Raw genomic sequence first — 144,179 nt, forward strand, 5'->3', positions numbered from 1 at the left:
AACCCCAAATAAAGTTCAGACATTTATTAAGTTACATCCTCCAGTAAAAGCCAGGGTTCACAGAGAGCTTACAAAGCATCAAAGGGATCTCATTGTTGAAAGGTATCAGTCAGGAGAAGGGGACTAAAACATTTCCACAGCATTAGATATACCATGGAGCACAGTGAAGACAGTCATCAAGAAGTGGAGAAAATATGAGACAACAGTGATCTTACCGAGAACTGGACGTCCCTCCAAAATTGATGAAAAGACAAGATGAAAACTGGTCAGGGAGGCTGCCAAGAGGCCTACAGCAACACTGAAGGAGCTGCAGGAATTTCTGGCAAGTATTGGTTGTGTACTACATGTGACAATCTCCTGTATTCTCCATATGTCTGGACTATGAGGTAGGGTCAAAGAAATCATACCTGATGATCCTGATTACCCTAGACAGGACTGGAACAATTCACCGATTACATGATATTCTTCTTCTCCGTGCTCTCGCGGAAGGCGGTCGCATTCTCTGCCTCTCCCTTCCCTTATCTTTCCTGCTTCTGCTGTCTCGTCTGTCTAGTGTCTATACTTTTGAGAGACTCTCTTCGCACTGCTCTCCAAACTAAAACCCATGGAATTGATAAACTGGTCTCTTTACGCAATTGACACAATCTTCTCGACGAGAAGCCTGGGTTCGGGGGAACCAGCCTGTCCTGCCAGAACGTTCGCAGCTGGCTACACGATGGATGTGTGGGAGTGGTGGCAGGTCGTGTGCCTGGTGGTTCTTTCTGTGGAGGACATTGAAGACATCTACCTATTCGGAACCATGATTACAGGACTTTTGCTGACTGGAATAGGCATTGCCCTGGTTTATCGAGGAAATCAGAAAACGGTGACAGCTGTTCAAAGCCCCATAAAGCTGCCCGACATGATTGAAGCGGTGGGCAGAGCTGTCGGCACTCAGACTGTGGCTATTCAGAACTTGAACCGCAACATGGATAACATCATGGAGAAGCTTTTGGCTTTGCAGAGGAAAATGGATTCGAGAGACCAGAATGGTCAATCAGAGTAGTCGTGTAAAGGAATGCGTCTGCTGGACCCAAGACCAAACAAGCCCAATCTTATCTGCTTTCGGCTCCCACAGACTGCACTGGCCTTGGCCAAGGCCGTTGCTGGGAAAACAATTCTCCCCGGAGGTCACTGCTGTTAGACTCTCTTGTATTCCTCCCCCCTCTTTCCACGGTCGCTGCTTCACCCCCAGTGTGACAAGCAGGTGCGTGACCAGCGCCATCATGGCTGCAGGAGCAGACGGCTGCTTGCTTGCGCTGGGTTACCTGTACCTCCTCCCCTGCCTCCCTACCCCCTCCCCCCTTACCCCCCACCCCTGATTGCCCCCCCTCCTCAAGTCCCGAGTTTTCATGTAAAGCGTACTTGTGTTATTTTGTGCTTATGTGCTGAGGTGCTTTTTTTTTTTATGTTCTCACACTGTACTCCTCACAGGAGCATAGTGTGGGGGTTGCTTCTTTCTCCTCCCCTCTCTTCGTGTTAATCTGTATTTTTTTCTTTTCATCCCTGTCTTCCTGTCCTGTCGTGTATGTAAGGACAGGCTGATGGTCAATTTTGCCGGTACTTGTGACTAGTGATCATAAAGGGTTCATTCATTCATATTCAGAAATAATTGTGCTATGAAACTGATGTAATTGATAAATCACCGAATTATTAGATGTATGAGAAGCACAGCGTGTTTAAAAACATCATGAGTTTTATACTGAGAAACCTATTTTCATTTGATTTCTGACTTTTATTTTGAAATCTGTGCCGCTGGTTTCACACAGCGCTCAGGTTGCCTCGGTAACCGGAAACGACGCCTCGGGAAGCCTGGAGAAAACGGCGAGCTCTGATTTCCGGCGTTATTTATCCTTCATCAGCGACTTCTAAACTTCACAATAGGCATCAGATAAACGAGATTTAAGGTAATCTTTTTATCAGACACTTCCACAGGTTTCTGTTTTTACACACAGCTTCGTTTTTACCGGCTGGTTTCCTGCAGCAGGCCCCGCTCAGCCTGGCCGTGTTCCAATTCACACTCCCATCCCTGGATCAAGTGCACTACGTGGCGGTGATTTCACAGTGCTGTTCGCCCTACACAGTGCACTGCGTGTCTGATGGTGTAGTGATTTGGAATGTGTCTGTAGTTGAATGCATTATCAGGGATGGATTAGAGAGAAAAGAGTGCAGTGTTTTTTATTTAAAAAACAAACAAACAAACAAACAAACAAAAACCCTAAATATTTATTCCTGTTACTGTTTATTTACATTTTAATTCTTATTTGATAATTAGTTAGCTTTTCCAGTTAAAATGTGAACTATATTGTTTTCTGACTGCTTAATTATCCTGTAAGATGCTGATAATAACATTCTCCTCCTCTCTGTGTGATTAAAGGTTATTTAAAGTGATTAAAGGTGATGGCTGTTTATTTTGATCATCGGATTGATGCCCCGGACAGTAACGGAGAGGCGACTCTTATCACGTGGCACTCTGCTCAGCCCTTATTGGCTGTTGGCTCCTTTAACCCCGCCTCTGGAGGCTGTGTAGATATTTACCTGCAACAGGTGAGTAAAAAAGGGGAAACCTTCACCTGCAGGTTTGTCATCAGGCCACCCGAACTCACCTGTGTGTGTGTGATTTCAGGGCGAGCGTGTGGAGTTGTGTCATGTGGAGCGTGTGTGTGCGCCAGCGTTATTGCGGTGGCATCCCACAAAACCAGTGCTGGCTGTGGGCTGGGAGACGGGAGAAACCCTGCTGCTCCCACACCCACACGGGGAGCAAACACCACTGCCCAACAACACACACACCACCGGGATCACACTGCTGGACTGGAGCTGCAGCGGAGCCAGACTGGTCACAGGGGATCAGGTCAACACACACACAGACATTGCTTCCATTACCATTGTTTAATAAATATATAATTGTGTGTGTGTGTGTGTGTGTGTGTGTGTAGGCAGGGGTGCTGGTTGTGTGGAAGCTGGATGCTCGAGGAAGATTGAACGGAACTCACATGACGAAACAGACCTACAATAAACCCTTAACCAATTGTATCTTCAGAATCACACCACCCACAGAGTGAGACACACACTAACACACTTGGTTACGCTTTCTCGGGGAGAGGGTGGGATTGGTTACGCTTTCTCGGGGAGAGGGTGGGATTGGTTACGCTTTCTCGGGGAGAGGATGGGATTGGTTACGCTTTCTCGGGGAGAGGGTGGGACTGGTTACGCTTTCTCGGGGAGAGGGTGGGATTGGTTACGCTTTCTCGGGGAGAGGGTGGGATTGGTTACGCTTTCTCGGGGAGAGGGTGGGACTGGTTACGCTTTCTCGGGGAGAGGGTGGGATTGGTTGCGCTTTCTCGGGGAGAGGGTGGGATTGGTTACGCTTTCTCGGGGAGAGGGTGGGATTGGTTGCGCTTTCTCGGGGAGAGGGTGGGATTGGTTATTCTTTCTCGGGGAGAGGGTGGGACTGGTTACGCTTTCTCGGGGAGAGGGTGGGATTGGTTATTCTTTCTCGGGGAGAGGGTGGGATTGGTTGCGCTTTCTCGGGGAGAGGGTGGGATTGGTTACGCTTTCTCGGGGAGAGGGTGGGACTGGTTACGCTTTCTCGGGGAGAGGGTGGGACTGGTTACGCTTTCTCGGGGAGAGGGTGGGACTGGTTATGCTTTCTCGGGGAGAGGCTGGGACTGGTTACGCTTTCTCGGGGAGAGGGTGGGATTGGTTACGCTTTCTCGGAGAGAGGGTGGGACTGATTATGCTTTCTTGTGGAGAGGCTGGGACTGGTTATGCTTTCTCAGGGAGAGGCTGGGACTGGTTACGCTTTCTCGGGGAGAGGGTGGGATTCGTTACGCTTTCTCGGGGAGAGGGTGGGATTGGTTACGCTTTCTCGGGGAGAGGGTGGGGTTGGTTATGCTTTCTCGGGGAGAGGGTGGGGTTGGTTGCGCTTTCTCGGGGAGAGGGTGGGATTGGTTGCGCTTTCTCGGGGAGAGGGTGGGATTGGTTATTCTTTCTCGGGGAGAGGGTGGGATTGGTTGCGCTTTCTCGGGGAGAGGGTGGGATTGGTTGCGCTTTCTCGGGGAGAGGGTGGGACTGGTTACGCTTTCTCGGGGAGAGGCTGTGACTAGTTCCGCTTTCTCGGGGAGAGGCTCTGACTGGTTCCGCTTTCTCGGGGAGAAAGTGGGACTTGTTACGCTTTCTCGGGGACAGGATGGGACTGGCTATGCTTTCTCTGCGATAGGCTGGGATTGGTTACGCTTTTTCAGGGAGAGGCTGTGACTGGTTCCGCATTCTCTGGGAGATAGTGGGATTTGTTATGCTTTCTCGGGGACAGGGTGGGACTGGTTACGTTTTCTCGGAGAGAGGGCGGCACTGGTTACATTTTCTCTTGGAGGCTGGGTTTGGTTATGCTTTCCCTGCAAGAGGCTGGGATTGGTTACACTTTCTCGGGGAGAGGCTGGGACTGGCTACGCTTTCTCGTGGAGAGGGTGGGACTGGTTACGCTTTCTCGGAGAGAGGGTGGGACTGGTTCCGCTTTCTTGGAGAGAAGGTGGGATTTGTTCCGCTTTCTCGGGGAGAGGGTGGGACTGTTTACGCTTTCTCTGGCAGAGGGTGGGACTGGTTGTGCTTTCTGGGAGAGACGGTGGGACTGGTTATGCTTTCTCGGAGAGAGTATGGGATTTGTTCCGCTTTCTCGGAGAGAGGGCGGGACTGGTTTCGCTTTCTCGGAGATAGGGCGGGACTGGTTACGCTTTCTCTGGGAGAGGCTGATATTGGTTACGCTTTCTCGGGGACATGGTTGGACTGGTTACGTTTTCTCAGAGAGAGGTCGGCACTGGTTACATTTTCTCTTGGAGGCTGGATTTGGTTATGCTTTCCCTGTGAGAGGCTGGGATTGGTTGCGCTTTCTCGGGGAGAGGGTGGGATTGGTTGCGCTTTCTCGGGGAGAGGGTGGGACTGGTTCCGCTTTCTCGGGGAGAGGGTGGGACTGGTTCCACTTTCTCGGGGAGAGGGTGGGACTGGTTCCGCTTTCTCGGGGAGAGGGTGGGATTGGTTACGCTTTCTCGGGGAGAGGGTGGGATTGGTTATTCTTTCTCGGGGAGAGGGTGGGACTGGTTACGCTTTCTCGGGGAGAGGGTGGGATTGGTTATTCTTTCTCGGGGAGAGGGTGGGATTGGTTGCGCTTTCTCAGGGAGAGGGTGGGATTGGTTACGCTTTCTCGGGGAGAGGGTGGGGTTGGTTACGCTTTCTCGGGGAGAGGGTGGGTTTGGTTACGCTTTCTCGGGGAGAGGGTGGGATTGGTTGCGTTTTCTCGGGGAGACGGATTGGTTATTCTTTCTCGGGGAGAGGGTGGGAATGGTTGCGCTTTCTCAGGGAGAGGGTGGGACTGGTTCCGCTTTCTCAGGGAGAGGGTGGGACTGGTTGCGCTTTCTCGGGGAGAGGGTGGGACTGGTTCCGCTTTCTCGGGGACAGCATTGGACTGGTTTCGCTTTCTCGGAGAGAGGGTGGGACTGGTTATGCTTTCTCGGGGACAGGGTGGGACTGGTTTCGCTTTCTCGGAGAGAGGGCGGGACTGGTTACGCTTTCTCTGTGAGAGGCTGGTATTGGTTACGCTTTCTCTGGGAGAGGCTGGGATTGGTTACGCTTTCTCGTGGAGAGGGTGGGACTGGTCATGCTTTCTCGTGGAGACGGTGGGACTGGTCCCGCTTTCTCGGGGAGAGGGTGGGATTGGTTAAGCTTTCTCGGGGACAGGGTTGGACTGGTTACGTTTTCTCGGAGAGAGGGCGGCACTGGTTACATTTTCTCTTGGAGGCTGGGTTTGGTTATGCTTTCCCTGCAAGAGGCTGGGATTGGTTACACTTTCTCGGGGAGAGGCTGGGACTGCCTACGCTTTCTCGTGGAGAGGGTGGGACTGGTTACGCTTTCTCGGAGAGAGGGTGGGACTGGTTCCGCTTTCTCAGAGAGAAGGTGGGATTTGTTCCGCTTTCTCTGGCAGAGGGTGGGACTGGTTCTGCTTTCTGGGAGAGACGGTGGGACTGGTTATGCTTTCTCGGAGAGAGTATGGGATTTGTTCCGCTTTCTCAGAGAGAGGGCGGGACTGGTTTCGCTTTCTCGGAGATAGGGCGGGACTGGTTACGCTTTGTCTGGGAGAGGCTGGTATTGGTTACGCTTTCTCTGGGAGAGGCTGGGATTGGTTACGCTTTCTCGTGGAGAGGGTGGGACTGGTCCCGCTTTCTCGTGGAGACGGTGGGACTGGTCCCGCTTTCTCGGGGAGAGGGTGGGATTGGTTACGCTTTCTCGGGGAGAAGGTGGGACTGGTTCCGCTTTCTCGGAGAGATTGTTGGATTTGTTCCGCTTTCTCGGGGAGAGGGTGGGACTGGTTACGCTTTCTCGGGCAGAGGGTGGGACTGGTTACTCTTTCTCGGACAGAGGGTGGGACTGGTTACTCTTTCTCGGACAGAGGGTGGGACTGATTCCGCTTTCTCGGGGAGAGGATGGGACTGGTTCCGCTTTCTCGGGGAGAGGGTGGGATTGGTTACGCTTTCTCGGGGAGAGGGTGGGATTGGTTATTCTTTCTCGGGGAGAGGGTGGGACTGGTTACGCTTTCTCGGGGAGAGGGTGGGATTGGTTATTCTTTCTCGGGGAGAGGGTGGGATTGGTTGCGCTTTCTCAGGGAGAGGGTGGGATTGGTTACGCTTTCTCGGGGAGAGGGTGGGACTGGTTACGCTTTCTCGGGGAGAGGGTGGGACTGGTTACGCTTTCTTGGGGAGAGGGTGGGATTGGTTACGCTTTCTCGGAGAGAGGGTGGGACTGATTACGCTTTCTTGTGGAGAGGCTGGGACTGGTTATGCTTTCTCAGGGAGAGGCTGGGACTGGTTACGCTTTCTCGGGAAGAGGGTGGGATTGGTTACGCTTTCTCGGGGAGAGGGTGGGGTTGGTTATGCTTTCTCGGGGAGAGGGTGGGATTGGTTACGCTTTCTCGGGGAGAGGGTGGGGTTGGTTATGCTTTCTCGGGGAGAGGGTGGGGTTGGTTGCGCTTTCTCGGGGAGAGGGTGGGATTGGTTGCGCTTTCTCGGGGAGAGGGTGGGATTGGTTATTCTTTCTCGGGGAGAGGGTGGGATTGGTTGCGCTTTCTCGGGGAGAGGGTGGGATTGGTTGCACTTTCTCGGGGAGAGGGTGGGACTGGTTACGCTTTCTCGGGGAGAGGGTGGGATTGGTTACGCTTTCTCGGGGAGAGGGTGGGACTGGTTACGCTTTCTCGGGGAGAGGGTGGGACTGGTTACGCTTTCTCGGGGAGAGGCTGGGACTGGTTACGCTTTCTCGGGGACAGGGTGGGACTGGTTACGCTTTCTCGGGGAGAGGCTGGGACTGGTTCCGCTTTCTCCGGGAGAGAGTGGGATTTGTTACGCTTTCTCGGGGACAGGGTGGGACTGGTTACGCTTTCTCGGGGAGAGGCTGGGACTGGTTCCGATCTCTCGGGGAGAGGGTGGGACTGGTTACGCTTTCTCGGGGAGAGGGTGGGACTGGTTATGCTTTCTCCGGGAGAGAGTGGGATTTGTTACGCTTTCTCGGGGAGAGGCTGTGACTGGTTCCGCTTTCTCGGGGAGAGGCTGTAACTGGTTCCGCTTTCTCGGGGAGAGGGTGGGACTGGTTACGCTTTCTCGGGGAGAGGGTGGGACTGGTTATGCTTTCTCGGGGAGAGGGTGGGACTGGTTACGCTTTCTCGGAGAGAGGGTGGGACTGATTATGCTTTCTTGTGGAGAGGCTGGGACTGATTACGCTTTCTCAGGGAGAGGCTGGGACTGGTTACGCTTTCTCGGGGAGAGGCTGGGACTGGTTACGCTTTCTCGGGGAGAGGGTGGGATTGGTTACGCTTTCTCGGAGAGAGGGTGGGGTTGGTTATGCTTTCTCGGGGAGAGGGTGGGGTTGGTTGCGCTTTCTCGGGGAGAGGGTGGGATTGGTTGCGCTTTCTCGGGGAGAGGGTGGGACTGGTTATTCTTTCTCGGAGAGAGGGCGGGACTGGTTTCGCTTTCTCGGAGATAGGGCGGGACTGGTTACGCTTTGTCTGGGAGAGGCTGGTATTGGTTACGCTTTCTCTGGGAGAGGCTGGGATTGGTTACGCTTTCTCGTGGAGAGGATGGGACTGGTCCCGCTTTCTCGTGGAGACGGTGGGACTGGTCCCGCTTTCTCGGGGAGAGGGTGGGATTGGTTACGCTTTCTTGGGGAGAAGGTGGGACTGGTTCCGCTTTCTTGGAGAGATTGTTGGATTTGTTCCGCTTTCTCGGGGAGAGGGTGGGACTGGTTACGCTTTCTCGGGCAGAGGGTGGGACTGGTTACTCTTTCTCGGACAGAGGGTGGGACTGGTTACTCTTTCTCGGACAGAGGGTGGGACTGATTCCGCTTTCTCGGGGAGAGGATGGGACTGGTTCCACTTTCTCGGGGAGAGGGTGGGATTGGTTACGCTTTCTCGGGGAGAGGGTGGGATTGGTTATTCTTTCTCGGGGAGAGGGTGGGACTGGTTACGCTTTCTCGGGGAGAGGGTGGGATTGGTTATTCTTTCTCGGGGAGAGGGTGGGATTGGTTGCGCTTTCTCAGGGAGAGGGTGGGATTGGTTACGCTTTCTCGGGGAGAGGGTGGGACTGGTTACGCTTTCTCGGGGAGAGGGTGGGACTGGTTACGCTTTCTCGGGGAGAGGGTGGGACTGGTTATGCTTTCTCGGGGAGAGGCTGGGACTGGTTACGCTTTCTCGGGGAGAGGGTGGGACTGATTACGCTTTCTCGTGGAGAGGCTGGGACTGGTTATGCTTTCTCAGGGAGAGGCTGGGACTGGTTACGCTTTCTCGGGGAGAGGGTGGGATTGGTTACGCTTTCTCGGGGAGAGGGTGGGATTGGTTACGCTTTCTCGGGGAGAGGGTGGGACTGGTCACGCTTTCTCGTGGAGACGGTGGGACTGGTCCCGCTTTCTCGGGGAGAGGGTGGGATTGGTTAAGCTTTCTCGGGGACAGGGTTGGACTGGTTACGTTTTCTCGGAGAGAGGGCGGCACTGGTTACATTTTCTCTTGGAGGCTGGGTTTGGTTATGCTTTCCCTGCAAGAGGCTGGGATTGGTTACACTTTCTCGGGGAGAGTCTGGGACTGGCTACGCTTTCTCTTGGAGAGGGTGGGACTGGTTACGCTTTCTCGGAGAGAGGGTGGGACTGGTTCCGCTTTCTCGGAGAGAAGGTGGGATTTGTTCCGCTTTCTCTGGCAGAGGGTGGGACTGGTTCTGCTTTCTTGGAGAGACGGTGGGACTGGTTATGCTTTCTCGGAGAGAGTATGGGATTTGTTCCGCTTTCTCAGAGAGAGGGCGGGACTGGTTTCGCTTTCTCGGAGATAGGGCGGGACTGGTTACGCTTTGTCTGGGAGAGGCTGGTATTGGTTACGCTTTCTCTGGGAGAGGCTGGGATTGGTTACGCTTTCTCGTGGAGAGGGTGGGACTGGTCCCGCTTTCTCGTGGAGACGGTGGGACTGGTCCCGCTTTCTCGGGGAGAGGGTGGGATTGGTTACGCTTTCTCGGGGAGAAGGTGGGACTGGTTCCGCTTTCTCGGAGAGATTGTTGGATTTGTTCCGCTTTCTCGGGGAGAGGGTGGGACTGGTTACGCTTTCTCGGGCAGAGGGTGGGACTGGTTACTCTTTCTCGGACAGAGGGTGGGACTGGTTCCGCTTTCTCGGGGAGAGGGTGGGACTGGTTCTGCTTTCTCGAGGAGAGGGTGGGACTGGTTCCGCTTTCTCGGGGAGAGGGTGGGACTGGTTCCGCTTTCTCGGAGAGATGGTGGGACTGGTTACGCTTTCTCGGGCAGAGGGTGGGACTGGGTATGCTTTCTCGGGCAGAGGGTGGGACTGTTTACGCTTTCTCGGGCAGAGGGTGGGACTGGTTACGCTTTCTCGGAGAGACGGTGGGATTGGTTACGCTTTCTTGGAAAGATGGTGGGATTGGTTATGCTTTCTCAGAGAGAGAGTGGGATTTGTTCTGCTTTCTCGGGGAGAGGGTGCGATTGGTTACGTTTTCTTGGGGAGAGGGTGGGATTGGTTACGCTTTCTCTGGGAGAGGGTGGGATTGGTTACGCTTTCTCTGGGAGAGGGTGGGATTGGTTACGCTTTCCCGGGGAGAGGGTGGGATTGGTTACGCTTTCTCGGGGAGAGGGTGGGATTGGTTACGCTTTCACGTGGAGACGGTGGGATTGGCTACACTGTCTCAGGGAGAGGGTGGGATTGGTTACACTTTTCCCACGGAGACGGTGGGATTGATTATGATTTCTGTGAAAGTGGATTGAATTTGTCAAGTAGGTCTTTGAAATCAGGTAATTTATCTTCATTTGCATATGGACATGAATGTCATGGTCATGTTTGGCTTTTCGTCATTTATTTAAACTGTTCTTTTTCTGTGGCAGACTGATTGTATGACATCCATCTTTAATTAAAAAAAAGAATTCGGTGCACAAATTTTAATTCATTTTGTGCTTTCTGAAATCAACACATGGACAAAATTATATCTAGAGTTGGAATTATAAATACAGCCCACTTCATATTTGGTTAATTGTCTCTTGACAAGTTTCACCTTGACCAGATGCTTTTGATCACCATCAGTGAGGTTCTGTCAGAGCTGTTTGGATGTTTGTCCTCTGTTTTTGGCAGAATATGTAGAGTTCAGTTAAATTTTTGTCTCCTGGCACTGACCCAACTTTTGATGTCAGGAATTGTTTTACACTTCATGTTAGTATGCTTTATTCTCCACAAGGAGCTTTGATTTGTGGTTAGGGTCATTGTCCTGTTGGAACACACAGTTGTGCCTAAGTTTCGACCTTCTTCCTGATGCTGAAGAATTCTCAGGTTCTTGATTTTTCCACTCTCTTTGTGCAATGCACCAGTTCCACTGTCAGCAGAACAGCCCTGGAGCATGATGCTACCACCACCATGCTTAATAAGTAGTACATTCTTCCTCTTGTGGCCAAATAACTCAATCTTTGTCTCATCTGGCTGTAAAACTTTCCTCCAGAATGGTTTTTCTTTGTCCATGTGGTCAGCTGCAAGATATAGTCAATGTTGAATCTGTAGATTTTGGAGCAGGGGCTTCTTTCTTGGACGGAAGCCTCTCAGTCCATGGTGATGTAAATCTCACTTGAATGTTGATCGTGACACTGATGTTCCACAGTTTGTTCGTGACCATCTGAACCAACTTCCTCTCAGCTGAGGGGGACAAATTGGGTCTTCTTCCAGCAAAGAGGTTGCACCTCTCAATAACTTGTATTTATTTCCATTTGTTTGCTCTGATAATCTTGGAATCTGCAGGTGTTTCGAAATGGCCCCACGAGATGTTCCTGAGTGTGTAAATCAATCAAATCAAGTTTATTTGTATAGCGCTTTTAACAATAAACATTGTCGCAAAGCAGCTTTACAGAATTTGAACGACTTAAAACATGAGCTAATTTTATCCCTAATCTATCCCCAATGAGCAAGCCTGTGGCGACGGTGGCAAGGAAAAACTCCCTCAGACGACATGAGGAAGAAACCTCGAGAGGAACCAGACTCAAAAGGGAACCCATCCTCATTTGGGCAACAACAGACAGCCTGACTATAATATTAACAGTTTTAACAGGTATAACCCTCAACTGTCCTCATGGGGCCGTCCTTCACAGGAGCGGTGCGATAAAACTCCGACCAGACACAGGGCACCAGGATGGATCAGGCAGGTCCGAGGGGCAGAAGAGGCCAGCATCTCAATCCCAGGATCAACATGTAACTCAGAGGGACAGATTGGGGGGGGGGGGGGGAGAGAGAGAGAGAGAAAAAGAAAACACAGGTTGTTAGGTATGCCCTAAAAATGACAAGTATTAAATCTGTGTGGTAGACTCGCAGAGACGAGAGTCTTTACATCAGGCATAACACACAACAATGGCATGTTAATATGGTAAAAAATATCATGACCTGCTCTGGCTGGATGCTTGATTGGGTGATGGGAGCACACTCCTCAGCAATGATGAGATGCAGATGGGACCCTTAGGGCTGGCCAAGACAATTCAGTTACATTTCACCGGGTCTGGGACATGCGACAGAATGTCTGATGGCCGATTCCCTGCAGGCTACGATAGCCAGTCGAGGTCTCCACCCTCTCCACCAAAAGATTTCCTGTTGACTCCATGTAACTCAGAGGGACAGATTTGGGGTGGGGGGGAGGGAAAGAAAACACAGGTTGTTAGGTATGCCTAATGTCACCTGAATAAGTAGGAGCAGTATACATATTGCACCCAGTACAAGCAGGGACTCCGGCAACTAACTATGACAGCATAACTAAAAGGAGAGAGCCAGAAGGTAACACAGGCATGAGGGAGCCCCGGGACATAAAGCAGCCAGCCACTACACCGTCAACAAACTCGAGTGAGCAAGCGAGTGGGGACTGACAGCATCCATACATCCCAGTTTACCAAAACACTCTATGTCTGAGGACCCTCCAGATCTACTCCTTTACCTCATAAACACCATTAACAAAAGGCTTGACTAAACAGATACGTTTTCAGCCTAGACTTAAATGCTGAGGCTGTGTCTGATTCCCGAACACTACTTGGAAGGCTGTTCCATAACTGTGGGGCTTTGTAAGAAAAGGCTCTGCCCCCTGATGTAGCCATCACTATACGAGGTACCAGCAGATAGCCTGCACCTTTTGATCTAAGTAGGCGTGGCGGGTCATAGAGGAGCAGAAGTTCACTCAGGTACTGTGGTGCGAGACCATTTAGTGCTTTAAAGGTCAATAGTAGTATTTTATAATCAATACGAAATTTGATTGGGAGCCAATGCAGTGTGGATAAGACAGGCATGATGTGGTCATATTTTCTAGTTCTAGTAAGGACTCTTGCTGCGGCATTTTGAACTAACTGGAGCTTGTTTATGCACTTATTGGAACATCCAGACAGTAAGGCATTACAATAATCCAACCTGGAGGTAACGAAAGCATGGACTAATTTTTCTGCATCATGCAATGACATTAAATTTCTTATCTTTGCAATATTTCTGAGATGAAAGAAAGCTATCCGGGTGATGTTATCAATGTGAGTTTCGAATGAAAGACTGGGGTCAATAATCACTCCAAGGTCTTTTACAATCAATGATTGTCTTTCTCAGATCTGCACTGAGCTCCTTGGGCTTTCCCATTGTACTGTGTGTTGGTCAATCCAGTGAGTGTCAAAACCTTTATATGTTGTGCACAGAGACGCTACCAGCTGTAGTCAATCATCATCACTAACAGGACGCTAAGAGATCTTGGTCTTAGCATGGTAATAGACATTTTGGAACTTTGAGCATCACTGAATTAATAATCTAAGAGTGTGTGTATATATATGTTTTCAATGACGTATGTTTAATTTTGACTGTGTTGGTTTCAGAAAATGCAAAATAAATTAAAACTTGTGCACCATTTTTTTTCTCATAAAGACATCCATCTATCATCTGTAGCCGTTTATCTTGTTCTACAGGGTTGTAGGCAAGTTGGAGCCTATCCCAGCTGACTATAGGTGAGAGGCGAGGTTCACCCTGGACAAGTCGCCAGATCATCACAGCAGGGATGAGAATTTTCCGCCGATCGGCGGATTTCCGACTTTTTCAGACCAAAATGATCGTTTTTGAGATCGATGTAAATCCGTTGAGAAATTTTCGGGGGGGGGGGGGGGGGGTATGATTAACGATCTGTGGTCACCTTGTAACGCAGACATCCACTTGGGAAACTTCCCGGAACTTCCGGGAGTCTCCTGCATATTGATAGAAGCGAGCAAGAGCGTGCGCGCGCAACATTAAGGTCTGCATCACGCATCTTAGAATGTGCACACGCGAGGGAGACTGTGTGCAGTGTTGCCAGATATTGCTGACGTTTTCCATCCCAAAATATGTTCAAAACCCGCCAAAATGCACTTAAAACCACCCAATGTGGCAACACTGCCTGTGTGCCTGTTCATGTAGCGCATGCCAGACAAAGAGCATCCTGATTGGGTTACTCAGCAAAATAAGCCAATCAGCTTTCAGTGTGGGCGGGCTTTCCCTTTTCTCGAGGACCGAAGTTTTTAGTTGAGTCAGTGCAGCTGACAGGACCGGCATCGCAGAGAGAGCGTGCGCCCCAAAAAACCAAAGTACAAACCCCACTTCGCCTCAGATTACACAAAAGAATCTCCCTGTCTAATAAGGGTAGAAAATAATGACAGTTTTGCGCGATGTACTGTTTGCAGCAGTGGTTTCAGCATTGCCCATGGTGGCTTAAATGATTGTAAAGGACATGTTGAGGTGAGGAGTGTCATTTCATGTGCATTATATTTAGGTCAACAACAGGCTGGCATGAAAAGACCAAACTTATTGAAGATTTCCGTAAAGTAACAATGTATGAATATACATCATATATATCAAATACACGTCATATATAAGTGTGTATCTTTTTATAAATGAGGTTAACTTGTCTAATGTAGCATGTTGGGGAGAATCATAGTATCGTATCTATATTTCTGATAAAATTTTAGGTATGATACCGTGTATAACTCTCCTACTTATTGCTCATTTCATGGGGGGGAATTGCTGGCATGTGCCGCGCGGGAGCGTCTGCCCACATTTTTTTAGGCCGAGATGAACTTATAGTTTTTGATTTAAAAAAATTTTTCCAATTTGTAATGCCCATTGTACATGCCTGTTCTTTAACTCAAAATCACCATCTCGATCTTCAAATTGACCATATGGTATATGCATTACATTACACAACATCCTGTCCAGATAAAACCTAGTTAGTACACACAACAGTTGAAAGGGAAGTGATGTTGAATGTTGCCTGCTTAATATGCAAGAGCTCCTGCTACCATGATAACATCAGAAGAAAGCTTAAGAGAATTATATGACAGAACTTTTTTCTGGTTTGCACTTCATTGTAAAGGATTAGAGTATTCAAAGACATGAATAGCAAAAATGCAGAAATATAATACTGTAGAGCTCGTTTATATTAAAAGGTGCATTGATTTTTTGAAATCATCAAATGTGAATTGATTAAAAACAAGTCTCTTGTACCATATTAATCATTTTCACCTGGTAGTCCACCAAGAAGGGGAGTTTATTTCCAAATACATTGCAACTTTTTACTGATAAAATTAATGGTTTTGGGCGGCACGGTGGTGTAGTGGTTAGCGCTGTCGCCTCACAGCAAGAAGGTCCGGGTTTGAGCCCCGTGGCTGGCGAGGGCCTTTCTGTGTGGAGTTTGCATGTTCTCCCCGTGTCCGCGTGGGTTTCCTCTGGGTGCTCCGGTTTCCCCCACAGTCCAAAGACATGCAGGTTAGGTTAACTGGTGACTCTAAATTGAGCGTAGGTGTGAATGTGAGTGTGAATGGTTGTCTGTGTCTATGTGTCAGCCCTGTGATGACCTGGCGACTTGTCCAGGGTGTACCCCGCCTTTCGCCCGTAGTCAGCTGGGATGGGCTCCGGCTTGCCTGCGACCCTGTAGAAGGATAAAGCGGCTAGAGATAATGAGATGAGATGAGATTAATGGTTTTGGGGTAAAAAATAAAAAAAATAAATAAAAAATAGCCAAAAATCATTAGCGCCTGGAACCCCTGGGCCCCGCCGCCCGGGCCATGGGCCCCGCCCCCTTGGGCTATGGGCCCCGCCCCCCTGGTTTTTTCAGACTTTTTAAATATTTTCCATTCTCATCCCTGTCACAGGGCTGACACACAGAGACAAACAACCATTCACACCTACGGTCAATTTAGAGCCACCAATTATCCTAACCTGCATGTCTTTGGACTGTGGGGGAAACCGGAGCACCCGGAGGAAACCCACGCGAACACGGGGAGAACACGCAAACTCCATACAGAAAGGCCCCTGTTGGCCGCTGGGCTCAAACCCAGGATCTTCTTGCTGTGAGGCGACAGTCCTAACCACTACACCACCGTGCCGCCCGTAATAAAGACATATGTTGTAGAATCATTCTGCCAGAGAAAAATAACAGTGCAGAGAAATCATTGAAAGCCCAATATTGCCATGACATTCATGTCCTTGATGAGTGTATGTAAACTTCTGACCAGAATTGTATGTTTCTGTTTTAGTGATGATAAATGTACTTGCATATATGTGTGTGTGTGTGCATGCAGGGATGTTGCGATGCTGGCAAAAGCAGCAGTCAGTGGTGATGAAGAGGCTCTGGATAAATTTAATTGGAAGAAAAGTGGTAAAGGGGGTGGAGTTTGGTCTCCTGGTGCACAAGAAGGACTCCTCATCTACGTTAGCACTGCTGATGGTGTGTGTTTCTGTTTCCCTGTCTCTCTGCATTTTAAAAGAAACCTTTGAGCTCTCTCCCAGTATCTCAGATTACACTGTGTGTGTGTGTGTGTGTGTGTGTGTGTGTGTGTGTGTGTGTGTGTGTGTGTAACAGGGTGTGTGTACAGCGTGGACGAGCATGGCCGTAGTGTACACTTGTTGACTGTAGAGGGCAGAGTGCGGAAACTGTGTTATTTGGAGCGCAGGGCCGTACTTGCTGTGATCACAGACTCCCTGCTGCTCTCACAGTTCATCCTCGGTCCAGAAGGAGCTGCTCAGGAGCTCAGCAAGGTGGCAGCCAATCAGAACGCGCCAAATCACCCAAAAAATTACTCTCTATGAATTCAGCATACTGTTGATCTAAACACAGTAAACTGTAATTGCACAATAATGAAAAATGTGTATATATACTCCATATTTGTGTGTGTGTGTGTGCTGTAGGTGAAATTGAGTGGTAGAGGAGGACAGAACACAGACATCGTGTGGACGGAGAGCAGCCTGCTCATCACAGCATCAGGAGATCATACCATCAGGTGTGACCTTTCACCCAGTGCAACCCATGAAATATCTCCGATGAACTGTGTCCTGAACCACTTTGTTAGGGCCCTACACACATTTCCACTAGAGCAGGGACACACCCAAACACGTGTGTGTGTGTGTGTGTGTGCACATGCAGGGTGTGGGATCTGGAGAGAGATGATAACTACGTCCTGTCTCTGGATGAGACCCTGGGCTTTGAGAAAGGAGAGCTGCTCAACTGTGTGTCCTTTTGCACTGCTAAAGGTGAACACACACACACACACACACACACACACACACACACATGTCTGTGTGATTGTGCCATGTGATGGTGTTCCTGACTCTCTCTCTTTTTACCCCAGCGGTCCTTGCAGCAGGCACCAGCAGGGGGCGTGTCGCTATGTGGCAGATGGTGGCAGTAACCAATCAGACAGGAGACACAAAAACTCAGTGGAGGTTACAGACTCCGACTGAACTGGAGGGAAACATTACACAGCTGCAGGTACTGGGGGAACTATATTACCCAGAATGCACCGCTCACCTTACGAAATAAACATTAAAACATGCCCTCTCCCTTTCTGTGTGTGTGTGTGTGTAGTGGGGTTCCAGTCTGCAGCTCTTGGCAGTGTGTAACAGCAGTGCAGTGTTAATTCTGAGTGAACATGTGATGAGTTCTCACTACAACCAGCAGAGGGCAGCAGTGCAGCTCTCACCCACACAGCTCAGCCTGACCTGCTTCACCTCGAACACACACCTCACACTGCGCACGGACACACACATCAGAGCAGTGCAGGTCACCAAGGTAACACACACACCTCACACTGTGCACAGACACACACATCAGAGTGGTGTGGGTCACCAAGGTAACACACACACACACACCTCACACTGTGCACAGACACACACATCAGAGCGGTGTGGGTCACCAAAGTAACTGTGTGGGTCACTGTGTGTTTGTAGGACACAGTGACTGTATGGGACGGGAGGTGTGTAACAGTCTATGAGAAATCAGGACAGTCCTTACGTAGCACAGGTAATTCTGTCTCACTCTTTCACTCTCTCATACACACACACACTTTTATACATATGTATTCATTGTCATTAAGGGACAGAACTATAAATCTCTCTCTCTCTCTCTCTCTCTCTCTCTCTCTCTCTGTAGCTTCTTTTCAGTGTGACTCTGCTGCTCTGGCGGTTCATGAAGAGAATATTTATACTGTAGAGCCGAACCGAGTGCAAGTTCGCACGCAGCAGGTCAGTTACAGAACACACACACACAAATGTGTGCTTGTCAGTCTACATTGACAGGATGACATCTACACTTTTAGGGAAAATGTGTGTGTTTTCCAGGGCACCGTAAAGCAGTTGCTGGTGTTTACAGAGGCTGAGGGGAACCCTGTCATCCTGAGTGTGTGTGGACCGTACCTGGCTGTTGGGACTGATGCCGCTCATGTCAGAGTCTTCGATCTCTCACGCAGGTTAGAGAACACACACGCACACAATTTTAAATAAGGCTGGATGCGCTGATTAGGCTGTACTGATTGTGTGTGTGTGTGTGTGTGTGTGTGTGTGTGTGTAGGGAGGCCAAGCCACTGTGTAATGCCAAGAACATGGCTGAACTCATTCCTGACCTGGGAGCTCTGAAATCAGTCAAGTGCAATGCTAATGGCAGCCAACTCAGCATCCTGATCACACAGGTACACACACACACACACACACACACACGCACACACACACACACACACTTCAGTGTATATACACTCTCATCATAATTTTCTGTAATTGTGTTTGTCTAAGTTTTCAAGAAAGCTGTATGGCCAAAGGTATGTGCACCCCCAATGAATGTATTGAGGTGTTTTAGCCACACCCATTACGAACACGTCAGCGAACACTGGCAGTAGAATGGGCCGTCAGATTCTCTCTCACAGGATACGACCCTTAGCACAAGTGAGTTGGTGAAATTTCTGCCCTGCTCGATCTGCCCCTTCCAACTGACAGTGCTATTACTGTGAAATGGAAGTGTCTCGAGCAACAACAGCTCCATATTAATGCCCATGCTTTTGGAACAGGATGTCCAACATGCTCAGGTGTGATGGGCAGGTGTCCACATACTTTTGGCCACATAGTGAATTCTTCTCCATGTCCACGTGTGTGTGTGTGTGTGTGTGCGCACACAGGTAAATGGGCGTCCTGCTCACAGAGTGTATTTGTATGATGTGGAGATGGACACACTCTCTCACTTTGACTTCTTCACTGGACGACCTCTCAGCAGCCTCTCACAGGGGTCTGAAGACCACCAGAGGTGTGTGTGTGTGTGAGAGAGAGCGAGAGAGACTCGGTGCGTTTGTGTGAGTTTGACTGTGTGTGCGGCTGTGGCTGTGTGACTGAATGTGTTTGACTCTGTGTGTGTGTTTCCTCCATGTGTGACTCTGTGTATGTTTGACTCTGCGTGTGCATGTGTTTGATTGTGTGTGTGTGTGTGTGTGTGTGTGTCTGTCTTTCTGTCTGTCTGTCGTCTGTCTCTGTGTGCAACTGTGTGTATGTTTGACTCTGTGTGTGTGTGTCTGTGTTACAGAGCTCAGTGTGAGGAGACGGAGCTTGCAGGTCGTTATCCAGTCTCTCAATTCTGGGATGAGTGTGAGCCACGCCTCTTTGTGTGTGAAACTGTTCTGGTGAACTCTGAGTACCACATCGCCAACCAGTCACAGGCCACAGACAAGGTTCTCTCACACACACACACACAAGTTGGAGTAGAACACAGACAGATTATATCAGAGGGTACATTTATAGAAACAGATCAATGATTAGATGTGTATTTTAGGACTTAGAAAAACAGACAGTTGAGCAGAGAGACAAATACATCGACAAATACAGACAGGTGGGCAGACAGACATCTACAGATATAAACAGACAGAGAGACAGATATATAGATATTTATTGAGATGGATGGACAGTGGATACAGACATGATGACAGTGTTTTTCGACTGGTGAATGCGTTGGTTGACGTGGTGTTTCATTGACTGGTGAATGTGTTGGTTGACGTGGTGTTTCATTGACTGGTGGACGTGTTGGTTGACATGGTGTTTTATTGACTGGTTGACATGGTGTTTCATTGACTGGTGGACGTGTTGGTTGACATGGTGTTTTATTGACTGGTGGACGTGTTGGTTGACATGGTGTTTTATTGACTGGTGGACGTGTTGGTTGACATGGTGTTTCATTGACTGGTGGACGTGTTGGTTGACATGGTGTTTCATTGACTGGTGGACGTGTTGGTTGACATGGTGTTTTATTGACTGGTGGACGTGTTGGTTGACATGGTGTTTCATTGACTGGTTGACATGGTGTTTCATTGACTGGTGGACGTGTTGGTTGACATGGTGTTTTATTGACTGGTTGACATGGTGTTTCATTGACTGGTGGACGTGTTGGTTGACATGGTGTTTTATTGACTGGTTGACATGGTGTTTCATTGACTGGTGGATGTGTTGGTTGACATGGTGTTTCATTGACTGGTGGATGTGTTGGTTGACATGGTGTTTCATTGAGTGGTTGACATGGTGTTTCATTGACTGGTGGACGTGTTGGTTGACATGGTGTTTCATTGACTGGTGGATGTGTTGGTTGACATGGTGTTTCATTGACTGCTGGACGTGTTGGTTGACATGGTGTTTCATTGACTGGTGGACGTGTTGGTTGTCATGGTGTTTCATTGACGTGGTGTTTCATTGACTGGTGGATGTGTTGGTTGACATGGTGTTTCATTGACGTGGTGTTTCATTGACTGGTGAATGTGTTGGTTGACGTGGTGTTTCATTGACTGGTTGACATGGTGTTTCATTGACTGGTGCATGTGTTGGTTGACATGGTGTTTCATTGACTGGTGGATGTGTTGGTTGACATGGTGTTTCATTGACTGGTTGACATGGTGTTTCATTGACTAGTGGATGTGTTGGTTGACATGGTGTTTCATTGACTGGTGGATGTGTTGGTTGACATGGTGTTTCATTGACTGGTTGACATGGTGTTTCATTGACTGGTGGACGTGTTGGTTGACATGGTGTTTTATTGACTGGTTGACATGGTGTTTCATTGACTGGTGGACGTGTTGGTTGACATGGTGTTTTATTGACTGGTTGACATGGTGTTTCATTGACTGGTGGATGTGTTGGTTGACATGGTGTTTCATTGACTGGTGGATGTGTTGGTTGACATGGTGTTTCATTGAGTGGTTGACATGGTGTTTCATTGACTGGTGGACGTGTTGGTTGACATGGTGTTTTATTGACTGGTTGACATGGTGTTTCATTGACTGGTGGATGTGTTGGTTGACATGGTGTTTCATTGACTGGTGGACGTGTTGGTTGACATGGTGTTTCATTGACTGGTGGACGTGTTGGTTGACATGGTGTTTCATTGACGTGGTGTTTCATTGACTGGTGGATGTGTTGGTTGACATGGTGTTTCATTGACTAGTGGACGTGTTGGTTGACATGGTGTTTCATTGACTGGTGGATGTGTTGGTTGACATGGTGTTTCATTGACTGGTTGACATGGTGTTTCATTGACTGGTGGACGTGTTGGTTGACATGGTGTTTTATTGACTGGTTGACATGGTGTTTCATTGACTGGTGGACGTGTTGGTTGACATGGTGTTTTATTGACTGGTGGATGTGTTGGTTGACATGGTGTTTCATTGACTGGTGGATGTGTTGGTTGACATGGTGTTTCATTGAGTGGTTGACATGGTGTTTCATTGACTGGTGGACGTGTTGGTTGACATGGTGTTTTATTGACTTGTTGACATGGTGTTTCATTGACTGGTGGATGTGTTGGTTGACATGGTGTTTCATTGACTGGTGGACGTGTTGGTTGACATGGTGTTTCATTGACTGGTGGACGTGTTGGTTGACATGGTGTTTCATTGACGTGGTGTTTCATTGACTGGTGGATGTGTTGGTTGACATGGTGTTTCATTGACTAGTGGACGTGTTGGTTGACATGGTGTTTCATTGACGTGGTGTTTCATTGACTGGTGAATGTGTTGGTTGACATGGTGTTTTATTGACTTGTTGACATGGTGTTTCATTGACTGGTGGATGTGTTGGTTGACATGGTGTTTCATTGACTGGTGGATGTGTTGGTTGACATGGTGTTTCATTGACTGGTGGATGTGTTGGTTGACATGGTGTTTCATTGACTGGTTGACATGGTGTTTCATTGACTGGTGGATGTGTTGGTTGAGAAGGTGTTTTACTGACTGGTTGACATGGTGTTTCATTGACTGGTGGACGTGTTTGTTGACATGGTGTTTCATTGACGTGGTGTTTCATTGACTGGTGAATGTGTTGGTTGACATGGTGTTTCATTGACGTGGTGTTTCATTGACTAGTGGATGTGTTGGTTGACATGGTGTTTCATTGACTGGTGGATGTATTGGTTGACATGGTGTTTCATTGACTGGTGGACGTGTTGGTTGACATGGTGTTTCATTGACGTGGTGTTTCATTGACTAGTGGATGTGTTGGTTGACATGGTGTTTCATTGACGTGGTGTTTCATTGACTGGTGGATGTGTTGGTTGACATGGTGTTTCATTGACGTGGTGTTTCATTGACTGGTGGATGTGTTGGTTGACGTGGTGTTTTCTGACAGGTGGATGTGTTGGTGGTGACGTTCTTCATGACTCCGGAGCATGGCCTCCTTCTGCAGGACTCTCAGCCCAGACCAACTGGTCTACAGGGATTACTGGCACTGGATACACCATACTACTACTACACCTGCAAGGTACACACACACACACACACACACACACACACACACGTTGCTTCTTTGCTTCATCGTTTCCATTTTTTCTTCTGTTTATTTCCCCTCCACCAGCAGCCTTTTCTCTTTATTTGCTTGTTTTTTTCTTCTTCTTTGTACTTAATCTTCATCTGTTTTAATGATCAGCTCTTGTTTCGGAGAGGTGGAGTCTTTCTTCCACATGTGAGTAAATCTGCTCTATCTCTCACTGTCAGTTTTTTTTGTTTAAAATTTTTCATTCCAAAAACTATTATTTTTGATATCACTTTAAAAATGGATTCATTATTCAAAGCAGTTTGAGAAGCAAGGGCAAATCAGTGTTATCATTTTTTTTTCCTTGCGTTTGTAGCCTGGAGAGCTTGATACGACATCCCCGGCCCCTGCTGCAGTTCCTTCCTCAACCCACATGGTGGTGCGGCGACCTCTGCGTGACTTTGTTGGTTTGGAGAGCTGTGAGAAGCAGACCAGAGACGCCATGCTGAACTTCAGCTTCTACCTCACCATCGGGGACATGGACGAGGCCTTCAGAGCCATCAAACTCATCAAGAGGTTCATCCACACACATGCACACAACAATAAGTAAAACTGCTTATCTCAATTGCAGCTCATTAAACATCTTAACATAAAGCTACCACCACCATGCTTCACTGTGGGTGAAGAGTCATTACACAGAACCTCAGTTAAGTCCACTTCAGTTCATGGCTGAAACTCTACCAGTGTGGGGGATAAATACTTATGTAAGTCACTGTCGGGACTGGAATGGAACACAGGACAAGTGCGTACAATAATAACATTAATCATAATTTAGCATGTGAAATATTGTGATAACTAATATTTCTCTCACACACTCTCACTCACACACACACACACTTGTACAAAAACATGGCAGTGTGGCACCAATGCCATTGTTCTGCACTGAATAAGTGAATATTTGAGGTTTTTCTCATCTGTGTGTGCGTGCGTGTGTGTGTGTGTGAGAAAGAGTGAGAGAGATGTGTGTTTCCCTACACTGTACCATAGACTGGAATAGCGCATTTCCTATGTTGCCTTCACACAGCAGACGTGCAGATGGGCACATGCCTGACACACACATACACACACGTACAAAGAGGCACTGCAATGGGTGGTGTGTGTGTAAGGGAGGAGTGCAATTAGGAAATCTTATATACTGATGAACAGATAAACAGAATGATGCACCATACACTGAACCTCAGTTCACAATGCTTTAACAAAGAAAGGAGTAAACAATCAGAGTTAAACTTTACACAGAAGATCTGAAATATTTTGGTACATTTTAGATTTACATTACATTTAGCGCTGAAAGCTAAACATTCAGGTTAAAAAAAATTCAGTAACAAGAAATTCAGGTTCTAAATACAGTTAGTGGAAAATCTGAGCAAGTAAAGTGTGTAAAAATTAATCTGGAAGAAATTCAGTTTAAAAAAATCAAGTTGTGTGTGTGTGTGTGTGTGTGTGTGTATAAAAAGTTTACACATCTCTTTTAAAAATAAAATGATCAGTCATGTCAGATGTTTTTCCACCTTTATTGTAATGTAGCAACCAGTAACATTTTAGTGAAAAACAAACAAACTTTTTAGGAAAAGGTAAAACAAAAAACTCACATTAGCCTGGTTGCATAACTATGCACACCCTTTAACTAATACTTTTGTTTATAAAACACCACTCTGTCTCTATTATAAGCTCTAGATCTATCAGACAGCGAGAGGATCTCCTGTACACACTCTTCAAGTCCATTCAGAGGATTTATATGTTAGGGGTGGTGGAGGTGTGGTGAGATAAGGATCCAAAAGCAGAACACGGGCAGTAATCCAATAAATAAGGTGATTTAATCCAGAGGAAAAAAGGGCGTGGCAAAAAGGTAAACAAACAGGACAAAAAACAAATGGCAAAATAGTCCGGGTAAAAAGAGACAAAAAACTTAACAAAAACAAACGCTAGTGCAAAAAAACATGAACCAGAAAAATAGCTAGAGCAAAAAACCATGAGACGCAATAGGGGGACAGAAATGGCTAGAGTAGCAAACAAGACGTTCTGGCAAAGTCAGAGTCTGAGAACGGCCTTTAAATATGCAGCAGTGAAAACAAGGAAGTGAGTTCAGGTGAGCACTCGCTGAACAGGGAAGCAGGCAGGATGGAATTCCCGTCCCGGATCCAGATCGGTGCTGACGTGGGAGAACAGAATCTCCGGGTGGATGTCCGGGGTGGAGCATAACATTATAGGATTAAGAGCTGGGCTCCGACTGAGCTGTTACAAAATGGGCAACATCTTCTGAATCTGTTTTGTTGTTGATGTGGATTTGTGTTTTGGGTCGGTATCGTGCTGGAAGGTGAAATTTATTTTCATCTTCAGCTGCCTGCTGGTTTCCAGGCAGAATGGTGTTTGGAGATTTCAATGATTCCCTCTATCTTGCAGCTCTGTAGCATGATGCTGCCATCACCATGCTTCACTGTGGGGTTGGTGTTCTCTGGGTGATAAGTGGTCTTGTTTTTTGTGTCAAACATATCTTTTAGAACGATGCCCAATAAGTTCTACATTGGTCTCATTTGACTAATACAGTTTGCCACTTGGTTTGGGGTGAATCAGGTGGGCCTCCATCTATTTGCCCTCCCCCAGAGCCCAGATATGTGATTGTGGCAGCGGGGGCGTAGCCAAGCAGCAGTTTGTGAATGGAGGGTGGGGTCAGGGAAGGCAAGTGGCTAAGTCATTACACCTGCTGTCAATTAATGTGTGTGTGTGTGTGTGTGTGTGTGTGTGTGTGTGTGTGTGTGTGTGTGTGTGTGTGTTGCAGGGACGGAGCATAAAAGGAGGGGGAGAGCAGAGAAGAGGGACTTTCTCTCGACCAGAATGTGTGTGTGTGCTCGCACGCGTGCGTCTGTGTGTGAGAGAGTAAGCTGAAAAGCTATATATATACAAAATAAAGTTTGTAAGAACTTCAGTTCCTGCCTGCCATGCTTCTGTACTCCACCTCCATCAGGGATTCACGACAGTGGTGCCAAAACCCGGGACCGAGTACGGAAGGGAACCACCCCATGAAGTCCTCCCCAATTATGGAGCTCATCCATGCCCTTGCTGCTACCCAGCAGAACCAGCATCAAGCGCTGACCGCCCTCCGGAAGGACCAGGAACAACGCTTTGAAGCCTTGATGCTGGCCCAGTGGGAAGATCGCCAGGCGTTCCGGCATCTGCTAGTGTCGGCAGGGGCGTCCACCATTACCAACATGGACTCCCCTCACGTCACCCTCATGAACATGGGCTCGCATGACAAGCCCGAAGCCTTCATCGCTCTCTTCGAGCAAGTGGCCCAAGCATGGGAGTGGCCAATTGAGCAGCGCGTGGCTCGCCTCCTTCCACTCCTGACAGGTGAGGCGCAGCTCGTGGCACAGCAACTCCCTGCCAACAGCCGGCTCAACTACACCGACCTCAAGAGGGCCATTTTGCAGTGGGTCGGCCGCTCCCCAGAACAACATCACCAGCGGTTCCGGAAGCCGACACTGGAGGAGGTCGGCTGATCGTTCGCATTTGGCCAACAACTCCGGGACGCCTGCCGCCGGTGGCTGAGAGCAGAAGACTGCGACTCCGACCTGATCATCGACCTGGTGGCACTGGAACAGTTCATCTCTCGGCTTCCAGAAGGAACGGTAGAATGAGACCAGTGTCACCACCCGGCATCGCTCCAGTGAGACATCGAGTTGGCGGAGGACCATCTGACAGCAGTTCCGACAACAGGTGGATGAGGCGAAGGCGCCTCACCTCATTTTTCTCTCTCTCTCTCCCTATCGCCCCATTCTCCCACCGGCCGACTCCTCCCCAGCCGGCCCATCGCACCCATGGTGTCCTCCCGTCTCCCTCTTCCGTGTCTGTCCTTCCCCCCCTCAGGTGAGTGACGCCCATAACACCGGTGCAGAGGGAAAACCTGGGCTGGTATGCTGGCGTGGCGGGGAGCTGGAGCATCTCCAGAATCAGGGCTCCGCAAGGGAGGTGGAGGCTGTGATCCAGATCCCCAATGCACCAGAGACTGCCCCCGATCAGGCTGGAATGTATCGCATACCGGTAAGTGTTCAAGGGGATACATATCACGATTTGGTGGATTCTGGTTGTAATCAGACCTCAATTCACCAACGACTGGTGCAAGGTGAGGCATTGGGGAGAGCACAAATGGTGAAAGTGTTGTGTGTGCACGGGGATGTTCACAATTATCCCTTAGTGTCTGTCCGTATTCTATTCCGGGGCCAAATGCGTAGAGTAAAGGTGGCGGTTAATCCTCGTCACTCACCTACTCGTTGATTTTGGGTACTGATTGGCCAGGGTTTAAAAAGCTGAATATTTAACACGTTGTGAGTCCTGCACTAGTAGGTCGCGGGAAGCTCCCGGTGTGATGTTGACTGGAGAAGCTGTCACAGAGCCATCTACATCAGCACCGTGTCAGAGTGAGGAGCAGCCCACTCCTCCTCCCTCTCTCGAGGATTCCCATGGGGATTTCCCATTAGAGCAGTCGTGAGACGAGACTCTGCGGCATGCATTTGACCAAGTGAGAGTAATCGATGGCCAAACTCTTCAGCCAAGCGCAACACCCGCCTTCCCTTATTTTGCTATTATTAAAGATAGATTGTAACGAGTGACACAGGATACTCAAACTGGTGAACGAATAACCCAATTATTAATCCCAAAGAGCCGTAGGGAACTCGTATTCCATGTGGCTCACTTTAATCCCATGGCTGGACACTTAGGGCAAGATAAAACACTAGCCCGAATAATGGTCCGGTTCTATTGGCCAGGGATTCACGGGGGTATCTGTCGGTGGTGTGCGGCATACCGTGAATGCCAATTAATAAATCCTGCGGCCACTCCAAAAGCGCCTTTGCGCCCTCTCCCTCTAATCGAGACCCTGTTTGAGCGAATTGGGATGGATCTCGTCGGGCCATTAGATCGGTCGGCACGAGGATATCGCTTTATTTTAGTTCTGGTGGACTATGCAATGTGATAACAGGAAGCAGTGCCTCTCCGCAATATCTCAGCACGCAGTATTGCGGAAGCGCTCTTCCTCTTTATCTCCCGGGTTTCGGCACCACTGTCGTGACTCCCTGATGGGGTTGGAGTACAGAAGCACGGCAGGTGGGAACTGAAGTTCTTACAAACTTTATTTTGTGTGTGTATGTATGTGGAAAAAAAAAAATATATATATAACTTTTCTTTTTTCAGCTTACTCTCTCACACACACACATGCATTCTGGTCGGGGGAGAGTCCCTCTTCTCTGCTCTCCCCCTCCTTTTATGCTCCGTCCTTGCAACAAACACACACACACCCATACACATTAATTGACAGCAGGTGTAATGACTTAGCCACTTACCTTCCCTGACCCCGCCCTCCATTCACAAACTGCCGCTTGGCCACGACCCCGCTGCCACAGTGATGGATATGAGAGATTGATGTCCCATCTGTGAGTATTCAGTACTTCACAGATGTCAGCACCACACTGTCACTTGCACACCCCCCAAAAATAAAATCAATTCCATAAATTAAAGGTCATAGGCAACGGTTTTAATTTTATGCACATTTGAAACTTTATATGTTAAAAAATCCTCTGTAATTTTCTTCTGGTCCCAAGAAGTATTGTTAATAAGTAATAATTAAAATAAGTTAGCGCGGATCATGGTGAATTTCTGTTTGGCTATTTTCATGACCACTCGGCGCGTGACGTCATTTAAGCCAAAAAAAACGCTTGAGTTGAGTCCACTTCTGTTTACTTGCATTGCCGTTCGGCTTGAGTGCAGACATGCGTTCAGGAATTTCCAAAGAAAAACCATGCCTTATTGTTGTGCAGTAAACTGTAACAACGGGACCGGTTCAGGAAGCAGTTTTTACCTTTTTCCGAGAGAGGAGAAGAGGCAGAGAGAGTGGATTGGCTTTTTCCGAAAGAGGAGAAGAGGCGGAGCGAGAGGATTGTGTGCATGAAGCCAGAGGGTTGTTTTTTTCCGGAAGAGGAGATGAGGCGGAGCAAGAGGATTGGCTTTTTCTGAAAAAGGAGAAGAGGTGGAGCGAGAGGATTGGCTTTTTCCGGAAGAGGAGACGAGGCGGAGAGAGTGAATTGTGCACGTGAAACAAAATCAAGCAGTCAAAGAAGAAATGGAGCAGCAACGCTCAAGCAAAAAGGAGAAGATTGGAGGTAAACATTTTTACTTTTGCTTGCAATTGACAAGTCAAGAATCCTGAGGGATCCTGTACAATCATTGTGGAAATGAGACAAAGGGATATGTCTGTGAAGATTCTCAGTCATCCAGGTCATAGTAAACTGTGGGTGGTAAAAGACAGCAACTGGACTTGCTTGAAGATTCTTGAAGATGTTGGTCCCGGTTATTCGAGAATCGGAGGTTGAATCTTATTTTAGTGCATTTGAACGCATTGCTGCTGCTCTGCATTGGCTGAAAGATGTGTGGGCAATACTTTTGCAATGCAAGCTGGTTGGTAAGGCTCAGGAGGCTTGTTCTTCTCTCTCTATTGAAGAAAGTCTTGTCTATGAGCGAGTAAAAAGTGCTATTTTGCGAGCATATGAGCTAGTACCAGAGGCATATAAACAACGTTTCTGAAGTCTTAGGAAAAGCCCAAGCCAGACTTATCTTGACTTAGCTAGAGAGAAAGGAATCCTCTTCGACAGGTGGTGTGCAGCATGTAAGGCTGAAGACCTGGCCTCATTGCATGAGCTGATGTTGCTAGAGGAGTTTAAAAACTGTGTGCTGGAGTGTACTGTGGTTTACTTAAATGAACAGAAAGTAACTACACTGCAGCAGGCCACCACTTTGGCGGATGAGTTTGCTCTCATGCACAAAAATGTTTTTAATAAATCTGATTCTTCTTCCCACCGTGGTTTTACCCATAAATCTGGCGACACACAGGCCAGTGTGTCTTTGTCAGCTACTAAGGCAGAGAAACAATGTTTTTTCTGTCACAAGCCTGGTCACATAGTTGCATATGGCATTAAAACGAAGACAGCAGGCATCAGCTTCAAGGCAGCCAAAGGGTGTGGGGGTAATTAAAAAAGTGTCTCCCACTGATCAGTACACCGCTCAGAAAGTGCCTGATGAGTGTTTTAAACCTTTCATGTTTACTGGATTTGTGTCTCTCACAGGAAAGTCTGAGGACCAGCACCCAGTCACAGTGTTGCGAGACACCGGTGGCTCACAGTCTTTCATCCTCTCCAGTGTCCTGCCCTTGAGTGCTATATCTGCCTGTGGCATGAGTACCGTAGTGAGAGGTATTGGGATGGATTTTGTGCCTGCACCCCTCCACTGCATTCATATGAAATCTAGCTTGGTTACTGGTTTCTTTCCAGTAGGGGTCACTTGTTTTCCTATTGACGGCATTGATTTTATTATGGGAAATGACATCGCTGGGGATAAAGTCTCTCCTGCTCCTGTGGTTACTGATGTTCCCATTTCTGGGGGAGGACAGGATGACCTGGCTCTACGTCATCCAGATGTTTTTACAGTTAGTGTTCTGACGAGAGCTCAAGCTAATAAGCAGGTCCCAGATGTTGATTTGTCTGATTCCCTGTTTGCTTTTGTCTTGACAGAGGAAAAGCTGCTACTGGTTGGTGAGTTGATGCTCACAGCATTAAAGCCAAGTGGTTTGATAGGTTCTATCACTGCTCCTGGGGTATCATTGCCACTGACCCGTGAGGTGCTCATCAGTATCCAGAAAAATGATCCATCCTTAGCCAAGTGTTTCACAGCAGTCATTAAGGACACTAGCGAGTGCAAGGAAAAGCAGTCATTTTTTATGGATAATGGCGTGTTGATGCACAAGTGGGTTTTACGACCAGGTGAAGCAGGAGATGTTTTAGGTGGGGATTGGGGCACAGTATACCAGATAGCCATTCCTGTTGGTTATCGGCAGCATGTACTTGAACTAGCACATGAGCATGGGTGGTCTGGTCATCTAGGTGTGACTAAAACACATGATTGGATCCTGAGACATTTCTTTTGGCCAGGAATGAAAGCTGATATAGTGCCCTTTTGTAAGACTTGCCGTATCTGCCAAATTGTGGGTAAGCCTAATCAAGTGGTGCCTTTAGCCCCTCTGCACCCCATTCCTGCTGTTGGTGAACCCTCTGAGCATGTTATTGTCAATTGTGTTGGGGCACTGCCCAGAACAAAGTCTGGTAACCAGCTTTCATTAACTGTAATGTGTGTCTCCACTCGTTTTCCAGAAGCAATTCCCTTGCAAAAAATCACAGCATCAGCTGTCACAAATGCATTGACAAAGTTCTTCACCACCTTTGGTTTACCAAAAAAAGTGCAGACGGACCAAGGTACCAATTTCCTTTCAAAGAATTTTAAACAGACCTTGCAATCTTTGGGTGTTTCTCACTCAGTGTCCAGTGCACATCACCCAGACTCACAGGGCATACTTGAACGTTGGCATCAAACACTGAAGTTGATGCTGAGGAAGTACTGCCTTCATACAGGGAAAAACTGGGATGAGGGGGTCCCCTTTGTTCTCTTTGCTATACGGGATGCAAAACAGGAGTCCCTTGGGTTCAGCCCAGCTGAACTGGTATTTGGTCACAATGTGCGCGGCCCGCTTAAGGTATTGAAAGAACAGTTCATGTCTAGTTCTTCCTCAAAATGTAGTGTGCAGGAGTTTGTGTCACAGTGTAAAGAACGTTTGCATTATGCATTTTCCTTGGCAAAAGAAGCCCTCTCCTCCTTTCAGGAGAGTATGAAGAAGCGCTTTGACAAGAAAGCAGTTGAGCGACAGTTTCAGCCAGGTGATCAAGTTTTAGTCCTATTGCCAATGCCTGGCTCTGCTCTTTCTGCCTGTTTCTTAGGTCCATATGTGGTAAAAAGTAAAGTCTCTGACACAGATTATGTCATCTACACCCCTGAGCGAAGGAAAAAAACACGATTGTGCCATGTTAACATGCTCAAACCCTATAATTCCAGGGAAGCTTCTCAGGGAGAGCAGGAAAAAACTCTGGCGACTGCTGCCCCTGGTAAGACATCTGCCTCCTTGGTTTGTGTAGGATCTTTGTCTGGTGATGGTTTGAGAGGGTTAACTGACAGTCAGCCGTGTGGCAGGTTTTCAAATTCTGAGTTTCTGTCTAACATAGAAACCCATTTGTCCTATCTTCCTAAGTGTCAGAGGGATGATGTTACGCTCCTTCACTCCTACCCCACTTTGTTCAATGATGTGCCATCACGTACAAGTGTGTTACACCATGACATTGATGTCGGTACTGCTGTCCCCATTAAGCAACATACCTACCGCTGTCCTATAGAAAAGAGGGAAATAATGAAGGAAGAGGTTAAGTATCTGTTGGAAAATGGTTTAGCCAAACCCAGTTTCAGTCCTTGGAGTTCCCCATGTTTACTGGTTCCTAAGTCTGATGGCACCCATCGTTTCTGCACAGATTTCCGTAAGGTTAACACAGTTATGGTACCAGATTCCTTCCCATTGCCTCGCATGGAGGACTGCATTGACAGCATTGGCCCAGCAGTGCTCATTACTAAACTTGATCTGCTCAAAGGATACTGGCAGGTTCCTTTATCACCCACAGCCTCTGACATTTCCACGTTTGTTACGCCTGACCATTTCTTGCAATACACGGTTATGGCGTTTGGCATGAGAAGCCAGTGCCTGATGCACCTGGTGTTGGGGAATATTCCCCACTGTAATATCTACCTTGACAACGATGTTGTAGTGTATTCAAATAGCTGGACAGACCATATCACCAGTCTGACTTTGGTGTTCCAGCAGCTTGCTGAGGCCTCGTTAACCCTTAATCTTGCCAAGTGTGAGTTCGCTAAGGCCACTGTCACTTACCTGGGAAAACAGACGTGAACCAGACATGAACTCCGTCGTTTTCTCGGCATGATTGGCTACTACAGATGTTTCTGTAAAAACTTCTCTGTTGTTGTTGCTTCTCTCATCAAACTGTGTAGTCTTGCTGTTCCTTTTGATTGGAATGATGATTGTCAATATGCCTTTGATGGTGCCAAGTCTTTCCTCTGTAGCACTCCAGTCCTGGCTGCACCTAACTTCTATCTTCCTTTCAAACTAGAAGTTGATGCTAGTGCCTCTGGAGCCAGTGCTGTATTAATACAGGATGGGGATGGTGGTATATGCCATCCTGTATGCTACTTCTCAGTCAAGTTCAAACATCATCAGCTGAACTACTACACTATTGAAAAAGAAACCTTAGCCATGCTACTCGCCCTTCAACATTTCGAAGTGTATGTTGGCTCCAGTTCTTCTCCAGGAATTGTATATACTGATCATAACCCCCTTGTCTTCTTGGCCCAGATATACAACCATAACCAGCGATTGATGCGTTGGGCTCTGCTGGCACAAGGTTACATCATTGAGATCAGGTATAAAAAAGGGACAAACAATGTTGTGGCTGACACACTGTCCCATGGGTAAGAGGGTCCAATTGAAAAAAAAATGGAATGGTGTACACATTGTCATTATGTAATGTCATTTGTATGCCATGTGTATTTTAGCAAATGACCCGTTCGCTCTTAGGTGAGGGGGTGTTATGGCTGTGGTGTTGGGGGTGTGTTTTTTTTTTTTTATGTCTCCAGGTACCACCCTCCACCGTTGCTGTGAGTGGTTAGCTGTGCCAGCTCTTAATTGTTCACCAGAAGCGGCTGTTTTAAAAGACCTGGGGAAACCTACGGATGGGGCCATTGGCCAGACAACAGTGTGGATGCTGTGTGTGTGTGTGTGTGTGTGTGTGTGTCTGCGCGCAATTTAACCCTGTATTACAGAAATCACTCTGTGTGTGTGTTTTTTGGTGTTGTCGGGTTACAGCAGTTATGCTGTGTGGATAACTGAAATCTGATTTCAGTTAACAGCGATTTACGTTGTGTGTGTGTGTGTTCATAGTGGTGTCACAGTAGGCCTAGGTGCGCAACCTTGACTTCACAGGGAGTGGTTTTGGGTTTTGCTTTCCATTTTGTTGTGACCCTTTTATTTATTTATTTTTTTGTTTTATAAATAAACTCACTCACTCACGTATTTCCGTTTCCTTTCTATTTTGTTTTTCTTCTTCTCTCGGTTGATGTACTTTGTTACCTTCCCCATTCCCTGGACTTAATCCTCGGGGACGTAACACTGCGTGTCTTTGGACTGTGGGGGAAACCGGAGCACCCAGAGGAAACCCACGCAGACACGGGGAGAACATGCAAACTCCACACAGAAAGGCCCCCATCGGCCGCAGAGCTTGAACCCAGAACCTTCTTGCTGTGAAGTGACAGTGCTAACCACTACGCCACCATGCTGCCAACTATCCTATGACTCAACCCAGAAGTGAAAATAAAGGATTTTGCTGTGTGCACTGACTGTCATTCGCAACCATGTATAAAACCACGTTCTAGGCGCCGGTCACTAGATGGCACTGTTGTGCAATTTGACCTCAATTCTGTTCCTGGCATCCTGGAATTGGAAAATGAAGAGGGGTGCTATGAAGTGTTTTTCATTTCAAATCTAATTTTGCCCCTTGTATATTTGATGAGGTAAAAAAACAGCAAATTTAATAATGTTGAATTGTGCCTAAATCAGCCCTAGATGTCACCAGAATGCACCATTTGAAGTCTCTAATTTCAAAATTTTCCAGGGGATCATGCCCCTGGACCCCCCTAGCAGCCTTCGGGGCCTTCAGGGCCAGGCCAGCCCTTATGGCCTGGACGCCACATTAATAGCACCACTCTGATATTTTTTTCTGGGGAAAGCCCTGACCTCCCTGATAAATGTCCTTGTTGCCATTTCATCCATTTTGGAGGGAAGTCCTGTTCTTGGTGGTGTCACTGCTATGACCCTTTGAGAAGACTGCAGAGATTTGCTTTTAATCTATATTTTAAATGCTCAAGCTATTTCACCATTTTATTTATTTTGTTTAAAATGTCATTTGCTATCAGTTCTTTTTTGTTGATATAAATGGATATCATTTATAAAACAGTGAAAATGTTGACTCTTCAGTTCCGCTCTTTCCAGATTCTAATCATGAATGAATGAATGAATGAAGCAAAAGCTCGAGGATGAAAGCAGTGTCTCACTAATGATGGCTTTTTATATACAAAACGTTTTTGTTTTATCAGTTACAGAACCATAACACATGAGCTTTTCTTCTTTTCTCTCATCTTTGGTCGTGCACCTTTACTGTGTACAGCAGACAGGGAGAGAGTATCGCCGGTAACATCATGCCTGTGATCGGGTCACGGCATAATTACAGAATAACACAATGGAATGGAATGGAATTGGACAGACAGCACGTCAAGGGTTCTGTTATTTCTGTTCAACAGTTTTGTGGCATAAAACGAATTGCAAAGTGAAGCTGATACATTGTGTTAAATATCCGTTTTTAATATTGATGAGTTTTCCTGTTAAAAAGGATTTCTCCCCCGAGTCTCTTATGGCCCTTTTCCACTACCCTTTTTCAGCTCGCTTCAGCTCACTTCAGCCCGACACGGCTCGCGTTTCGACTACCAAAAAACAGCACGACTCAGCTCGCTTCAGCCCTGCTTAGCCCCTAAAACTCATACCGTTTTGGAGTGGGGCTGAAGCGAGGCAAAGCGAGCCGAGTGAGGCTGGGGGCGTGAGCAGACACTCCCCTGTGCACTGATTGGTGAGGAGGAGTGTCCTCACATGCCCACACACGCCCCGCGAGCACGCTGGGATCTGTAAACACCGCAAACCCGGAAGGAGAAGAATTACGAATTACGAGAATTTCTGAAGCCTTATGCGCCTCGCCTCATCTATACGCTCTTGCCAGTATCTGTTGGCGTTGTCGGTGACAACAAGCCACAGCACCAAGACCAGCAACACTACCGACTTCATGTTTATTGTTTACTATTCGGGTCGTGAGACTACCGCTTAAAAGCTCACTGATGTCACTGTTTGTGCTGCTTAACGACATCACCTGACGTCCACCCACTTTCGCTAACTCCACCCAATGTGTCCACCCACTTCCAGCCAGCACGGTTCAGCGCGGTTGTAGTCGAAATGCAACTCCAACAGCCCCGCTCAGCTCTACTCAGCCAGACTCAGCCGCGTTTGTAGTGGAAAAGCGGCATTATAGCTGTGTAACAATGTCTGGTTATAACACTAAATGGAAACGAATATCACAGATCATGTTTTTCCTCATTGTGTGTGTGTGTGTGTGTGTGTAAAACGAAAGGGAAAAAGAACAGGGTTTAACACGGGTGATGACAGATATAGAGTGAGCAGCTATTGATGGCTATTTTCAGTGCGCACACACACACACACAGAGAACCATTGTGCTGGTTCCTGCACAAGTGACACATAGCCGGTTGTATCACTGGCTATCCAAATCCTTCCAGGTCATGACCTCTAACAGAACTAAGATAAATCTGATCTTATTTCAGTTCAAATAGGCAGGCGCACACACACACACACACACACACACACACACACACACACACACACACACACACAGTCTTCAGTCTGAGACAGAAGACCATTGGAATAAAGTTTATTATCATTATTATTATTCTAACTTTTTTTATAACATGTCTTCATTATGTAGTATTTAGTCCCGAAGTCCTGGTCAGAGTAAAGGCGACGGGACGTACAGGGTGGTGGTGTATACATGTGATATTATCTTGATTAAAATTCTATTATATACTCAGATCAACTCTATAGAGTTAAATACAGGTACCATAAGCCGACTGGTGATGAGACGTCTCCCCGTCTCTACATTACTGTCCTTCTGTAATGATCTGCACTGTTAGTGATCAACTACAGAGAACAGGGAAGGGTTAAAAACCACGTCACTGACTTTATACACTGTCTTTGGTACCAAATTATAAATAACTTTCTAAATCTGATTTAATGTCTATATTTACTGAACATGATAGATACATAGAAAGACACACAGGACAATATACTGTCAGGTCCATAAGTATTTGGAGTTTTGTGGGGTTTTTTTAAAGATATATTTTAGATTTGAAATAAAGCCATCAAGATGTACAGTGGTGCTTGAAAGTTTGTGAACCCTTTAGAATTTTCTATATTTCTGCATAAATATGACCTAAAACAGCATCAGATTTTCACACAAGTCCTAAAAGTAGATAAAGAGAACCCAGTTAAACAAATGAGAGAAAAAATATTATACTTGGTCATTTATTTATTGAGGAAAATGATCCAATATTACAGATCTGTGAGTGGCAAAAGTATGTGAACCTCTAGGATTAGCAGTTAATTTAAAGATAAAATTCGAGTCAGGTGTTTCCAATCAGTGGGATGACAATCAGGTGTGAGTGGGCACCCTGTTTTATTTAAAGAACAGGGATCTATCAAAGTCTGATCTTCACAACACATGTTTGTGGAAGTGTATCATGGCATGAACAAAGGAGATTTCTGAGGACCTCAGAAAAAGCGTTGTTGATGCTCATCAGGCTGGAAAAGGTTACAAAACTATCTCTAAAGAGTTTGGACTCCACCAATCCCCAGTCAGACAGATTGTGTACAAATGGAGGAAATTCAAGACCATTGTTACCCTCCCCAGGAGTGGTCGACCAACAAAGATCACTCCAAGAGAAAGGCGTGTAATCGTCGGCGAAGTCATAAAGGACCCCAGGGTAACTTCTAACCAACTGAAGGCCTCTCTCACATTGGCTAATGTTAATGTTCATGAGTCCACCATCAGGAGAACACTGAACAACAATGTTGTGCATGGCAGGGTTGCAAGGAAAAAGCCACTGCTCTCCAAAAAGAACATTGTTGCTCATCTGCAGTTTGCTAAGGATCACGTGGACAAGCCAGAAGGCTATTGGAAAAATGTTTTGTGGACGGATGAGACCAAAATAGAACTTTTTGGTTTAAATGAGAAGCGTTATGTTTGGAGAAAGGAAAACACTGCATTCTAGCATAAGAACCATATCCCATCTGTGAAACATGGTGGTGGTAGTATCATGGTTTGGGCCTGTTTTGCTGCATCTGGGCCAGGACGGCTTGCCATCATTGATGGAACAATGAATTCTGAATTATACCAGCGAATTCTAAAGGAAAATGTCAGGACATCTGTCGATGAACTGAATCTCAAGAGAAGGTGGGTCATGCAGCAAGACAACGACCCTAAGCACACAAGTCGTTCTACCAAAGAATGGTTAAAGAAGAATAAAGTTAATGTTTTGGAATGGCCAAGTCAAAGTCCTGACCTTAATCCAATGGAAATGTTGTGGAAGGACCTGAAGCGAGCAGTTCATGTGAGGAAACCCACCAACATCCCAGAGTTGAAGCTGTTCTGTACGGAGGAACGGGCTAAAATTCCTCCAAGCCGGTGTGCAGGACTGATCAACAGTTACCGCAAACGTTTAGTTGCAGTTATTGCTGCACAAGGGGGTCACACCAGATACTGAAAGCAAAGGGTCACATACTTTTGCCACTCACAGATATGTAATATTGGATCATTTTCCTCAATAAATAAATGACCAAGTATAATATTTTTGTCTCATTTGTTTAACTGGGTTCTCTTTATCTACTTTTAGGACTTGTGTGAAAATCTGATGATGTTTTAGGTCATATTTATGCAGAAATATAGAAAATTCTAAAGGATTCACAAACTTTCAAGCACCACTGTAATTGACGTGTAAAAAAAAATGGCTGCAATTCCTGAAGTGTTAATGTGATTTTTTTTTTTTTTTTTAATTTTTCAATTTTTATTGTTGTCAAACCCTGTGAATTAAAGCCGAAAATCCAGACTTCGATCACATATTAATAGCTTCATTTCAAATCCATTGTTTGTCTTTGTGTACATTTTGCAAATAATATTTATAGACCTGACTTTTATATACACTCACTGGCCACTTTATTAGGAACACCCCCTACATCCACCTGCTGTTTTCTGCAGTTCTGTAATCAGCCGATCCCTCGACAGCAGCACGATTCATCAAATCACACCGATACAAATCAAGAGCTTCAGTTAATGTTCACAATGTTCAAACATCAGAACGGGAAAAACTGTGATCTCACAGTGAAGTGTGACTTTCTTTCTTTCACTGTGGTATGGGTGTTGGTTTGAGCCAGATGAGTATGCGGTTTGAGTATTTCAGAAACTGCTGATCTCCTCCTGGGGTTTTCACACACAACAGTCTCTAGAGTTTACACAGAATGGTGCAGAAAACAAAAAACATCGAGTGAGTGAGCGACAGTTCTGTGGGTGGAAACAAACGCCTTGTTGATAAGAGAGGATCAGAGGAAAATGGACTGATTGGTTCAAGTTTTTTTTTTTGCCAGGAAGGATTTCGTAACTCGTATAATCACTCTTTATAACCATGGTGAGCAGAAAAGCATCTCAGCATGCAACAGCAGGAGAACACATTGGGTTCCACTCCTGCAGCCAAGAACAGGGATCTTAGAATCAACAACACGTTCCTATTAAAGTGGCCGGGGAGTGTAATATATCTTAGCGCTGTACGTGTTTGTAGAAGGAAGATTTCATTCAAGATCCAGCTTGATTTATGATCAAGTTAGTATGGATTATTAACTTAAACAGTGTACTGCAGTCACATCAGCTGTCCTGGTGCTGTGTGTGTGTGTGTGTGTGTGTGTGTGAGAGAAGGCATGGTTGATAGACAGTATATCCATGAAGAAGTTCAGTTAGCATTCAGAATAAGAGCAGAGTTTCTTCAGAGGAACACAACAGTTCAGTCCACGTGTGGTTTTTTTTTTTCCCCTTCTCCAGTGTGACTCCAGAAGTTCCACGTTATGAGCAAGTTCCTTCTGATCTGTGTGTGTGTGTGTGTGTGTGTGTTAACCTCAAATCACACTAGGAAGCCACATTTGTGATTTTGGTGTTCTACTCTGACCTCTGATTTAAAAAAAAAAAAACTGTATTATCCAAAATTTATATAATTCATAAATATTTATACACTGCATAAGTTATGTAGGAAATAAACAGTGTGTGTGTGTGTGTGTGTGTGTGTGTGTGTGTGTGTGTGTTACAGTGAAATACAGAGTGCCAGTTTGGTGTGATGAATCAAAGCTCCTGCTCTCACCCCAGAGTTGATTATTTTCCTATAACAGAATGTCCCTGTGTGTTTGATTCCTCTTATACCACACCTATATGGTTTGTTATATATCTGTTAAATTACACATCATACTTTTGTTACATTTAATGTTCATGAAAAAAAAATTAGTTCCTGTTCTCACTTACGTTATAGCAGCTATAAACTCTCGTTCCCTCAGCAACCTTTCTGTTCTCTCTCTTAAACGCAGCTTGTCATGTTCCCATGAAAGCACAGAGAAGTGTAAACTCCTCCTCTGTCCTGCTGATGTCAGAAAATGTAAAGTCTAACATCAAGCTTCACTTCTGACTGTTACAGAGCGCTGACACTGGAGACTCCTTCCAGAAATGTCACATAAGCGCATTTCTCCTTCCAGAAATGTTACATAAGCGCGTTTCTCCTTCCAGAAAACTTCACCACATCTACAGATTTATTTTTTTTATTCTCTGTATGTGGAGCGTCTGCTGTACATGTCCCTGTGAATGAGCTGTTACTATGGAAACGATAACGCGCTAATATAACCCTGTGATGTGCAGCTGCACCACTGTCAGAGCTGCTGTTATAGAAAACTAATCAACATCATCTGACCAATCAGAGTCCAGAATTCAGAAGCACTGTGGTGTTAAAAAATGTTGCTGTTATTAAATATTACATCAGAGTTGGATAGATAGTGATATGTCTTAGACCTTTATATTTTTTAAAATGTTGATTATTTTATATTATGACTGCATTTGTTTCGCAACAGTCAAGTAAAAAAAAAACTGAAAACTGTTTAAAACCTGTTCTTGTTGAAATAGAAAGAAAAAGATGGGAGATGTTGGAAAGAGTGTGTGTGTGTGTGTGTGTCAGCACGGCGACTCCACGTATTCATTGTCCACGCGAGGTGTAAAGTTCATGGCGAGCGAGCGGCTGATGACAATGACGGGCTGTCCCCTGCAGTCGTCACGACGATGCAGAATGTTCCAGATCAGCATGGCGGCGGCCAGTGTGGCAAACAGACACGCAGCGATGTTCACGTAGCACGAGTACGACAGGTGTGTGTACGGCCCGATCCTGTAGAACGACACCAGGCCGATCACCAGCACGAAACCTGCAACACACACAGCAGCAGTCTGTTTATTATATCGAGGTGATGTGTTGGGTAGCACTTCTGTAACATGACACACACACATCAGTCCCGATCAACACGAGATAAACTAGCATCCGATTAAAAAAAAAAACAGTTGTCATGGCAATGAGAGTTCAAGGTAATATTGTCAGAGCTAAACACAGTGTAGGAATGGTGCGACTTTGTGTTTACATCCTTTAACAGACTGATGGAGAGACAGTCAGGGAGTCAGACACAGAGAGAGCGAGACCATAAGAAAGAGAGAGAAAGACAGACAGACAGATGGGGACAGTTGGATCCTGCAGGACTTCAGTGAACCTGAAGTGTGACTGACTGTGTATGAAGTCTATGGTCAGATCAAAGAAACACATTTCTGTTCTTCTGTATTCGATTTTTATACCCCTGCTCCGAGGGGGGGGATGGGATACGGGTTTACCTCTTTCCATCCGTCCATATCTCTGTCCATCCGAAACACCCTTTTTCTCAGCAACCACAAATCATAGCCACTTGGTACCAAACTTCAGCTTGGGGTTCTATACCGTGTTTACTGTTTTCAGGTCTGTCGCACATCGACTTCCTGTTTTACCAACTGAATGTATTCATGAAACATATAGAGTGGATTTACAAAATTTTCATAACACTTTTCTTAGCAACTACTAATCACAGCTGCTTGATATTTGTAACCGAGTTTCAGCTAGATTTTTTTTTTTTACAGTTTTCATGTTTGTCAGTCTCCTACATCCTTTTTAGAGAACACGGCTCTTTACTTGTTTCAGGGTTAATTATTTGTTGAAGTCAACATTCATAATAAGTATCCTGTTCCTTCAATTGCTTACATTCTGATGTAAGCGAGAGCGGGGGATACGTCAGTGAGCAGCAGGCTTGTAGTACTCGAGTCCGACTCGTGCCCTAATTTTAAGGACTCGTGACTTGACTTGGACTTGAGCACTGATGACTTGGACTTGGACTCAGACTCGTATATTAACTGCATTCAGACTCGTAAATTGGAGACGAGGACTCGTATTTTTTCTTTATTTTTTTAGCATGCCATAATAATTTGGCACAAGATATTTATATCTACGTCACACCTGCACACCTTGGCTCGTGCATCAGATAGACTCTCGGGCGCGCTCCAGACAGTGCGTGCTCCAAGCGCATGCACCATAAACAACTCGCACCTGCACAGGATTAAGGCGAATCAGCGCACCGATATAAAAACTGTGAACACGCATTTACTTTGCGAAGTATTGAGTTGCGTTGCTGACACATTACCAAGCCTTATTTCCTTGGTTAGTTTCCTGATCCCTGATTTCCTGTTTCTGGTCTTTGATTCTGCCGAGTCTATGATAGCCTGTTTGTGCCTCGCTCGACCTATTGCCTGTTTCATCGTTTTACTATTTTGCCTACCATTTCTGGATTGGTTACCATCTTCACTTGTATTAATAAACATAACTTCTGCACTTATATCCGTCTCCCAACCATCTCTGACAGAATACTTCACAGTCCCTGATAAAGAGAAGCACATTCACCTGTTCATACGCCATGTTCAGGAACAAACTCATGTTAACGGGGCTGAAACAGCCACCGTCAATTGGTGCGGTTGGAGTGTTGGACTTGACTCAGATCAATAGTGGACTCGACTTGGATCAATAGTGGACTTGACTTGGACTCGACTCGGATCAATAGTGGACTCGGCGCAATAGATTAGATTAGATTAGATTAGATCGAACTTTATTGATCCCTTTGGGAGGGTTCCCTCAGGGAAATTAAAATTCCAGTAGCAACATTACAGGATAAACAGAGACTAGAAATTGGAGAAAACTTCTAGATAAATTAAGTATTTACATATACAAAAAAAAAGTCCAGCAGGAGAGGTATTGCACATTTATATTGCACATTGCCCGGTATTGCTTATTGTTAGGCTAGGCTACTGCTCCTTCCTGTCCTCTGTCCTCCTTTTACCCCTCCTTCCCCCCAGAGAGGAGTTGTACAGTCTGATGGCGTGAGGGACAAAGGAGTTTTTAAGTCTGTTCGTCCTGCACTTGGGAAGGAGCATTCTGTCACTGAACAGGCTCCTCTGGTTGCTGATGACGGTGTGCAGAGGGTGACTGGCATCATCCATGATGTTCAATAGTTTGTCCATAGTCCTCTTCTCTGCCACCATCACCAGAGAGTCCAGCTTCATGCCGACCACAGAGCCGGCCCGCCTGATCAGTTTGTCCAGCCTGGATGTGTCCTTCTTGGATGTGCTGCCCCCCCAGCACACTACGGTGTAAAACAGGACACTGGCAACCACAGACTGATAGAACATCCACAGGAGTTTCCTGTAGATGTTAAAGGACCGCAGCCTCCTCAGGAAGTACAGCTTGCTCTGTACCTTCCTGTACAGGTGGTTGGTGTTACAAGTCCAGTCCAGCTTGCTGTCCAGCCACAGCCCGAGGTACTTGTAGGAATCCACATCCTCCACCTTGACTCCCTCGATCAGAACTGGTCGTGACCTTGGTCTGGACCTCCCAAAGTCAATGACCAGCTCCTTGGTCTTCAAGGTGTTGAGCTGTAGATAGTTCCTGTTGCACCAAACGGCAAAGTCCCTCACCAGGCTCCTATACTCCTCCTCTCTGTCGTCCCTGATACACCCCACTATGGCTGCGTCATCGGCAAACTTCTGAATGTGACACAGCTCCGAGATGTAGCAGAAGTCCGCGGTGTGCAGGGTGAAGGGAAGAGGGGTCAGCACCGTGCCCTGGGGTGCTCCGGTGCTGCTAATCACAGTGTCAGATGTGATGTCCTTCAGCCTGATGTATTGCGGCCTGTCGGTGAGGTAGCTGGAGATCCAGGTGACCAGGCAGGGGTCCAATCACATCCTGTTCAGTTTGTCCTGAAGCATAAGGGGCTGGATGGTGTTGAAGGCACTCGAGAAGTCCAAGAAGAGGATCCTCACTGTGCCATTTCCCTTATCCAGATGCAGGTGGGCTCTGTGTAGCAGGTAGAGGATGGCATCTTCCACACCAACACCTGCCCGGTACGCAAACTGCAGACAGTCCTGGGCATGTTGCACCTGGGGTCTGAGGAGGCTGAGGAAGAGACGCTCCAACATCTTCATCAGATGTGAAGTGAGTGCCACCGGTCGGAAGTCATTCAGCTCTCTGTGCCTGTTCTTCTTGGGAACTGGAACGATGCATGATGTCTTCCAGAGGGTGGGCACTCTCCCCAGCTGCAGGCAGAGGTTGAAGATACGTTGGAGTGGTTCACCCAGTTCAGCAGCGCAGGTCTTCAGTAGTCGGGGACACACCTTGTCCAGGCCTGCTGCTTTCCTGGGGTGAAGCTTCCTCAGTTGACCTTTGACCTGGTCTGCAGTGATGTATGGAGGAGTCTGTGTTGAGGTGGGGGAGGAGGGGGCTGCTGCGATGACTGGGGGGAGGTGTGTTGAGGGAAGAAGGAGAGATGGCTGCAGTGAGGGGGAGGGTGGGGAGGGCATGGACTGGTTGAACCGGTTGAAGAAGTCATTCAGCTCGTTTGCCCTCTCCACTGTCCCCCCTACGACTCGACTTGGACTCGACTCGGGTCAATAGTGGACTTGACTTGGACTCAACTCGAAATTTTCTTTAATGACTTGGACTTAACTTTGACTTGAACACTGGGGACTCGAGACTGGACTTGGACTCGAGGTTTAGTGACTCAACTACAGCACTGGTGAGCAGGAGCTCACAGTTGATCTTGTCTCTTCTGTTGTTTCAGTTCTCATATAATTTTCTTTTAGTTTCCATTATTTTTTTCAGTTTTGTTCTGTCTTTTCTGCTCTTCTGTTCTTTATTCATCTTTTCTGTGTGTGTGTGTGTGTGTGTGTGTGTGTGTGTGTGAGAATTTAGCCTGGTTGTATAAAACGTCTCCTCTGACCCAAAGTTTCTCACAACCCGATTTATTTTTGTCTTGCTTTCTGAATTGTACCACCGCAGCTCAAAGTGGAAGCAAGAAAGAATCTGATTGGCTAAGTTGTGTTGATTGACATTACAGTAAGGGCACTGACCCCGTCTCTTTCATGGGGAGAGGGAAGTAGGTTATTAATAATCCCTGTTCCCAGAAACCCAGTGACCGCCCATTACACAGTGTGTCTGTTCCAATATAAACATCTCTCTCTCCTTCTCTCTCTCTTTCTGGGTTTCTGTCTTTTTTAGTGTACTCTAATCTCATCGGTTTCCTTCCACTCTCTTCCATTCATCCTTCCTTCCACAACCCCTCCCATACAACCTAACCTGAGTAACGCGCACACACACACACACACACACACACACACACACACACACACACACACACACAAAGAGGTTATGAATAGCCTTTAGTGAGAATTAGACCCAAATTCACTGGAAAGGGAGTGTGTGTGTGTGTGTGTGTGTGTGTGTGTGTGTGTGTGTGTGTGTGTGTGCAGTCATTCCACAGATTTTGAGATATGAGATATGCTTTGAGCTGTTAACTCAGGACAGGATTAATACACTGATTGTTTGTAACTTTATTATAGGTGCTTGTTGTAGGGGATGCGGATGCGATCATTAGTAGGTCACATGACCATTATGTACTCTGTAGTCTGTACGGTACGTGTGCTAAGAGCTTAGTAATGTTCCTAAACAACCCCAGAAACTAAAATATAGATGTCATCTTTATTTCATTGTTTTTATACTGAAGTAAAAGCGCATAACCTCTTTCCCCACAGGACAGAACATAGACTTTACCGACTGTAGTGGTGTTGGACTTATTTCTCTAATTCCAAGGAAAGCACCAGTGTCCTGCTTTCCCCAGTAGGGACAATATTTTAGTTTGGATTTCTACATTGGACTTTTAATGACACTGTTATTCATAGTAGGTTATAACTACAGGAAATAATTGCTATGAATAAATTCAATAGTTAACAAGCCAAACATTTCACGGCAGAACAAATTTGAACATCAACTGGAAAAAGTGACGACTAGCAACATATCAACCACAATAAATTGTATTCGCACTGGCAATAAAAATATTTATTCTATTCACATTCACTGGATATGAGCAATCACACGCTCTGATTGGCTACTCTACTACTAGGATATCAGCTCATACACCATGAGTAGAGAAAAACAAAATGGCGGCATGCATCAAGTCAGACATGTCACTGTTATCATGTATTTATGTATTTAAAAGAATCAGAAATGGCTAAAAGAATATACTGTAGGAGCATGTTGCTGAACCAACCGAGGATGAAATAAAAACTACTCGAAAACAAAACCCCAAAAAATGGGGAAAAAAAGCAACAAAATGTGGAATAAAAGTATTTTGATGGTAAGAACATATCTTTTTTTCAATAATAATAATAATAATTTTTTATTATTATTATTATTATTATCGCATTTTTCACAAATTGCTCCTGTCATTTCGCTGGTTTGTTTACATTCTAAGTGGAAATGAATTTGTCGGATGTTTTGTATAAAGTTTTTATTTATCAAATTTGCAGAAAATAAAAATGCTGTGTTTCTCAAAATCCAGTAAATGTGGATAGAATAAAACAGTTATTCCACTCAATCTCGGTGCTACATGCCTCGTCGCCTATCAGCTCAGGTACGGCTGGATTTCATGTAATAACTGATAAATATCCACCCAGAGTATAGACCCTTTTCAGTCACGTGACCTTCGTAAACGTGACCGCCATTTTGGACATGTAGTGGACTTTGGCTCGAATCGGTTTGAATGCGAGGAAGGCGACAAACATAAAAGAAAAAGGAGCGAGATGCAGAAAACTGTATTTACTAGTTTACTGTAATTATGATCTGGCAGCAGCCCCTCCTAGAACTGCCACCTTATTGTGGTGGAGGGGTTTGTGTGCTTGAATGATCCTAGGAGCTATGTTGTCGGGGGCATTATGCCCCTGTTAGGGTTTCCCAAGGCAGACAGGTCCTAGGTGACAGGCCAGACCAAGAGCAGTTCACCAAAAACCCCTATGGAGAAAAAATCCAGGACCGTGACGTCGCCCGGTATGACGCAGCCGGGGCCCCACCCTGGAGCCAGGCCCGGGGTTGGGGCTCGTATGCGAGCACTTGGTGGCCGGGCCTTTGCCCATGGGGCCCGGCCAGGCTCAGCCCGAAGAGGTGATGTGGGCCCGACCTCCTGTGGGTTCACCACCCACAGAGGTAGCAGTAGGGGTTTGGTGCAGTGTGGATTGGGTGGCAGTCGAAGGCAGTGGCCTCGACGACCTGATCCCCGGACACAGCGGCTGGCTGTTGGGACATGGAATGTCACTTCGCTGGGGGGGAAAAGAGCCTGAGCTTGTGCGGGAGGTTGAGAGGTACCGGCTAGAGATAGTCGGGCTCACCTCCATGCACAGCTTGGGCTCTGGAACCCAGCTCCTCGAGAGGGGCTGGACTTGCCACTTCTCTGGAGTCGCCCGTGGTGAGCGGCGGCGGGCTGGTGTGGGCTTGCTTATAGCTCCCCAGCTCAGCCGCCATGTGTTGGAGTTTACCCCAGTGAACGAGAGGGTCGCCTCTCTGCGCCTTCGGATTGGAGAGAGGGCTCTTGCTGTTGTTTGTGCCTACGGGCCAAATAGCAGTATAGAGTATCCGGCCTTCTTGGAGTCCCTGGGAGAGGTACTGAGGGGTGCTCAGACTGGGGACTCCATTGTGCTACTGGGGGACTTCAGTGCTCACGTGGGCAACGACAGTGACACCTGGAGGGGCGTGGTTGGGAGGAACGGCCTCCCCGATCTGAACCCGAGTGGTGTTTTGTTATTGGACTTCTGTGCTAGTCACGGTTTGTCCATAACGAACACCATGTTCGAGCATAGGGGTGTCCATAAGTGCACGTGGCACCAGGACACCTTAGGTCGGAGGTCGATGATTGACTTTGTAGTCGTTTCATCTGATCTCCGGCCCTATGTCTTGGACACTCGGGTGAAGAGAGGGGCTGAGCTGTCAACTGATCACCACCTGGTGGTGAGTTGGATCCGCTGGCAGAGGAGGAAGCTGGACAGACCTGGCAGGCCCAAACGTATGGTGAGGGTCTGCTGGGAACGTCTGGCCGAGCACTCTGTTGGGGAGGTCTTTAACTCCCACCTCCAGGAGAGCTTTTCCCAGCTTCCGAGGGAGGCAGGGGACATCGAGTCTGAGTGGACCATGTTCTCTACCTCCATTGTGGACCCGGCTGTTCGGAGCTGTGGCCGCAAGGTCTCCGGTGCCTGTCGTGGCAGCAATCCCTGAACCCGGTGGTGAACACCGGAAGTAAGGGATGCCGTCAAGCTGAAGAAGGAGTCCTATCGGGCCATGTTGAGCTCCGGGACTCCTGAGGCAGCCGACGGGTATCGGCAGGCCAGGCGTGCTGCAGCTCGGGCAGTTGCGGAGGCAAAAACTCGGAACTGGGAGGAGTTCGGGGAGGCCATGGAGAAGGACTATCAGTCGGCCTCGAAGAAATTCTGGCAAACCGTCCGGCGCCTCAGGAGGGGGAAGCAGTACTCTGCCAACAGTGTTTACAGTGCGGGTGGGGAGCTGTTGACCTCGACTGGGGACATTGTCGGGCGGTGGAAGGAATACTTTGAGGATCTCCTCAATCCCACCATCATGTCTTCCACTGAGGAGACTGAGGCTGATGACTCAGAGGTGGACTCGTCCATTACCCAAGCCAAAGTCACTGAGGTGGTTTGCAAGCTCCTCGGTGGCAAGGCACCGGGGGTGGATGAGATCCGCCCTGAGTATCTCAAGTCTCTGGATGTTGTGGGGCTGTCTTGGTTGACACGCCTCTGCAACATCGCGTGGCGGTCGGGGACAGTGCCTCTGGAATGGCAGACTGGGGTGGTGGTCCCTCTTTTTAAGAAAGGGGACCGGAGAGTATGCTCCAATTATAGGGGAATCACACTTCTCAGCCTCCCAGGGAAAGTTTACTCCAGGGTACTGGAGAGGAGAATTCGACCAATAGTCGAACCTCGGATCCAGGAGGAACAATGCAATTTTCGTCCTGGTCGCGGAACACTGGACCAGCTCTATACCCTTCATAGGGTGCTCGAGGGTTCATGGGAGTTTGCCCAACCAGTCCACATGTGCTTTGTGGATCTGGAGAAGGCATTCGACCGTGTCCCCCGTGGTATTCTGTGGGGGGTGCTTCGGGAGTATGGGGTTCGGGGCTCTTTGCTAAGGGCTGTCCGGTCCCTGTACGAACGGAGCAGGAGTCTGGTTCGCATTGCCGGCAGTAAGTCAGACCTGTTCCCAGTGCATGTTGGACTCCGGCAGGGCTGCCCTTTGTCACCGGTTCTGTTCATAATTTTTATGGACAGAATTTCTAGGCGCAGCCAGGGGCCGGAAGGAATCCTGTTTGGGAACCACAGGATTTCATCTCTGCTTTTTGCGGATGATGTTGTCCTGCTGGCTTCTTCAAACCAGGACCTTCAGCATGCACTGGGGCGTTTTGCAGTCGAGTGTGAAGTGGCTGGGATGAGAATCAGCACCTCCAAGTCCGAGGCCATGGTTCTCGACCGGAAAAGGGTGGCTTGCCCTCTCCAGGTTGGTGGAGAAGTCCTGCCTCAAGTGGAGGAGTTTAAGTATCTCGGGATCTTGTTCACGAGTGAGGGAAGGATGGAGCGTGAGATCGACAGGTGGATCGGTGCAGCCTCCGCAGTAATGCGGTCGCTTTACCGGTCCGTCGTGGTGAAGAAGGAGCTGAGCCAAAAGGCGAAGCTCTCAATTCACCGGTCGATCTACGTTCCGACTCTCACCTATGGTCATGAGCTTTGGGTAATGACAGAAAGAACAAGATCGCGGATACAAGCGGCTGAAATGAGTTTCCTTCGCAGGGTGGCTGGGCACTCCCTTAGAGATAGGGTGAGAAGCACAGTCACTCGGGAGGAGCTCGGAGTAGAGCCGCTGCTCCTCCACATCGAGAGGAACCAGCTGAGGTGGCTCGGGCATCTTTTTCGGATGCCTCCTGGACGCCTCCCTGGGGAGGTGTTCCAGGCATGTCCCCCCGGGAGGAGGCCCCGGGGAAGACCCAGGACACGCTGGAGGGACTATGTCTCTCGGCTGGCCTGGGAACGCCTCGGTGTTCTTCCCGAGGAGCTGGCCGAGGTGTCTGGGGAAAGGGAAGTTTGGGCTTCCATGCTTAGACTGCTGCCTCCGCGACCCGGTCCTGGATAAGCGGAAGGAGACGAGACGAGATGATCTGGCAGCTATTTACACCGAATCCAGTGTAAATAGCTGCCGGAGCCAACGTCCGAGCTTGCCGGAGCACGCTCCAGCCGGCCGCGAGCTAGCGCGCTCCGGAACCTCGGACGTTGGCTCCGGCAGCTATTTACACTGGATCCGGTGTAAATAGCTGCCAGATCATAATTACAGTAAACTAGAATGGAATGTTAACAGCAATGTAATGCCTTTTCTGGCTAATTTTATTCGTCTTACCTCCAACAAAGTGGTCACTACACAAGCGTTGGTATGCCGCTATCCATCTTCTCCGTCGGTCAGCATCTACCGGGATCCGATAAAATGATAACCCTTGCCTTGTTTGTTGATGGCTACTACATCCAGGTGCACAACAATATAGTGGCATGATGGAAGTCTTGCTGAAAATAAACACTTTCTTTGCTGCCATTCCTCAATGTTGGCTGTGGTAAACTACTGGTAGTACATGTCCAAAATGGCGGCCGCGTTTGTCGTGACGTCACGTGAAAAGGGTCCATAGCATGACATCAGTAGCAGTGTGAGATGTGGTTGTAGTGGTGTTCTGTGTTGGAGATGTGCATGTTGATGTCACACTCCCAGGTGAGCACACAGGGAGGTGTTGGCTTTGAGCCCATAGTTCACACATGAACAGAATACAGAAGATGGAAATAGTGAGCAATGTTCAGAACTCAGATGTGTCTCTAGACACACAGGGTCTCTTTGGAAGGTGTGAATACACTACAAACTCTAACATTAAAGACTGTATGGATCGTCCAGGCTTCTACTGTGTGTAGAATAGAGTGTGTGTGGGGGGGTCTCGTTTTGTTAATGTGAGGGGATTCCAGATAAACTGACACACACATGTACAGAGACACTAAGAGTGATTATTCATGAATATCAACCAGCTATTATTAGATATGTGTGTGTGTGTGTGTGTGTGTGTGTGTGTGTGTGTGTGTGTGTAAAACTTTCTGTAAACATAGACAATAAGGAGGACAGTTAATCAGAACTACAGTTACTCCACCCCACACACACACACACACACACACAGCTTTTGGAGCCTTGTCGTCTTGTCTCGGTTAAACATCCTCTTGCATCCGTATCTACATTACAGCCTCCTACACACACACACACACACACACACACACACACACACACACACACACACACACATTTGTCTTGCTATCTTTGTGAGGACCTTTCACTGACACATTTGAGGCCAAAAGTTTATATACCCCTAACCTCCACATATTCCACGTTGCCTTATATTTCTCTAATTTCTCTTGGAGAGACAATCAGGACATCTGCTTTGTTCACATCAGAGGTCACTTTAAAGCAATCAGTCAGAGATAGAGAGAGAGAGAGAGAGACTTATTTCAGCTTTACTTCCTTATTTCAGCATGACATTTGGTCAGAAGTTTACAGACAGCCTCTTTAAACAGCCTGGAAGAGTCCAGAAATTGATAATTACTCTTAGAAGCTTCTGAGCTTCTCATGATTGTAATTAAAAGTTAATTAGGAGTGCTGTTGATACCATTACAAAATACAAACCACTTGGGCAAGACATTGGATAAAATCTACACATCTTCATCAGTCTGGTTCCTCCTCAGGAGCAATTTTTAAACAGCTGAAGGTGTCACAAGCTTCTGTACAAACAAGTGTATGCAAGTATAAAAATCTTGGGAGCACAAAGACACCACATCATTCAGGAAGAGGCACAAATTAACTTTGGTTCAACTGAACCCCAAGAAAACAAGAGAAGAACTGGTCAAGGAGCTGGAGGCATCAGGTAACAAAGTATGTAGATCCACCATTACATCATTACATCCTACATCACCATGAAGCTGCGACTCAAAGACTGGTGTTTAAAAAAAAAAAAAGACCCAAACTGTAGTGTGCAGGAAACCAGGGCTGAACATTTTTGAGGACAAAAATTGAACTGTTTGGCCAGAATGCTCAGCGCTCTGTATGGAGGGAAAAGAGCGAGGCTTTTAATCTGAAGAACACCATTCCAAGTGTGAAGCATGGGGGTGGTAGCATCATGTTGTGTGTGTTTTTTTTTTTTTTTTTCTGGAAACAGGACTTAAGAACAGATTTTATGCTAAGAAAAGAGGATTATCTAAAAATACTCAAGCATCAATTCCAGACACCAGGCAGAAAATTACAACTCGGTCGTACCTGGGTCTTCCAGCAGCATAGTGATCCTAAACAAACTGCCAAAGACAATGCCGTGAACGCATTGCAGCGATCATCACATAGGCCTGACCTGAACCCCACAGAAAGTCTGTGGACTGAACTGAAAGTGTGTTTGAGTGAGAAAACACTCAAATAATAATAATAACAAAAAAACATGTACACACACCTAATATTAATGCACACGCATGCACATATATATTCAGACTAGAGACACACACAATCACATTAATACATACAAATATGTCACATACGCTCAGAGACACAGGTTAGGTTCGAATCATTTCCCTCTGCAGTGTGTGTGTGTGTGTGTGTGTCCCTGCTCCTCTCCTTCCTCTGTGCAGTGTTTTTTACATAACAGGTAGTGGCAGGCATTTCCCCTAGCAGAACAGGGATATCCTGGCGCCTGCCTGACGCTAACACACACTCGCCTTGGCTAAATATAACACACACACACAATAATATCGCAGTACACTGCCACTCTATTGAAAGTCCCACAGTAAACAACAAAACTCTCAACAAAGGATTTGGCTATTAATGAAGTGTTACAGGTACAAAACTGTAAACATGCAATTCAATGTCTTTTAACACACACACTATTATAGCAGCTATAAACACACATCCCCTCACCAGCCTCTCTTATTTTCTCTTTTCGAGTTAGTTAAGGCACAGCTCATCCTGTTACCAAGAAACCACAAAGCATAAATAAATGTTTATTTATTCCAGTTTCACTTCTGACTGTTACACAGCGCTGACACTGGAGACTCCTTCCCTAAAGGATGCATAAACACATTTCTCCTTCCTGAAAACTTTGCCACATCAATGATCCGTTTATGTGGTGCGTCCGCTGGATACGTCCCTGTGAACGAGCCGTTACTATAGAAACTATGACGCATTTGAACAAGCGTGTGAATAAAAACCTGTGAGCTGTCACTACCGTCAGAGCTGATGTTATAGAAGATTAATCAACACCTTTTCATTTGACCAATCAGAAGAGAGAATTCAACAGCACTGAGGTTTCTTTAAGCAGCAACTTTTCTCAGGAGACACTTAGATCATACAGTATAAAGTGAATGTATGTTTATAATTGACAGTTATTCCACAAAATTGAGTCGTACATGAGCTGATAGCCGATGAGGCGCGTAGCACCGAGATTGAGTGGAATAACTGTTTTATTTTATCCACAGTCACTAGATTTTGAGAAACGGAGCCTTTTTATTTTTTGTAAATTTGATCAATAAAAACTTTACAAAATGTCAGAGAAAATCTTTTCCACTTAGAATGTAAACAAACTGGTGAAATGACAGGAGCAATTTGTGAAAAATGCAATAATAATAATAATAATTCTTGAAAAAAAAAACATTCTTACCATCAAATACTTTGTTGCTTTTTTATTGTATTTTTTGGGGTTTTGTTTTCAAGTAGAGTTTTTATTTCGTCCTCGATTGGTTCAGTAACACGCTCTGCCATTTTGTTTTTCTCTGCTAACGGTATATGAGCTGATAGCCTAGTCGTAGAGTAGCCAGTCAGAGCATGTGATTGCTCATCTCCAGTGAATGTGGATCGAATAATCACATTTATGTGAATCTGTTCATTATGAAAATTTTAAATCTTGTTGGTATTTTAAAGAAATGACTATGTCTGCAATGAAATATGTCAAAAAAAAAAAAAAACATCAAAGTCCCTCCCGTGTCAGGACCTGGTCTTCCGAGGCAGTCTCCCATTCCAGTACTAACAAGGCTCTTAAGGTGCATTGGGCAGCGCTGATTTCTGTTTCTGTAGCCCTCGGCCTCTCGCCTATTATACAGCTAGGGTTACAGTGGGGGGCGGGTCCTCTGGTAACTGCGAGAGTTTGACTCCCTACTCACATCTGTATTGCAGCCTCATCAGATGGCAGAAGGTACCAATTTGATAATGGTCTTTGGTATGATCTAACCATGAGTAGAACTCAGAATCTCCCGGTCGAGAGGTGGCCACGCTAACCACTAAACTAGCTCATGGTAGTGAAATATGTGTGAACTATATGTGATATAAAATCGGTGAAATTTAGTTCCATCTGAAATGTGGTGATTGTGATATCTGTTTATTTCTGTAATATCTCACAAAATATCAGGCCATTCTGTGGCTGGGAAGTTATTTAATTTGAGGGGATTAAAGCAAATAATGTGCATGAAATCGCTCGACAGAGGAAGTCCGTGTGCGCATGCACAGGTTTACCTTTTTCTTCTTCTTTTGGGTTTTACAGCAGCTGGCATCCACAGTGTTGCATTACTGCCATCTACAGGTTTCCCTTTGAGTGTGCACTGACAGTTCCATCATTCTGTCGCTAAACGAACAGCTGATCACACCGAGGTGCTCGCTGAGCGCCCATATTTATTAGTTTGGTCCTGCGTTTCCTTTCCTTCGTATATAACATAACGTCTTTTTTTCTTGCTTTCCATTACTGTAGTCGGTCTTTCACGTTTCATTCGCACACTCACGTCCTCCATTTTTCTCTCCTGTTTCAAATTTGTATCCCACAATGCCTTCCTGAACGGGGAAAGCCCACCACGTGATGCATGACATAGTATCTTGAATTGGGTCATGGGGAAGCAGGAAAAAATAGCGGAGAATTTAGGGCCACATGCAGATAAAGTCATTAATTGTTCTATTCGAAAAAAAAACTAATAAAATTGGAAGTCTGTGATTCAAATTCAGTAGCTTTTGGTCACTGAACATATAATTGGGTGTCGGGGAAAATTCTTTTTATGACCTACACTTGAAAAATCTGAAAGGCAGGATAGCTTTAATAAACCCCTGCACTAGCACTGCACATTTGTTCTTATTTTTTCTTTTGTGTTTCCATACTGTACACATGAGCACATTGATAAAGCAGTGAAATTGAAGGTGTGTGTGAGATCAGTCTCTCGAAGAATGCAAGGTCTGATGTGACGACCTTGAGCTTGTCTCCTGCGGTGATCTCTTCCTGTCTTTCCACTTCCTGTCTCAGGTGTGTGTGTGAGAGAGAGAGAGAGAGAGAGGGAGCTTCCTGCTCTCTAACTCTTACAGAGCCTCAAAGCACGAGATCAGCTGCTATTGTGCGTGTTCTGTCCCGAGCTGAGACTAGCATGCGATTGTGTGGTTGAGTTTACTCAGGGTGTGTTTGGAGGTGCTGGTTAAGTTTTAACCTTGCTGGTGTTCAGTCACTTTTACAGCAGTTCAGTTTAATCAGCAGCATTTTTATTTATTTATTTGTACAGCAGGAGAACAACTGTTGAATCTCTCACCTGGTAACCATGGTGACAGCAGTGCTTAGCAGAGCTAGTATAGAAAACATTTCACCTTGAATGAATAAAAGCTCTGTCCAATTAATATTTGATGACATTTCAGTAAATGTAAATCAATCAATCAATCCATGCCAAAGAAATTCCTGCAGCTGAAATTTGGACTGATTGACGTCTCACTTTAGTAAAGGAAATAAAAATAATATCATGCTAGCTTGGTGTGTTACATCATCAGTATTTGAAGAAGAAATCACATTACGTACTCGTTTTATGCTTCTACATCAAGTAAATTTGCTAGCTAATAGCTGTAGCTGTAAAGACTGAGGCCAAGTTTACATTAGACCGTATCTGTCTCGTTTTCTTCGCGGATGCACTGTCCGTTTACATTAAACCGCCTGGAAACGCCGGGAAACGGGAATCCGCCAGCGTCCACGTATTCAATCCAGATCGTGTCTGGTCCGGTGCTGTGTAAACATTGAGAATACGCAGATACGCTGTACTGAGCTCTAGCTGGTGTCGTCATTGGACAACGTCACTGTGACATCCACCTTCCTGATTCGCTGGCGTTGGTCATGTGACATGACTGCTGAAAAACGGCGCGGACTTCCGCCTTGTATCACCTTTCATTAAAGAGTATAAAAGTATGAAAATACTGCAAATACTGATGCAAATACTGCCCATTGTGTAGTTATGATTGTCTTTAGGCTTGCCATCCTTCCACTTGCAAGTGGTAAGTGACGTGCATGCCCGATATGCACTGAGATCACACACACAGCGGCTCAGTCCTGAATCACTGCTCGTGCGCTTCACTCGCGCGCTCTGTGAGCTGCGCAGGGCCGGAGTGCGCACCCTCCAGAGGGCACTCGCTGTTCAGGGCGGAGTGATTTGGAGCGCAGGATGCCTGCGGAGCCGAGCGTATCCGTGTATTGGCGTTGCTGTGTGCAGGCGAATCGTGTATTGGTGTTGCTGTGTGCACACTAATCGTTTTAAAAACGTTAATCTGATGATCCGCTGATACGGTCTAATGTAAACCCCACCTGAGAAGTGGAGGTAGCACACAGGTGTCTCTGTTTCCTTTCCATGCTAACTCACTGGTTTTGGAGCAGTTTCTAGCTAGATCGCTAATCATGTAGTAGTGAACACAGAGGATGGAATATCGCTTGAAACAGTTCCATCCGTTATGGAACGGTAGCTGTGTCAGACAGGAGCAGTGCATTGTGGGTAGACTGAACAATGACGTCGACTCGTGATAAAGAAATAAAACAGTCTTTGAGATATCTGAGGGGACTCAGGCGAGAGGAAGGGGATGAGGTTGTGATAAAACATAAAGTTATCTTTGATGTGTGTGTGTGTGTGTGTGTGTACTCACTGGCCAGCTGAAACAGGGCTGCGATGGCCTCCTCCCACCAAGGGGAATCCTGGGTAATGCAGTTTATCTTGAGAATCCCCAGCAGGAAGATGAGCTGACCCACAGTGAGGGCCACCGTTGCCATCAGGTTACATGCTCGCATCATGTCAAACTGAACTGAAACCAGGGACAGAAAGCATAAACACAGCCGTGAAACCAAATGAAAAACCAATGGAGTTTAATCCATTCTTCATGTCAATAATAAACACTCTTTCCACCCTGAAGTGGATTGTTTTCCTCTAACAGCATGTCCCCGAGTGTTTTACTATTCTTACACCACAGCAATTTACCAAGAATTACGTATTTCTGTTGATTTAGTGATTGATACATCGTTCGCATTCTCTGTTTATAATTGTGGAAGATCCTCAGAACAAGTTCGTTATTCTTCTCACTCGCATCACAGCAGCTGTAAACACTCGTTCCCTAACCAGCCTGTCTTTTTTTTTACTCTCTCGAAGTCGATGAGACAGAATAAATATTCTGAGAAACAGAAAAGGGAAACCTCTTCTGTCCTGAAGATGTCGGAAAACTTAAAGTTACAGCTTTATCTCCAACGGTTAAAGCGCTGACACTGGAGACTCCTTCCATACACGTTACCTAAACACATTTCTCCGGACTAAATATCAACAGTTACACATTTTTATCTGTTTACATGCATTTACTGTACAATTCTCTGTGAATGAGCTGTTACTATAGAAACGATAATGATACAATACGAGTCTCTATAAGTCTTGTTTATACTTGATGATGAATAATGAAGGGAAAAGTGCAAGTTTTTAAGAATAAAATTAATGATGAAGTAAATATTGAGCACTCTGGCCGCCTTCTGTCTCAAGAGACAATGGCCAATGCACCGGGTTCGGACACCCCGCGCCTGGTGTGGCTGAAAAGTCCTATCTGCGAACCTCATGTTTTGCCGCAATTTGCTCAGGTGAAACCACGCTGAGGTAGTACGCCCTGTGCACGCCATTGGCTTCGTTCTTTCTTAGCTGCATGCAGTTCTTCTCTTTAACCTGTAACTGTTGCCTCCCATGTTGTTTCTGCCACTTGAAAGCAGCGCTGAAGTGACCTCTCCAGGGCGCAAGCCTGGGCAAGTATTTTGGAGAGCATGTGGTGCCCAACCAACAAAATCCCCCTCTTGGCTTCACTGGTGGAGTCCAAAGGGACACATGGCAATGCATTTGGCACCAGTTTTGCTGCAGGAGTTGCTGGAAGGTAGTCAGTAGTGACAGCTGTCCGCCTTAGAGGCTCCTCTCCAGGTTTTCTATCTGGGTTTACTCCCATAACTTTTCCCATTTGGGTTCTGCCACAAGGCAGTGGAGGTTTGAAGTAAGGTTTTCCTTCTCCTAACCTTTGCCTAAAGAGGCCCAACCTACAAGGCAGCAGGTGGTTGGATTGGTAAGTGCTAGAGCATTTCCACACACCAGTGGGTCATGCACACTGTACCTCTGGGGCTCCAACCTGCTCCAAGATCCCTCACAGATTAGCCTGGGGCCGCAAGGTGCCCAGTTACCACGGTGTGCCAACGTGGAGGCACTGTGAGAGTCTTGACCTGCAGATCCGTAAAACCATCAGGAAAGGGCTTACGCACTAGCTGCCCTTCTTTTCGCCCCACGGGGCTCAGTGGTGGCTGTGGCTGGAAGCAAGAATAACAAGCAAACTACACTACACTATGCTGCAGACTACAAACTACAGGCCCTGTGTTCATAGAACACCACACTGTTTATTCAGCAGTAATTGCTTTTATAATCTAATAACTTGACCTGGTTTTATAAAAACATTTGTGTGGATTTCAACAAACAATGCTGTTATGGTTGATTTCATTTGATTATTTTTTAATGCCCTAAGCACACCCTTAGGTGTTTAATTTAAAGTACTTTCTAATTGATTTGTGTGAATTGCTAAAAATGGTGTGTGACATCACATTGAAATAAAGTAACAACAGGTAATGCTACCTGCAAAACATTACATCATAGCAAGTGAAAATATCATGAAATCTCGTCCAGTTTATCGAATACAACCCCAATTCCAAAACAGTTTGGTTGCTGTTTAAAATGTAAATAAAACAGAATGCAACGATTTGCAAATCCTTTTCCATCAATATTCAGTTGAATACAATTCAAATACAAGATATTTTATGGTCATACTGATCAACTTTTTTTTTTGTAAATATACTCGTTCTGAATCTGATGCCTACAACTTGTCCCCCCCCCAAAAAAAAAAAAACTGTCCAGAACGTTCTACAGGTAAACAGGTTAAAATTGGTAATTTAGCCTGTACAATCATTCACATGCAAGGAGGTGGTATGGTGGTGTAGTGGTTAGCACTGTCACCTCACAGCAAAAAGGTCCTAGGTTCAAACCTCATGCCCGATGGGTTTTTTTTCTGTGTGGAGTTTGCATGTTCTTCCCGTGTCTGTGTGGGTTTCCTGTGGGTGCTCTGGTTTCCCCCACAGTCCAAAGACATGGTGATTAGGTAAAATACCCAGCCACTGGGGTTGCACAAACCAGTGTGTACTTAGTGCCAGTCCCAAGCCTGGATAGGCTGGGGAGGGTTGCATCAAGAAGGGTATCCGGTGTAAAACCTACACCAAATCAAATATACAGATCATGATGACTACTAGGAGCAGCCGGAAGAAGAATTGTTCACAAGGATAAGATGTGGTTCACCACTTTGTGAAAAAATGGTGTGGGTAAATAGTCCAACAGTTTAAGAAAAATGTGTCTCAACATACACTTGGAAGGAATTTAGGGATTTCACCATCAATACAGTTTTACACAGTGTCCCAACTTTTTTTGGAATCAGGGTTGCATTTCTTGAAACATATAATATAAAACAGTTATTCCATGAAATCGAGTCGTACATGAGCTGATAGCCGACGAGCTGCGTAGCACCAAGTTGTCTATAATCCAGGTATGACGAGATTGAGTGGAATAACTGTTTTATTCTATCCACATTCACTGGATTTTGAGAAACACAGCATTTATTTATTTATTTATTTATTTATTGCAAATTCGATAAATAAAAACTTTATACAAAACGTCTGACAAAATCATTTCCGCTTAGAATGTAAACAAACCAGCAAAATGACAGGAGCAATTTGTGAAAAATACGATAATAATAATTATAATAATTCTTGAAAAAAAAACATATGTTCTTACCATCAAATACTTTTATTCCTTTTTTTTTTTGCTTGTTTTTTTGTATTTTCGGGGGGTTTTGTTTTCGAGTAGAGTTTTTATTTCGTCCTCAGTTGGTTCAGCAACACGCTCCACCATTTTTTTTCTCGACTCATGGTATATGAGCTGATATGCCAGTAGTAATGTAGCCAATCAGAGCGCACAATTGCTCATCTCCGGTGAATGTGGATAGAATAAATTCAATTGTAAGGAATTTAGGGATTTCACCATTGATACAGTTTTACAGTGTCCCAGTTTTTTTTTTTTTTTTAATCAGGGTTGTATTTCTTGAAACACATATATATATATATATATATATATATCATCTCTCATCTCATTATCTCTAGTCGCTTTATCCTTCTACAGGGTCGCAGGCAAGCTGGAGCCTATCCCAGCTGACTACGGGCGAAAGGCGGGGTACACCCTGGACAAGTCGCCAGGTCATCACAGGGCTGACACATAGACAACCATTCACATTCACACCTACGGTCAATTTAGAGTCACCAGTTAACCTAACCTGCATGTCTTTGGACTGTGGGGGAAACCGGAGCACCCGGAGGAAACCCACGCGGACACGGGGAGAACATGCAAACTCCGCACAGAAAGGCCCTCGCCGGCCCCGGGGCTCGAACCCAGGACCTTCTTGCTGTGAGGCGACAGCGCTAACCACTACATCACCGTGCCGCCATATATATATATATATATATATATATATATATATATATATATATGTATTTGTAGATAGTTTTAAAAACTAATTTCAAGCCTGAAACAGTCATGTTCTATTGGCAGATAATTTTGCTTATTTTAAGCACAGAAGTCTTGAGAAAAGCAAAATTACCTGCCCAGAGAAAAATAAAATGTAAAGCTTGAAATTAGATTTTAAAAAAAGTCTAGAAATTGGTTTAATAATCTTGTACTGTAATCTTACAAGAGAAAATACTCAATCATTTTGACTATATTTTCTAAGATCCATAAGTGTTGTATTTTGGCACAAATGGAGTGCTGAAACAGAATGAGTTAAAACTAAGTTGTGATCAGAAAGAGTTTAAGCATAATGAGGTCAGACTACTCGACAGTAAAATGATCTCAGAGTTGTGAGCAGGTCTTATTTTCATGTCAGGACCAAATTTCTTCATCATAACCCAGGAGGATTTGGGAATTATGGTGACATTCATCTGGTTCTCACAAAATGATTTACTTATTTACAAAAAAAAAATGCAGAATTGAGTTGAAACACTTTAGAAGAGATAAAATATTTGAGTTTAGTTATTGAGGTTAGTGATGGCGTAGGTGTAGCATCGTGTGTGTGTGTGTGTGTGTGTGTGTGTGTGTGTGTGAAGGATCTGAGTCACAGGATCCTAAAGTGTCCTGAGTCAGGGTTGTGTGTGTGTGTGTGTGTGTGTGTGTGTGTGTGTGTGTGTGTGAGAGCAAATCCTAAGACAGATGTGGCCTCCCACACACAGCTGTACCATGTAATCATCACTTCCTGTTACCCACAATTCTCTGCTCTGTCCTTCCTTTTTCCGTTTCTAAATTTGTACAGACACATGGATGTACCAGGCTCTGGGAATCTCAGGTGCATGTCCTCCATCTTTACACCAGACCTCGGAGTCAACACACTCCTGAGGGTACACACACACACTCCTGTGTTGCTGCTTCTACAGTGACGGAGTGGCAGTGTAGACATCTGGTCGATGGTGTGTGTATGCGGTGACTGAAGTAGGCAGTGTGTGTGTGGTTCATTCAGAGAGACTCATACGATGGACACTCCATGTAAGAGATGTTTATGTAACATTTCTGGAAGGAGTCTCCAGTGTCAGTCAGAGGTAAAGATTGCACTTTAAGGCTTCCGATTTCATCTTCATTGGGATGTTGCTGTGGAATAAGAGGAATAACGCGCACAGGACTGTGTTCTTACAGGAAAATAATCAACCTCTTGTTGATAACAGTGACTGTTCCATCACACTGTGAACGGTGCAGATCAGCTGAGCAGAGTGTTGTTTTGGTGGATTAGTGGTAGATTTGTGAGAAAATTGAAAGTCGTTACTGGAGCAACTAAGATTCAGTACACCGATGTGATATATTCAATTATAAAAACACCGTGACTGGTTTAAAAGGCTTCTTAATGTAAAAGATAAAAAGCTCATCACTGAATTAATTATTTATATTACATCGACACAAGTGTTTTACTGGGAAATACGATCCGAGCTCCATCCAGGACATCGAGAACCAAACTCTCACATAAATCTCTATATGTCACTCCTGAGGAAATCGATGATAAATTTAGTTTTAATAAATTTGGGGACTTTTTGTTTGTGAATGTGTCGATATGATAAAAAGACCATCACACGTTAGCTTGAAGATATGAAGTTTATCTTCTCGTGTTGAAAAACTCGTATTTTTCAGACGAAATACATCACAGATCTGAGTGACATATTTAAATAATATCGTCTGGCTTTTTTTCGTGGTCTATCAGATATATTCCATTCAGCGAGCATGATACTGAACGAGTCGAAGACGAGTAGCTGAATGGAATATATTTGATAGACCACGAAAAAAAGCCAGACGATATTATTATTATTACTATTATTATGCATACACATTCCTTTCTGGTGTTCAACGCATCTTTCTCTTTCAAAATTCTCTCAAAATCTTCCCTATTTTTTTAGCGAAGCAAACCTGGCGGCCATGTTTGTTTGCAAATTGTCACAGTTGCTCGCTAGCGTGGAAATTTTACATCTCCAACATGTGACGTCATGTTATCTTGACAGCCGTGCAATATCATAAACCGTATTCAACACTCATTCTCCATTGGGTAGAGTGACGTAATACATGTAGGATAAACGATATGCTAACAATATTGCATGCTATCAAACCAAATGATTGAAACCCGTGAGAAGGGAATAGAACATGTTTTTATTCCATCAAAAAAGTGTCCTGTATGGATAATAATCACTGATATTTCACTCTGATGATGTCACTCCCAGTGTTTTCCCGCTGATTAGATGCATGTTGTCAAAATGGAGAACTGGCTCAGAATTAAACTTCTTTTGATTAACTTGTGTATTTATCCCCCGCTGGCCGAAAGGCCCAAAGAGGGATTATGTCGTGGCGATGCCCATCCGTCTGTCCCGGGAAGCTTCTGAAATCCACTCCTCTCACAATTTTCGGAGGAATTTCATGAAACTTGGCAGGATTCTTTGTTATATGTCAGTAATACGTATATTGCAGTTTCGTACAATTCAGTCGCATTTTACCAGAGTTATGGCCATGAATTTCAAACTGTGATGTGTGAATGAGCTCGTGAGCTGTAGTGAAACAGGATGTTCATCAAGTCTTGTGAAAAAATGAATGGAATAAAGAAAAAGAATGTCTGCCTTTATACCTCGTGTTTCATCTTTTGAAGTGTATATGGCAGCTGATTTTTATATATATAAAATATCTGTTCTCTTTGCTCTAAATATGTAACATTTCTTGCTTTGTATGTCACATCATATTACATTTGACAGCAACGAAAATACACAAGGTTCCTCCTAAAGTCCATATTTTCTATCCCTGATTTCTTTGCGATTTAAAGCCGAGTGTTTGTGTTTAAAGCAGGTGGTCTAGACGGTATTGTAAATCCCCCGTCTCCAACACTTCTACTCAACAAAAATCTTGGTGTGGACTAAATTGATTGATTAACTTGATTAATCTGAATGTGGAGCTCAGAAAATTAACTCGAGTACCTGCATAGCCCCACTGTGAATACGAAGAACTTCTATTTATCGGACCTTTGGCTCCAAGTTGCTGATTACATACAGTCCTAAATACAGGGGGGTGGAGGGTGGGCTGGTTCCCAACTGACAACAGGGGCTCAGTAAACCTCGGTTTGTTGCGCAAATGCTAATTTACTCCTCACACTTTATTTTATTTAATACAGTGTAAGAAACATTGCACTGACTGACTGGAGAATAAAGAGGAGTGACACTGTGCTAAAGTCAGTACACAAACATTTGGACTTTTAGTTATTAAAGAACTTCTGGTTATGAAAGAACATTGCAGGTTTTGTGTTTGAAGCTCGTTCATTTCGGTGAAGCTCCAACACATTCTTTTCCACCGATCTGACATACAGGAGTGTAACGTGTATATGATATGGCTATAGAACATTTTGTGTTCTTATTGCACTTATTTAATTAAATTCTACTCATAGGGTCAGTATTTGTTTCTCTTCAGACTTTAGGCCACACCCCCTACCTGAGACTGACACCAAACTGTGTGCTGAGTTAGAAAGTGGTTCAGGATGGAGCTACAGCTATTTTTAGTTCTGTGACTTTGGGATGTTGTACACATGCACTGTGCTAAACTGGAGTATATATGCTTCCATTATTTGTTCGCAACATTAGACTTGTAGCTCCAAGATGTAAAACAAAAAACAATGGCTGTTCAAGTACATTAGGTGCAAAGGAATGTTTGGAATCTGAACAGTCACATGATCATGGGTTCAGTTAATACCATTAAGGCATAAACACACTTACGTTTGACGGTGTTGCGTGATTCCTGGTATCCCGCGAGGTCAGCTCCCCAGCCAAGGGTCTTGCATGGTGCGGTGGTGGCGATGGCGCGTGTCGGTGTGTGTGTATCATGCGAACACATCTTCCAGAGCCCCACGCTGCGTCTGCGGCCATCCTCCAGCACCTGCAGAGCCCAGCCCGAGCCCAACGCCGCCACCACATTCAGCACCAGTGACACCAGCGCTACGGCAACGGCCACCAGCACCAGCCTGCCCGTGGCCATGCGCTCCAACACACACACACACACACACACACGTGCACGTGCAAAGCAGAAACGGAGACTTGTACGCTGTATAAGAGCTCAGCTAGAGAACATCTCCGCTCATGATTAGAGTGTGTGTCTGTGATTCAGGGTGGTTTTTGAAGTTTCAGGAATCTTCAGCCTTCCTCCTCGCTCTTCGGGGCTTCACACACACTCACGCTCATCCCAGTCAGCTCTACAGCCATCACACACACAAATACACAAGAACACACTTCTGTCTCCAGTTTAAAACCTCCACTCCCAGATTCTCTTTAACTCCATTTATGCACAATTATTGATCGCGTTCCGTGAGTTGTTGGTTCTCTCTTTTCGTGTTCAGTTCTCTCTCTCTCCACGAGTCAGTTCTCTCTCTCCATGTTCAGTTCTCGCTGTTGTTTTTATATCTCTCGCTGTTCAAGTCTTCGTCTCTGTGTTCAGATCTCTCTGTCTCTCTCTCTCTCTCTCTGTCTCTCTCTCTCTCTTCATGCTTGTACAGCTGTGTGTTGGAGCTTGCCTGAGGGTTTGGGGGCAGTTTTTTTTCTTTTCCTCTCTCTTTCCCAGAGAGACAGGACACTCTCTCTCTCTCTCTCTCTCTCTCTCTCTCTCTGTGTGACAAGCATGTAACTCCAGCAACAGGATGCGTTTCCTGAGAGGAAAACATACACAGTAAAGAATACAACGCCCCTTCTGTCTCTCTCTCTCTCTCTCTCTCTCTCTCTCTCTGAGCTGGTGTGCAGTACAGTATGTTGTATTTGGACACTTTTTACCCCTAAATGTTCTACACACTTTTCTTCCTGCTCCAGCTCCGGGCCCCCAAAGATTCTGGGAATTTCCTGTTGCCTAACTTTAATAAACAGCCCACATCTGTATCTACTAAAGGAGAAAGTGAGGGAGGCGGATTGCGGGATAAATAAAGACCACATGGCTGTGGAATTTGGGGTCAGAGAAAGTATTAGTGATACACGAAGCTAGAGAGATAAATGGAGGCAATGAGAAGATACGTCACAGTCTGGATGGTTTGAAAGTAATGTAACTCAAAGAATGATCAAAGACTAAGGCAGTTTAGACTCGGCGTTCTCACTGGGTAGGCCTGTCCAAATGAGATGAGTGGTAAATTAGTCAGAATGTAAGAAAGAAAAGGTCCCATCGTGTAGTCAGTCCGTGGGGATTCATGGGAAATATGTACTGGGTTTGTAGAGATGAGTGAAAGTTTAGGATGTATATTTTCCTGTTCCAAATTCAGACAACAATGGATGATTGTACAGGGTAGACTGTAAGGCCATATATGGTTCTCTGTGCCCACACGATTGTACCGAGTGTCTTTGTGTGCTGGAGCATTGCGATTTCCCTTCACTAGAAAGCTTTTCCAGAGGAGTGGAGTTTACTATAGCATTACAGGGGAGTATATTTGGTAATGAGATGTTCCACAAACACGTGTGTGATGGTCAGCGGTGTCCACAAACATTTGGCCAGGTATGGGGTGATTATGAGATAGAGATTGGTGTTGAGTTGCTGCTAAGAAAAATGTATGAATCCACTTGGGTTATATAAAAAGCATCTCCAAACAAGTGTTGCCCGGCAGCACTTATTTTATACCGATATGTTGATAATGGTAATATTTCTCAATCATCAGCTGTCAGGTTATAGTCCTATGAAAATCCATGACCTTGAGTTTGACATTTCAGAGTCATTCAAGGTCAAAGTTCATGGCGGCAACTGAAAGCCCATATGGGACTTCTTACAACCCTGATTCCAAAAAAGTTGGGACAAAGTACAAATTGTAAATAAAAACGGAATGCAATAATTTACAAATCTCAAAAACTGATATTTTATTCACAATAGAACATAGACAACATATCAAATGTCGAAAGTGAGTCATTTTGAAATTTCATGCCAAATATTAGCTCATTTGAAATTTCATGACAGCAACACATCTCAAAAAAGTTGGAACAGGGGCAATAAGAGGCTGGAAAAGTTAAAGGTACAAAAAAGGAACAGCTGGAGGACCACATTGCAACTCATTAGGTCAATTGGCAATAGGTCATTAACATGACTGAGCATCTTGGAGTGGCAGCGGCTCTCAGAAGTAAAGATGGGAAGAGGATCACCAATCCCCCTAATTCTGCGCCGACAAATAGTGGAGCAATATCAGAAAGGAGTTCGACAGTGTAAAATTGCAAAGAGTTTGAACATATCATCATCTACAGTGCATAATATCATCAAAAGATTCAGAGAATCTGGAAGAATCTCTGTGCGTAAGGGTCAAGGCCCGAAAACCATACTGGGTGCCCGTGATCTTCGGGCCCTTAGACGGCACTGCATCACATACAGGCATGCTTCTGTATTGGAAATCACAAAATGGGCTCAGGAATATTTCCAGAGAACATTATCTGTGAACACAATTCACCGTGCCATCCGCCGTTGCCAGCTAAAACTCTATAGTTCAAAGAAGAAGCCGTATCTAAACATGATCCAGAAGCGCAGATGTCTTCTCTGGGCCAAGGCTCATTTAAAATGGACTGTGGCAAAGTGGAAAACTGTTCTGTGGTCAGACGAATCAAAATGTGAAGTTCTTTATGGAAATCAGGGACGCCGTGTCATTCGGACTAAAGAGGAGAAGGACGACCCAAGTTGTTATCAGCGCTCAGTTCAGAAGCCTGCATCTCTGATGGTATGGGGTTGCATTAGTGCGTGTGGCATGGGCAGCTTACACATCTGGAAAGACACCATCAATGCTGAAAGGTATATCCAGGTTCTAGAGCAACATATGCTCCCATCCAGACGACGTCTCTTTCAGGGAAGACCTTGCATTTTCCAACATGACAAGGCCAAACCACATACTGCATCAATTACAGCTAGAGGTCTGCGCGGGTCGTATTTTTCAGTCCCGCTCCCACTCGCGCCCGCATTGTGCAGTCCCGCTCCCGCCTGCTCCCGCAAAGAATTATGATTTTCAGTCCCGCTCCCGCCCGCGCCTGCCATATTTTGTCCCGCTCCCGCCCGCAAATCCCGCATGATGCAGACGTTCGCGTTATTTCTCAGGAAAGAAATTTCTCAGAACCTTTTGGCACTTATCACAGCAAGCAAAGGGCAGCTGATTTCCCTCCGCGTTGTACGAGTGAGAATGATTTCCAAATGTCCGATTTCAGGACTCTTGACTTTTTAACGGTAAATGTACCTCTTTTTAAAGCAGCACTTACTTTTGAAGCACTGTGAGCTTCAGTAGAGGAGCTCTGCTCTTCTGCCATGATCGGAGATCTCAAACACAGAAGAGGAAAGGAATCGGAAACGTACGAGAGTTATTTATCCTCTCCTGGATCAGAATCAGAATTCTGATGGCCAGCTCATCTAAGGTGTCATTGAGGCATCATGTTAGTGTGGGTCACTGGAGGCTGGGTGTGAACGGCGAGTCATTAGAGTGATCAAAGGATTGCCCGTTAGGGTGATCAATGGCAATCTGACTCTCTCTGCAAATTTAGGCATCTTAAAATGTTTTTATTAATGCCAAATAAAATATCCAGCACAAATTATATATGATAGACATAAATTAATAATTTATAAATTTTATTTTAAACACGTTTTTAGTTAGCGGGACTGCGGCTTATCACCGCTCCCGCCCGCGCTCGCAATGAGCTTTCAAAATTTGTCCCGCGCCGCACTGCTTTGCGGCAGGTCCTGCGGGACTCCCGCGGGAGTGCAGGGCTCTAATTACAGCACCATGGCTGCGTAGAAGAAGGGTCCGGGTACTGAACTGGCCAGCCTGCAGTCCAGATCTTTCACCCATAGAAAACATTTGGCGCATCATAAAACGGAAGATACGACAAAAAAGACCTAAGACAGTTGATCAACTAGAATCCTACATTAGACAAGAATGGGTTAACATTCCTATCCCTAAACTTGAGCAACTTGTCTCCTCAGTCCCCAGACGTTTACAGACTGTTGTAAAGAGAAAAGGGGATGTCTCACAGTGGTAAACATGGCCTTGTCCCAACTTTTTTGAGATGTGTTGTTGTCATGAAATTTAAAATCACCTAATTTTTCTCTTTAAATGATACATTTTCTCAGTTTAAACATTTGATATGTCATCTATGTTCTATTCTGAATAAAATATGGAATTTTGAAACTTCCACATCATTGCATTCTGTTTTTATTTACAATTTGTACTTTGTCCCAACTTTTTTGGAATTGGGGTTGTATATGTTGATAATGGTAAACATCTGGCTATCATCAACTGTTTTCAAGTTACAGCCCTTGAAAATCCTTGACCTTGAGTTTGACCTTTCAAGGTCACTCAAGGGCAACGATCATGGTGCCAAATGAAAGGCCATATGGCACTTCCTATATGCTCATGAAAGTAAACATCTGTCTATCGGCAACCGATTTTGAGTTATAATGGAAAATGTTATTTTGACTGAAAGGTTGACCTTTCCGGTGAACTTCACCTTGACCTAATTACCCCCAAAATTTAATCAAGTAATCTACGGACCATTGCCTACTTACCCTGAAAATTTGAAGTCAATCGGTGCAACCGTCTAGATGCTAGATTGTTAACAACTAACTGCACTGATTACAATACCTCACCCTGCTTACTCCATTGCAGGCGAAGTAAAAACTGACCTTCCTTCTTTCTCACCTGTCAAACCCAAGCATTATTCTTCTACAGCTCGAGTTTCTTTGTTTATTTGATGGGTAAATGAACAGCAAATTCCCAATGAGACTTTTCAATCCTGGAAAATAATTAATTCCTTATCAATTCCTTCAGCATCTTCCTGAAGCGTCTCACAAACACCCACAGCCTGATTAAAAGTGGAATTAAGTCCAGTTTTTTCAGCGCAGGTTCAGGCCTTGGGTTTCTCCAATGATACTTGACAGTCCAATGATTTGTTAAAAAGTTTATCAGAGACTCATTTCTGCAGTGGAGAAAGTCTTGTGGTAAAATCTGCACATTCTTTCAACTCTCATCAGTTATTGTTGTATTTGTGGCAAAGCAAAAAAGATTTCCTGTGAGTGTGTAGTTCTTGGGTGCATTTAGAGTTTCTGTAAAGCCAAAGCTAGAGGTTCAGCTTGTGAGACACTGAATAAAAGCAAGCACCTCTTTAGGATGAGATGGAATGAGTATGAATCACATAATTAATATGTATTTACTTTCAAAGTAAATTCATTCAGTGTAGGTAATATTGATGTTAAACCACATTGTTATATTTTTAAACACATTTATTTTCTTCCAGATTGTAATTTCCCCGCACAGGATGTGCCATGGGTTACATTCTTCTGGATGGTTCTCCACAAAATTCACTCCCTCTGCTTAACGCTCTATTTAGTCCAATTTGCATGGTTTAAATCTGCTCCATATGACACCCTCTTCTAAAGTTTTTCACTTAGTCTTCTTGAATAAAGATGAATAAAATCCCAAACTATGATATTACCAGTCATATAATAAAGATATATATATGCCGCTTTTCCACTACAAACGCGGCTGAGCCGTGCCGTGCTGAGTTGGGCTGAGTCGAGCTGAGCGGGGCTGTTGGCGTTGCATTTCAACTACAACCGTGCTGAACCGTGCTGGCTGGAAGTGGGTGGACACATTGGGTGGAGTTAGCGAAAGTGGGTGGACGTCACGTGATGTCGTTAAGCGGCGCAAACAGTGACATCAGTGATCTTTTAAGCGGTAGTCTCACAGCCCGGATAGTAAACAATAAACATGGAGTCGTTAGTGTTGCTGGTCTTGGTGCTGTGGCTTGTTGTCACCGACAACGCCAACAGATACTGGCAAGAGCGTATAGATGAGGCGAGGCGCATAGGGCTTCAGAAATTCTCGTAATTCGTAATTCTCCTTCTTCTGGGTTTACAGATCTCAGCGTGCTCGCGGGGCGTGTGAGGACACTCCTCCTCACCAATCAGTGCACAGGGGAGTGTCTGCTCACACCCCCAGCCTCACTCAGCTCGGTTTGGCTCGCTTCAGCCCCACTCCAAAACCGTGCGAGTTTTGGGGACTGAGCAGGGCTGAAGCGAGCCGAGTCGTGCTGTTTTAAGGTAGTCGAAACGCGAGCCGTGTCGGGCTGAAGTGAGCTGAAGCGAGCTGAAGTGAGCTGAAAAAGGGTAGTGGAAAAGGGCCAATAGTTGCTGCCTAAAAGCAGAGCTCCTGATGAATTTATGAGCAAAATATTTCCAATGGCACAAAATCACCCTGAATAGAATAATATTACAGCACCATGAATTGTATCGTGTCGTGTTTTTCACCTCAATAGATCATTGCATTGTCTTGTGACAGTGAGACCAATAATGAAAGACAGATTGGAGTTATGATACATATTTATTCCTTTCTTTGACGCCGCATGCCATGCACCAGAAACAACTCTAGCACATTTATTATGGTGTGACTCTGCTGGGTGCCTGGGGAACAGCAGTGAACCAGCGCTTTCACTTTACATCACTACTGTAGAGTTACCATCCGATATCACACTTGATATGACGCGGTACGCGGTGGTCCGGACTACCGTTGTGGTCTGGACCACGCCGTTTTCAGGTGTGGTCCGGACCACCAAGTTCAGAAGACAAATAAATTTTAAATTTTCAGCTACTTCTTCCCCTAATTTAGAATAAATTCTTTCCTTTGCCCTTTCTTCTGTTGCTTTGTAGTCTCTAGCACATTTTTTCTTATTCCTTAGAAGCTGTTCATAACCACCCTGAGACATAATGACGAAAGTTGGTAAAATTATTTTTCACTTCCCTCGTGGCAGCTCCCGCTTTTTTACATGCGTTAGAACTGGTATCTTTTATTGCGCGTGTGTTTTACGCATGCATTTCTCTTCCGGTTTGAGAAAAAATAACAAATGATGTACGACTTTGTAAAAAAACTCGTATTAAATGACAAACACAGTATGATTTTGGTAAGTTTTTATTTATATCGTAATATAATACAGCATACGGTGAACCGGACCACAATCCAGGAAAAATAATTAATTAATGCCCTCGTTTTGTATGGAAAATACGGTGATCCGGACCACCGCGTACCGCGTCATATGTCAAACAGCTGTCTGGTTTCATCTCTCATGTCCACACACTCGCAGCATCATTATGACTAATCCCCATCATCTGTTCCTGATTAGAGCTCAATCACAGTGCAGACATTTATATAAGGACTCTTGGTAACACACAGACTTTGTGAAAGCCTTGTATTTTGTGTCACTTTTCTGGTTTTGACCCTGTTTGTGTTTTTGGACTGTGAGTATTGGATTCTGTCTGATATCCTGTCTGTGCCTCACTCCACCACTGCCTGTTTTTCGACTTTGCCTTCGTCTCCATTTTGGATGTGTTTGATTTGCTAGTGTTTTTTCAATAAAACTCTTCCTGCGATTACATCCATCCATCGCCCTTAGACGACACAAACTGTCACCTGTCCAACAAGTGAGTGGACTAATAAAACTGTTTTAACTCATTTTATATGAAAGTGTCGTGAATATTTTCTGTAAAATGTGTTAGTAAATAAGCCCAGTTTATGTTTTTTAAAAAAGCAAATTAAAAATAAGCGCTGGATAAAAACCTATCTATCTTATGGAAATAAATTGTCTGGTGGTCAAGTCTTTATGAGATATGTTGTCTTGCACTTATGATCGGGTTCCCAGTGGTGGGACACGTTCTTCATTTATACAGATGTCGTACTGTCAAATATCAGGTTGATACATTACCATATTCTCTTAAGTATGGAGCTCTGTTCCTTGCTCTTCATGCATGGGGAGCTCCACTATTACATGCTAAAACAAGTGTTGCCAGGCAAAACAAATCTCGCCCGGCAGCACTTATTTTATACCTATATGTTGAAAATGGTAATATTTCTCAATCATCGTCTGTCAGGTTATAGTCCTATGAAAATCCATGACCTTGAGTTTGACATTTCAAAGTCATTCAAGGTCAAAGGTTATGGTGGCAGCTGAAAGCCCATATGGGACTTCTTATATGTTAATAATGGTAAACATCTGGCTGTCATGAACCATTTTAAAGTTATAGCCCTTTGAAGACCCATTACCTTCAGTTTGACCTTTCAAGGTCATTCAAGGTCAAAGATCATGGTGCCAAATGAAAGCCCATATGGCACTTCCAATAAGTTGATAATGGTAAATATCTGTCTACCGTCGACCGTTTTCAGGTTACAGCCCTCTGAAAATGTGTGAGCTTGAGTTTGACCTTTCAGGGTCACTCAAGGGCAAAGATCATGGTGAAAAATGAAAGGCCATATGTGAGTTCTTATATGCTCTTAATAGTAAACATCTGTCTATCGGCAACCGTTTTTGAGTTATAATGGAAAAGATGTTATCTTGACCAAAAGGTTGACCTTTCTGGTGACCTTGACCTTCACTTTAACCTGATTACCCCCAAAATTTAATCAGCTAATCTACGGACCATTGCCCACCTACCCTGAAAAATTGAAGCCAATTGGTGCAACCGTCTAGACGCCAGATTGTTAATAGACAGACACACAAACAAACAGACAGACAAGCAAACAAACTGCACTGATTACACTCCCTCACCCTGCTTACTCTGTCGTGGGCGAGGTAAAAATACACCATCATAAGTAATGCTGTGTATAAAATCATCTTAGCAGGCTAGCTAAGAGATTAAGAACCACGACAATGATTGTATTTTGCTGTTTGTGTGTGTTTCAGCGAGGCTGTTTGGGAGAACATGGCTCGTATGTGTGTGAAGACTCGGCGTCTGGATGTGGCGCGTGTGTGTCTGGGCAACATGGGTAACGCCCGAGCAGCTCGTGCGCTCAGAGAGGCGGAGAAAGAGCCAGAGCTGGAGGCACGAGTTGCGATGCTCGCAACGCAACTGGGCATGCTGGTGAGACACTCAATCACCACTTTATCAGCCAGTTTATCAGCTCCGCCTTCTTTACACCTGATACTGCACTTATACACTTTTTTTGTCAGGGTTTTTTTTGTTGTTGTTAGAAACTAAATCGAGGGTTATGTATATAACTGCGGTTCTATGAGTTTCGGATGACCGCCAGAGGCGGTGCTTTCAGCACATGGATATCCATCACACGAACGTGCAGGTCGAGTAATAGTAACAACAAAGTCACGTGTGACCTGGGTGACGTCACCCCGTGACCCCGGCATAAAAGACCGGTAAACCCAGGAAGTGACCTCTTGGCAAATCTTCTCGTGTACACTCCGAGTGACTGCCAAGCTCTGGCGGTCATCCGAAACTCATAGAACCGCGGTTATATACATAACCCTCGTTCTATTTCGTTTCTACTGACCGCCAGAGGCGGTGCTTTCAGCACATGGATGACTAATACCAACCAGGTCATGAGGAGTGCCTACCCGTACTCAGTGCTGCTGCGACGGGCCTGGAATGACAGCCGTCGCCACAGGATTATGTGGAACGACATTAAGACGGTAAAACCTGGTGAAGGTGCAGCTGGAAGCCCAGGAGGCTGCGCTGCATATGTCTGAAAGGGGCACGCCCTTCAGTGATGCCCATGAGGCCACCACGCTCCGTGCAGAGTGCGCCCTGACAGCCGGAGGAATCGGGGAGCCACTGTGCCTCTAGGCATGTAATATGGCCTTGACTATCCACTTGGATAGCCTCTGCTTAGAGAGCGCCAGACCCCTCCTCGGCCCTGTGTGGCACAGAAACAGGGCATCATTCCTACGGAAGCCCTCTGTACGGGACACGTACACCCTGATGGCGCGAACTGGGCACAAAAAGTTCCGACCTCTCACCATGGCCCGCCTCGAACGCCGCAAGGCTAAGGGGCTGGTTGGCGAAGGTAGCAGAGAGGGTCTTCGGGAGGAAAGGGGGTTAGGCCACAGAGTGACCCCACTGTCGCCGGAGTGCCACTGCAGGCACTCCCTACTGACTGACAGCGCGTGTAATTCCCCGACGCGCCTCGTCAATGTAATGGCCGGAAGAAAAGCAGTCTTCAGGGAGAGCCATGAAATGTCTGCCATGAGCAGGGGCTCAAACGGTGCGTCGCAGAGAGCCTGCAGCACCAGGTGAAGATCCCATGTGGGTACCCGGCTCCGTCGGGGGGGGGGTCTCAACCGGAGAGCACCCTTCAAGAAACGTGCCACCAAGGGGTGGGACCCCATGGTCCTTCCCCCAACTCTGGCATGCTGAGCAGAGATGGCAGCTGCATAGACCTTGATGGTGGCAGGAGTAAGACCCTTATCAAACAGAGACTGGAGGAACAGTAGAATGGTCGGTAGGGGGCAGCATGTAGGCTCCTCCCCCCGAGTTAAGCACCAGTTGGAGAAAAGCCTCCATCTGTTGGCGTAGAGGGCATTGGTGGAGGGTGCCCGAGAGCTTGCAATGGTGTTGACCACTGCCGGTTCACAAAGACCTAGCAGGGGGTCCGGCCCTTCAGCGGCCACACCCAGAGCTGCAGACGGGCTGGATCCGGGTGCCAGATCTGCCCTCCCAGCTGTGATAGCAGGTCCGTCCTCACTGGCAGGCACCGCCGTTCAGAAGTTGCAGCAACTTGGGAAACCACACTCAGCCCGGCCACCGAGGGGCGACAAGCAGCAGCCCGTGGTGGTCCATCGCAACCCTGTGTAGGGTTGGCCCGATCAGCGGCAGAGGGGGGAAGGCATACAGCAGTTGCCTCGGCCAAGCATGCGCCAGCGTGTCCTGGCCCAGGGAGCTGGGGCCGTGGAGGCTGAACCACAGAGGGCAGTGTGTCGTCTCCTGGCAGGCAAAGAGGTCCACCTCTGCCCTGCCAAAACGTTCCCAGATGGCGAGAACCACCGCTGGGTTGAGTCTCCATTCCCCGGGATCGGGGTCCTGGCGGGACAGCAGATCCGCTGCCCTGTTGGCAGTGCCTGGCAAGTACATGGCACGCAGGCTCAAGAGATGTCGATGGGCCCACCGCAGAAGTTGGCCGGCCACTTCCAAGCACTGGAGGGACTTGGTGCCTCCCTGGTGGTTGATGTAGTACACTACCGTAGCGTTGTCCGTCCGCACCAGGACGTGTCTGCCGGCCAGGCCTGGGAAGAAGTGCTGTAGGCCGAGGAACACAGCCCGTAGCTCCAGCACGTTGATGTGCTGCTGTCGCTGCCCTGGACTCCAGTAGCCTCTGACGGTCCGGCATTGCCAGACTGCACCCCAGCCTCCCAGGGAAGCATCCGTGGTGATGACCTCCCTCCGGGAGGGGATAGCCACCAGCGGAACACCCCGCAGAAGGTAAGCCCTCCTCCTCCATGGACGGAGGAGCCTGGAAAAAGTATCCGTCACCTTCACGAGCCTGTGCCCATGCATCACCGGGTGGAGGTGGAGACCGTTGAGCCACCTCTGAAGCGGGCGCAAGTCCAGGAGTCCCAGCGGGACCAGAGAGGAGGCTGCCGTAAGCATGCCCAGCAGGCGCTGAAAGGTCTTCAGGGCGAGTGACCTGCCCCGTCCGAAGTGGCCAAGCAGTAGGCGGATGTTGTGGATCCTGGTCTGGGAGGGGGTTACCATCAACGACCTCGAATCCAGGTGCATGCCCAAGAAAGTCGTCTCCTGGCTGGGCACCAGCGAGCTCTTCTTGTAATTCACCCTGAGCCCCAGCTCTGCGACATGCGAGAGCACAGTCGCGATGTCAGTGCGGGCCTGAGCTGCTGACCGTGAACAGACGAGCTCTTCTTGTAATTCACCCTGAGCCCCAGCTCTGCGACATGCGAGAGCACAGTCGCGATGTCAGTGCGGGCCTGAGCTGCTGACCGTGAACAGATGAGCCAGTCGTCCAGGTAAGGCAGGACACGCAAACCCCTTGCCTGAAGTGGTGCCAATGCCGCTGCCACACACCTGGTGAACACATGGGGTGCCAGCGATATCCCAAAGGGCAGAACATCGAACTCGAGCCTGGCCCTCGAAGGCAAACCGCAGGAACTGCCTGTGGTGTGGCGCAATGGGAACATGGAAGTAGGCGTCTTTCAGGTCGATAGTGACAACCCAATCGCCCGCCTGGATGTGGTGCAAGACACCCACTGTATGCAGCATGCAGAATCTCATGGTCTTCAAGTGGGAGTTGAGGGACCTCAGGTCGAGGATCGGGCGGATACCGCCGTCCTTCTTCAGAACCAGAAAATACCTGGAGTAGAACCCACCTTGCTGTCTCTGCCTGTCAACGGGAGAGATTGCTCCTTTCTCCAGGAGGGTGGCGATTTCCTGCCGGAGGACGAGGGACTTCCCCGGATGGCTCACGGTGGTGTTTGACCCCCTGAAAACGCGGCGGTCGGCAGCAGAACTGGATGCGGTAACCCTCGGTCAGGGTCACCAGCACCCAGGGGTCTGGGGTCAACGCTCTCCAGCTTTGGAGCTGTTTGCTGGAAAAGCGGCCGACCGCCGGCGCGCTGATGTCCGCGCCGTCCAGAGCGCCCCCGTCGGTCACCATGGGGGCGACGAGGGGCGGACTGGGTGTAGGGGGCAGCACCGCGGGTCCGGGAGGTGGTGGGGCGACGAAAGTCATCAACCCGTCTGGTCTCCTGGCGGGTGCGTGGCCGAGACAGAGTCGGTGTGGGCCCCCCTGAAGGACTGGGCAGCATTGCCATGGTGGTGGACCTGGCGGAGGCCAGCGAACTGCTGTTGCGCCTGGACGACCCGGGCACTCCGGTCCAGGGCCTGCTGAGCGGCCTCGCCAAACAGCTCCCCGGGGACAACAGGGAGAGAGCGCAGCACATGCTGGTCGGGCTCGGCCAGAGGGGACTGTGCCAGCCATATCTGCCGGCAGGCGAGGGTGAGATACGACATCAGCCGGCCCAGTTCCCGCGACGAGTAGGCAAAGGCCTGGAGCCGCGTCACACAGCTCCCGTGATGCCGCGCTCGTCCCCTCCAGCGTCTGGGGGTCCATGACACCTGGCTGGCAGAAGGGAACTTAAAAAATAGGGCGAGAACGCCCCAAGTAAGTAGCCCAAAATAAACAATCAGGCGGTAATGAAAAACGACCGGGCGAACACACCCGTGGTCGGGAATATTAACAAGGATAGGCGCCGTGCGCCACAGAACTGATAAACAGCGGCGAGAAACACCGCTTTAATTTAAATGAATGAAAGCCGCTTCTCAATGTTGGGCATCTGCTGGAGGCCGTAGGTAGGGGTGTCCTGCATTGCCGCCAGGGCCCTGCAGTCACTAGGGAGGTGGGAAAGGCGTCTAGGGTCCGCCCAACACCTCTGTAACTCCTCGATGTATGGGGCCGAGGGCAGAACGGACAACGAGGAAGGCTATGCGGGACCTCTGAAGAAAGCGCTCTGATGCTGGGCCACCGGGGGCGTGTCCAACCCCAGACGGCCCAATGCAGCCCTCAGTGTTGGCTGGACGGATGAGCATCCGCCTTCCGACGCTGCCACGGTGCCATGGCTGGTGGCCTGGGAACCGGCCGGAGAGGTGGAGTCGTGACCGTCAGACCCACTGCAGTCAAAGCTCTCCAACATGCAGTCTGCGCAGGCCATGTCCGTCAGCCCCTGCCGCAGGTGATCAATACTCAGGCACGAGGGGCACTCACGGTGGCCGTCCTCCAGTTCGAGGGGGGCCCGGCAGTTGGCGCAGCGAGGGAATAGGTCCGTGACACCTGGCTGGCAGAAGGTAACTTAAAAAATAGGGCAAGAACACCCCAAGTAAGTAGCCCAAAATAAACAATCAGGCGGTAATGAAAAACGACCGGGCGAACACGCCCGTGGTCGGGAATATTAACAAGGATAGGCGCCGTGCGCCGCAGAACTGATAAACAGCGGCGAGAAACACCGCTTTAATTTAAATGAATGAAAACCGCTTACCTGAGCGACAACAAGCCGGCCTCCAGCGGTGAGGACACTGCCCCGGAGGGCTAGTCAGCTAACTCCACCGAGCGAGAGCGCTCAGCTTAACGGAGTAACAAACAATACGAATACAACACACAAGACAGCCGGCCCGTGAGCAGGCCGGAGGCAAGGCTACACAAAACAAGGCGGTCGATAATATTAACAAGGATAGGCGCCGAGCGCCACAGAACTGATAAACAGCGGCGAGAAACACCGCTTTAATTTAAATAAATGAAAACCGCTTACCTGAACGAAAACAAGCCGGCCTCCAGCGGTGAAGGCTAGTCAGCTAACTCCACCGAGCGAGAGCGCTCAGCTTAACGGAGTAACAAACAATATGAATACAACACACAAGACAGCCGGCCTGTGAGCAGGCCGGAGGCAAGGCTACACAAAACAAGGTGGTTAATAATATTAACAAGGATAGGCGCCGTGCGCCACAGAACTGATAAACAGCGGCGAGAAACACCGCTTTAATTCAAATGAATGAAAACCGCTTACCTGAACGAAAACAAGCCGGCCTCCAGCGGTGAGGACACTGCCCTGGAGGGCTAGTCAGCTAACTCCACCGAGCGAGAGCGCTCAGCTTAACGGAGTAACAAACAATACGAATACAACACACAAGACAGCCGGCCTGTGAACAGGCCGGAGGCAAGGCTACACAAAACAAGGTGGTTAATAATATTAACAAGGATAGGCGCCGAGCGCCACAGGACTGACAAACAGCGGCGAGAGAAACGCCGCTTTAATTTAAATAAATGAAAACCGCTTACCTGAACGAAAACAAGCCGGCCTCCAGCGGTGAGGACACCGCCCCGGAGGGCTAATCAGCTAACTCCACCGAGCGAGAGCGCTCAGCTTACGGAGTAATAAATCAATACGAATATAACGACAAGAAGAAAAGAGTTGGTGGACTTAGCGCAGTTTCTTGGAGGATGCATAAGCACAGCCCCAACCCTACGGGTAACGAAACTACCACAGCGCTTTGTCCAAATTTCAATCCAACTCGCAACCTGCAAACGCGAGAAGATGTAAGAGGTCACTTCCTGGGTTTACCGGTCTTTTATGCCGGGGTCACGGGGTGACGTCACCCAGGTCACACGTGACTTTGTTGTTACTATTACTCGACCTGCACGTTCGTGTGATGGATATCCATGTGCTGAAAGCACCGCCTCTGGCGGTCAGTAGAAACGAAATAGAACTTATCTTGCTCCTCATACAGTGGTGTGTTCATCATTCCTAATGATTAGAACATCCTTTCCCTTTTTTTAAGCTCACTGGGTTATCACAGATAAGTAGCTAAGAGCTATGACTGTCCTGTTGCTTGTCTCTTAGGGTGTGTCCATTTAGCGCTTTTCTCTGGCAAAAAGATGCTGGCTTCATCCCAGCACTTAATCCAAAAAAAAAAACCCACCATGTTTTGTTTCTAGGACAACAATATCTCGAAAACACTTCACTGCTTTAACCACTGTCATATGATAGGCTAGCATCAGCAGTTTGCTTTTTTATTATCTCATCTCATCTCATTATCTCTAGCCGCTTTATCCTGTTCTACAGGGTCGCAGGCAAGCTGGAGCCTATCCCAGCTGACTACGGGCGAAAGGCGGGGTACACCCTGGACAAGTCGCCAGGTCATCACAGGGCTGACACATAGACACAGACAACCATTCACACTCACATTCACACCTACGGTCAATTTAGAGTCACCAGTTAACCTAACCTGCATGTCTTTGGACTGTGGGGGAAACCGGAGCACCCGGAGGAAACCCACGCGGACACGGGGAGAACATGCAAACTCCACACAGAAAGGCCCTTGCCGGCCACGGGGATCGAACCCAGGACCTTCTTGCTGTGAGGCGACAGCGCTAACCACTACATCACCGTGCCGCCCCCAAAGTACAAATTGTAAATAAAAACGGAATGCAATAATTTACAAATCTCAAAAACTGATATTGTATTCACAATAGAACATAGACAACATATCAAATGTCGAAAGTGAGACATTTTGAAATTTCATGCCAAATATTGGCTCATTTGAAATTTCATGACAGCAACACATCTCAAAAAAGTTGGGACAGGGGCAATAAGAGGCTGGAAAAGTTAAAGGTACAAAAAAGGAACAGCTGGAGGACCAAATTGCAACTCATTAGGTCAATTTGCAATAGGTCATTAACATGACTGGGTATAAAAAGAGCATCTTGGAGTGGCAGCGGCTCTCAGAAGTAAAGATGGGAAGAGGATCACCAATCCCCCTAATTCTGCGCCGACAAATAGTGGAGCAATATCAGAAAGGCGTTCGACAATGTAAAATTGCAAAGAGTTTGAACATATCATCATCTACAGTGCATAATATCATCAAAAGATTCAGAGAATCTGGAAGAATCTCTGTGCGTAAGGGTCAAGGCCGGAAAACCATACTGGGTGCCCGTGATCTTCGGGCCCTTAGACGGCACTGCATCACATACAGGCATGCTTCTGTATTGGAAATCACAAAATGGGCTCAGGAATATTTCCAGAGAACATTATCTGTGAACACAATTCACCGTTCCATCCGCCGTTGCCAGCTAAAACTCTATAGTTCAAAGAAGAAGCCGTATCTAAACATGATTCAGAAGCACAGACGTCTTCTCTGGCCCAAGGCTCATTTAAAATGGACTGTGGCAAAGTGGAAAACTGTTCTGTGGTCAAACGAATCAAAATTTGAAGTTCTTTATGGAAATCAGGGATGCCGTGTCATTCGGACTAAAGAGGAGAAGGACGACCCAAGTTGTTATCGGCGCTCAGTTCAGAAGCCTGCATCTCTGATGGTATGGGGTTGCATTAGTGCGTGTGGCATGGGCAGCTTACACATCTGGAAAGACCCCATCAATGCTGAAAGGTATATCCAGGTTCTAGAGCAACATATGCTCCCATCCAGACGACGTCTCTTTCAGGGAAGACCTTGCATTTTCCAACATGACAATGCCAAACTAGACCCCGAAGCCGTTTGTTTTCAGGATAATGGCTGGCTGATGAAATTATTGGCTGGCTAGCTGACTCAGCCAAAACCTTAATGGCTGCTGCAGCCACCAAAATGTTAATGGCTACAAATGGCTGATACTGGACGTCACTGTGTGGCATATATCCGGGCGAACGGATCAAACAAATGGGGGGAATAAATAGCAAATTACCACAGGTCCCCTGGTCTCTTACTTCATTGTAAATATAAATCTAGCAAGATTGTAGTTCAATGCTAATAATAAGCTAATCTGGATTGTTCGAGGAAGGCATCTAGCTATCTACTCTCACTAGCAATGACCAGTGAAGGACTGGCAGCTATCTTACTATGATGAAAGTAGAGTGGTGGAGTACTTTTTTTTTTATCAATCTCGAAGTATGTGAAACAAACAAACAAAAAAAAAATACCTTTACACTTTCCCTCAGCAGCGGCAAAGAATGCAGCCATCTCGTCGATATCGGAGTCGATTGATGCTCTGGGTGGGTTCCCGGGTTCCCCAGTGTATCGTGGTAACGGTGTGAGGGGCGGGAAGCCAGACAGGTAGTCACAACGGCAAGCTTGTGGTGGCTCTCTGTGCTGTGATATCAGTTCTAAATCTCTACAGTGTATGCCTATACGTCTCTATTGTGTTACTACTAGTGTGTACAGTTGATCATGTTTGTGTCACTTTTCTTGTAGCTCATGATGTGGATAAACCCATTGTTTGATGTACACAATTCTTAGTGGCTCAGCCAAATTTTATTAGATAGCAGCTCAAATTGGCTTACAAAATTATTGGCTGGCAGCGGCTCAAATTCTAAATGGCGGTTTTAGCGGCGCCTGGCGGCGGCTTCAGGGTCTATGCCAAACCACATACTGCATCAATTACAGCATCATGGCTGCGTAGAAGAAGGGTCCGGGTACTGAACTGGCCAGCCTGCAGTCCAGACCTTTCACCCATAGAAAACATTTGGCGCATCATAAAACGGAAGATACGACAAAAAAGACCTAAGACAGTTGAGCAACTAGAATCCTACATTAGACAAGAATGGGTTAACATTCCTATCCCTAAACTTGAGCAACTTGTCTCCTCAGTCCCCAGACGTTTACAGACTGTTGTAAAGAGAAAAGGGGATGTCTTACAGTGGTAAACATGGCCTTGTCCCAACTTTTTTGAGATGTGTTTTTGTCATGAAATTTAAAATCACCTAATTTTTCTCTTTAAATGATACATTTTCTCAGTTTAAACATTTGATATGTGTGACGACCCCTTGGGCCCCTTCAGGCACCAGTCTGCCAGTGCACGGGTAGGTCTGGGCCTGACTGATTAGGCTAGATCATTAAGTACACCTGTGTAGGTGGTACGGCCTATAAGGTGGGGTCTCTCTCCCTCTCTGGTAGGCACTTTTATTCTTTGTGTGGGCACTCTTTGTTGTTCCCCTGTTTTCTGGCTTTTTGCTCTTTTTCTCCCCCCTCTCTTTTTCTTTGCCTCAACATTTACCATATACTGACACAAACACACATCCACTCAGGCACGACCATCACTACATTCATACCCTAGACACTTTTGAGTTGTTATATTTTGTATTGGTTAATAAACGTATTTTTGTTTGAACTTAAAACCCTTGTGTTGCGTCCCCCTTCTTATGTTGCGGTGTGTGAACGAGCCCATGCCGTAACATAAGTCATCTATGTTCTATTATGGATAAAATCTGGAATTTTGAAACTTCCACATCATTGCATGCTGTTTTTATTTACAATTTGTACTTTGTCCCAACTTTTTTGGAATTGGGGTTGTATTATTATTATTGTTGTTGTTGTTATTATTTATCTTCTTCCCTGCCCACTGTGTAACTGCGTTTCCATCTAGACCAACCCAAGCTCTGTACAGTCTAATCTGCAGTTAACTGTTTTGAGTTCTCTATTTAATTGTACTTTATATGGTCGGTTCGTTTCCTTGACTGTTTGAGTATTGGTGGGCGATTCTTCAGCAGAGGGGCCAAAATTATGAAATTATTAATATTGCCTTCACTTGTCAGCTCAGTGATAATGCAAAAGTATGGAATCCAAGCAAAATGTACTGAAAACCATATTTAAAAATCACCACCCCAATTATCACAATGTTGCTTCAGAGAAATCTTGGTTTGAATTTTAAGAAATGAAACTTAAGTTTTTTCTGACGTAATTCTATTACTAACTTTGCTTTCCTCATCAAAGATTCTGTATTCAAAGTTAAACATGGCCAATTTTTCTATGCTTTTTAGGGTCAAAAGATACCCCATACAGTGTGAAAGTTTTATTTAATACTGATCTTGAGTACTGCAACTAAAAAAGTGACCACATTTTTGCTGTGAATGTAATTATTTTACTGAAGAACTTCCCTGGTACTTTTACAGCATGTTACACTCGGTATCACTGTCATTTGTTCGGTTGGCACTAGAATTTTCCTGTCTACAAGTTCAGCACTTCGTGTACCTGACTTTTGCACTTATTGTACGTTGCTCTGGATGAGAGTGTCTGCTAAATGCCATATAATGTAATGATTTAGTTTAATACTCAAGCTGGTAGCAGTGGGAACCAGGAATTATTGGTTCTGTAACTTTACTGGTGTACTGCTACTCCACCACACGACTGTGCCACTCATTCATCATCTTTAAAACCTGGTTTAAAACTTGTTTTATATTCAAGACCAGCTGCAAAGGTCAAGAGCATGAAATCTGTGTGATGTTAATGTGTGTGATACACTTGTACCTCAATCATTCACACTACCACATTAGTGCTACTGCTGATCTAAGAATGAAGAACCACCCAAATACTGTCTGCTTAGTCATGTTCCTGTTCCACTGATGGATGGAGCAGTGTGCAGGGTTCTAACTTGACCAAAATATCAGCGTAGTGGCACCAGTCATAATGGCTGGGAGTTCGGGGGCTGCCTTAGGCCCCCGAAAGCTCATGGGTTCTACATGTTCGGAGATGCATTCTAGTGCATTTCCTGGGACTTGCAGGCCTCTCTGAAAGATACTCTTTTTTGGTAATATTAATGAGATTTTTTTTTTTTTGCCAAAAGTTGATGTGATTGTTTTTGATTGAAGACTTATACTATATTACTGACATATATTTATGGAATAAGAATAAAACGACCGTTTGATGTTCATCAAATGTCAGCTTTATTTTCAGCTTCAGCCATTCAATTACAGTACATGACGATCCAGATCTAACTCAGAGACTGGCACGTATTACATGCTCTTAACATGGATAGCACTTTACTGCGAACATAGCAGAAGGAAGGAGGTAAACCAGACTCACATGATCGATGACAATCTCCACACGGAACTACTTGGGCAGCTCTGCACTGGGTGCTTACATGGGCAGGGAGTGAAGCATGGCCGAATGTAGAACATTCGCTTGGCAGTGCACCATCGCCCCCACGTGGGGATAACAACAGAGAATTAAACAAAAGACCACATTTTCAAGATTGCCAAGTCTTTTTATTAGTGTAGTGGCAGCTTTTACAGGCATCTCGGCAATATTGTGGGCGTCGTGGTAAAGAAACACTGTGTATCAGTCCGATATGCTGAAAAGACCTAGTTAGAACCCTGAGTGTGGTGCCAATATTTTGTGCAGAGTAAAAGATGGGATACTGTCTGTAATTATACACCTACAGATCACATGTATAATTCTGTGTGTGTAGGATGAAGCTGAGGCTCTGTATCGTTCCTGCGGGAGGTTCGACCTGTTGAATAAGTTTTATCAGGCTCGTGGTGATTGGCAGAAAGCCATCGAAACGGCTGAGGGTCACGACCGCATCCACCTGCGCAGCACATACTACAGCTACGCGCAACACCTGGAGAACACGGGCGACAAGAACCTGGGCCTTACCTAGTGAGCACACACACACACGCTTTCGCTTTGCAGTGAATCTATGACACTAACATAGCTAACTACTGTTTTTAACGATTAATTATTCTGTCTTTCTCTCTCTCGTAGTTACGAGCGGTCTGATACACACCGGTTCGAGGTTCCTCGCATGCTGATGGAGGACATCGTGTCTCTGGAGCTCTACATCAACAAGATGAAGGACAAGTGAGTGCTGAGCTTGGATTGGTTCTGAGCTCTCTTCTATGATTGGATGCTCTGCTCTGATGTTCACTGGCTGCTTTTACATGCAAAGATTTTCCCCAGTCCCCGTAAACTGATTCCAGTTAAACTGGTTTCATTGATCCGAAACTCATCTCATCTCATTATCTCTAGCCGCTTTATCCTTCTACAGGGTCGCGGGCAAGCTGGATCCTATCCCAGCTGACTACAGGCGAAAGGCGGGGTTCACCCTGGACAAGTCGCCGGGTCATCACAGGGCTGACACATAGACACAGACAACCATTCACACTCACATTCACACCTACGGTCAATTTAGAGTCACCAGTTAACCTAACCTGCATGTCTTTGGACTGTGGGGGAAACCGGAGCACCCGGAGGAAACCCACGCGGACACGGGGAGAACATGCAAACTCCACACAGAAAGGCCCTCGCCGGCCACGGGGCTCGAACCCAGGACCTTCTTGCTGTGAGGCGACAGCGCTAACCACTACACCACCGTGCCGCCTGATTCGAAACTGGATACTGTAAAATCTGTGTTTACACACACAGGTGAAGTGACGTTTAGTTTCAGTGTTCCCAAAACGACATGAACTGTTTTAATTTATTTCAGTCCCAGAAAAATATCATCCAAACAAGGGCTCAGCAGATGAAATGCTGATAAAAATAAAATGCACACATTTTATCTGTATATGTCACACCTTTACTCAGCTTCTTATTCTTCTTACCAGCATTAAAGGCTTTAATTGAAAGGATATTAACCCGCGTCTTCCAATCAGATTTCAGTCCAAATTTCATTCCTGAACACGAGCATTTTTTATTCTGATTGAGCTTATCAGGCTGCATCTAAACATCACTAATCTTTTCTCTGATGTGGTTACCTGGACAGGTGCTTGTATAAGTGGTGGGGTCATTATCTGGAGAGCCAATCAGAGATGGAGTCTGCACTGCGTTACTATGACTACGCTCAGGATTACCTGTCTCAAGTGCGTGTGCACTGCTACCTGGGGAACATCCAAAAGGTAACACGATGTCCAGTTATCCGACCAAATAAGAGAAAGACTAGCACTGATGTCATAATATGGTGTTTATAATAAGCCCCGCCTCTTGATGACCTCATCCTGCAGTAAAAGCAGGAAGTAAGTACATGTGAGTGCTAGAATGAGAGAAATGTTCATTTTATCCAGGCGAGCGAGATTGCCAACGAGACAGGCAACCGAGCGGCGTCCTATCACGTGGCACGGCAGTACGAGAGTCAAGATCAGATCAGCCAATCGGTGCACTTCTACACACGCGCTCAGGCGTACAACAACGCCATCCGACTGTGTAAGGAGAACCACATGGACGAGCAGCTGATGAACCTGGCGCTACTCAGCAACCCGGAGGACATGATGGACACGGCTGCCTACTATGAGGAGAGGGGAGAGCACATGGACCGAGCTGTCATGCTATATCACAAGGTCACACACACACACACATACATACACAGAGTCAGGGTCAGAGCTTCATTCACAAAATAATACTGTGTGCAGTTACTGATCTCTCTTTGTCTCTCTCTCTTTCTGTCCATCTCTCTCTCTTTCTCTCTGTCCATCTCTCTCTGTCCATATCTCTCTCTCTCTCTCTCTCTTGAATTTCCCTCTGGGTTTAATAAAGTATTTCTCTCTCTCTCTCTCTCTCTCTCTCTCTCTCTGTCCATCTATCTTTTTCTCTCTGTCTGTCTGTCTCTCTCTCTGTCTGTCTCTCTCTTTGTCTCTTTCTCTGTCCCTTTATCTCTCTCTCTGTCCATCTCTCTCTGTCTCTCTGTGTCCCTCTTTCTTTGTGTCCATCTCTCTTTCCATCCGTCTCTCTCTGTGTAGGCAGGTCGCGTGTCTAAAGCTCTGGAATTGGCGTTCAGTACAGAGCAGTTTGGAGCGTTGCAGCTGATTGCAGAGGAACTGAATGAGAACAGCGACCCGGCCGTGCTCACACGCTGCTCCGACTTCTTCATCAAACACACACACTACCACAAAGCTGTGCAGTTGCTTGTGGCTGCCAAGAAGGTACACACACACAGACACACACTCTCTCTTCAGAAACAATTATCTGTATAAATCTGTATGTTTCTGTGTGTGTGTGTGTGTGTAGTATCATGAGGCACTGCAGTTGTGTTTGGACCAGAACCTGACCATCACAGAGGATCTGGCTGAGAGCATGACTGTGTCACAAAGCTCCGCCCACCTCTCAGAGGAGGAGCGTAAGGATCTGCTGGAGCAAATAGCAGACTGCTGCATGCGCCAGGGCAACTATCACTTAGCAACCAAGAAATACACACAAGCTGGGAAAAAGATCAAGGTTCGTAACACAAATTTGTTGGAATAATAGAAATTTACGTTATATTTACAGTATTTCACACATGCCCTCATCCAGAGTGATTTACAGAAGGGCCTCTTCAAACCCTGTACAGATGTTAACATCTCATCTCATTATCTGTAGCCGCTTTATCCTGTTCTACAGGGTCGCAGGCAAGCTGGAGCCTATCCCAGCTGACTACGGGCGAAAAGCGGGGTACACCCTGGACAAGTCGCCAGGTCATCACAGGGCTGACACATAGACACAGACAACCATTCACACTCACATTCACACCTACGGTCAATTTAGAGTCACCAGTTAACCTAACCTGCATGTCTTTGGACTGTGGGGGAAACCGGAGCACCCGGAGGAAACCCACACGGACACGGGGAGAACATGCAAACTCCACACAGAAAGGCCCTCGCCGGCCGCGGGGCTCGAACCCAGGACCTTCTTGCTGTGAGGCGACAGTGCTAACCACTACACCACCATGCCGCCCGGAGCCTAACATAGTTTGAGAAAAAAAATACACAAGGAGGATGATTTTTTATTTATTTATTTATTTTTTAAGATAGGCGGCACGGTGGTGTAGTGGTTAGTGCTGTCGCCTCACAGCAAGAAGGTCCGGGTTCGAGCCCCGTGGCCGGTGAGGGCCTTTCTGTGTGGAGTTTGCATGTTCTCTCCGTGTCCACGTGGGTTTCCTCCGGGTGCTCCGGTTTCCCCCACAGTCCAAAGACATGCAGGTTAGGTTAACTGGTGACTCTAAATTGACCGTAGGTGTGAATGTGAGTGTGAATGGTTGTCTGTGTCTATGTGTCAGCCCTGTGATGACCTGGCGACTTGTCCAGGGTGTACCCCGCCTTTCACCCATAGTCAGCTGGGATAGGATCCAGCTTGCCTGCGACCCTGTAGAAGGATAAAGCGGCTACAGATAATGAGATGAGATGAGATTTTTTAAGATTAACAAAGTGCTCATTTAAGTCCTTGGTGCAGTGGTTTTCAAAGTGGGGGCCGCCAGGGGGCGCTAGGGGGGCCTCAGAAAGTTTGAGGAACGATAACAAAAAAATTGCAAAAAAAAAAAAAAGTTTAATAATTATTATTAAATATATTATAATTAGTTTTTTAATCATTATTATAAAATATAATTATTAATAATAATACATCATATGGAAACGTCGTTTGCCATGCTCATCTCTCCGATTGCCTGTGACGTTGCGGTTTGCGCCATTTATCAAGCTGCTTTGCTCCTCAAACTAGCGTATTGTGGTAGTCTGGCTAACGCGACTTCAAAGCTCTACGAGCTATTGGTCTGGCCAAGATATTCAGCCCAACAGTTTCCCAGAGCCCGTGGTTGACCCGCCTCCCTGAAATGCCTCAGTTTGCTACTGGTCGAAGCCAGAAAAGGCTGTGACGAAGCTTAAACCAATCACATCACTCTTTCCTCTGACGTATGTGATGCGACGATAGGATTCTCACTGAGCCCCATTGATTTGGCTACTAGCGGGGCTAACTGGTAGATTAAACTCTTACAGAAGCCGGTCGGGAGCAAGGCGAAAACATCCTTCCTTTCAATAAATACCTCCAGGGCTGCTCTTTGCTCCGTTTTCAATGAGAACTTCCCGTTGAATGCTTTCAATACAGCGTGATTCTGTAAACAATCTATGGCTTCCGGTCGCAGTTCTACTATGTCACTGCCTTGAACACGCCTCTACCCAGGGCCGTTGGAGATGCTCAAAGTTGATTGGCTCCCGATTTTTCCGGAGCTTGGAAGAGCTGGAGATAGCTTGCCTGGCCAGACTAAGCTCGCAACAGGCCCTCGTGTTGCGTCACGCTTAGGATGGGCGGGCCCAGGCTAGTATTGTGGAGGAAATACTATTTTGTAAAGCACTTGAAAGAAGAACTACTGGGAAAGACATTTTTCAAGTTTTGGACGATTACATCGAGTCTAACGGATTGGACTGGACCCGTTGTGTGGGGGTGTGTTCGGACGGAGCCGCGGCAATGACCGGGAAGATCAGTGGAGTGACCGCTCTCATTAAGCAGAAGGCCCCGCATGTAGTGGCCACACACTGCATGCTCCATCGCGAGGCACTGGTTGCAAAAAGGATGGATAATGAGTTGAATCAGGTACTACAGGAGGTTATACAAGTAGTGAATTTTATTAAAGCCCGTCCCATGAAACACAGACTGTTTACCCTGCTTTGTAATGAGATGGGCGCTCGTTTTGAGGGGCTGCTGCTTCACTCGAACATACGCTGGCTGTCACGGGGCGCAGTTTTGAACCGTGTCTATGAGCTGCGGAGGGAGGTTGCAGAGTTCCTCTCATCTGAAAAGCATCAGCTGGCAGATCGGTTCACCGATGCAACCTGGATCCGCAAATTTGCATACATGTCAGACATTTTCCAGCATCTAAATGTACTGAATCAAAGCATGCAAGGACGTGACACGTACATACTCCAGGTACAAGACAAAGTGCGTGCTTTTTCCAAAAAGATCATGCTGCGGTCAAACAAGCTCCAGGAGGGAGTTACAGAAATGTTCCCACTACTTCACCAGGAGCTGCTGTCATGTGATGATTTGGGCTCCGTCTCTCCATTGATCCAGTCCCACCTGGAGCACCTCCAAGAATATTTCAAAGACTATTTCCCTGACCTCGAAAACACACATTTAAACTGGGTTAGGAACCCCTTTGCCCCCAGTGTCGGTTCTAGTCTGGACTTAAAGTCACAGGAGGAGCTGATTGAGATGACAAACTCAGGGGATTTAAAAATGGACTTTGAGGTTCTTCCCCTGTCTAACTACTGGCTACATGTAAGAAAGGACGATCCCAGCTTGGCTGACAGGGCATTGAAATGCCTTCTCCCTTTTGCAACAACCTACTTGTGTGAGTCTGGCTTTTCAACTTTAAAGGTACTCAAAACCAAACATAGAGCACGTCTACATGTGGACAATGACATGCGTATGGCACTGACGGAGATTAAGCCCAGGGTTGACAAACTATGTAGGAGCCACCAAGCCCATCCCTTCCACTAGTGTAAACCATCTGTCACTCCCAGACACACACACACACACACACAATTGAGAGTGGTTTGATTTCTTTTGTGCTGTTCTTATCAACAGTTTGTTGAAAAGTTTATTGTTCAGTGTGAAAATATTTGTGTTGAAAACGTTAGTTAATAATATTATTATGCTAAACAAATGTAACAATTATTGAATATTGAATAAAAGTAAGAGAAAACATTCTAAAAGTTGATGTTTCTTTACATATTTTGTAGCATTGTCTGTGGGTTTGCAAAGGGGGTCCCCGGCCAGAAGCTAATGCTGTTTGGGGGGCCTTGTCATGGAAAAGTTTGGGAACCCCTGCCTTGGTGAAGAGAGAGCTCTTTAGTCGTCATCTAAAGCTGTTCATACATCTAGGGGAAGTTCATTCACCACCTAGGTCCTTGATCTATGTCCTCCTTGTACCCTGAGAGATGGTGTATTGAGTTGAGAACTTGGGAGGTGAAAACAAGTCATGCAAGTGCTTTCTAGATCAGTTTCAGGGTCTGATTCATGATTAACTGCACCCAGGCAGAGTAACTGTTAGTCCAGGACTACCCCAAGTTTGTATGCAGTGACAGATGGTGGTCTGGAGATCCAATGGCTGTCCAGCAACATCACGAGATCTTGACATGAAGGATGTACAGTAGCTCAGTGTTATACTGTTCCTTTTTAAACCCATGTGTGTATATTTTTTGGGTTCGTGTGCATGTTTTCTCTATAGGCGATGCGAGCGCTGCTGAAGTCAGGTGATACAGAGAAGATTGTGTTCTTCGCTGGCGTGTCTCGGCAGAAAGAGATCTACGTGATGGCAGGGAATTACCTGCAGTCTCTGGACTGGAGGAAAGATCCAGAAATCATGAAAAACATCATCAGTTTCTACACTAAAGGACGTGCACTGGAGCTGCTTGCAGGCTTCTACCAGGCCTGTGCACAGGTACTGTGTGTGTGTGTGTGTGTGTGTGTGTGTGTGTGTGTGTGTGTGTGTGTGTGTGTGAAACCACATGCCTTATTCACTATGTAAGGCACATAAACACCATCATCAGTCTACTGTAGACCAGGCATGTCCTTTGAGTGCCACAGTGCATTATGGGTATTATAGGTGTCATTGTTAACATATTAACTTGTCGTTGTAGGTATTCAGAGGAAATGCTATGTATATTTTTTTTTAAATAGAACACTATGGATTAATCATGTTACTGTGTGTGTGTGTGTGTATGCATGCAGGTAGAGATAGATGATTATCAGGACTATGAGAAGGCGTATGGTGCCCTTACTGAAGCTTATAAGTGTCTATCCAAAGCCAAGAGTCGCCATGGAGAAGAAACAGACGAGCGACTCACACAACTCACACACCACCTCACACTCATCAAGAGATTCATACAGGCACGCAGGTAACACACACACACACACACACACACACACACACACGTATACAGATTCATGCAATACACACAAACTGTGTGTGTGTGTGTGTAGGCTGTATGAGCAGGACCCTGCAGCAGCTCTATCAGAGTGTGAATGCTTGTTAGAGGAGCGTGACCTGGACCCTGCAGTGAGAGTAGGAGATGTCTTTGGCTTCATCATTGAGCATCACTGTCAACACGCCAGCTACCAGAAGGTCAGGCAACACCCACCACAGTGCTGTTTACACACTCAGCCCAACCCGAACTAACACACACACTAGACACAATAGTAGTTCATATTTAATTTAATATTGTCTTTATTAAATATTAACATTTTTATATATAGTCTAAAACTGCTTTCACCTTCATTAGATTCACCATATCTAATGAAGGACTTTTGTCCTGTTTTTCTTTTTTAGAATCTGTTAAAGAAGCATAAACTCATTCTAATCTCATAGTACACTGTAAGCCTGCTATAACTAACTCTTTTACTATGAACTTTCACATATAATGAATTAAGTTTGTGTCCTCACCTTTAATGACAATAAGTCAGTCTTCAAAAAAAAAATCACTGAGCCATGCGCTCCTTTGTCCTCAGAGGCAAACAATAAGTACTCAAGTCCCCAGCCGAGTTAACAATACGTGTTAATACCATAAAACAAAGGCTTAACAAGCCTCACTTAGGTGTTGATCACGAACAACTATCAAGAAAGGATCGATTAAAGGATGAAATGACTGCTGACATCATCGGTGATTTGTGACACATGAATGAAGTGAATGGTGAAGATTTAGAAAACAGAGCGAGTCAGTGGGTGGACAGTGACAACGATACACCAGTAACCTCCGTCATTTCTGTAACAGACAAAGAAATCATCGCACGATACCGTTACCGTGTTACCATGATACGATATCGTGGTTTGTGATCCTTTAACTCAGTCAGTGAACTGCGATAGTGTCTCGGAAGGAGGCATTTGTGATCAGGAGAATGTGACTAAAATTAAAGCAGTCCAGGATTACAAGTTTCTTTGACAAGTAAAACTGAAAGGACACTACTGTAGTATTGTACTTTAGTTAAAATAAAGTTTACAATATTCACATTATTTTTATGACATTGTGTCACATGCACACAATGTCAATGGCTTGCCTCGACTAGCTCCTCACATGCATGCTGCGCTCAAGCTCATGAGGACTAATTGCCATGCACCTGTTCCTGCTCAAAGCGCAATCACAGTGCGTGCTAATAAGGACTCTGAAAACACACACACTTTGCAAAGTATACGCACTGTACCTTGTGTTTCTGTATTTGTTAGGTTTGCCTGGGATTAAACCCAGGTCTCCTGCCAAGCAGGCGGGAGTTCTACTCCTGTGCCACAAGGTGGTGTGATAAGACTCAGATGCAGAGGCAGAGACAAGGTTATTCAGTTCAAGGGTTTTTACTAGAAAAGCAGGGCAGAAGAGTCCGAACAGCAATCCAGAAGTAAAATCCAGGCAAACGTTCAATATCCAGAATCATTATATAATCCAAAAGAAGCAGGCAAAAGCAAAGTCCATGATAGGCAGGTGTGGCAGCGGGGGCGTGGTCAAGCGCCGGTCTGTGACAGGAGGGTGGAGTCAGGGAAGGTAAGTGGCAGAATCACTTCACCTGAGAGCAATTAACCTGTGTTTGTGTGTCTTCCCAGTGACCGCGCCCTATATGAGGAGGGAGAGTGAGAGCGGAGGGAGCTCTGCCCTGAACCAGATGCCGGTTGTGTGTGTCTGTCTGGCTGTTTGAATGAATTATTGTTTAGCTGAAAAGTCTAGCAATAAAATACTATTTTGGAATCTGGTCTCTGTCCTGCCGTCCTCTGTGCTCCACCCACACATAGGGAGGCCTACAGTGGTGCCGAAACCCGGGAAAGTGGAGCACCAACCCAGCAGCCCCATGGAATCCTCCCCGTTCACCGACCTGGTCCACGCCCTCGCCACGGCTCAGCAAAGCCAGCACCAGGCGCTCGTCACACTCCGAAAGGAACAAGAACGGCGCTTCGAAGCCCTGGTGCTGGCCCAGCAAGAAGATCGCAAGGCGTTCCGGCATCTCCTCGCGTCGGCGGGGCCCACCAGCACTCCGGCCGCGGGCCCGTCTCCCCTCACTGTCACCAAGATGGGCCCGCAGGACGACCCCGAGGCGTTCCTCACGTTGTTCGAACAGGTCGCCGATGCCTCGGGGTGGCCGATGGAGCAGCGCGCGGCGCGCCTCCTCCCCCTGCTCACGGGAGAGGCACAGCTGGCCGCGCTACAGCTCCCCGCCGACCGCCGGCTGGCCTACGCGGACCTCCGCAGGGCCGTCCTCCAGCGCGTGGGGCGCACACAGGAACAACAGCGCCAGCGCTTCCGCGCGCTGCGATTGGAGGAAGTCGGCCGGCCGTTTGCGTTCGGCCAGCAGCTCCGGGACGCCTGCTGGCGGTGGCTGAGGGCCGGCGATCGCGACGCCGAGGGAATCGTCGACCAGGTGGTACTGGAACAGTTCGTCGCCCGCTTACCAGCAGGAACCGCGGAGTGGGTCCAGTGCCACCGCCCGGCGTCGCTGGATCAGGCAGTCGAGCTGGCGGAGGATCATCTGGCGGCTGTCCCGGCGGCAGGACAGCAGATGACATCATCTCTTCTCTCCTCTCTCTCTCTCTCTCCCCCTCCTCCTGTGTCCCGTCCTCGCCCCATTCCCCCACCGCGGAGGCGGGGACCGGCACCACCCCAGCCGGCCCGCCGCACCCGCGGTGCCCTCCCGTTTCTCCCTTCTGTGTCTGTCTCTCCCCCACCTCAGGTGAGTGAGCCCCAGATCACCGGTGCAGAAGGAAAGCCCGGGCCGGTTTGCTGGCGCTGCGGGGAACCGGGCCACCTTCAACAGCAGTGCACAGCAATAGAAGTGGGCGCGGTGGTTCGGATCCCCGACGCGCCAGAGGCCGCCCTCGATCAGGCCGGAGCGTATCGCATACCGGTGAGTATCCAAGGGGCTACATATCAGGCGTTGGTGATTCTGGTTGTAATCAGACCTCGATTCGCCAAAGCCTGGTTCAAAACGAGGCATTGGGGGGAGCACAAGGGGTGAAGGTTTTGTGTGTGCACGGGGATGTTCACAGCTACCCTTTGGTGTCGGTCCACATTATTTTCAGAGGGGAAAAATTTATAGTGAAGGCGGCGGTTAATCCTCGCCTTACCCACTCTTTAATTTTGGGGACGGATTGGCCGGGATTTCGGGGGTTAATGACGCGCCTAGTAGAGAGTGGGTCCTGCCATTTGACAGGGGGAGGTCCCAGTGTCGCTTTGGCGGGAGCAGCTGTCACAGAGCCGTCTACGTCATCTCCGCGTCAGAGCGAGGAGCCGCCGGCTCCTCCTCTCTCTATTGGGGAATCCCTCGCGGATTTCCCATTAGAGCAGTCGCGAGACGAGACTCTGCGGCATGCGTTTGACCAAGTGAGAGTAATCGATGGTCAAACGCTCCCGCCGAACGCCACCCCATCCTTCCCCTACTTCGCAATTTTGAAGGATAGATTATACCGAGTGACGCAGGACACTCAAACTAAAAAGCGAGTCACGCAGCTTTTGATTCCAAAGAGCCGCCGGGAATTGGTATTCCAGACGGCTCACTTTAATCCCATGGCTGGACACTTGGGGCAGGATAAAACACTAGCCTGAATAATGGCCCGATTCTATTGGCCGGGGATTCGCGGCGATGTCCGTAGGTGGTGTACGGCATGCCGCGAATGCCAGTTAGTAAACCCAGCGGCCATTCCAAAAGCGCCTTTGCGCCCTCTACCGTTAATCGAGACCCCGTTTGAGAGAATTGGGATGGATCTCGTCGGGCCATTAGATCGGTCAGCACGAGGGTACCGCTTTATATTAGTTCTGGTGGACTATGCAACGCGATACCCGGAAGCAGTGCCTCTGCGCAATATCTCAGCACGCAGTATTGCAGAGGCACTCTTCCGCGTCATCTCCCGAGTTGGAATCCCGAAAGAGATTCTGACTGACCAAGGCACTACGTTTATGTCACGAACACTGCGCGAACTGTATGGGTTATTGGGGATTAAGCCGATCCGCAACAGCGTATATCACCCACAAACGGACGGTTTAGTGGAACGGTTCAACCGCACCCTCAAAAATATTATTAAAAAATTCGTAAGTGAGGACGCACGTAATTGGGATAAGTGGCTCGAACCCTTGCTGTTCTCAGTGCGAGAGGTCCCCCAAGCCTCCACGGGGTTCTCCCCGTTCGAATTATTATATGGGCGTAAGCCGCGCGGCATCCTGGACGTGCTGCGGGAAAATTGGGAGGAGGGACCTTCACAAAGTAAGAATGAAATTCAGTACGTTATGGACCTGCGCGCAAAACTCCACACGCTCACCCACCTAACTCAGGAGAATTTGCGGCAGGCCCAGGAACGGCAAGCCCGCCTGTACAACAAGGGTACGCGCCTTAGAGAGTTCACACCGGGAGATAAAGTACTCGTACTGCTGCCCACGTCGAGCTCCAAATTGATCGCCAAGTGGCAAGGGCCCTTTGAGGTCACACGGCGAGTCGGGGACGTCGACTATGAGGTGAGGCGAACAGACAGGGGTGGGGCGCTACAGATCTACCACCTCAATCTGCTGAAACTCTGGAACGAGGAGGTCCCCGTGGCGTTGGTGTCGGTAGTTCCGGAGAAGGCGGAGCTGGGGCCGGAGGTTCAAAAAGGGACATTGGCATCACGTACCTCTCCGGTCCCCTGTGGAGACCACCTCTCCCCGACCCAACTCACGGAGGTCGCCCAGTTGCAGGCCGAGTTTTCGGACGTGTTCTCGCCCCTGCCCGGTCGCACTAACCTCATAGAACACCACATAGAGACGCCCCCGGGGGTGGTAGTGCGTAGCCGCCCTTACAGGCTACCCGAACACAAAAAAAAAGTGGTTCGGGAAGAACTTCAGGCCATGCTCGAAATGGGCATCGTCGAGGAGTCCCACAGTGACTGGAGCAGCCCGGTGGTCTTGGTTCCCAAGGCCGACGGCTCGGTCCGGTTCTGTGTGGACTATAGAAAAGTCAATGCGGTGTCTAAATTCGACGCGTACCCAATGCCTCGTATTGATGAGCTGCTCGATCGACTAGGCACGGCTCGCTTTTACTCGACACTGGATTTGACGAAGGGATATTGGCAGATCCCCTTGACTCCATTATCCCGGGAGAAAACGGCCTTTTCCACACCGTTCGGCTTACACCAGTTCGTCACACTTCCGTTTGGGCTGTTTGGGGCGCCCGCTACGTTTCAGCGGCTGATGGACAGGGTCCTCCGGCCCCACGCCACCTATGCGGCCGCGTATTTGGACGATATTATCATTTATAGTAATGACTGGCAGCGGCACCTGCAACACCTGAGGGCCGTCCTTAGGTCGCTGAGGCGGGCGGGACTCACTGCCAACCCAAAGAAGTGTGCGATTGGGCGGGTGGAAGTACGGTATCTGGGCTTCCACTTGGGCAACGGGCAGGTGCGTCCCCAAATTAATAAGACAACAGCGATTGCGGCCTGCCCGAGGCCCAAGACCAAAAAGGGGGTGAGACAGTTCCTGGGGCTGGCTGGCTACTATCGTAGGTTTATACCTAATTATTCGGACGTCACCAGCCCGCTGACTGACCTCACTAAAAAGGGAGCGCCAGATCCGGTCCAGTGGACGGAGCAGTGTCAGCGGGCTTTCTCTGAGGTAAAGGCTGCACTGTGTGGGGGGCCACTTTTACACTCCCCTGACTTCTCTCTCCCTTTTATGTTACAGACGGATGCGTCGGACAGAGGGCTGGGGGCCGTTTTGTCCCAGCAGGTGGAGGGGGAGGACCGCCCGGTCCTTTACATCAGTCGGAAGCTGTCAGTGCGTGAGGGGCGCTACAGCACGATTGAGAAGGAGTGCCTGGCGATCAAGTGGGCGGTCCTCGCCCTCCGTTACTACCTGCTGGGGCGCCCTTTCACCCTCTGTTTGGACCACGCGCCCCTCCAGTGGCTCCACCGCATGAAGGATGCCAACGCGCGGATCACCCGTTGGTATCTGGCACTCCAACCCTTCAACTTCAAGATGGTCCACAGGCCGGGGGCGCAGATGGTCGTGGCGGACTTCCTCTCCCGTCAAGGGGGGGGGGGGGGAGTCGGCTGCAGGCCGGACGGGCGCCCGGCCTGAGTCAGGCGGTAGGGGTATGTGGCAGCGGGGGCGTGGTCAAGCGCTGGTCTGTGACAGGAGGGTGGAGTCAGGGAAGGTAAGTGGCAGAATCACTTCACCTGAGAGCAATTAACCTGTGTTTGTGTGTCTTCCCAGTGACCGCGCCCTATATGAGCAGGGAGAGTGAGAGCGAAGGGAGCTCTGCCCTGAACCAGACGCCGGTTGTGTGTGTCTGTCTGGCTGTTTGAATGAATTATTGTTTAGCTGAAAAGTCTAGCAATAAAACGCTATTTTGGAATCTGGTCTCTGTCCTGCCGTCCTCTGTGCTCCACCCACACATAGGGAGGCCTACAGCAGGCAAGGATCAACAACAGGATTACATTCAGGAGAGAACTCATAGCAAAAACTAATGAACAGGCTTCGTCACTGGGTTTGCACAGCATGTTAACTCAAGACTGAGTAAAGAACTCAGAAAAACAGGGAGCTTAAATAGGCACATAAACAAGACTCGGGCGAAACTAATACTTCAATAGTGAGACAAGTGAGCAAAACATGTGACCAAACAAGGACACTGAGGACCCCACATGGCCAAAAAAGGAATAGCAGTCACAAAAGTCATGACACCCCTCACCCCCCCCCCCCCCCCCCCCCCACACACACACACACACACACAAACATACGTCTCCTGATGTTCCTTCTGGGGCAATCAGGATGTCTCTGGTGGAAATCCTTGATGAGATCTGGGTCCAGAATGTCTCGGGCTGGGGCCCAGGGCCATGCCCCTGGGCCATACCTCTCCCAGTCCACCAAATATTGTAAGCCTTGCTGAACATGATGGGAGTTCAGATGGTTAATTATGTAAACCGGCTCACAGTCAATGATTCTAGAGGGTGGTGGGGGTCTGGTTGCAGGATCCAGTGGGCTGGTGGTAACAGGTCATAGATGGGAGACGTGGAAGGTGGGATTAATACACATGGCCTGGGGAATTTGAAGATGATGGGAGACTGGATTAATCATCCTCAACCTGCAGGGGAAGGTCTCGCATCGACAGCCAGACTATTTGCCCAGGACATAGCGATGGAGCAGGTCTGCCACGGCGGTTAGACTGGAGCTGGTATCGTTGTCCAGACCTTTGAAGAGCTGACCGGACCTTACGCCAAATGCATCTGCACCATTGGATGAAGCTCTGAGCTGAAGGTACCCTGACGTATGGCTCTTGGTCTGGGAACAGTGGAGGCTGAAACCCGAACTGGTGCTCAAAAAGTGAGAGACCTGTAGAAGAGCAACACTGGGTGTTATGAGCATAGTCTGCCCAGATGCCATACTTGCTCCAAGATGAAGGGTTAGTGGAAGCCAGGCATCAGAGCATGGTCTCCAGGACTTGGTTAAATCTTTGTCTGTCCATTAGACTCTGAGCCAGAAGAGAGGCTGACAGTGGCACCAATCAGCTAATAGAAGGACTTACAGAACTCTTTCCAGAGGAAGGCCAAAAATTCTGAACACTCGGTGAAAAACAATCTCAGCAGTCTCATGAGCAGAGGGGAGTTTGGGTAAAGGAACAAAACAGCAGGCCTTGGAAAAATGGTCCATAATAACCAAAGTTACTGTGTTACCTTGGGAGAGAGGGAGACCTGTAATGAAGTCCATGGAGATATGGGACCGGGGCCATTTGGGTATTGGGAGGGGGTGAAGGAGATCATGGGGAAGGGTGTGTGTGTGTGTGTGTGGAGGGGTCTTGTTTTAGGCGCAAACAGGGCAAGCAACAATGAAGGACTTGACATCTCCATTTATCCCAGGCCACCAGAACCGCCTCTTCACAAACTCTAATGTCGTGCTTGTGCTGGGAAGGTTAGTCAGCTGTGAGGAATGACCCATTGTAGGACCTGGGAGCCCACTGACATTGGGAAGAAAAAATCGTCCTGAAGGTCCATTACCAGGATCCCTCTGCTGGGCTTGTTTCACCACTGTCTCAATTCCCCAACATACAGAAGCCACAATCTTAAAGTCAGTAATTATGACTGTCGGTGTGTCCTCGTGTTCTGAAAAAGCCTGGATAGAGCATTTGGTTTCTGATTCTTTGAGCCAGGGTGATAAGACAATATAAAATCAAACCAATTAAAGAAAAGGGCCTAACTTGCCTGCCAAGGGTTTGGACATTTGGCTTTCTGTACATACACCAAATGTTTGTGGTATGTCCACACCAGTAAAGGATGCTGGGCCAGTTTGATTGCCAGGAGTTCTCTATCACCCACATCATAGTTTCTCTCAGCAGGAAATAGGCAAGAGGAGAAGAAGGTGTAAGGGTGGAGCTTGCATCTGCAGGACACTGAGGGAGAACTGCACCCACTGCCACATCCAAGGCATCTACTTCAATGAGAAAAGGGAGGGAAGAGTCAAGTCAAGTTTATTTGTATAGCGCTTTTAACAATAAACATTGTCGTAAAGCAGCTTTACAGAATTTGAATGACTTAAAACATGAGCTAATTTTATCCCTAATCTATCCCCAATGAGCAAGCCTGTGGCAACGGTGGCAAGGAAAAACTCCCTCAGACGACATGAGGAAGAAACCTCGAGAGGAACCAGACTCAAAAGGGAACCCATCCTCATTTGGGCAACAACAAACAACATGACTATAACATTAACAGTTTTAACATGAAGTCAGTTTCATTGATGTTATATCTCTTCATTGATGGTAACTTGAATGCGAAATTGTTCATGACAACTGCAGTCCTAAAGTTAGCAAGTCAACTGTAGTCCTCAGCCATAAAAGCATTACTGTAAGAGTCCAGAGCATCTTCCAAGTGTGACTTTCAACTGTCCATATGGGGCCGTCCTCCAAAGGAGCGATGTGATGAGACTCCAACCAGACACAGGGCACCAGGATGGATCAGGCAGGCCAGAGGAGCAGAAGAGGTCAGCATCTCGAGCTCAGGATTGACATGTAACTCAGAGGGACAGATTTGGGGGGGGGGGAAGAAAGCATAGGTTGTTAGGTATGCCCAATGTCACCTGAATACATAGGAACAGTATAAATTTTGTGCCGAGTACAAGCAGGGACTCCGGCAAAACTAACTATGGCGGTAACAAAAGCATGAACTAGTGTAGTGAGACCCTGATGTGGGTGGAGCACAGAAGCACGGCAGGTGGTTGTTTGCGTTTAAAGTGTTTCTTTTTTTTTTTGCTTTTCAGCATAAGGCTCAAAACCTCTCACTCTCTCACACGTGCGCACACACACACAGGCTATCATCGAGTCCTTGGCGCCATCCTCCCCTTCTCACTCTCCTTTTATCGGGCACAGTCACTGAAGGAGACACACAAACACATGTTAATTGATAACAGGTGTAGTGACATGACCACTCACCTTCCCTGACTCCGCTCTCCATTCACAGACCGACGCTCGGCCACGCCCCCGCTGCCATATACCCCTACCGCCCGACTCAGGCCGGGGAGCCGTCCGGCCTGAAGCCGACACCCCCCCCCTTGACAGGAGAGGAAGTCCACCACCACCATCTGTGCCCCGGCCTGTGGACCACCTCGAATTTAAACGGCTGGAGTACAAGATACCAACGGGTGATCCGCGCGTTGGCATCCTTCATGCGGTGGAGCCACTGGAGGGGAGCGTGGTCTGAACAGAGGGTGAAAGGGCACCCCAGCAGGTAGTACCGGAGGGCGAGGACCGCCCACTTGATGGCTAGGCACTCTTTCTCGATCGTGCTGTACCTGCCTTCCCTCATCGACAGCTTCCGGCTAATGTACAGCACGGGACGCTCCTCTCCCTCCACCTCCTGGGATAGAACGACCCCCAGCCCTCCGTCCAACATATCTGTCTGCAAAATAAAGGGGAGAGAAAAGTCAGGGGAGTGTAACAGTGGCCCCCCACACAGTGCAGCCTTTACCTTAGAGAAGGCCTTTTGGCATTTCTCCATCGACTGGAGCGGATCTGGTACTCCCTTTTTAGTGAGATCTGTCAGCGAGCTGGTGACATCCGAATAATTAGGTATGAACCTCCAATAGTAGCCAGCCAGCCCCAGGAACTCTCACCCCCTTTTTGGTCTTGGGCCTCAGGCAGGCCGCAATCGTTGCCGTCTTATTAATTTGGGGACGCACCTGCCCATGGCCCAAGTGGAAACGCAGATACTGTACTTCCACCCGCCCAATCGCACATTTCTTTGGGTTGGCTGTGAGACTCGCCCGCCTCAGCGACTTTAGGACGGCCCTAAAGTGTTCAAAGTGCCGCGGCCAGTCATTATCATCTACAGTAATGTCATCCAGATACGTGGCTGCGTAGATGGCGTTGGGGAGGAAGACCCTGTCCATAAGCTGCTGGAACGTAGCGGGCACCCCAAACAGCCCAAAAGGAAGTGTGACGAATTGGTGTAAGCCAAACGGTGTGGAAAAGGCCGTTTTCTCTTGGGACAGAGGAGTCAAGGGGATCTGTCAATATGCCTTCGTTAAATCCAGTGTTGAATAAAAACAAGCAGTGCCTAATCGATCGAGCAACTCGTCAACGCGAGGCATTGGGTACGCGTCAAATTTAGACACCGCATTGACTTTCCTATAGTCCAGACCAACCCATCGGTCTTGGGGACCAGGACCACTGGGCTGCTCCAGTAGCTGTGGGATTCCTCGATTATGCCCATTTCAAGCATGGCTTCAAGTTCATCCCAGACCACATTTTTTTGTGTTTGGGCAGACGGTAAGGGCGGCTGCGCACTACCACCCTCGGGGACGTCTCAATGTGGTGTTCTATGAGGTGGGTGCGGCCGGGCAGGGGCGAAAACATTTCGGAAAATTCTTTCTGCAATTGGGCTACCTCCCTGAGCTGGGTCGGGGAGAGGTGGTCTCCACAGAGGACCGGAGTGGTGGCCGATATCAATTTTCTTTTTTGAACCTCCAACCCCAGCTCCGCCTTCTCTGGAATTACTGACACCAACATCACGGGGACCTCCTCATTCCAACGTTTTAATAGATTGAGGTGGTAAATCTGTAATGCCCCACCCCTGTCCATTTGCCTCACCTCATAGTCAACGTCCCTGACTCACCGTGTGACCGTGAAGGGCCCTTGCCACTTGGCAACCAATTTGGACCTCGACGTGGGCAGTAATACGAGTGCTTTGTCTCCCAGTGTGAACTCCCTAAGGCACGTGCCCCGTCTTACAGTCGGGCTTGATGTCCTTGCGCCTGCCGCAAATTCTCCTGGGTTAAGTGCATGAGTGTGTGGAGTTTGGCGCGCAGGTCAAGAATGTATTGAATTTTGTTCTTACTAGGTGAAGGTTTCTCCTCCCAATTTTCACGTAGCACGTCCAAAATGCCACGCGGCTTCTGCCCATATAACAATTCAAATGGTGAAAATCCTGTGGAGGCTTGCGGAACCTCTCATACTGCAAATAACAGGGGCTCGAGCCACTTATCCCAATTACGTGCATCTTCGCTTACGAACTTCCAAATTATATTTTTGAGAGTTCGATTGAACCATTCTACTAAGCCATCCATTTGTGGGTGATAGACGCTGGTGCAGATAGGCTTAATACCCAGTAACCCATACAGCTCGCACAGTGTGCATGACATGAATGTAGTGCCTTGGTCTGTCAGGATTTCTTTCAGAATCCCAACCCGGGAGATAAAGCGGAAGAGTGCTTCTGCTATACTGCATGCTGAGATATTGCAGAGAGGCACTGCTTCTGGATATCACATTGCATAGTCCACCAGAACTAAAATAACGCGATATCCCCATGCTGACCGATCTAATGGCCCAACGAGATCTATCCCAATTCTTTCAAAAGGGGTCTCGATTAAAGGGAGAGGGCACAAAGGCACTTTTGGAGTGGCCGCAGGATTTACTAATTGGCATTTGCGGCACGCCGCACACCACCGACGGACATCCCCGTGAATCCCCGGCCAATAGAACCGGGCCATTATTCAGGCTACTGTCTTATCCTGCTCTAAGTGTCCGGCCATGGGATTAAAGTGAGCCGCCTGGAATATGAATTCCCAGCGGCTCTTTGGAATTAATAGCTACATTATCTTTTCGCCAGTTTGAGTGTCCTGCGTCACTCAGGATAACCTATCCTTAATAATAGCAAAGTAGGGGAAGGCCGGCATCGCATTTGGCTGGAGAATTTGACCATTGATTACTCTCACTTGGTCAAATGCATGCCGCTGAGTCCCGTCTCGCGACTGCTCTAACGGAAAATCCCCAAGGGAATCCCCAAGAGAGGGAGGAGGGGCAGGGCACTCCTCACTCCGTGTATCGCCCTGACGCGGTGCTGACGTAGACGGCTCTGTGACAGCTTCTCCCGCCAATGCTACTCTGGGGCTTTCCCTAGCTGAATTACGACAGGACCCACTCTTCACTATGTGTGTCATTAACTCCTTAAAACCCGGCCAATCAGTCCCCAAAATTAGCGAGTGGGTGAGATGAGGGTTAACCGCCACCATTACACTATGCTTTTCCCCTCGAAATAGAATGTGGACAGACACTAAAGGGTAGTTCTGGACATCCCTGTGCACACACAACACCTTCACCATTTGTGTTCTCCCCAATGCCTCACCTTGCACCAGGCTTTGGTGGATTGAGGTCTGGTTACAGCCGGAATCCACCAAAGCCTGATACGTATCCCCTTGGACACTTACCAGTATTCTATACGCTCTGGTCCGATCGAGGGCAGTTTCTGGCGCGTCGGGGACCCGGACCACTGCACCCACCTCCATCACGGAGCACTGATGTTGGAGATGTCCTGGCTCCCTGCAGCGCCAGCACACCGGCCCAGGCTCTTCCTCTGCACCGGTGTTATGGATATCACTCACCTGAGGGGGAGGAGACACAGACAAGGATGGGGGAAACGGGAGGACACCGCTGGGAGCCGGCCCCTGTGGTGGAGGAATGGAGCAAGGAGCAAGCAGAGAGAGAGAAGAGGAGACACGCCGTCCTGCTATCAGAACGGCCGCCATGTGGTCCTCTGCCAGCTCAATTGCCTGTTCCAGCGATGCCGGGCGATGACACTGGACCCACTACGCCATTCCTTCCAGAAGTCGCGCCACGAATTGCTTCAGTGTCACCAGGTCAATCACTCCCTCAGCATCGCGGTCATCTGTCCTCAGCCACCGCCAGTGTCCCGGAGTTGCTGCCCGAACGCGAATGGCCGGCCGGCCGACCTCCTCCAAGCGCAGCAAGCGGAAGTGCTGCCGTTGTTGCTCTGGGGAGCGGCTGACATGCTGGAGGATGGCTCTTCGAAGGTCTGTGTACATGAGCCGGCTGTTGGTGGGGAGCTGCAGCGCGGCCAGTTGCACCTCGCCCGTCAGCAGGGGGAGGAGGCGCACCACTTGCTGGTCCAGCGGCCAACCCCACGCCTCCGCTGCCTGCTGAAAGAGCACGAGCAAGGCTTCCGGGTCGTCGTGCGGACCCATTTTCATGAGGGTGAGGTGAGGAGGGTCTGCTCCGGTGGCGGTTGTGGGCCCCGCCGACGCGAGCAGGTGCCGGAACGCCTGGCGGCCGTCCTCTTGGGCCAGCACCAAGGCTTCAAACCGTTGTTCTTGCTCCTTTCGGAGGGCAACCAGCACTTGGTGCTGGTTCTGCTGGGCTGTGGATCAGGTCCTTAAACGGCGAGGACTCCATGGGGCTGTTCCCTTCTGCACTCTTCCCGGGTTTCAGCACCACTGTAGCGAGACCCTGATGTGGGTGGAGCACTGAAGCACGGCAGGCAGTTGTTTGCAATTAAAGTGTTTCTTTTATTTTTTCTTTTCGGCATAGGGCTCACGCGCACACACAGGCTATCATCGAGCCCTCGGCACCGTCCTCCCCTTCTCACTCTCCTTTTATCGGGGGCAGTCACTGAAGGAGACACACAAACACATGTTAATTGATAACAGGTGTAGTGACATGAGCACTCACCTTCCCTGACTCTGCCCTCCATTCACAGACTGACCCTCGGCCATGCCCCCGCTGCCACAACTAGTTTTTCTGCGTCGTGTAGTGACATTAAATTTCTTATCTTAGCAATATTTCTGAGATGAAAGAAAGCTATCCGGGTAATGTTTTCAATGTGAGTTTCGAATGAAAGACTGGGGTCATTAATCACCCCGAGGTCTTTTACTGCTGCACGTGAAGAAACAGAAAGGCCATCCAGAGCTACTATGTAATCAGAAAACTTACTTCGAGCTGCATGCGGTCTTAGTACAAGTACTTCAGTCTTGTCAGAGTTAAGCAGAAGGAAGTTAATAAGCATCCAGTGTCTAATGTCCTTTACACATTCCTCATTTCTATTAAGCTGGTGTCTCTCATCAGGTTTTGCAGAAACATACAACTGTGTGTCTTCAGCATAACAGTGGAAACTAATACAATGTTTACGAATAATATCACCCAGAGGTAACATATAAAGAAAGAAGCAGTGGACCCAAGACAGAACCTTGTGGAACACCAAACTTTACCTCAGTATGTCTAGAAAAATCACCATTTACATCAACATACTGATAGCGATCAGTTAAATAAGACTTGAGCCAGGAGAGGGCCGTTCCCTTAATTCCCACAACATTTTCTAGTGTATCCTGAAGAATGGAATGATCAATGGTATCAAATGCTGCAATAAGGTCAAGCAATACAAGCAGCGAGACACAGCCCTGATCAGACGCCAACAGTAGGTCGTTTACTACTTTAACCAAAGCTGTCTCTGTGCTATGATGAAGTCTGAATCCTGACTGATACATTTCATTGATGTTATTCCTGTGTAAATATGAGCATAACTGCTGTGCCACAGCTTTTTCAAGGATCTTGGAGATAAAGGGGAAGTTTGATATTGGCCAATAATTGGACAGCTGACAGGGATCAAAGTCAAGTTTATTTGTATCACGCTTTTAACAATAAACATTGTCGCAAAACAGCTTTACAGAATTTGAATGACTTAAAACATGAGCTAATTTTATCACTAATCTATCCCCAATGAGCACGCCTGTGGTGATGGTGGCAAGGAAAAACTCTCTCAGACAACATGAGGAAGAAACCTCAAGAGGAACCAGACTCAAAAGAGAACCCATCCCCATCTGGGCAACAACAGACAACATGACTATAACATTAACAGTCCTAACATAAAGTCAGCTTCGTTGATGCTATAAACCCCCCACTGATGGAAAGCCAAGCGCAAAACTGTTCACGACAACCGTAGTCCCAAAGTCAGCAAGTCAACTGCAGTCCCCAGCCACAAAAGCACCACTGCAAGAGTCCAGAGTGTCCTCTAGGCGTGACCCCCAACTGTTCACATAGGGCCGCGCTCCACAGGAGCGATGCGATGAGACTCCAACCAGACACAGGGCACCAGGATGGATCAGGCAGGTCCGAGGAGCAGAAGAGGTCAGCATATCGATCCCAGGACTGACATGTAGCTCAGAGGGACAGATTTTGGGGGGGGGGTAGAAAACACAGGTTGTTAGGTATGCCCAATGTCACCTGAATAAGTAGGAACAGTATACATATTGCACTGAGTACAAGCAGGGACTCCGGTAACTAACTATGACAGCATAAATAAAAGGGGAGAGCCAGAAGGTAACAGGCATGAAGGAGCCCTGGGACATAAAGCAGCCAGCCACTACACCGTCAACAAACTCGAGTGAGCAAGCGAGTGGGGACTGACAGCATCCATACATCCCAGTTTACCAAAACACTCTATGCCTGAGGACCCTCCAGAGCTACACCTTTACCTCATAAACACCATTAACAAAAGGCTTGGCTAAACAGATATGTTTTCAGCCTAGACTTAAACACTGAGACTGTGTCTGATTCCCGAACACTACTTGGAAGGCTGTTCCATAACTGTGGGGCTTTGTAAGAAAAGGCTCCACCCCCTGATGTAGCCTTCACTATACGAGGTACCAGCAGATAGCCTGCATCTTTTGATCTAAGTAGGCATGGTGGGTCATAGAGGAGCAGAAGTTCACTCAGGTACTGTGGTGTGAGACCATTCATTGCTTTAAAGGTCAATAGTGGTATTTTATAATCAATACGAAATTTGATTGGGAGCCAATGCAGTGTGGATAAGACAGGGGTGATGTGGTCATATTTTCTAGTTCTAGTAAGGACTCTTGCTGCTGCATTTTGAACTAACTGGAGCTTGTTTATGCACTTATTGGAACATCCAGACAGTAAGGCATTACAATAATCCAACGTGGAGGTAACAAAAGCATGAACTAGTTTTTCCGCATCATGTAGTAACATTAAATTTCTTATCTTAGCAATATTTCTGAGATGAAAGAAAGCTATCCGGGTAATGTCATCAATGTGAGTTTCGAATGAAAGACTGGGGTCAATAATCACGCCGAGGTCTTTTACTGCTGCACGTGAAGAAATAGAAAGGCCATCCAGAGTTACTGTGGAATCAGAAAACTTACTTTTAGCTGCATGTGGTCCTAATACAAGTACTTCAGTCTTGTCAGAGTTCAGCAGAAGGAAATTAATAAGCATCCAGTGTCTAATGTCCTTTACACATTCCTCAATTCTATTAAGCTGGTGTCTCTCATCAGGTTTTGCAGAAACATACAACTGTGTGTCATCAGCATAACAGTGGAAACTAATACAATATTTACGAATAATATCACCCAGAGGTAACATATATAAAGAAAAAAGCAGTGGACCCAAGACAGAACCTTGTGGAACACCAAACTTTACTTCAGTATGTCTAGAAATATCACCATTTATATCAACATACTGATAGCGATCAGTTAAATAAGACCTGAGCCAGGAGAGGGCCGTTCCCTTAACTCCCACAACATTTTCTCATCTATCCAGAAGAATGGAATGATCAATGGTATCAAATGCTGCAATAAGGTCAAACAACACAAGCAGCGAGACACAGCCCTGATCAGACGCCAACAGTAGGTCATTTACTACTTTAACCAGAGCTCTCTCTGTGCTATGATGAGGTCTAAATCCTGACTGATACATTTCATGGAGGTTTGATATTGGCCGATAATTGGACAGGTGACAGGGATCAAGGTCAGGTTTTTTAATCAGGGGTTTGATAACTGCTAGTTTAAAGGATTTGGGTACATAACCAATCATAAGAGAATAATTTATTATTTTTAGAAGTGGTTCAATTACTTCAGATATTATCTGTTTGAATAGACGTGTAGGTAAGGGATCTAGTACACAAGTTGAGGCTTTTGATGCCGGGATTAATGAAAGTAATTCAGTTTCTTTTAGGGGAGTAAAACATTCTAATTGATGATCTGATACTACAGGGTCACTTACATTGTCTGACCTTAAATTAGTAGTTTGAAATTTTTGTTGGATATTCTCAATTTTGTCATTAAAAAAAAATCATGAAATCGTTGCTACAACATACTGCAGGTGTGCATGTGTCTATAGTGGACTTATTCCTGGTTAATTTTGCTACGGTATTAAATAGGAATCGAGGATTATTTTTTGTTATTTTCTATTCAGGAGGAGAGATATGTTGATCTCGCAACACTAAAAGCTTTTCTATACTTCAGGAAGCTCTCCTTCCACGCTAATTTGAACACTACCAATTTTGTTTGACGCCACTTACATTCCAATTTTTGAGTGGTCTGTTTTAAAGTGCGAGTGTCATCATTATACCAGGGTGCTAATTATTTGTCTCTGACCATTTTCCTTTTAAGAGGAGCTACATTATCTAAAGTATAGCGGAACGTTGACTCTAAGCATTCAGTTGCTTGATCAAGTTCTGCAGGGGCTGACAGTGACCCAATCAACACTGAAAACTCTGGGAGATCATTTATAAAGCGCTGTGCATTAGTTAACATGAATGTACATTTAATACAGTAGTGTGGTGAGGTCTGTATATTATTACTCAGACATATTTTGAATGAGATGAGATAATGATCTGAGATAACTTCAGACTGTGGAAGTATGACTATATTTTCTGCATTTAACCCGAATGTTAGTATTAAATCGAGGGTGTGACCACAATTATGGATCGGTCCTATGTCATTCTGATTAATCCCTACTGAATCTAAAATGGACAAAAACGCTGTTTTCAAAGGGTCTTCTGGGTTATTGAAGTGAATATTAAAATCTCAGATAACTAAAGCTTTGTCTAAGGAAATAACCAGATCTGAGATAAAATCTGCAAATTCAGAAAGAAACTCAGAATATGGCCCTGGGGGCCTGTAAATAATAAGAAATGGAATTGACTGGGTAGACTTATTTTTCGAGGCTACATACATTATATGATTATGAAGAACTTCAAATGTATAAAATTTATAACCAGGTTTTTGTGTTACACCTAGATAATCATTATAAATAACCGTGACGCCTCCTCCTCTGCCAGTTAGATGAGGCTATTGTATATAACTGTATCCAGGAGGACTCGCTTCATTTAATGCTATATATTCATTTGGCTTAATCCATGTTTCAGTTAAACAAAGTACATTAAACTCCTGATCAGTAATGAGTTCATTAACCATTAGCGCTTTAGATGTAAGCGATCTAATATTTAATAGCCCCACCTTTAGATCAAAGGAGCTGGCAGCAGCTGTACAGTCAATATGATCGAAGTTTATATTGATTAGGTTACTGGAACAAACTCTCTGAATATTTCTACCTTTTTGTTTAGCTCAGGGAACAGACACGGTCTCGATGTAGTGGACCCTGAGTGACGACTCTGTGCAGCTAGCAGACAGTCGGTTTAGCCTGTTCGTCTGCTCCCTGGCCTTGGCTCTGGATTGTCAGAAATTAACTAGGCCTGTTCTGAGACTATGACCTATGCTGCAGGAAATGAGAGCAGCACCTTCCCGAGTGGGATGGATACCATCCCGCCCTAACAGGCCAGCAGTGCCCTCAAGATTAGCCCAATTATCTATAAAGCCCACACTGTTTTCAGAGCACCACCTGGACAACCAGCAGTTCAGCGACCATAACCTGTTGTAAGCTACATTGCCATGCCATATTGGGATGGGGCCAGAGCATACTACAGCATCGGACATCGCCTTCGCTAATTTAAACACCTCTACAAAGTTACTCTTAGTAACCTCAGACTGACGAAGGCGTACATCATTAGCGCCTGCATGGATAACTATCTTTGAGAACCTGTGCTTGCCTAGGACCCTAAGATTACCTGCTATGTCTGGTGCCCTGGCTCCCAGTATACACCTGACTAAAGCTGCTGGTGCCCCTAAAGGCTGAGCTAATTTCACATGCCGTATGATAGAGTCCCCTATAACCAGAGCTCTTTCAGGTTTCTCAGTGAGTACATCACTAAGGAGAGCAAACCTATTTGACACGTGATGCCGAGAGGAGTGGTGCTCCCGTGGGCAAGCCTCAGCGGTAGCTTTGGCTCTACGCTTATGCCACCAAGTCGTCACCCATTCGCCCCTCTGTAAGGGCTCTAGTGCCAGAGTTGGGGGATTACTAACTCCACCTAAGGCATCCAGACTTTCCTCTACAGAAACTACACTGTTCTCATGCTCACTGGCCTTCTCTAAAGCCTGGACACGCACTTCTAGCACTGTAATTTTCTCCATCAGAGAGCTAACTAATCTGCACTTATCACAAATAAAGCTATCGCTAGGGACGGAGGAAGAATGACTAAACATCCTGCACTCAGCACACTGAACAGGCTGAAGGTGTGCCATGATGAATTCACATACCTTAATCAAAGATCTGTTGATATTAAAGCAGATCTGATGTGGATGGCCTCTGCTTGTGGTCTTTACACAGGAGGAGAAAGAAAAGGAAAGCTTCCAGTCTCGGCGTTCTTCCGAAAAAAAAGAGAAAAAAGTAGAAAAAGGAAAGCGAAAGTGGAAAGTACAAAAAGGAAAGCAACAGTCCAATAAAAATGAAGAGGGTACTAGAAAATTATCTGTAGAAAAAAATAAAAAGAGATTAGTAATTAACGCCAACACTCGTGGAAAAAAAGACTTGTCGCAAACAACTCAGGAACCAGGAAGTGCATAGCACAGAATGTGCATGTGCATAGAACAGTTCAAGGTCAGGGTTTTTAATCAGCGGTTTGATAACTGCTAGTTTAAAGGATTTGGGTGCATAGCCAATCCTAAGAGAAGCATTTATTATTTTTAGAAGCAGTTAAATTACTTCAGGTATTATCTATTTGAATAGACATGTAAGTAAGGGATCTAGTACACAAGTTGAGGCTTTTGATGCGGAGATTAATGAAAGTAATTCAATTTCTCTAAGGGGAGTAAAACATTGTAATTGCTGATCTGATACAGTTATATTGTTAACTACAGGGTCACTTACAGTGCCTTGAAAAAGTATTCATACCCCTTGAACTTTTGCACATTTTTCCACCTTACAACCACAAACTTAAAAGTTTTTTTTATTAAGATTTTATGTGATAGACCAACACAGAGTAGCACATAATTGTGAAGTGAAACGAAAATGATAAATGTTCTTCAAAATTTTAAACAAATAAAAATCTGAAAAATGTGGTGTGCATTAGTATTAATCCCCCTGCACTCTGATACCTCTAAATACAATCCAGTGCAATCAATTGGCTTCAGAAGTCATCTAATTAGTTAATAGAATCCTACTGTGTGTAATTTACTCTCAGCATAAATACACTTGTTCTGTGAAGGCCTCAGTGGTTTGTTAGAGAACACTGAAGAACAAACAGCATCATGAAGACCAAAGAACTCACCAGACAGGTCAGGGATAAAGTTCTGGAGAAGTTTAAAGCAGGGTTAGGTTATAAAAAAATATCCCAAGCTCTGAACATCTCAAGGAGCACTGTTCAATCCATCATTCAAAAATGGAAATAGTATGGCACAACTGCAAACCTACCAAGACATGGCCATCCACCTAAACTGACAGAGTGAGCAAGGAGAGCACTGGTCAGAGAAGCAGCCAAGAGGCCCATGATTACTCTGGAGGAGCTGCAGAAATCCACAGCTCAGGTGGGAGAATCTGTGCACAGGACAACTATAAGTCGTACACTCCACAAATCTGGCCTTTTTGGAAGAGTGGCAAGAAGAAAGCCATTGTTGAAAGACAGGCATAAGAAGTCCCATTTGCAGTTTGCCAGAAGCCATGTAGGGGACACAGCAAACATGTGGAAGAAGGTGCTTTGGTCAGATGAGACCAAAGTTGAACTTTTTGACCTAAATGCAAAGCGCTATGTGTGGCAGAAAACTAACACTGCTCATCGCCCTGCACACACCATCCCCACTGTGAAACATGGTGATGGCAGCATCATGCTATGGGGATGCTTTTCTTCAGCAGGGACAGGGAAGCTGGTCAGAGTTGATGGGAAGATGGATGGAGCTAAATACAGGGCAATCCTGGAAGAAAACCTGTTGGAGGCTGCAAAAGACTTGAGACTGGGAAGGAGATTCACCTTACAGCAAGACGATGACCCTGAACATACAGCCAGAGCTACAATGGAATGGTTTAGATCAAAGAATATTCATGTGTTAGAATGGCCCAGTCAAAGTCCAGACCTAAATCCCATTGAGCATCTGTGGCAAGACTTGAAAATTGCTGTTCACAGATGTTCTTCATCCAATCTGGCTGAGCTTGAGCTATTTTGCAAAGAAGAATGGGCAAAAATGTCAGTGTCTAGATGTGCAAAGCTGGTAGAGACATACCACAAAAGACTTGCAGCTGTAATTGCAGCAAAAGGTGGCTCTACAAAGTATTGACGCAGGGGGGCTGAATACTAATGTACATCACATTTTTCAGATTTTTATTTGTTTAAAATTTTGAATACCATTTATCGTTTTCGTTTCACTTCACAATTATGTGCTACTCTGTGTTGGTCTATCACATAAAATCTCAATAAAAAAACTTTTAAGTTCGTGGTTGTAAGGTGGAAAAATGTTAAAAAGTTCAAGGGATATGAATACTTTTTCAAGACATTGTCAGACCTTAAATTAGTAGTTTGAATTTTTTTGTCGGATATCCTCAATTTTGTCATTAAAAAAATTCATGAAGTCATTGCTACTGCATACTGCAGGTGTGCATGTGTCTATAGTGGACTTATTCCTGGTTAATTTTGCTACAGTATTAAATAGGAATCTAGGATTATTTTTTGTTATTTTCTATTCAGGAGGAGAGATATGTTGATCTAGCAGCACTAAGAGCTTTTCGATACTTCAGGAAGCTCTCCTTCCAAGCCAATTTGAATGCTACCAATTTTGTTTGACGCCATTTCCGTTCCAATTTTCGAGTGGTCTGTTTTAAAGTGCGAGTGTCATCATTATACCAGGGTGCTAATTTTTTGTCTCTGACCATTTTCCTTTTAAGAGGAGCTACATTATCTAAAGTATAGCGGAACATTGACTCTAAGCATTCAGTTGCTTGATCAAGTTCTGCAGGGGCTGACAGTGACCCAATCAACATTGAAAACTCTGGGAGATCATTTATAAAGCTCTGTGCAGTAGTTGACGTGAATGTACGTTTAATACAGTAGCGTGGTGAGGTCCATATATTATTACTCAGACATATTTTGAATGAGATGAGATAATGATCTGAGATAACTTCAGACTGTGGAAATGTGACTATATTTTCTATGTTTAACCCAAATGTTCGTATTAGATCGAGAGTGTGACCACCGTTATGGGTCGGTCCTATGACATTCTGATTAACCCCTATTGAATCTAAAATGGACACAAACGCTGTTTTCAAGGGGTTTTCTGGGTTATCAAAGTGAATATTAAAATCTCCAACAACTAAAGCTTTGTCTAAGGAAATAACCAAATCTGAGATAAAATCTGCAAATTCAAAAAGAAACTCAGAATATGGCCCCGGGGGCCTGTAAATAATAAGTAACAGAATTAACTGGGTAGACTCATTTTTCAAGGCTGCATACATTATATTAGTATGAAGAACTTCAGATGTATTAATTTTATAACCAGGTTTTTGTGTTACATCTAGATAATCATTATAAATAACCGCAACGCCGCCTCCTCTGCCAGTTAGACGAGGCTGGTGTATATAACGTTATCCAGGAGGACTCGCTTCATTTAATGCTATATATTCATTTGGCTTAATCCATGTTTCAGTTAAACGAAGTACATTAAACTCCTGATCAGTAATGAGTTCATTAACCATTAGCGCTTTAGATGTAAGAGATCTAATATTTAATAGCCCCACCTTTAGATCAAAGGTGCTGGCAGCAGCTGTACAGTCAGTCTGATCTAATTTTATATTGATTAGGTTACTGGAACAAACTCTGAGTATTTCTTTTTTGTTTAGCTTGGGGAACAGACACAGTCTCGATGTAGTGGACCCTGAGTGACGAGACTGTGAAGCTAGCAGACAGTCTGTTTAGCCTGTTTGTCTGCTCCCTGGCCTTGGCTCTGGATTGTCAGAAATTAACTAGGCCTGTTCTGAGACGATGCAAGAAATGAGAGCCGCACTTTCCCGAGTGGGATGGATACCATCCCACCCTAACAGGCCAGCAGTGCCCTCAAGATTAGCCCAATTATCTATAAAGTCCACACTGTTTTCAGAGCACCACCTGGACAACCAGCAGTTCAGTGACCATAACGTGCTGTAAGCTACATTGCCACGCTGCATTGGGATGGGGCCAGAGCATACTACAGCATCGGACATTCTCTTTGCTAATTTAAACACCTTTACAAAGTTACTCTTCGTAACCTCAGACTGACGAAGGCGTATATCATTAGCTCCTGCATGGATAACTATCTTTGAGAACCTGTGCTTGCCTAGGACCCTAAGATTACCTGCTATGTCCGGCACCCTGGCTCCCAGTATACACCTGACTAAAGCTGCTGGTGCCCCTAAAGGCTGAGCTAATTTCACATGCCGTATGATAGAGTCCCCTATAACCAGAGCTCTTTCAGATTTCTCAGTGGGTGCATCACTAAGGAGAGCAAACCTGTTCGACACACCAAGCGGAAAGGAATGGTGCTCCCCTGGGCGAGCCTCAGTGGTAGCTTTGGCTCTATGCTTATGCTGCTGAGACGTCACCCATTTGCCCCACTGTAAGGCCTCTAATGCCGGAGTTGGGGGATTACTAACTCCACCTAGGGCATCCAGACTTTCCCCTACAGAGACTACACTGTTCTCATGCTCACTGGCCTTCTCTAAAGCCTGGACACGTGCTTCTAGAACTGCAGTCTTCTCCGTCAGAGAGCTAACTATTTTGCATTTATCACAAATAAAGCTATCGCTAGTGACGGAGGAAGAATGACTAAACATCCTGCACTCAGCACACTGAACAGGCTGAAGGTGTGCCATAATGAAAGGATTCACATACCTTAATAGAAGATCTAGTGATATTAAAGCAGATCCGATATGGATAGCCTCCACTTGTGATATTTACGCAGGAGGAGAAAAAAGAAAGCTTCCAGTCTTGGTGTTCTTCTGAAAAAAGAAAGAAAAAAACGGGAAAAGGAAAGTGAAACTGGAAAGTACAGTTAAAGTAAGGATAGGAGCTGAAGTAAACCTCAACTTAAGATCTTGAAAAGTCTTCTCAGCCTCTGGAGACCAGACAAAAGGGCCAGACTGCTTCTTGGTTAGGTTAGACAGTGGTGCAACCACTGAGCTGAAATTTCTAATGAATTTCTTATTTGTGAAACCAAAGGAAGCATTGAACTTCCTTGACAGAGGTGGGCGGAGGCCAGTCATGGACCACTTGAGTCTTCTTGGGGTCCATGCAAAGGTTCCCCTTGGACAAGATGAACCCCAAAAAGGAAAGCTCAGAAACATGAAATTTGCACTTCTTGGGCTTCACAAAAAGATGTTTATCAAGAAGGCACTCGAGAACAGCTCTGACGTGGTGGACATGCTCATGATGGGACTTTGAGAATAACAGAATATCATCCAAATAGACAAAGATGGACCAGTTCAACCTATCCCTCTGGATGTCATTGATGAGTGCCTGGAAAACAGCTGGGCATTGGTTACCCCAAATGGCATAACCAAGTACTCATGCCTGGCTGATGTGTTGAAAGCTGTCCTCCACTCATCTCCCTCCCAGATCTGAACCCGGTGGTAGGCATTGTGAAGGTCTAACTTGGTGAAGATTGTTGCTCCCTGAAGCAGCTCAAAGGCTGAAGACATAAGGGGTAAAGGGTAATGGTTTCTCACAGTAATTTTGTTCAGCTCGAAAGTTCCTGGAAGGAAGTCAATTGCACAATCATAAAGCCTGTGAGGAGGAAGTGATGTGGCTGTTTTCTTACTGAAAACCTATTCAGGTCATGGTACTCAGAAGGGACTTGGCATAACTTGAGAGGACTAGGATACTTAGGGATGGGGCAGAGACTCTAGAGAGGAGACAAGTAGCTTGGCAAGTGGGCCCCCACTTGACCACAGTTCCTGAAGACCAATTGATGTGGGGATTGTATTGAGACAACCAGGTAAAACCAAGTAATACTGGGAAGTCGAGGGACTGAGTAAGGTTAAATTGGATCTTTTCATGATGACTTCCATCTATGGACATAAGAAGAGATGCAGTAAGGTGGTCAATGGTACCTTCTCTCAAGGGTCTTCCATCAAGGGCGGTCACAGTGAGGGGTGGTCCAGATTGGTTACAGGGAGGTGAAGGTCACTGGCTAGAGAGGAATCTATGAAGGTACCAGCTGCACCAGAGTCTACGAGGGCCTGTAGAGTGTGGTGTTGCTGGTGTCCCCAGGAAATCATGATTAGTATCCATAGGCATGTGGTAGAGGCTGCAGGAGTAAAGGCCACACCTGTCACAGTATTCCCTCTCCTGGATGGGACTGCACTTTTTCTTGAAAGCTTGGGGCATGATGAGCAAAAGTGGTCAAACTTCCCGCAATAGAGGCAGCATTTCTCCCTGATTCTATGGTTTTGTTCAGCCTGAGAGAATCTGGTTCTTCCTAGCTGCATAGGTTCTTCAGGTCCAGGGGTCAAACTCTGGAGGCCCTGTGACCACTACAAAGGACTCAAGGCTGAACCACCAGGACGACACTCAAGCTGTCGTTCATGCCTCCTTTCACGCAGTTGGTTGACAAGCTGGATAGTCTGGTCAATCAGGGATTCAAGGTGAGTGGCTGGCTCTCTCATCACCAATTCATCTTTGTTGCAGTCATGATGGAAGGTGGCAATGAGCACTTCTATGTTCCACCTGCTCTCTGCTGCCAGGGTGCGGAAGTGCACAGCATATTTGGCCACGCTGGAGTTACCCTGGCACAGCTGGAACAATCTGTTGGCTGCCTCTCTGCCCCCAACTGGATGGACAAACACTCGCTGGTCCCAAGCCTGGATAGTGCCAGTCCCAAGCCCAGAAAGACTGGGGAGGGTTGTGTCAGAAAGGGCATCCAGTTTAAAAAATAAAAATAAAAAAAGCTATGCCAAATCAAATATGCGGAACAGAGCCGCTGTGGCGACCCCTTAACGGGAGCAGCCAAAAGAAGAAGAAGGAGGTCAGGAGGTCAGTTTTGACCTCTAACATAATTGTTGTAAATTTATCTGTAATGTGAAGTCTTGAACACAAATAAAATATCCCTGAAGTACACACATGCTAGAAAGAAATAATCAAATAGAATATATAGCTCCAATATCCATAATAGCAATTGAAATCCATAAAATGTTCTAAAATATGCATTTCATAATGGAAATTTATGGCCTTGTGTAAAGTAAAATTGTGTAATTATGGACAGTCAAATTCAAGTTAAATGAAATTGTAGAGTAAAATATGTTTTAAGACTGTTTTGAGGTCCATTTAGCCATATTGGGTCAAAACTGACCAGCAAATATTGATGATGTAACTCGTTAGCAAACATAATAGGAGGGTTCATGATTGTGGAAGTAAGAAAGGTGTGCATATTTTTCCTACCTGGTTTCTAAATGTTGGTTTACTTTTTGGGGACAAATGAATACATGTTAAAATTTGTTGATTTTCTTGTCACCTGAGGTTATTTGTTTGTTTATAGAAGTTGGTGAGGACCACACCATTATTATTTAGGCCCTGATGAATAAAAATAGAAGTGATGGATTTGATACTTTCTTTTTCCAATGAATGTAATGTTCTTAAAAGCCATGCAGTGAGGGCACACTGTTTTTCTTTTGGTATAAAAGTCAGAATGTGTCTCATAGTCAAAGGTCACATATGTTGTGTTACAGGCATGGGTAAAGCTGGAGGAGCTGAGACGTTTGCATCCATCGGTGAATGTGAGTGTATACGTCAGTGCTCGCAGTCTGGACACTCTGCAGAATGCCATCGGAGTAAGACTCAACCATGGAGACTCTACACATGTGAACACACACCACCGAGATGCAGACAACACACGCACACAGAGTGATGGCGAGGATGAGGAGGAAGTGGAGGAGGAAGAGAACCTCAATGACTGAGGGGTGCTTATTACAGCACACAGACGCGTGCACACACACACACACAGCTTCATCAAAGAATGTGTGAGTGTTTGATTAATCCTGAGCTTTAAACATAATGGTTTGTGTGTGTTGCCTTCAGGAACAGACATTCTTGCCACTTATCTATACACACTGTGGTTTATATTGTGTGTGTGTAACAGTTAATTTTTTTATAGACTTGTGTCTTTTTTTTATACATTTTACACTATTTATAGGACACATACTCCATGTAATATTTTGTATTGCTCCCTGTATAGAATGTTTCCCTATTTTATTAAAAGTTTTTAACTCCTGATCTGAGGGGTTTTTTTTACTAGTCAGTATATTTAAATTCCCTCACACTCAAGTAAGCACTTTATCTTGGTGGATCCCGAACCTACCCTGAAGACACAGGGCATCAAGTGGGAATACACTCTGGGTGGGCCACCAGTCAATTGTACGATAATCAAATTTGCAAATTTTAAAGATTATTTAGATAAGAAGAGTGTTTATAGAGGGGTTGCACAGTGGTGCAGTGGTTTGCACTATCACATCACAACAAGAAGGTTCTGGTTTTTGGACTTGGTGGCCTGGAATGAGGTCTTTTCTCCAGGTGCTCTGGTTTCCTCCCACAGTTCAAACATGTGGGTTCAGTCAACTGGCTGCTCTAAATTGCCCAGTCAACTGGCTGCTCTAAATTGCCCAGAGGTGTGATAGTTCATCTCTGTGTTAGACCTGTGACAGATTGAAGACCTGCCCAGGGTGAACCCCACCTCTCACCCAAAATCAGCTGGGATTGGCTCTATCTTCCCCCACGACCCTGACAGTTAAGCAGAATAGATAATGGAAGGAATGGTGGTAGAGGTCAGAGTCCTCTGTCTTGAAAATGTCAGAAAACTTAAAGTTGCTGACTGTTACAAAACACTGACACTGGAGACTCCTTCCAGAAATGTTAAATAAACATCTCCTTACAGAAAACTTCATCATATCAATGATTACACTTTTTTTTTTAATCAGTTTATACTGCCTCTATACAAGTATGAGAGGTTAGTTCAGGTGTATTGTCCCTAAAACAAGTTACTTAGTGTCTTGAGATTTTTGTATACAAGGATTTGTTGTTTCATCACAAAGGTCTGGAGATACAACCTTGTAATCACCTGGAATACATTAGCAACCAGTAGAGATTCCATAGCAAACACCGAGCTGCATTATAGCAACCCACCTATAAACACACTTGCAACCACTTGGGCAACAATAACAAATGTTGAAGACACAAAAAAACAGCTGCAATTTCATAGCAACTGCCAAACTATGTTCGAGCAACCACCTGGGATAAAATATTGAATACCAGAGTAAATTTCTAGCAAAATCCTAGCAACCACCTTCACCATAACAACCCTCCCCCATTCCAGAAGCAGTTTTGTGATTGATTAGCCCACCTGGAGTAACATAGCAACTACCTAAAAACATTTCAACCCCACAGCAACACCCTAGCAAACACCTTGACACTATAGCAACACCAAAACAACTGCCCAGACACTCACTACCCTAGTCTGGTTAACACCAGACCATATCACAAGTGAAATATGTTCTGGAATCCGCCTGTTGAATTTCTCGTAGGGGAGGTGTGGTTTACGATTGTCAACGGCCGTTTATTGGATGTTGCGAATGTCTATCATTTGGCGTATGCGTAGCCCATGGCCAATCATGGCAGTTGTACCCAGTGACGTAGTTAGAGTGACGAAGAGGCGAAGAAGAGAAGGTTTTTTTTTTAAACAAACTTTCGCTCTAAACTATTCAGAACAGTGTCTAAAGCTTGATCGGAAGTTTGGTTCGTATCGCTCGCCGCCATGTTAAATGTGATCCATAAACAGTCCCAAATAAACTACAAGCTTCCGTTTGTCAAGTAGTATGCGTCACCGTCTTTCCACCCCTCCCCACTCTCTGACTGGCTCCCTAACTCAGGCAAGCCTTTAGACCATAGTTTCCATGCTGTCTTTTCAGATCGGAACGATTGTGCAAAGCAGCATGGGATTTCCCAGGCTATCACTACCCACCATTTGGTATAAAATAGCAACCATCTTGGCATGGTGGTGTAGTGGTTAGCACAGTCGCCTCAGAGCAAAGAAGGTTCTGGGTTCGAGCCCAGCAGCCGGCGAGAACCTTTCTGTGTGGAGTTTGCATGTTCTCCCCGTGTCTGCATGGGTTTCCTCCAGGTGCTCCGGTTTCCCCCGCAGTCCAAAGACATGCAGTTAGGTTAACGTGGGGTGGCCTTGGGCTGAATTGCCCTTAAGCAAGGTACCTAACCCCTGACTGCTCCCTGGGCACCCTAGTGTGTGGCTGCCCACTGCTCTGGGTGTGTGTGCGCATGTGTTCACTGCTTCAGATGGGTTAAATGCAGAGGATGAATTTCACTGTGCTTGAAGTGTGTATGTGACAAATAAAGGTTTCTTCTTCTTAATCTGTTAAAGTGCTAGTCTTAGACATCACCCTTGGAAATTATACCTTATAAAACTAGAAATGTTAAATAGGTTAATATCTGAATTGTATTTTAATACAAGACTGGGAACATGTTCTATTTAGCCAGTAAAGTTTGGCTCTTTGAGTCCACCATTACATGAATACGTTCCTGGTAAGTTACTGTTAATTCAAAGGAAGTGACATCATATGCAAAATGCTTGCAAGTTTATGGCATTTCTAGCTTTGTCTGCTTTGCAAAGTGTAGCATGTTTTTTTCTGCTCCATACATTTTGAAAAAGATACATTTGTGAGGCAGAATCACATAGAAAGATTTGAGCGACGTCTGGTACACAGAGCAGTTCCTACAATCTGGAAACAGAAGTCAAGCACCATTCCGAAGAGCTCACTGCACAGTAAGTGTCAAGCTTGTGTTGGCCCTGTTGCTTGAATTTATTAGTTGTCCTTAGTCTTTTATCCTTTTCATTGATCACAGTTCTGAAGTGTCAGCTTGCAATTACCGTTATGTATTTTTTACTACAAATCACAGTATCTCTGCAACCATAAAAGATTTTTTTCAAAATTCCAAAACCTATGATCTTCTTCCTGTCACACCTGTGCGTCATGGCGCATGCAACAGCCAGACTCTCGGGTGCGCTCCGGACCATGCATGCATGCCAAGCGGACTCTCACACGCATGCCAACTATGCACACTTGCACAAGATGAAGGAGCAATCAGTGCACCTATATAAAGACTCTGAAATCACACGCTCACTGCGAAGTATTATGCTATGTTACTGTGGTAGTGGGGGCATGGCCAAGCATCAGTTTGCGAATGGGGGACGGGGTCAGGGAAGGTGAGTGGCCAAGTCATTACACCTGTTGTCAATTAATGTGTGTGTGGGTGTGTTTGTTGCAGTGATGGTGGAACATAATAAAAGAGAGGGAGAAAGCAGAGAGAAGGGAGCTCTCCAGACCAGAACATGACTGTGTGTGCATGTGTCCTAGAATGAACAAGTGAAGCTGAAAAGCCTCAATAAACATGTGTGTGAATATCATATCCTGCCTGCCATGCTTCTGTACTCCACCCACATCAGGGAAGTGGTACAGTGGTTCCGAAACCTGGGAGTACAGAAGGGAACCACCCCATGGAGTCCTGGCCATTCAAAAATCTCATCCATGCCCTTGCTACCACTCAGCAGAACTAGCATCATGCGCTGATCGCACTCCGTAATAAGCAAGAACAACGCTTCAAAGCTTTGATGCTGTCCTGGCAGGAAGATCGCCAGGTGTTCCGGCACCTGCTCACATCAGTGGGGTTCTCAATTGCCACGGCAGTGGATCCTCCCCACATCACCGTGATGAAGATGGGCCCACATGACAATCAGGAAGCCTTCCTAGTGTTCTTTGAGCAAGCGGCTGAAGCGTGGGGGTGGCTGGTTGAGCAACACACAGCCCACCTACTTCCGCTATTGACTGGCGAGGCGCAGCTCATCATGCAGCAGCTCCCCACCAACAGCCGGCTCATATACTGAAGCAAGCCATCCCGCAGCCATCAGCCACTCCCCAGAACAACATCAGTGCTTCTGGACGCTGAAATTGGAGGAGGTCGGCCGGCTGTTCGCATTTGGCCAACAGCTACAGGACACCTGCCGGCAGTGGCTGGGGTGGATGACCACAACACCAAGGGAATCATCGACCCGGTGACACTGGAACAGTTCATTTTGTGACTTCCAAAAGGACCAGCGAAGTGGGTCCAGTGTCATCGCCCAGCATTGTTGGAACAAGCCATCGAATTAGCGGAGGACCATCTGGTGGCGGTTCTGATGGCAGGTGGATGTGTTGCCTCTTTTTCTCTCTCTTTCCCCCTTCTTACTTTCCCTGCCCTGTTCCCCCACCGCAGAGGCATGGGCCGGCTACCCCCCAGCTGGCCCGTTGCATCCATGGTGTCCTCCCATCTTCCCCTTCTGTGCCTGTGTCTTCTCCCCCTCAGGTGAGTGATGCCCATAATACTGGTGCAGAGGGGAAGCATGGGTCGGTGTGCTGGTGCTGCAGGGAGCCGGGATATCTCCCGAGTCAATGCTCCACAATGGAGGTAGGAGCGGTGGTTCAGATCCCTGAAATGCCAGAGACCGCCCCCAATCAGGGCCGGAGCATATCATATACTGGTAAGTGTGCAAGGGGATACGTATCACGCATTGGTGGATTCTGGCTGTAATCAGACCACAATCCACCAAAGCCTGGTGCAAGGTGAGGCATTGGGGAGAGTACAAATGGTGAAGGTTCTGTGTGTGCACGGGGATGTTCACAACTACCCATTAGTGTCCGCCACATTCTATTTTCGGGACAAAAGCATAGAATAAAGGCGGCAGTTAATTCTTGTCTCACCCACTCGCTGATTTTGGGGACTGATTGGCCAGAGTTGATAGGATTGATGGAACACCTAGTAAGGGGTGTGTCCTTCATTTGTATGTCACAGGGTGTAGATGACCCTGTCAATCACACCTTTGAGTTTGTTCATTTGAACCTATAAGATATAGAAAAGGACTTTTATTGAAGTATTGAAGAACATTAATGCACTTGCAAGAAGGACTTTTATTGATTTAACGTGTATTGCAACAGAGACTCTTATTTTGATATGTGCACTTCAGAGGAAGAAAACGAGACTTGTCAGGGCAAAGCTGCGCATTAGCGTCCAATGTTCAAATGATAGCGCACCATGCTGATAGGGTCACCAAGCTCTTACGGTGTTTGAAGGGTGTCCCAGTGTTTATGGTGCCAAATGTAATGTATTTCTACAGTTTAAGGTTACAGTAAAAGGTTTACAGTTCTGCAAAGACGCATTTTGTAACCGTATTTAACTTTTGACTGAATTTTGTAATAAACACTGCTTTTGACATCAGTTTTTAAGCCATCTACAGTGGGGCAAAAAAGTATTTAGTCAGCCACCAATTGTGCAAGTTCTCCCACTTAAAAATATGAGAGAGGCCTGTAATTTTCATCATAGGTACACTTCAACTATGAGAGACAGAATGGGAGGAAAGAATCCAGGAAATCACATTGTAGGATTTTTAATGAATTAATTGGTAAATTCCTCAGTAAAATAAAGTATTTGGTCACCTACAAACAAGCAAGATTTCTGGCTCTCACAGACTTGTAACTACTTCTTTAAGAGGCTCCTCTGTCCTCCACTCGTTACCTGTATTAATGGTACCTGTTTTAACTCGTTATCAGTATAAAAGACACCTGTCCACAACCTCAAACAGTCACACTCCAAACTCCACTATGGCCAAGACCAAAGAGCTGTCAAAGGACACCAGAAACAAAATTGTAGACCTGCACCAGGCTGGGAAGACTGAATCTGCAATAGGTAAGCAGCTTGGTGTGAAGAAATCAACTGTGGGAGCAATTATTAGAAAATGGAAGACATACAAGACCACTGATCAGCCTCGATCTGGGGCTCCACGCAAGATCTCACCCCATGGGGTCAAAATGATCACAAGAACGGTGAGCAAAAATCCCAGAACCACACAAGGGGACCTAGTGAATGACCTGCAGAGAGCTGGGACCAAAGTAACAAAGGCTACCATCAGTAACACACTATGCCGCCAGGGACTCAAATCCTGCAGTGCCAGATGTGCCCCCCTGCTTAAGCCAGTACATGTCCAGGCCCATCTGAAGTTTGCTAGAGAGCATTTGGATGATCCTGAAGAGGATTGGGAGAATGTCATATGGTCAGATGAAACAAAAATATAACTTTTTGGTAAAAACTCAACTTGTCGTGTTTGGAGGAGAAAGAATGCTGAGTTGCATCCAAAGAACACCATACCTACTGTGAAGCATGGGGGTGGAAACATCATGCTTTGGGGCTGTTTTTCTGCAAAGGGACCAGGACAACTGATCTGTGTAAAGGAAAGAATGATTGGGGCCATGTATCATGAGATTTTGAGTGAAAACCTCCTTCCATCGGCAAGGGCATTGAAGATGAAACATGTCTGGGTCTTTCAGCATGACAATGATCCCAAACACACCGCCCGGGCAACGAAGGAGTGGCTTCGTAAGAAGCATTTCAAGGTCCTGGAGTGGCCTAGCCAGTCTCCAGATCTCAACCCCATAGAAAATCTTTGGAGGGAGTTGAAAGTCCGTGTTGCCCAGTGACAGCCCCAAAACATCACTGCTCTAGAGGAAATCTGCATGGAGGAATGGGCCAAAATACCAGCAACAGTGTGTGAAAACCTTGTGAAGACTTAAAGAAAACGTTTGACCTCTGTCATTGCCAACAAAGGGTATATAACAAAGTATTGAGATGAACTTTTGTTATTGACCAAATACTTATTTTCCACCATAATTTGCAAATAAATTCTTTAAAAATCAGACAATGTGATTTTCTGGATTTTTTTTCTCATTTTGTCTGTCATAGTTGAGGTATACCTATGATGAAAATTACAAGCCTCTCTCATCTTTTTAAGTGGGAGAACTTGCACAATTGGTGACTGACTAAATACTTTTTTGCCCCACTATATCAGCGGAGGTAGCCACAGTTACAGCTTGAGCCTCACCGAGTTTCCAGCCACTGCAAAGCGAGGAAGACCGAGGGATACAACGGGCCTAATCATCCTACGTGCTTCACATCGTCCACGATGCAGAGCTCCATCTCCTACACAGACAGAGACCAGCGTAAGAGGCCTTCAAGCAATGGTTCATCGGTTCTCAGTCAACGGGGAGCGCTGTGACACCATGGGCAGTGAGCAGAGGAACTTGGTGGATGGTCAAGATACGGCTAACAGGTTTGAGTGAACTCAATGGATAATGGCAGACAGGTAAAAGTGAATACTGCAAATAGTTACGGACTGCTAAAATAATCGACGATAGTAAGGACTATCTGTTTCTGCGCTGAACTAAACAAAGGCGGATGGAACTCGGCGCTCTGGAAGAAACTTTTCGTGCTAAGCTATAGACAAAGGAAAATATCTTGGCGCTCTAACCACAGACTTGATTGCTGGTTCAGACTTCTGAAGATTTAAAACAAACTTTTCTTATATTCTAATGGACTCAGCGCTACAGTGATTAAGGTTAATAGCCTATACAGTTTGACTTTGATATTTAGCCTACCCTATGTTATTGAGTTTGAGCTTAGCCTATTGTTCAACATTTTTATATTGGCTTCTGGCCTACTGATTTCATTTAACAAGATAGCCTACTGAACATTATAGAAATAGTTTGATTGTTTTGTTGTGCAAGTTAAATAGGCTACTTTCAAAATGTCACTGCCCGGGTCATTGCATTTAGAGTCAGGGTTAGAGGAAGACCAAACTCCTGAAATAGAAACTAATGAAGTTGATTACAATTTAGAGGATGAAAGTAATGCATGTAAAGACCCAGAAGGGAGAAATCAAAATGGAGAACACACACTAGCTAACTTAAAAAAAACCACTTCAACATGCCCAGACTGATAACCAAGGCCTACGTCGCTCTGAGCGCAGTCGTGTCCCTTCTGAAAAGATGCTTGCCTATCAGAAAGAAAAGGCCAAGAGAAAGGAAGGAAACTTTCTAGGCACTTATCAAAATTGGAAAGCTGAGGTTTGTAACACACGCGAACAACTAAAATCTGATATCTCTTCAACCCGACTAGCCATCCTTGTAGATGTGTTAGAACAAGCAAAGAATAACGTGCTAAAACTGTATGATGAAATAAGGCAACTTGTCACACCTTCATCTGATGTAAGGCGACAAGTAGATGCTTGTGAGGCTGTGACTGCTGACATTATCAAAATTGCCTATGAAAGAATAGCAGGCATTGATGAGTTTGATGCTGTAAGGGAGAGAAACCGCCTTCGCGCTCTACTTGAGTGTGATTATGCCCATTCTATCTAGGGGTCCACTGTCTCTCGAGTAAGCCATGAACATAGCCAACACTCTGATGTGTCCTGCTTAGCAGCTAAACAAGCAGATGCTGCTGCAGAAGTTGCAGCTAAAGAAGCAGCATATGAAGTGATGTTGGAGGAAAGGAAGTATAAAGATAAAATACAGCAATTAGAAGAACACAAGAAAGCCCTGGAATCTCAAAAATCCAAATTAGATCAGTTGCAGGCAGAGGAAGACTTAAGGGCAGCTCAGGCTAAATTAAAGGTCTACACCCAAGAAACAGAAAGAGAAATGAATGCCCTGCCCTTTAACTGCAATGTTGAAATTAAACCAAACCCAGAACAAATTACAACTCAACGTAAACTTAGCTTTCAGGGCTCATTGTCAAATGAGGGTACACCCTCCTTCGCACAGGCCCTTCAGAATAGCATAGCCTTAAGTAGACTACCAACGCCGGAGCCTTCAGTGTTCACTGGAGACCCTATCCAGTTCATAGAGTGGAAATCATCCTTCATGGCACTTACTGATCAGAAAAACATTTCTGCTGTGGACAAACTCTTCTACCTAAAGAAATATGTAGGTGGTCCAGCCCGTAAAACATTAGAGGGTGTCTTCTACAGAAATTATAAGGATGCTTATAATGATGCTTGGACCAGTCTAAACACATGCTATGGACAGCCATTTACTTTACAAAAGGCTTTCAGAGACAGGCTTTCTAACTGGCCAAGAATCAATCCAAAGGATGCAGTCAGTTTGAGAGAATTTTCCGATTTTCTAAACGCCTGCCAAGATGCAATGCCTTATGTGAAAGGCCTACAGATCTTGAATGATTGTCAAGAAAGCCAAAATTTAGTACAGAAACTACCTGACTGGGCCATATCTCGGTGGAATCGGCAAGTCACACAAACCTTGAGTCGAAATCATGAATTCCCACCATTCCAAGAGTTTGCTGCATTTGTGGCATTAGAAGCAGAAATCGCATGCAACCCTGTAACCTCCTTCTTTGCCCTTCACTCACCAGAAATCCCTGCAGAGAAACGAAACCTTAAAGACAACAATGGAGGAAAGGTTAGAGTGTTAAGTACACAAATAAACAATGATGAGCAGAACACAGAAAAAACACCTACAAAGCTGCCTTGTGCATTTTGCCAAGAGGATAAACATCAGTTGCCCAGCTGTGCCAAATTCATAGCTAAAGACTTACAGTAGAAGAGCGTAAGAGGTTTGTTCAAGAAAGAAAGCTTTGTTATGGGCAATGCCGGGGTGGCCCTATATTTAGCCGGGACCATCCCCGGCCCAAACCATAAATGGTGGCCTGCTTGGAGCATGGGGAAAATAATTTTCACTAATTTTGGTCACTGATCTTATTCTTGCATTAATCATCAATTCAACTGCACTCTGCATTTTCACATGGCAGCCCAAACGCCGATAGCATCGCAGCAGATTAAATAGGCGCTACCAAATAAGGAAATTCTCTCCTCCCCTCTATTGCAGTTGGTTTGGTCCAAGACTCCTCCTCTGTATTGCGGGGAACTTAAACAACATTGGCGCAAAACAGCGCGCGTCAGTGATGGAGGGCAGAAAGAGGCCAGGTGGAACCGAAAGAGCGAAGCTTAAAAAAAAGAAGGAGGTGGCAGCAAAATGTGCCAAATTGACAGATATGTTCTCAAGACCAACTGGTAGGTTACGAAAGATATGGAGTATGATAACCCTGTTTGTCGATTTTATCAGTCTATGCTAGGCCTATAATGTGTCGATAGTTTGCGATGTCAATTCAGCTTTTTGATGTCATGTGAAATCTCGCAATTTACACGGTATAGATGTGGTATATGTCTTAATTCTAAGAAGAACCAGACATTGCTTTACATCCCAGTTATTAACAATTTTAGATGAACAGGTCCCAAATGTGCTGTTGCACGTTATTTCCTCATCCAGCCTATTTCATCTCGCTGTCACACCGTGCATTTCCACAGGCGTGCGCACATTGTGGTTATGAACACATAGGCCTAGAAGTTATATTTGATGTTAAATAATTGTTGTTAAATATATAACTTAGAAGAGGTGTATGCGTATGCCAATATTCTAAGCAGAATCGAACACTTGCTTTAGCCTACATTTCATTTAACCATTTTTGAGTTGCCTAATGCGCCCTCACGCTTTATCTGCCGGTTGCTGAGTACCCAGCATTGTTGATTTGCCATTATTTTCGAGGCGTATGCGGCATGTAATGCACAAGCATTGGTTCAAATGCACGCGAGATGGGTGCTTTCGTTATTTTAAGACTATGTGACTAAAAATGTGTTGTGTAATTCGTCTTAAATAACGCGAAACAATCAGCCATACTCGCTGCTTTGCTATTTGGAGTGGCAGTCAGCTGGATTTCGCCCCCGACGTAAAAGTTCATTCCCACACCCGGGCCGAAGATGCTGATTTCTGAAGATGCATGTCCTTTGGATGTGTTTTCAAATATTTTCACTAAGGAACTTTGGGACATGTTGGTGACACAGATAAATGTATATGCGGATTAGACACGCGGCCACACACCATCCAATTTTAAGTGGAGCCCCGTCTCATACTAGATGAAATCGTTCGTCGGTCTCTGCATTAAGTTTGTGGTCATTAAACTACCGCGTAATGGAAGTTTTATTAACCCTAAAGTAATGCAGAGAACGACGAACAACATACATTGTCACTACCTGAATTCAAACCAAATAAAAAGCATTGTGAAAGAACAGTTATTGTTTTATATTTTTTAATGTACTCAAATTCCTCCTCCATTTCAAAGTGGCCTGAATGTGAATTAAACTCCTGGACTGAAAACAGGGCCCACTCCGGCCCTGGTTATGGGTGTCTGTGCACTGGACATATCGCAAAGGACTGCTGTCTCCGACATACATGCGGGAGTTGCAAAGGCTGTCAGCCGACTAGTCTACATGACAACAATTTTGTGAAGCAGACGAAGTCTACTCGACCAGTTAATCCAGAACATGCATCTGATGATGCAAGTGGCATGACTTTAAATGTAGCTACAGGTCAGACTACGAACACCTCCATGATTGTGCCAGTATGGGTGTCCACAAAGAGCAATCCAAGCAATGAAAGGCTGGTGTACACATTATTCAACACACAGAGTGACACCACCTTCATTGATCAAGCAGTCAGCGATGCTCTTCAAGCAGAGTCCTGTCCTGTCAAACTAAAGCTGACCACCATGTTAGGCAAAGATACAGTCCTCCAGAGTTGTAGAGTCACAGGCCTTCATGTGAGAAGCTATAGTTCAGCTAATCACATTGATCTCCCACCCACCTACACAAGAGATTATATACCAGTGAATCACACCCACATTCCTACGTGTGACACTGCTAAGTGTTGGAATCACCTCGTAGCCATCGCAAATGAAATACCACCCCTTCAGGACTGCGACATTGGTCTATTGATAGGCTATAATTGTTCAAGGGCAATGGCCCCTCAAAAGGTAATTGTACTGGAAGATGAGGAACCTTATGGCATACAGGCAGACCTGGGATGGAGCATAGTGGGTCATTCACCAGCACGTTTTGATGTGCCCCAAGCAAGTGGCCTATGCCATCGCATAGCTGTTAAGGAGCTCCCCCCATCACTCCTATGGATGCCATTCGAATCTTGGAAAGTGACTTTAAAGACATCAGTGAAGATAGTAAGAAAGTGTCACAAGACGACATCCTGTTCCTAAACAAAATGAAAGGGTACATAAAGAAAAACAGTCAAGGCCACTATGAGATGCCCCTGCCATTTAAAGAAAGACCCATACTACCAGACAACACACAGCTTGCCATGGTCAGATTCAGTCATTTGAGACAAAGGTTATCCAGAGATCAAACACTACACAAACATTACACAGACTTTATGAGAGAGATCATAGACAGAGGAGATGCTGAGGAAACTAAGGAAGATGGGATTAAGGGGGAGACCTGGTACTTACTCCACCATGGCGTATATCATGCAAAGAAGCCAGGAAAACTGCGTGTAGTCTTTCAGCAAAATATGAGGGGACATGCCGAAATGACCACCTACTCCAAGGACCATACTTGATTAATAATTTGAACAACATTCTCATCAGATTTCGTCAACACCCCTGTGGCAGCGGGGGCGTGGTCAAGCACCAGTCTGTGACAGGAGGGCGGAGTCAGGGAAGGTAAGTGGCAGAATCACTACACCTGACGGCAATTAACCTGTGTTTGTGTGTGTCTTCCCAGTGACCGCGCCCTATTTAAGGAGGGAGAGTGAGAGCGGAGGAGAGCTTCCCCGGACGAGACTACAGTGTGTGTGTCTCTGATTGTCATTGAAAATTGTCAGACTGAAAAGTGCGGCAATAAAGCCTCTATTTACCCCTGATCTCTGTCCTGCCGTCCTCTGTGCTCCACCCACACGTAGGGAACCTTTACAGTGGTGCCGAAACCCGGGATCCAGAGTGGAGCACCAACCAAGCAGCCCCATGGAATCCTCCCCGTTCGCCGACCTGGTCCACGCCCTCGCCACGGCCCAGCAAAGCCAGCACCAGGCGCTCGTCACACTCCGGAAGGAACAAGAGCGACGCTTCGAAGCCCTGGTGCTGGCCCAGCAGGAAGACCGCGAGGCGTTCCGGCACCTCCTCGCGTCGGCGGGATCCACCAGCGCTCCGGCCGCGGGCCCGTCTCCCCTCACCATCACCAAGATGGGCCCGCAGGACGGCCCCGAGGCATTCATCACGCTATTTGAACAGGTCGCAGAAGCCTCGGGGTGGCTGATGGAGCAGCGCGCGGCACGCCTCCTCCCCCTCCTAACGGGAGAGGCACAGCTGGCCGTGCTGCAGCTCCCTGCTGACCGCCGGCTGGCCTACGTGGACCTCCGCCTGGCCGTCCTCCAGCACGTGGGGCTCATGCCAGAGCAACAGCCCCAGCGCTTCCGCACTCTGCGATTGGAGGAAGTCGGCCGGCCGTTCGCGTTCGGCCAGCAGCTCCGGGACACCTGCTGGCGGTGGTTGAGGGCCAACGACCGCGACACCGAGGGGATCATCGACCAGGTGGTGCTGGAACAATTCATCGCCCGCTTACCAGCAGGAACCGTGGAGTGGGTCCAGTGCCACCGCCCGGTGTCGCTGGATCAGGCAGTCGAGCTGGCGGAGGATCATTTGGCGGCTGTTCCGGCGGCAGGACAGCAGACAATGTCAACCCTTCTCTCCTCTTCTCTCTCTCTCTCTCCCCCTCCTTCTGTGTCCCATCCTCGCCCCATTCCCCCACCGCGGAGACGGGGGCCGGCTCCACCCCAGCCGGCCCGCCGCACCCGTGGTGCCCTCCTGTTTCTCCCTTCTGTGTCTGTCTCTCCCCCCCCCCCTCAGGTGAGTGAGCCCCAGAACACCGGTGCAGAGGGAAAGCCCGGGCCGGTTTGCTGGCGCTGCGGGGAGCCGGGCCATCTTCAACAACAGTGCACGGCAATGGAAGTGGGCTCGGTGGTTCGGATCCCCAACGAGCCAGAGGCCACCCTCGATCGGGCCGGAGCGTATCGCATACCGGTGAGTATCCAAGGGGCTACATATCAGGCGTTGGTGGATTCTGGTTGTAATCAGACCTCAATCCGCCAAAACCTGGTGCAAAACGAGGCATTGGGGGGAGCACAGGGGGTGAAGGTGTTGTGTGTGCACGGGGATGTTCACAGCTACCCTTTGGTGTCGGTCCACATTTTTTTCAGAGGGGAAAAAATCTATAGTGAAGGCGGCGGTTAATCCTCGCCTTACCCACTCTTTAATTTTGGGGACTGATTGGCCGGGATTTTGGGGTTTAATGACATGCCTAGTAAAGAGTGGGTCCTGCCATTTGACAGGGGGAGGTCCCGGTGTCGCTTTGGCGGGAGCAGCTGTCACAGAGCCGTCTACGTCATCTCCACATCAGAGTGAGGAGCCGCCGGCTCCTTCCCTCTCTATTGGGGAATCCCTCGCGGATTTCCCATTAGAACAATCGCGAGACGAGACTCTGCGACATGCGTTTGACCAAGTGAGAGTAATCGATGGTCAAATGCTCCAGCCGAACGCCACCCCGTCCTTCCCCTACTTCGCGATTATGAAGGATAGATTATACCGAGTGACGCAGGACACTCAAACTAAAGAGTGAGTCACGCAGCTGTTGATTCCAAAGAGCCACCGGGAATTGGTATTCCAGGCGGCTCACTTTAATCCCATGGCTGGACACTTAGGGCAGGATAAGACACTAGCCCGAATAATGGCCTGATTCTATTGGCCGGGGATTCGCGGCGATGTTTGTAGGTGGTGTACGGCATGCCGTGAATGCCAGTTAGTAAATCCAGCGGCCATTCCAAAAGCGCCTTTGCGCCCTCTTCCTTTGATCGAGACCCTGTTTGAGAGAATTGGGATGGATCGCGTTGGGCCATTAGATTGGTCAGCACGAGGGTACCGCTTTATATTAGTTCTGGTGGACTATGCAACGCGATACCCGGAAGCAGTGCCTCTGCGCAATATCTCAGCACGCAGTATTGCAGAGGCACTCTTCCGCGTCATCTCCCGAGTCAGAATCCCGAAAGAGATTCTGACTGATCAAGGCACTACATTTATGTCATGAACACTACGCGAACTGTATGGGTTATTGGGGATTAAGCCGATCCGCACCAGTGTGTATCACCCACAAACGGACGGTTTAGTAGAACGGTTCAACCGCACCCTCAAAAATATCATTAAAAAATTCGTGAGGACGCACGTAATTGGGAGAAGTGGCTCGAGCCCTTGTTGTTCTCAGTGCGAGAGGTTCCCCAAGCCTCCACGGGGTTCTCCCCATTCGAATTATTATATGTGGCAGATCACAGAATCCAGGGACACATGTCAGCCTGGGGGCATTTTGAGTTATTGACAGATTCAGAAAGTACATTTTCTAAGCTTTCCAATGATGCCTTCCATGTGGAGATCTGACAATATTTGAAGAATGTGTGGCCTTTTGAAAGTGTATACTTCTTAAAACAGAAAAGGGAGAAAATCGCCCTCAAAGTTTTCCATCTCAGCTACTCTGGGTGTAGGGTGGGCACATAATGGTGCTCATTTGCATGACATTAAGGAAAGCCCTACCCCCTACGAGCTAGCACGATGCTACTTTCATATAAACAAAGATCACCACGTCAATTTTCCTTCCATGCAAAGTATGCCCAACACAATTATGAAGTACAAAAATAAGTCCTAAAGTATACTTTAACATTTTGTGGTTGAAAAATTACACCATAAGAAAGAAAGATAGCACGATGATGACACAACTAACACAACACTAGTTTCATGTAAAGTCTCGGTCACAACCGGCCGTATGTGCTCCTACAGCCGGTCTACACGCAAGAAACACACGGAGAGCGCGCATGAAACGCACGAGAGTGCGCGTGTGATGTGCTGATTTTCGAGCCACAGACCGGCCGCAGAGGTTCTTTGTCATGTCAAACAAACTCTACAGGCGCTTACGTTTTTTTCAGGTTGCAAGACAAACTTACAGCCAATGCGCGTCTTTCTCCGTGAACAAAAAAAAAACGCAGCGATTTGGGAAACGCCAAAAATCACGGTTGTGACCTAGGCTTAACCAAACCACAACACTCTCCGTTACATGCAAAAATAACCACACAGCCTTAGATTAATAAACTTACCCCATCAGAAAGAGAAACGGCGCCTTGCACACACCAATGCCTCCGATGGAATGTAATCCTAGAGCGGTCCGTGTATCATCCAATCATTCAAGTATTCCATTCAATCTGGAAAACGAGGTTGCGTTTTTTTTTTTGCTAGAAATGGTGATCTCCGATGTAAATACCGAGTGTCTGTTTGCTTCGCGGTGTTTGCTCCTCTGCGCTCTGTTTAGTAACTCATTCCATAGTGAAATCACACGCCTGTATGCAGGTTAAGTAGCCATGCGCTCAGCTCGGATCATACAGCTGACTCGCGGAAAAAAAAAACAAATTACTTAAATCGTCATGTGAATGGCCCATATGGTAATTTACCCACACCCCCCAGCAGTCTACAGTCCTGACAAAAACGAGACAATTTGCAACAAAAAATGTATGCTTTTCCAACAAAATATCTATTATCTGAAATACTGATTGCATTCTTCAAGATCTCAACTTGCACATGATGGAAAAAAACAAAAATCACAAATTTAAAAAAAAATGCTTCTTTTGTGATTATCTCGGATTCGTTTCGGCCGACATGTGTCCCTGGATTCGGTGAGGGGTCACATATGGGCGTAAGCCATGCGGCATCCTAGACGTGCTGCGGGAAAATTGGGAGGAGGGACCTTCACAAAGCAAGAATGAAATTCAATATGTTATGGACCTGCATGCAAAACTCCACACGCTCACCCACCTAACCCAGGAGAATTTGCGGCAGGCCCAGGAACGGCAAGCCCGCCTGTACAACAAGGGTACGCGCCTTAGGGAGTTCACACCGGGAGATAAAATACTCGTACTCTTGCCCACATCGAGCTCCAAATTGATCGCCAAGTGGCAAGGACCCTTTGAGGTCACACGGCGACTCGGGGACGTCGACTATGAGGGTAGGCGAGCAGACAGGGGTGGGGCACTACAAGTTTACCACCTCAACCTGCTTAAACTCTGGAATGAGGAGGTCCCCGTGGCATTGGTGTCGGTGGTTCCGGAGAAGGCGGAGCTGGGACCGGAGATTCAAAAGAGGGCATTGGCATCACGCACCTCTCCGGTCCCCTGTGGAGACCACCTCTCCCTGACCCAACTCACGGAGGTCGCCCAGTTGCAGGCCGAGTTTTCGGATGTGTTCTCACCCCTGCCCGGTCGCACCAACCTCATAGAGCACCACATAGAGACGCCCCGGGGGGTGGTAGTGCGTAGCCGCCCTTACAGGCTACCTGAACACAAAAAAAAGGTGGTTCGGGAAGAACTTGAGACCATGCTCGAAATGGGCATCGTCAAGGAGTCCCACAGTGACTGGAGCAGCCCGGTGGTCTTGGTACCCAAAGCCGACGGGTCGGTCCGGTTCTGTGTGGACTATAGAAAAGTCAACGCGGTGTCTAAATTCGATGCGTACCCGATGCCTCGTATTGATGAGTTGCTTGATCGACTTGGCACTGCTCGCTTTTATTCGATGCTGGATTTGACGAAGGGATATTGGCAGATCCCCTTGACTCCACTATCCCAAGAGAAAATGGCCTTTTCCACACCGTTTTGTTTACACCAGTTCGTCACCCTTCTGTTTGGGCTGTTTGGGGCGCCCGCTACGTTTCAGCGGCTGATGGACAGAGTCCTCCGCCTGCACGCCACTTATGCGGCCGCCTATCTGGATGATATTATCATCTATAGCAGAGGTCACCAACCCGTCGATCACGATCGACTGGTCAATCTCGGAGGCTTTCCCAGTCGATCTTGGGGGATGAGGAAAGAAATTGGAAGATTATACAGAAATACACTGCAGTATACCTGATTGGCGTTCATATTACATGTCTTCCGATAGGCCCACTACAGCTTTCCCCCTCTGTGTCACAGGGTTCTTTTTTTTAACTCCTGCTGCTTACGTCTTACGTCTCTGAGCGTCGTCACCATGGTGATAGCCTCGCAATACAGTTCAGGGTTCTCCACGAGGGGTTTTAGAGGTGCGGGTCACCCCCCTTTCTGTGATTCCCGCCCCTGTTTAATTTCTGCCGCCCCTTTACAAAAGGAAGCGTGATATTGTCTATAAAACCGTGAGGATATAACCTGGCTGTCAGTGTTACTGTAGCTCTTGAAGTGTTTCCGCGGAGTGATGGATCGGACTCGAGCCTGGCATGAACCGCTCCGACGCGCTATAATGACACCAATCTATCACCAGCCCACGGCCGGATTAAAAGAATGGGCTAAAAGGGCTGCAGCCCCGGGCCTCACCACCAAGGGGGGCCTCCGGTTGCTGATGTCAAGTGACTAAAGTTAGTAGAAGTAGAGTAAAAAACGAGCGAAAATGTCGGGTCAAAGGAAACACGAGAGCGGGGCCAAAAAAAGAAAATTACAAGCAATAAAACACGAAAGAGTGACAGAATTACTTAAGAAAACACCCAAACTAACCAATATGTGGAGTACTAGTCAGCCTGCTGTAGCGGCTACCAGCGAAGATGCAACTGTCAGCAAAGGACAGCAACCAATGGCCACTAGCCAACTAACCAACACAACTAGCCAGTCTGCTAGCAATACAATCTCCTCTGAAGAAACAAGTGATGGAGAAGAACCAGCGGCGGGTAATGTAGCGGAGGAGCCTGTTGATTCTGAGGCAGGGGCAAAAACAGATATATCGACCGATGTTGCATGTTGGGGAGAAGTTAATGAGAAGATGCGTACCTACTGGGTCGGAAAGGGAATTACGGCACCCACACTTTGTCAACATAAAGATGACAATTTTTCGACTTCTGAAAGGACTTATAAAAGTCAGAAACGATGTCTGAGCAAAACATTGTTCAGCCGCTCGCTCAGAAACGGAGAAAAGGTAGCAAGAGAATGGCTTTCTTACTCCCCATCCACTGGAAACGTGTTTTGCTTTTTTTGCAAACTATTCGGTCACGAATCATCCGCTTTCACACATGGATTTTCAGATTGGAAGCATTCCATTGACCGGGTGGAGATGCATGAAGCGGGCCAGCCTCACCGAAATGCAGTGCTCACTTGGCTTGCGCGCACGCAGGTACGTGGGATAGACGCGGAGCTGCAGGATCAACTCAAAGATGAGGCTAATTACTGGAGAGAAGTACTGCGGAGAATTGTGGCAGTAATTAAATTTTTGTCAGAGCGTGGGCTCGCATTCCGCGGAGACAACGAAACACTGGGCTCAGTGCACAATGGCAACTATTTGGGAATTTTGGAGTTGCTGGGCAAGTTTGACCCCTTTCTGGATGAACACTTGAAAAAATACGGAAATAAGGGGCGAGGGACACCCTCATATTTGTCATCTACTATATGCGAGGAGTTTATTGGTCTCATGGGTCAGCGAGTTCAAGCAGAGATCATTATGCAGCTGCAAAACGCGAAGTATTTTTCTCTGATAGTGGATTCTACACCGGATTTGAGTCACATTGACCAGTTAACGTTTGTGGTGCGTTATGTGTCTGAGGAGGGCAAAATCTTTGAGAGATTTTTGAAATTTCTGCCCATATTTAGCCATACAGGCGAGTCCCTTTTTGACTCTGTCACAAGTGTGCTGCAGGACATGCACATTGACATCAGAAATTGCAGGGGACAGTGCTTTGACAATGCGTCCAACATGTCAGGTGCGTACAAGGGATTGCGTGCTCGAATTCAGGAAAGAAACCCCCTTGCTGATTGGATTCCATGTGCGGCCCACTCCCTGAACCTTGTTGGGGTCTGTAGTGTGGATTGTTGCTGTGACGCCAGTTCTTTTTTTAGGCTGATTCAATCCATTTTCACTTTTTTCGCAGCTTCGCCTAGCCGCTGGAAAATATTAATGGATGGACTTGAGTCTAACGAGAACAAACGCATGGAGACGGTGAAGGGACTTTCATCTACGCGATAGGCGGCACATGCACGGGCTACAAAATCTCTCCGTTTAAATTTCAGAAATGTCCACGACACTTTAAAGGAGATAGCGGAAGATGACAATCAGAAATCAGCCGCACGTGAGGAGGCGAAATCCCTGGCAAAAAAAATGAATAGATTCGAGACAGCATTCCTCACCATCATATGGGATACCGTGCTGCAAAGATTTGAAATCACAAGCACGGCCCTGCAGACAGTGGATTTGGACCTAGTTACTGCTGTGGAATTACTCCAGTCCCTCATAGACTTTGTGTCCAATTTACGCTCCCAGTTCAAACACTTGGAATCCCAGGCCAAATCACTGTCATTGTCACAGCAGTACACAGTGACTCGACCAGTGAAGCGCACCACCCGAGCCGATGACACCGACGAACCTGACCATGTGCACAATGCAGGAGAAGACCGATTTCGGGAGACATTCTTTGTCATAATAGACAAACTGATTAGTGCATTACAGCAGAGACACGCAGTGTACAAAGAAACCTGCACATACTTCGGATTTCTAACGCAACTAGACAAATTGTCCCTCAGTGAAATATGCGAAAAAAGTGTCAACCTGCAGGCAAAATACCATGAAGACCTGGCGGATGATTTCCCTGACGAACTGGGGCAGTTTGTGCATTTCGCAAAAGTTTCCACTGAAAACAGAAAGCCGAGGAACTTACTGGCATTCATTCGAGAGAGGCATCTACAAAATGTTTTCCCAAATGTCGACATAGCACTCAGGATTTACCTTACATTGCCTGTCAGCAATGCCAGCGGGGAGAGGTCATTTTCCAAACTGGGCATGATCAAGCATAGACTGAGAACATCAATGTTGGAGGAGAGACTGAACAATCTGACTTTAATGTCAATAGAGCATGACATACTGGGACAACTGGACTTTGAGGAGCTCATTGATTATTTTGCATTGAGGAAGAGCAGAAAACCGGCCTTTTGAAATCACTTGGTGAGTCATGTTTTTTTTCTGACGGGCCGCCGCTGCCTACTCAATATGCTCCATTAATTGTAAAATAGTTTTTAGCGTGTTTGTGTGCACATTTCAAATAGCCTACCCCGAATATGTTGCACCATAAATTTGCCTGTCTGCCTTCTTGCTTGGGTTTGTGAGTAACCTGAACATGTGTGTATTTCGAATATGTATTCATTGAGCTTTTTAAAAATGTTTTTTAAATACTGGTCAATTACAACTTTGTGAATTACATATAATCTCTATTGACTTGTTTCGCGAAAAAGGTTTGTGGCTTTTAAAATGTGGGTCACCATGAAAAAAAGTTTGTGAAACACTGGTCTACAGTACCTACAGGCTATACATATTGATTTATGCATTTATTCATTTAAAAATATTATTATTACTACTATACACGATAATGTTTCCTTTCATTCTATCTGACTAAGCTACAAGTATTGCAAAACTTCCCTTTTTTTAAAAAAATCTAAATCATACCTTAAGTTTTCTTCTATCTACCACAAATACATTTTATTACCTTTTTTGGGTAATAAAATTGACTTGAGTTGCGTGATGAACTGTAACCTCTGTAGCATGACAGCAGTCATTGGTAGTAGCATCACTGCAAGTTCATATTTGTCTTTATTGTGTATGTATGGTTAAAGAAAATCAGTTCATGTTGAATTGAAGTTGTCATTTTGTCACTTAAGTTACATAGTTGTATAAGTTGTATAATTTGTGATATATCATCACTGTTGTGTTGTAATTTCAGTTGACAATTTCCATTTTATGTTGCTGTGAAATTAATTAATTTAGTGTTACAATACAAACAAGACAGTGCAACTGATGTTAACAGTTCAGCTTTCTCATTACAATATTATTAGTTGATATTAATAACAATCTGAGTCATTGGTGGTTCATTCATTCTGCTCACTACAGATATAGGCCTATATATTTTTTGTGTATAGTTAATTTCCATTGTATGTTGTACTGAAATTAAGTCATTTAGTCAGCTCTCACAAGAAATTAAAAAGTTGGACCAGGGTCTTAAATCTTATTCAGTTAAAATTAGGCTAAATAAAAAGCCTCAACTTGAAACAGTCTAGTCTGGATTTCTTTTTCTGTCAATGCTTCAAGGGGTAGATCTTGCTTGCCATCTAGGCAGAGGTTAGGGATCTCGGGCATAAAAAGGTTGGTGACCACTGATCTATAGTAATGACTGGCAGAGGCATCTCGAACATCTGAGGGCCGTCCTTAGGTCGCTGAGACGAGCGGGGCTCACAGCCAACCCAAAGAAGTGTGCGATTGGGCGGGTGGAAGTACGGTATCTGGGCTTCCACTTGGGCAACAGGCAGGTGCGTCCCCAAATTAATAAGACCGCAGCGATTGCGGCCTGCCCGAGGCCCAAGCCCAAAAAGGGGGTGAGACAGTTCCTGGGGCTGGCTGGCTATTACCGTAGGTTTATACCTAATTATTCGGACGTCACCAGCTCGCTGACTGACCTCACTAAAAAGGGGGCACCAGATCCGGTCCAGTGGACGGAGCAATGCCGGCGGGCTTTTTCTGAAGTGAAGGCTGCACTGTGTGGGGGGCCACTTTTAAACTCCCCTGACTTTTCTCTCCCATTTGTGTTGCAGACCGACGCGTCGGACAGAGGGCTGGGGGCGGTTTTGTCCCAGGAGGTGGAGGGGGAGGACCGCCCCGTCCTGTACATTAGCAGGAAGCTGTCAGTGCGTGAGGGGCACTACAGCACGATTGAAAAAGAGTGTCTGGCGATCAAGTGGGCGGTCCTCGCCCTCCGTTACGACCTGCTGGGGTGCCCTTTCACTCTCTGTTCGGACCACGTGCCCCTCCAGTGGCTCCACCGCATGAAAGATGCCAACGCACAGATCACACGTTGGTATCTGGCACTCCAACCCTTCAATTTCAAGGTGGTCCACAGGCCAGGGGCGCAGATGGTCATGGCGGACTTCCTCTCCCGTCAAGGGGGGGGAGTCGGCTGCAGGCCGGACGGCCACCCGGCCTGAGTCGGGCGGTGGGGGTATGTGGCAGCGGGGGCATGGTCAAGCACCATTCTGTGACAGGATGGTGGAGTCAGGGAAGGTAAGTGGCAGAATCACCACACCTGACGGCAATTAACCTGTGTTTGTGTGTGTCTTCCCAGTGACTGCGCCCTATTTAAGGAGGGAGAGTGAGAGCGGAGGAGAGCTTCCCTGGACGAGACTACAGTGTGTGTGTCTCTGATTGTCATTGAAAATTGTCAGACTGAAAAGTGCGGCAATAAAGCCTCTATTTACCCCTGATCTCTGTCCTGCCGTCCTCTGTGCTCCACCCACACGTAGGGAACCTTTACAACCCCATAGCACTGATGTGTGATGTGGAGAAAATGTTCCACCAGTTCCACGTTGATGAAGCCGACAGAAATTATCTGCACTTTCTTTGGTGGAAGGATGGCGGCTTAGAAAGAAAACCAGACGTGTTCTGCATGAAAGTCCATCTATTTGCTGCCATGCCATTGCCTACATGCGCGAACTATGGATTGAGACACCTTGCTCAAGAATACAGCAGTGACTACCCTCTTGGTGCACAGTTTGTGATGAAGAATTTTTATGTTGATGATGGCGTTACTAGTGTAGTCAACTCAGAAGATGCAATCAGACTAGCGACAGAGGCGAGAATGCTCTGTGCAAAGGGTGGTCTTCGGCTGCATAAATTCATGTCCAATGACAGTGCTGTAATGTAAAGCCTCCCCGCATCAGAGCTAGCTGAGGTGAAGGATGTTGAATTTGCCTTTGATGACGTCCTATTAGAACGAACTCTAGGCATCCAGTGGCAAAGAGAATCTGACTGCTTCAAGTTCAGAATCCATGTTCAAGAGCAGTCTGCCACAAGACATAACATACTGTCCACAGTAGCTTCTGTGTACGACCCCCTTGGGTTCATTGCACCTGTGCTGCTTAGTGGCAAACGAATCCTGCAAGAGATGTGTAAACATGGCATGAATTGGGATGATCCCTTGCCTCCTGCACTTACGCCACGGTGGGAGCACTGGAAAAGGGATCTCGCCAACCTGAAAGATCTAAGTATATCCCGCTGCTATATGCCCAGTAGTTTTGGAGAAGTTGTCAGAGTAGAATTGCACCATTTCTCCAATGCAAGTACTGTAGGATATGGCCAATGCTCATATTTAAGACTCTGTAACAATAGGGGAAACATCCACTGCACGCTAGTCATGGCAAAATCAAGAGTGGCCCCCCTGAAAGTGACCACAGTTCCCAGATTAGAGCTGACAGCTGCCGTCACCTATATCAAAGCAAGCAGTGTGCTTAAGGCTGAGTTAGAATATGAAATTGCAGATGATTTTTTCTGGACAGACTCCAAAGTCGTACTTGGATATGTCAATAATGATGCACGCCGCTTCCATGTGTTTGTTGCGAACAGAGTACAGAGAATACACCTTAGCTCAGAGCCACATCAATGGAAATACATCCCCACAGAAGAAAATCCAGCAGGTCATGCGTCA

At 46.6% G+C, this 144,179-nt stretch overlaps 2 protein-coding genes across 2 annotated transcripts; one reads left to right on the top strand and one right to left on the bottom strand.

Moving 5' to 3' along the window:
• Window positions 1-1,836: 1,836 nt before the first annotated feature.
• ift140 (intraflagellar transport 140 homolog (Chlamydomonas)) lies at window positions 1,837-120,128 on the top strand. Its single transcript, XM_060922721.1, has 29 exons — window positions 1,837-1,946; window positions 2,417-2,586; window positions 2,666-2,890; window positions 2,976-3,097; window positions 16,162-16,307; window positions 16,443-16,618; window positions 16,769-16,860; window positions 17,004-17,110; window positions 17,209-17,348; window positions 17,445-17,648; window positions 17,807-17,879; window positions 18,009-18,100; window positions 18,197-18,324; window positions 18,426-18,543; window positions 19,024-19,148; window positions 19,422-19,566; window positions 22,502-22,633; window positions 23,001-23,200; window positions 73,470-73,647; window positions 85,253-85,443; window positions 85,549-85,644; window positions 86,546-86,678; window positions 86,844-87,116; window positions 87,516-87,698; window positions 87,784-87,990; window positions 91,751-91,963; window positions 92,254-92,420; window positions 92,506-92,647; window positions 119,620-120,128. The coding sequence occupies exons 2-29, from the start codon at window positions 2,440-2,442 to the stop codon at window positions 119,845-119,847; spliced, it is 4,383 nt and encodes a 1,460-aa protein (XP_060778704.1). The 5' UTR covers window positions 1,837-1,946; window positions 2,417-2,439; the 3' UTR covers window positions 119,848-120,128.
• tmem204 (transmembrane protein 204) lies at window positions 38,249-65,503 on the bottom strand. The gene is made up of 3 exons (XM_060920760.1): window positions 64,530-65,503; window positions 56,792-56,947; window positions 38,249-40,787 (listed from the first exon to the last, which is right to left on the bottom strand). Exons 1-3 carry the CDS (start codon window positions 64,786-64,788, stop codon window positions 40,543-40,545), a joined length of 660 nt encoding a protein of 219 aa, XP_060776743.1. The 5' UTR covers window positions 64,789-65,503; the 3' UTR covers window positions 38,249-40,542.
• Window positions 120,129-144,179: the final 24,051 nt, after the last annotated feature.

The sequence above is a fragment of the Neoarius graeffei genome, chromosome 5 (genome assembly GCF_027579695.1).
Source record: "Neoarius graeffei isolate fNeoGra1 chromosome 5, fNeoGra1.pri, whole genome shotgun sequence".
Taxonomy (NCBI): domain Eukaryota; kingdom Metazoa; phylum Chordata; class Actinopteri; order Siluriformes; family Ariidae; genus Neoarius; species Neoarius graeffei.

Coding starts and splice junctions, on each gene's coding strand:
- ift140 (XM_060922721.1), top strand. CDS start 2,440: ATGGCTGTTTATTTTGATCATCGGATTGATGCCCCGGACAGTAACGGA. Junction 73,648..85,252: donor CAACGCAACTGGGCATGCTG/GTGAGACACTCA, acceptor CTGTGTGTGTAG/GATGAAGCTGAGGCTCTGTA. Junction 87,699..87,783: donor TGCTTGTGGCTGCCAAGAAG/GTACACACACAC, acceptor GTGTGTGTGTAG/TATCATGAGGCACTGCAGTT.
- tmem204 (XM_060920760.1), bottom strand. CDS start 64,788: ATGGCCACGGGCAGGCTGGTGCTGGTGGCCGTTGCCGTAGCGCTGGTG. Junction 56,948..64,529: donor ATCACGCAACACCGTCAAAC/GTAAGTGTGTTT, acceptor CCCTGGTTTCAG/TTCAGTTTGACATGATGCGA. Junction 40,788..56,791: donor AGCCCTGTTTCAGCTGGCCA/GTGAGTACACAC, acceptor TGTGTGTTGCAG/GTTTCGTGCTGGTGATCGGC.